The sequence below is a fragment of the Falco rusticolus genome, chromosome 2 (genome assembly GCF_015220075.1).
Source record: "Falco rusticolus isolate bFalRus1 chromosome 2, bFalRus1.pri, whole genome shotgun sequence".
In the NCBI taxonomy this organism is placed as follows: domain Eukaryota; kingdom Metazoa; phylum Chordata; class Aves; order Falconiformes; family Falconidae; genus Falco; species Falco rusticolus.
In genome coordinates this window covers 99,388,450-99,532,628 of record NC_051188.1, presented here as the reverse complement: position 1 = coordinate 99,532,628, position 144,179 = coordinate 99,388,450, and the positions used below count along the sequence as shown (strand labels likewise).

The 144,179-nt window shown below is 35.8% G+C and overlaps 2 long non-coding RNA genes across 5 annotated transcripts; both read left to right on the top strand.

Moving 5' to 3' along the window:
* The first annotated feature begins 68,914 nt into the window (after nucleotides 1-68,914).
* On the top strand, nucleotides 68,915-132,576 carry LOC119143593. Of its 4 annotated transcripts, none has more exons than XR_005102748.1 (8): nucleotides 68,915-68,964; nucleotides 107,993-108,057; nucleotides 112,166-112,276; nucleotides 114,525-114,635; nucleotides 116,098-116,182; nucleotides 124,531-124,604; nucleotides 126,879-127,080; nucleotides 129,575-132,576. It is a non-coding gene; the product is annotated as an uncharacterized LOC119143593 (long non-coding RNA). The 4 variants fall into 4 exon arrangements; XR_005102749.1 differs by lacking the exon at nucleotides 68,915-68,964 and adding an exon at nucleotides 105,418-105,495; XR_005102750.1 differs by lacking the exon at nucleotides 124,531-124,604.
* Nucleotides 132,577-132,584: 8 nt separating this feature from the next.
* LOC119143594 lies at nucleotides 132,585-135,877 on the top strand. The gene is made up of 2 exons (XR_005102752.1): nucleotides 132,585-133,784; nucleotides 134,953-135,877. It is a non-coding gene; the product is annotated as an uncharacterized LOC119143594 (long non-coding RNA).
* Nucleotides 135,878-144,179: the final 8,302 nt, after the last annotated feature.

Below are 144,179 nucleotides of genomic sequence, written 5' to 3'. Positions count from 1 at the left end.
TGCAACCTCATTTAGACTTTAAAATATTTCCAAGACTTCACCTTCAATTTTCCTGTTCAGTTTAATCCATCACTTCAACTACTATATTACAGGCTTTACATTTGCAAAGATGGGGACATGACTGCATTGGTGAGTTCCCTTGGTCTGCAGAAAGGAAACTTGAAACAATAGTTGTGTGGAATGTGCACAGCCATGTTGTACTCGTTAACTTTTTTATAGCTGATCATTTCACTCAAATAATAATAATAATTTAAAAACCTCAAACCAAAACAAAAAGCAATAACAAACAGCTCTCTGGCTATTGTGCTTCTATACAGCTCTAGAATGAATTGGTGATTTATTTCTAACCACTAAGTGGCCTTGATCAGTTTTCTCTTTCTTTTTTCTTTGGCTTTCAGGACTCCATTCAATTTTTTGGGGAAAAGAATCACAGAATCATAGAACCATTTATGCTGGAAAAGACCTTTAAGATTGTAGAGACCAGTCGTTAACTCAGGACTGCCATGTCCACCACTAAACCATGTGTCTGAGCAAAACTTCTACAGTTTTTTGAACACCTCCAGGGATGGTGATTCCACCACCTGCTGGGCAGCCTGTTCCAATGCTTGACCGCCCTCTCATTGATGAATGTTTTCCTAATATCCAATCTAAACCTCCCCTGGCACAACTTGAGGACATTTCTTCTTGTCCTATTGCTCATTATCTGGCAGAACAGACCAACACCCACCTCACTACAACCTCCTTTCAGGTAGTTGTAAGAGTGATAAGGTCTCCCCTGAGTCTCCTCCAGACTAAATAGCCCTCGTTCCCTCAGCCTCTACTCATAGGACTTGTTCTCTAGACCCTTCACCAGTTTCGTTGCCCTTCTTTGGACACACTCCAGCAACTCAGTGTCTTTCTTGTAGTGAGGAGCCCAAAACTGAACAGAGTATTAGAGGCACAGCCTCACGAGTGTCAAGTACAAGGGGATAATCACTTCCGTAGTCCTGCTGGCCACACTATTGCAGATACAAGCCAGGATGCTATTTGCCTTCGTGGCCACCTGGGCACATTGTTGGCTCATGTTCAGCCACCCGTCAACCAGCATCCCCAGGTCCTTTTCCACCAGGCAGCTTCCCAGTCACTCTGCCCCAACCCTGTAGTGTTATGTGCATTTGCTGTGACCCAAGTGCAGGACCCGGCACTTCTTGTTGAACCTCATACAATTGGCCTTGGTCCATTGTTCCAGCCTGTCCAGATCCCTCTGCAGAGCCTTCCTACCCTCAAGCAGATCAACATGCCTGCCCAACTTGGTGTCACCTGCAAACTTACTGAGGATGCACTCAAATCCCTCAATGCATCCAGATCATAGATAAAGATATTAAACAGAACTAGACTCAATACTAAGCTCTGGGGAACACCACTTGTGACTGGCCACAAATGGATTTAACTCCATTCACCACCATTCTTTGGGCTTGGCCATCAAGCCAGCTTTTTACCTAACATAGAGTACACCTGTTCAAGCGGTGAGCAGCCAGTTTATACAGGAGAATCCTGTGGGAAACAGTGTCGAAGACTTCACTAAGGTCCAGCTAGACAGCATCCACAGCATTTCCCTCATCCACTGTTTAGGTCCCTTTGTCATAGGAGATCAGGTTAGTTGGGCAGGAGCTGTCTTTCATAAACCCATGCTGACTGGGCCTGATCACCTGGTTGTCCTGCATGTGCTGTGTGATCTCACTCAGGGTGATCTGCTCCATAACCTTCCTTGGCACCAAGGTCATCCTGACAGGCCTGTAGCTTCCCAGACCCTCCTTCATGCCCTTATTATAGATGGGCATCACATTGGCTGACCTCCAGTCTTCTGGGACCTTCCCCATCATCCAGGACTGCTGATAAATTATGCAGATTGGCTTGGCGAACTCCTCTGCCAGGTCCTTTGGAACCCTCAGGTGGATCTCATCTGGTCCCAGAGGCTTGTGAATGTGTAAGTGGAGCAGCAGGTCACTAACCATTTCCTCCTGAACTGTGGGGACTTCATTCTGCTCCAGTTCAGGGGGCTGAGTACCCTGAGGATAGCTGGTTTGACTATTAAAGACTGAGGCAAAGAAAACATTAAGTACCTCAGCCTTTTCCTCAGCCTGTGTAGCAATAGCCCCTCCCCACCTACTCTCCCCCCCCCCCCCCCCCCCCCCCGAGTAAAGGATGCAGATTATTTTTGGACGTCCTTTTGTTTCTGATGTATTTGTGAAAACATCTTTTGTTGTCTTTTACAGCAGTGGCCAGCTTAAATTCTAGCTGGGCCTTTGCCTTTCTGATTTTCTCCCTGCTTAACCTAATGACATCCTTATAGTTCTCCTAAGAATGAACTACTTCTGTTCTATTCCCCCATGCCAGAAACAGCTGAAATGCAAAAGAAAAATTTGATATGACAGGCCATATATATTTCCAGTAAAAGATAAATTTTGATAGCATAAGGCAAAACCATTCTTTCCTCTAAAGGTGTGTCGTGACCAGTTGACCTTCTTCTAATTGTGGCTGTCTAAGAAATAAGTAAAAATCATCCTTTTTTCCCCCTTTCCACTCACCAGCCAGTAGGGGGGAAGAAAAAAGATACTCTCACTGTAAAAATTCCTGGGACAGTAAGAGACACATTCAAAAGGAAAGAATGGTCTTTGCATTCTGTGAGGGTTGAACAGTAGTTTAGATATTACTGTCTGAACATGCAGAATATGATGTGGTGTATAACAGCAGGAATACAGCCAAGATGGATTACAAAGAGAGCTATTTTGTTATGAATTCTGTCCCTTTGACTAATATTAACCCTTTGGATAATCTTGATGATATATGAGGTAAGAAGCTACAATGTAGTGAGAAGGAAAGGATGAGTGAACGGCAGAAAATATCTGAGCACCTGCATGGAAGGTGGCAGCTTTGACTACAGTGCAAGAGACATCTGTTGAACTTCTAAAGTGAACTCTGTTATACTTGGTCCTTTCACCTTCCGAGTTAAAAGTGGAAGATGAGGTCTTTCCAGTTCATCCCCATATGAGGTTATTCTCAATCCAACAAGATTGGGTTGGAAATAAGCTAATAGTTAAGGCCTTAGACAAGGAAGAGTTTATGTAAACTAAGACTTTAGGGAGGGATATAATTTTAAACTACCAGTCACCACACACATTTCAAATAAATTTCATTGTTTTCCTTAAATTAAAAAGAAGAAAAAAACAGCACAAAACCGACCATAATTAATAGTTCTTCCATTTGCAAGTAATTGGATAGATACTTTTATGTTTTAAGAAAAAGTTTGTTACATGTTCTAAAAACTAGTTGTCAGAAGAAAGATATCATACTTATTGCACACTACTGGAATTTCTTAAGTGGTTGAGTTTCTTTTACTGGCTTCCATCCTCATTTAACTACTCAGTGTTAAATTTAACTGCTCTCAGTTGGACAGCAGCTTTACAGTTTTGAAGTAAGTCAAGTTGAACTCACACTAGGTACAAACTGCTTTTGTTTAAAAGAAAAAAAAAAAAAAAAAGAGAGTCCAAGGAAATACCAAGTTGCTCAAAATCTTGATAATGAGTATCTTTTGTTTCAATTCTCATTTCAGCTTGGTGGAAAGTTTTTGCATTCTTTCAGAATACACTGTTGTTCCCTTCCTAGCAGGGCAATAACTTGCTAGGAAACAGCTATGCAATGAGGAGTGGTACTTACAAACTATGTAAATAAAGGAAAACAATTAAAACAGAATAAGAAGGAATTGAATTCCAACACTGGAGACACTGTTATTTATTTTCAATGCTTAAAGCCCATCAGTGTCATTGGAATTACAAGAAACATTATCTAGGGATGATTACCTGAGATGTGCAAATGAACATAGCCATATAGCTGTTAATATATCTTCAGTTAAAACTATATCCTGAAAGCATTTGGTATGCTGTGCACCAGGCAGATTTTTGTTGTGCTGGGGTACAGAAGTTCTGAGGGACTCCATGCTTTTCACCCGGAAAAGTATGTTCCTACATTCATTGTAGTACTGCAGTTATTTCCTTGACTACTGCAAGAAACATCTACTCTGACAGGAAGAAGAAAGTCAGCAATGTGCACTTTATATCTTTGTAAATAGAGACAATGGGACATTTATGAAATAGAAGTACTCCAACACTTTTAAAGCACTGTTTGATGCTACCTGAATTGTATTGATTAGCACAGAGCTCACAGGATCAAACCATGTTTTGACCATGTTGGAGCTATAGCTTTGTTGCTTTGTACCTCCAGCGTGGTCATTTTGTATAATGTAGGTATGATTTAAAGGAAAGTCAAAATGTCACTAATCACAGAGGATAAAGAAAGGAGGTCAGAAGCAGAAAGAGAATAGCAAGAGAGCAGAACAAGTAATGGAAAAATAAGAAATTATCTGCTGGAAAATTGCAAGGCACCCACTTGTTTTTGATGAGTATTTTTCTGGGAAAAAAAAAAAAAAAAAGCAAAAAAAAAAGCACCTGATCTTGCTTTAAGCACAAAATTTATATTCCAAGGAACTGGATGTCAGAAAGACAAAGCAAAAAAAAAAAAAAAAAAAAAAAAAAAAAAGAGAGAGAGAGAGAAAATAAAGTGGAAACCCAACATATTTTCCCAAAAGTTCCCCTGCAATTCTTTCTTTGCATGTAAATGCCAAAACTTTAATTATATTAACGTGCACCAACTGATGGTCATGGAGGTGACTTTCCATCAAGCTGAGATTCACTGATCATTTCTGTCTTAACCCTGAATCTTAAACTTACAATCCACTTGCTGCTGTAGCCTCTTATGATCCACATTATGAGAGATCTCCAGCAAAGGTTCTGTGCACACTGGCAACGGAAAATCTACTAACTGCCATCATCTCCTAACACAGTTTTTTGGCATTTAATACCTTTGTTTTTCTCCATGTTTCCTAGCAAGCACCTAGATTGTGAAAATTCATTTCACTCTGGTTCTTCACTTTTCTCATGTTTGATGAGACCTGTAGCATCATCTGGCAAATGGAAAACATGGCAGAAGCAATCTTGGACTCTGATTTCCATTGTTTTCATATTCTTTGTGCATGGCTCTCCAGTGAAAAATGAAGAGGTGGTCCCTTGAACACAGGTCTCTCCTTTAAAATATTCCCTCCAACTATATATAATTGTCTGATTTCCTTTCTGGTTTTTTGTATAGTATACAACGATGACAAGAAGTATGGACAAAAATGTTCCCTTAATGCCTTGCAACTAAGATGTTCTCTTGGAAAGTGGGAATTTTATGTTCTAACTCCTTCCATTAGTGGAAGATGGGGAAGATATTTTAACATACACAGAGACTGGGCCTCTGTAGGTATTTCCCTCCTGCCTCTAAATCACAGCTTGTTAAATATTTCTCACCTCAGGCTGGGGGAAATCTATATCTTGTGAGGTAGCATTCAGACTTCTAAGAAGCTTTTCAGTCTGCCTAGGTTTAGACTTCTGATGATCAGATAATCAAATGGTAAGTAGGGTGAAGTAAGGCCTTAAATTTCACTTCACGTTGATCTAGGCAGTCTCATAATATTTCTTGGATATTGTAGGCACTTACTGTGACAACCTGGCAAAAAGAATATAAAATATTATTTCTATATAATAAAATAAATTACTTTCAGGAAAAAAATAATCAGACACTGGAAAATAATTTTAGTCACTTAATAAATATTTCAGAAAAAAATGAAGAGTTAAGAGAGAGTAAAGATGACAACTTTTTTATATTTAAGCTTTAATTATTCAATATGTCATACTCTAATCTTTCAGATATTGTAATATCTCAAAGACATTTGTTTCCAGTGAGGATGTTCAACGTCTTCCGAAAACTGCCTTATTCCAAGCAGGACTGGGCATCAGAGTGTTTTCAGCTTGCACTTTTTCAATTCCTCCATCCTCTGAAAGAAAGCCTACATTTAGAAATAAAACATCAATCCATTTGCTGTTTCAATATCTGAATTAGGAGCGTGATATTGGGAAATAAGAAATTTGAGAAAGGCAAATGTGTATTACTTATTTGTTTGTCAACACAGAAAAAACATGATTATTTATTTTGCACAGTAAGCAATATGGAAAACAAGAATTACTGAATATCTTACACAGTCATACTCTCAACACACGCTCTGTCTTCTCCTGTTTTCCCTTCTACATGTGTCCTTAGCCATGACAGTGAATTCAGTTATAATTTGAATTTGAAATTACATTACAGGAAATAGAAGTCTTTGCTTATCAGTATTAGTCTAGAACAAAATAGATTTTTCCTACTGTTCAAACATAAAATATACCAGGTTTTGAAACAGTTTATCCCTTCTCTCATCTGATCTTTTATGCATTCCTTCTAGAAGTTCATTTCACTTAGAGATCAACTATCTTCTCTGGAGAATATTCTCTATACCCAACAATAAGAATTCCATACTGGTGGCCAAAATGTCCCTGAAATTAGAGTGCCACCGCTTTAAGGTCTTTCTGTAATTTTTCCCTGTTAATGATTCAAATTAAACACTTTGTTTCTGAGAAATTAATTATATGCACCTTGCTGGTACACTTTGAAGGTTATATTATGTTTTGAATTCCCTGACAGAATTTTGATATTTATTCATGAATTGTAGACTTCTAAGTGTACTGCCTCTAAAATTAAAACTTAAAATCACACATATTTTTAGGTAATACTGGCTAAAAATAAGGATATATTGTGTGAAATTTCAAACAATTCAAAGAAAGAATGAGCAGATAAAGTTCTTTCACATAAGCATTATGTCCAAAATCCTTAGCTATGACTTGTTTCATCTTCCACAACAATAACACTTCCTGTAGGCAATGGAACATACAGAAGTTAGGGTATATTATTACATCTAGTCACCACATATAGGTATACATTTATAAATTAATAGGTACCCAAAGGTCACAGGCAATAGTCCTTGTCATAAGTTTAGACCTCAGGCTCCAATTGGAACAAGGTGTGTTATCTTCCCCTCCCTAACCATTATGTAAACCTTAATTATTAAACCATTGATCCATCTATCTATCATACCATCTGTTTGTTTATTTTTTGTTTTAGTATTGGGAGTTTTTCTGGTTTGTTCGGCTTGGGTTTGGTTTTTTGGTTGTTTTTTGTTTGGGGTTTGTGGGGTTTTTTCTGTATGTATGCATGTTTAATGGTTAAACGGAAACACAGGTGAGCTTACAGTGTCTATTTATTGTGTGGTGCCACCTGTCACTAAAGCCAAATTAGTAAACAAGGCCACATATGACTGCAGTCAATAAAATCTTGAAGCGCCAATGTCTTCATTTTATCACTTCATTAATGTGTACAAACCTATGAAATGAGAAAAATTATACAAATTCCAGTTCTGTCATGTATGGAAATGTCTGCAGGCTTACAAAGACCTATTTCATAATGGATAATAAGTAGTACCAGAAATTGTCAAAATGCCACTGAAAAGCAGGCACATTAAATGACTCATGCATTTATGAGTGATGCATTCAGGTCTGTAATTCCGGAATCAAACAATGTCGATTCAGCAGAATGTAAGAAGTGTGGTAAAGACAGCAAAATCAAGTGCTGCTCCTTCAGAATTAAGGAATCAAAGTCAGAAGGTTATTAGTAAACCTTCAAGAACAACATCAATCCTTTGTCTTAGCTGTACAGAGAAGGTTTAGCAAGAAGGTTTAGCAAAGTAAACATGGAGTAAATGACTTTTTAAAAGGAGGTCACAGGAGGAAGGCAGACATAACCAATCCATGAACTAAGCCCCACAAAACATCTTGTTTCACAGACAACTCCTTTCACAACCAGATCTTTTGATCTAAAGCATCTTTAGGGGAGCTGGAAGCCTAAATGGGTATGACAATCAAAAGATTATGTGGATCTCACTGAAAACAATTGTTTTAAACTAATATGGACTAAGGATATAATTTTCTCTTCAGTTTTAAATATTTTTAACATCCAAATAATTAGACTAGGAAGTAAGGACACTCATTGGTGCAGAATTCTGCAGAAAGAGAATTGAAGATTCACAGAACAAGAGAAGAACTTTCTAGTCTAAATGTTAGAATAAAGGTAGTTCAAGAAGTTTTACTGAAGAACACTGAAAGCTTAAACTCAGATTTTATCTGGCTTTCATATGGGAATAAGATTTTACCATGTTACCTGTTAGTGCCCGTAAATAACTTTTATGTTCAACTTTATGTGTTTATATGTTTAAGGAAAATGAAAAAAATTCAATTTTTCTGAAATGGAATATGAAAATATCTTATGAAGTCTTGCAAATATATTTTTTTTGTGCAGATTCAACAGGAAGGTGGCTTTCCAAATAAGCAGAAATTGCAGAAATTGTTCTTGTTTTCTGAAAATGAAATCAGTTTGGAACAGCAATTAAATTTCCTGCTGAAGCCTATTTCTCACCAAGCACCTATGACACATAAGTTCAGAACATGAAAAGTACGTTGCTATCTATTAATTTAATGAAAAATTTAACAACTGTAGTCATATATTACTCGGCCTCTATTTTGTGGGACTTTGTTTCTCATTCTTTAAAGTAGATTTTACTGATCTGTAATATTGCTAGTACATTTCATGGGAGTAACATATCTGCATACATGACAGTTAATTAGCCTGTTAATCTTTCCAACTGTCTCCTGTATGATAAATTAGTTGTCATCTTCACAAGGCAAAGGAACAATGATTTCATGAGGTGCTGGAACTAAGAGTATGTAATTAGCTTGGCAATTGTGGCACAGAGAGTAAGTTGTGCTTCATTAATGAATAGTAAAATAAAGTACTAGCCATACTGGACTGATATAATACTGATGTTCCAGGGCATCAGGACTTCCCTCTTTGGTCATAGCTCAATTTCTCTGGAGGTGTCTTCAGGATAGCTGTGTACCAGTGGAGTGAAACTGATTTTTTTATAAAATTCAGTGATATAGGATGCTGAAAATAAACCTTGAAGAGTTTAGAGACTTGGAGGATATTCCCTGAAAGAAGAATTAATACATTTCTGTGTTCAAAACCTCACCCTAATAACTGATTTCAGGGATGTTCAGCCTCATATCATCTCTCGGGCAGGTGGAATAAGTTTTGGCCTGGGCTGGTTTACTGTCTATGTATTAGGAGTTGTCGTCTTAATACACACAGCTACAAATGGTAGCAGTATGGTTTTTCTTGCATCTTTCTTCACTAGGTGGAAGAGAGATTAGCAGTGACTTCCAAGTAGTGCCTGGTTATTCTAAGCAGAGTTCGTTGCACAGAGTTTTTCCTTTTCCATAGGTGAAGAAGAGACAGGAGCTGCTGCCATCATTGTGCATGAGGGTAATTTCATAGCAATAAGGGTAAATAAAGCACAGCTTGGCAGCCTAATCAATATAGCCACACACTGAATTGTTTCTAGGTGCACATCATATTTAGACTCATGAGAAGCAACATCCCATTCTGAAACCTGGAAACTAAATCCCACAACCAAACAGAAATAGCATGTCAATTCTTGCTAAATCCAATTTTGCCATCGGATTAGGGCATACTTTACCTTCTCCACAGGGCTGTAGAAAGAGTACAGAAGTACCTGTTCAATAAACTCCAGCTTTATGTATAATAAATTTTCTTTATTGCATGGCATGTCATATTCTATTTCATATGAAAATCATTAACTGCCAAGTAAGAAAACTCAGAGAGGGTCAAAACCATTAAATTTAGAAATTTTACACTTTCAGCCCAGCTCTCTGGGTAGAGCTGTTATGAGGATGCTGTAGTCCGACAGGCCATTTGTTGTATTCGGTGTTCTTAAACACTGAAAGTAGGGTGTCAGTTTCATTTGGTGGTGAAAAACTTTCTAAGGCAATCAGTATTATCTATCAGTACTTCACCAACAGTTTTGGTTTATGGATTAGTAAAGTCATGAAATAGATGGTTTAGATTTTGATATTCTAAATTAACATTATTCTTAATGTAAAGAAAATATAATTTCCCTCCAAACTGAAATTGCCACCTTCATATGTCAAATTTGCCACTCATTACTGACACAGTATCTATAGAGACCGGTGAATAACTTTGCAGACACTGTGGTGAAAGTTTCTTTTCTTTCAAAAGGAGTATGCCCCTATAGAACTTTTGCCCTTCACTAATCTTCCTCTGAATAAAAATCCTTATTCTAACATTCATATTTTTAATTTCAGTAGAAAATTCAAACACAACTTAATGTGAACAAAGAAATAAAACCTTAGTTTACTACTGTCTATCACTGGAGTATGTATAAAATCTTGAAGCATTTTCGAAAGGAAGTACTGCTAAAACACAATTAAGAAATTAATCTTTAATAATTTTGCACTTGCATGTGTTTCAGTTACAAACAGGCAGTATAGATATATACCTTTTTTTCAATAGAGCACGTAGAGTTCTAAGTTAACGATCTGTGGGGTTGGAAAATTGTATAAGACAGTGATGGAAATGTATTTGTATTCTTACAAAGCAATAAATGATCTGTCATCATTAATAGCCACAGGAAAGGGCTGTTAACTCAACCAGAATAAATAAGAAAAGAGCATGACAGCCTGTCACTGCCTAATGAAGCTGAGACTTAAAGGTATTCAATCGTAGTATTTTACCAGTACACCTGGATTCTCTTTATTAAGAAGGCATTTATCTAATGATGCATAGTAAGGTATTTCCTGACAGAAAGTGGATGGCAAAGAACCAGAGGAGAAATTATGCTGTATTACATTGCTGCAAGGCCTAGACTCTGAGTGCTAGTCCTGCACATCTTTGTGCACACACTCAGCTTTGTGCATATGAACAATTCAGTTGTATTTTACATAGGGCTATTCATGTACATAAAATTACCAGTAAGCTTAAAATAACTGGGACTGACTTTTTGCTGTATGTGATCAATCCATATAAACTTGAAAACCTGGGGGATATATTTCTCAGGTATGATTTCACTGAGAAGGTTTGTCATCTTCAGTGAAAAGGCTTCCATGTGCTTCAGAGGGATTCTGTTCTAGACAGAAATAAATTCAAATAAATTAGGAATGGCTCATGGATTTTCCATAAGTAAAGAAGGAGGGAAATTAATCCCATTAATTATTCGCTGCAAATTACTCACTCAGCTCAACCACACTCAACAAAATTGGTAGTCAAAAAAATTTATAATTATTCTGTGATTATTTTTTTTTTATTGAATGTGAGAAAAATATACACCCTAGAGTGGTGCTGTTCAGAATCTCTTTATTTGGATGCAGCAGGAAATTCTGGTGTTGCATGCTCCCGAGGGGATAATAGAGAAACCTGACAAGTAACAATAATGGGATTTGTCTGACGCTTGCACGTTCACCATGCTAAAAGGGGTAAAGAAATTAATCTTCATATAAAAAAGAAATTTGTATTCAGATAAAATGATAACTTTGGAATTCCTGTATAGAAATTTTTGTCTGTTTACTTTTGTAATTTAATACATAGATGAAAAAGAATAATTTTGTAATTCTTACAAATTTGCTTTAATCATACTTCTGGTTTTTGAGTTATTTACCAGGAAATAGAGTACACATGTGTTTAAAATTGCTAGTAACTGCACAAGAGAGAAAATTGCAAAAGGTGTCTTGAAATTGCATGGGTTTTGCATATATACAAAGGGTGAAATAAATATGAAGTAAATATTCAGAAGAATTCTTCTAAATTCTATATAAAATTACTTGTTTGTACATTCAAGGTCAAAAGATGGGGATATAGCATCATCCTCTCTTCCCTCCTCGCTAGGACACCTTAGTCTTCAGACTTATGATGAGAGGTAAAAACTGACTTATTTTGGTTTTTGGACTTCTGTGGCTTATAGTGTCTCTGGGCTTTTCTTGTCATTTTATCAGTAAGAGACAGACAATTCCTGATCACAGAATCTATTTCCTGAGAGAAAGGCTGATGGGAAAAAAAAAAAAAAAAAAGGAAAAAGAACACTTAGCTTCATTTATATAAATTCACCTCCCTTTCCCAAAACAAAAATAGCTGACAATTACCAATAAGATAAAGGGTATGCTAATATCGCCTTAATTTGAGTTTTGCTAATAAGTAGTTTTAAAACAAGTAGTAAGCAGTTTGAGTTTAGGCAAAAATAAAATAAACACAAATATCTTTAATCTTCACCAGACATTGCTGATAGACAACGGAAGATAAAATATTTCATTGTAGATCTAGCCTGTGCATTAACATATATTGCATCACTAACAAAGTTGCCATTTTTCTACAAGCCTCTCTATTTTTTCCTTAGGACAGCATCCTTACATGAGCTGCTTGCACTGGTCTGCCAAATTTTATTAATTTTAAGCAATTATTGAAGGAAGGTCAAACTCTTACTTTTAAACCTACAAAAACCTTGCTAATAATGTAATATGTTAAAAAAAACCTACCTTGGTAAATATTAGATATGAGAAAATTTAGAAGATCTACATATTAATCAGGTGGATTTCTTACAAGATCTCAGGCTACTGGTAACTGACCTTACCCGGAATACTTGTGAGATGAAAGATACACCTCGTTTCATCATAAATACGCTGCAGGGTTAGCTCATGTTACAAGTCGTAGCTTATTATGCCTGCTACATTAACTAAATATAGTTTCATAAAACATGACTTCTAACCCAAATCTTCTGAAACTGTAATTATTAGCATAATATGGCAGGTAATAGTTACTTTAGAAATCTTCATACATGTTAAAATTTCAGTTCCTGAACACAGTAGAGTCTTAGTTGCTCAGTAGCAATGTACACTACTTAGTTCAATTTACAGCTGTGGAGTACATATATTTTTATTTCTTCAAACTGACAAGTAAATTTCAGGTAAAAATTACTGAAGAAAAAATTCAAATATATTTGTTGAAGAAAATGTATGCCATTGCTACTTTTTGTTTTGTTCTTCTAGAATGCTTTGAAAGAAACCTCTTAGGGTTTAATATATAATAAATTTTGAGTAATATCACTTCTCAAGTGAGTCTTTATGTCCTGATATAATACTATGAATAATCCTAGCAATTTCATCATACTTAGTATGATGTAGATTCTTAATAATTAATACATTACATTTGTGACCCCAGAATATCCATATCACTGGAGTTAGCGTATAAGCCAAAATTCATTATTGGATTCAGAAGTAGGTTAATTAAGAATCTAGTTGTAAGGAAATATTTTATTAAATTGCAAAATTAAATGAGAAATTTAATCAATTAATAAAGAATACAGAATACCTTTGATTTTCTTCTAATGCTACTATTCTACTTTTATTCACGGGTGAAGTAATTGGATTTTTTGTAAATAAGTTATCAGTTATGATGATGAAGTCCTTTGTAGATTGATTTAATTCTGTGCATAGTGCATTGATTTTGGAAATCTTTGTTGGGGAATATGATTTCATGTCATCTTACCTATTGTGCATACAAACAAGTCTTCATTCATCTACTAACTGTGGATTTTGCAATTCAAGAAATGCATTTGACTTGCTGAAGGGCAAGCAATGTTTCTGGAGTGCCTGACATACCAGGCAAAACTGAGAGAGCTGGGACTGTTCAGCCCTAAAATAGGGTGGTGAAGGCAAGGCCTTGCTGTTGTCTACCATGACCTAACAAGAAAGTGTAGTAGAGGTGGAGGCAAACTCTTTTTGCAGGTGCACCTGAAAGGACCACAGGCAATAGACATGTGTTGAAATTCAGGAAATTCTTAATGGATAATAAGGAAAAAATCAACAAGGAGGATAAACAAATATTGGAACCAGTTGCCCAGAAAGGCCTTGGAATCCGTATCTTTTACTACATTCAAACCCCGACTGTATTCAGGTTGCCCTGAGCAACCCGATGTAAAATGACTGGGTTTTGAGAGTATAGTTGGGCCACATGGCATTTAAAATCCCATATGGCCTAGATTATTTTATAATTCCAATAAATTAAAAAAAAAAAGATACTATTTTTCTTATCCTTGCACTTCAAAAAAGTAGCTAATAAAGGCGAGGGAAATTGTTCATTCATGCAGCAGTGTACACCAATGTTTGCCAGGTTTTTTTTGTTGTTGTTGTTCATCTGCTCTATTTCTTCTGCTCAAAATTCAGTGAGACAAAATGTGGAACATCTTTCTCTGAATCTTTCTCCAATGTTTATAATCTTTTATGTGCCTCAGCACTTAATATATCATAATTGTACTCAAATAAGTAAAGACCTCTGAAGTATCAAGGACAGTCTTTTCATTTACCTACTATGCTCTGGCTCAGAGATGCCCTTTATCATGATATTGAAAATCTGACATTATTTCCTGTTTCAGCACAATCCATCCTCTCTTTCTATCCAACCTGTTTTATCTTCCCTCTATTTTCTTCTACGTTTCAACCTGCTCCCCTTTGCGTCCTAGCTAAGGTCTCTTCCTCTTCTCAGTTTTATCATTCTTTGATTTTAAAGTAGTTCTGTAATAGCATTATTTCATGTTCTTGTAGTGCCTTTGTCTTAGTTTGTTACAACTTAGCTACATTTCATTCTTTTACAGTTAGTATGATCTCATCCATTTACGACTTTTACAGAGATTTGGTGTGTATAATCTCAGCCAAGTTGCAGAACCTTCACATTTGATGCTTTCCATCCTGTTTTATAAAGATATTTTAATACCCCATCAGAGGGGGAATGTATGTTTCTTAATTTACGAATGCTCATTTCAAGTAGACTGGAAAGTTCCACACACTTATTCTTTACGTTAGTGCAGATTTTTATCTGATGTCCTGTGCAAGTAATTATAGTTTTTATCATACAAAAAAAATGGTGTTGATGTCACATTGTGTGCAACACTGAATAGAAACTTGGTGTATTTTTTTGCAGTTGAATGTCTGTCTCCTATGTTTATTGGAGCATTCTTGATGTTCCCCATAGTCCTTGTAAAGGAGAAAGAAATAAGGTAACAATAAACGGCTTATCTGCAGACCCACTCCCAGAGTTTTTTTATTACAAAAAGAGAAGGTGGTCTTACATAATGCAGTAAATAACAATAATTAAAGCATCAAGAGAAAAAGCAACTTGATTAACTATGTAATCAACAATAATAAAATAATAATGAATCATTGTATCTGGGTAATAAGATATCCCTGTTGTGACAATAAGGACATCCTGCAGCTATGACTTCCTGAGACAACTTTGATTAGTTGAAATAGCTGTATTTCAGACAGGTTTCTCAAGTTCGTAGTAATGAAAAAATACCTATTGTTAGGTTTGTTTGCATACAGTTTTAGGCAGTTGATCAAAGGATAGGAGTAGAGTTGTTGAAAAATAAAACTCTGATATTTACACATATTTACTTTTCCTTTTTTATTTAGGAACATTTACTGGAATTTTAAAATATAAACTAGAATATTATGCAGAATATTAAAGATATTTTTTCCATGTTAACATTTTTGTCAGGATGCCAAAGGGCCCTCATGTAGGAAAGCAACATGGAAGCTGCAGTTCAGACTGGAAGCCACAGCAACTATGGAGTGAAACCATGAAGCACACAGGTTACATTTGTCACAAAACAGAACTGTGATTTATGCTTGAAAAATGAAAGAAATCATTACAGGATTAAATGAGCAGTCATGTAGTACAGATTTAGGAACATTTGAATCATGTCTTCATTCAAATGTCAAGAGTGACAAGTCTGTATAGCTGAATTTTTTGCCTCTAGGTAATCTACAGATACACAGATGTGATTAGACTTGTATTAGAATTAAATGAAAGACAACTGAGAATGAAGTAGATTTCAAAGTGTTTCTGTTTTTACTGGATCAAACTGGTGAACTATGTTGAAGATCGTGACAATGATGAAATCACTTCTGGCAAAGGCACATGGGAATATTTTTTAATATACCATTAAAACCTCCCCTGCCCCCTTTAAAGCAAATGGCTGTTCACCTGAGCTATTAGCTCTGTAAAGATGTTCCGCTACACAGACTTACCTTGTCCGGGTATTTGATGAGGGAGGCTGATGGGTCTCAGCATAGGTTACCGTGTTCAGTGATTTGCATGTCGTAAACTCTCATCTCAACATGGAAATCAAGCCCATTTTTCACTGTCATTCTTTCCACTCTGTGCTCTAACCCTCTGAAAGCATCTTCCCCCAGTGCAACTCTTACCAGCCACTCACATTGTAATTATCTAAGCAGCCGAAAGCCCAGTGATTTATTGGCTTTATTCTAGCTGGGATAAAATGTAAATCTGGATAATAGTTGTCATTTTCAGGTTCAGAGCTGGGAATGTGAGATAGAGGTTGATTTTTAACTGTCCATTTCCTTATGCAGTGTTTCGTTTCGGCTTGTGCTGAATGTCTGTCACTGGAGACACAACACCTGACCACATCAGGGTGTCTACCCCCTTGAAAAATGGTTTTGAGGAACAATTTCTGGGACACGCCAGAACAAAATAAATTTAAATTTGGGACTGAATATTCTCAAGACTATATTTAATAGGTTGTGGGTTTGTTGTTGTTGAGTTTTGTTTTTTTTCTACGCTCCTCTCCCTTCCCCCCACTCAAGACACTGAAAATTTGAAAGGGAAACAAGTAGATCATAGCACTGGTCCATAAAATTATCATTCACAAAATCTAGAAAGCTGAGGAATATTAGCTCATCTGATGACATCTTGTCTTCATATAAGTATTTGTTTTATGTTCATGTTCATTTACACATAGTAATCTTCTCAGTTCATGGTAGAAACTCTTTTTCTGTTTTACTACATATTAAACAAACTTAATAATGCCGTACCAGTTTATTCTGTATTTGAACTGCCAATATTAAATATAGATGACTGTAGTTTGACATGATTTTATTGCAATGGTGTATTATCCAAATTGGATTTCACATAAATGGTAGACAACATGGAAGAAAGCTGTTAATGCTCATGTGTTTTATTGATATCACTGATCCTTTCTACATGAGATAATTTAGCTAATTAACTCTTCCAGTTTGGTGGTGGTTTTTTTTTGTCTGAAGCAGAATTTACCAGAAAGCAGTCATAAGGCCTCTTCATACACACACATCTATGAGTAGTAAAGTAATTGTTTCTAAAATGGCGTAGATAATATACAGCGCTAAAAGGATTACTGTTATCTTCATAGTTTCTGACAAGTCTGTGTTTTACTTGAATGAGAGTGGAGACTGAGTTTGATTCTTCCCAGAGGAGTTCCTTGATGGTAGGACAGTTGTATCTCAGGCTATTTTATTTTGTTAAAACATGTTTCATGGAACTAGTGAGAAACTGACTCTGGAACAATGCTGTTAGACTAGAAATGATATTATCCACCTGCAAATATTGAAAATCTGTGGTTTACTGGTAAAAAAATACAGAAATGAAGCAATGCTTGTTTTCATTTTGTTCAAAAAACTGAAAAAAACAATAGAGATTAGATGAAGAGTGAAATTACAGAAAGATACCACATCTGAAAACAAGCATATATTCATGTGAATTATTAATGTAGAAAGTAGATATTGAAAATGAGCTTCACAGAATGCAAATATAAAAAAACTTTTTACTGATAATAGAAAATGTCTATTATTTCCTAAGTATTTTAAATTAAATGCAACCTTTATGTAATAATGTCATATCTGGCCATGTTTTATATAAGGAGCAAAGCACAGCATTTGAGCAAAATAATAATAATTTTTTTTAAAAAAAACCCAAACAAAAAAAACCTCAAAACACCCACAATGCTCTTCCACAAATAATATAAACTCAGAGCATATAACCTATGTAGTAGAATTTTTCTGTAATTAACCACAAGAATTAATTTTTCATAATCAAAGCTTCCTCGTTCCCACGGAGATATAGTACACACACATGAATAGTCAAAATCTATTAAATTTTACGATCCTTTAAACCTACCCATCTTATTCCTACCTATCTCCATTTTATGTTATGCAGTGACAATAACTGTTCCTGACAAGAAGTCTGTGCAGTCAATAATATTCTAGATGTTACCAATTCCTTGATGAAAATGTACATGTTTAAAATACAAATAATACTTCTTCAAGCTTGCAAAACAAGAATAAATTTTACACAGAAGTGCATCAGCTCTCCTTTTAAATAAGAATTAGTTTAGTTTCTCTTCAAAATACTATTTCCTTTTTTTTTTTTTCTTTTTTTAAATTGAAGTCAATTTATGTTCTGGTTTTGAATGCAGTCTGGCAAGTAACAGAGTTATAATACAGTGATAGTATTAATTATTTTATTCCCCACTTACTACTAGAAGCAATTGAATTGCTAGTTACTAGGGGATTTGCTATTTTTAAAATTTGATATGATTATACAGAATGATCAAGTGAACATTATCAGAAGTCAGAGCAGTAGAAATTCTTTTCCATTTCATAGTTGTGCTTTGATACATGATGTGACCATTTACTGTTCATGGACAAATAGAGTTCCTCTTATATTCATCTGAATCTGGAAATTCTTTTTTTTTAGGTGAGTGGTCCTAAACCTCACTGCAGTTACCTGTATGTCTATCAGTAGTCCATCATTTCCTAAGAACTAAGTACCTTCTGCTGCTGACAATTTGTGTTGCTCCCTGTTCACCACTTGCAGACAATTTGAGAAAAAAAAAAGCATTCTCTACTAGGTACTTTTTGTTTGGGTTGTTTGTATGTAGAAGTTCATTATGTGCAGTTTAATGAAAACTAATATTCTGTTAGGGTAGCCAGGAGCTAATTATTTAGCCCTTTACAACATAATCATAGCATCATAGGATCATTTAGGTTGGAAAAGACCTTTAAGATCACCAAGTCCAATGTTAACCTAGCATTGCCAAGTCCACCACTAAACCATGTCCCTAAGTGCCACACCTACATGTCTTTTATATACCTCCAGGCGTGGTGACTTAACCACTTCCCTGGGCAGCCTATTCCATTGCTTTCAGTGAAGAAATTTTTCCTCATATCCAATCTATACTTCCCCAGCACAACTTGCGGCCATTTCCTCTCCTCCAGTCACTTGTTACTTGGGAGAAGACACTGACACTCACCTCATTGCAATCTCCTTTCAGGTGGGTTTAGAGAGTGGTAAGGTCTCCCTGTGCCTCCTTTTCTCCAAGCTAAACAACTCCAGTTCTCATAATTTTTTAGGATCAGTGGCTTCAGTTCTGAATAGTGGCTCCACTCCTCTGAATCAAAGTTTTAGCTGGACGAGATCATCTAATTCCAACACCTCTGCCATGGGCAGGGACTCCTTCCACTAGACCAGGCTGCTCAAAGCCCCATCCAGCCTGGCCTTTAACACTTCCAGGGATGGGGCACCCACAGCTTCTCTGTGCAATTTTCCAGTGTCTCACCACCTGCACTGTAACAAATTTATTCCTAATATCTAACATAAATCTACCCTCTCTAAGCTTAAAACTATTCCCCACTGTCCTATCATTTCATACCCTTGCAAAAATTCCCTCTTCACCTTTCCTGTAGTCCCCTTTTAGGTACTGGAAGGCTGCTAAAAGGTCTCCCTGGAGCCTTCTGTTCTCCAGGCTGAACAACTGCAACTGTCTCAGCCTGTCTTCATAGAAGAGGTGCTCCAGCCCTCTGACCATCTTCATGGCTCTCTACTGGACTTGCTCCAAGAGGTCCATGTTCTTCTTAAGTTTGGGGGCCCCAGAGCTGAATGCAGCACTACAGGTGGGGTCTCACAAGAGCGGAGGGGAGAATCACCTCCCTTGACCTGCTGGTCACGCTTCTTTTGATGCAACCCAGGATTTGGTTGGCTTTCTGGGCTGCAAGCACACATTGCTGGAACTTGTTCAGCTTCTCATCCACAAACACCCCAAATTCTTTTCCTCAGGGCTGCTCCAAATCAATTCTCTACAAAGACTAAATTGATTCTGGGCACTGCCCCAACCCAGGTGCAGGACCATGCACTTGGCCTTGCTGAACTTTATGGAGTTTGTACGGGCCCAGGTCTCAAGGCAGTTGAAGTCGCTCTGGGTGGCACCCCTTCCCTCCAGTATATCGACCACACCGAACAGCTTGGTGTCATTGGCAAAATTCCTGAGAGTGCACTCAATCCCAGTGTGCAATGATAACAAGTCTACATTTTCTTAAGAGTAAACTTTGATCTTGTTGAAAGGAAGATGAAGCTATAATATTCTTAATGTCCTTGTAGAAGCTGACAATGCCATGTAGGATTTCTGTGGTGAAACAAAGGAACCTCTATACATAGCTATATGGGCCATCAGATGTAAAATAAAATAAATTTTGGAAGCTGTCATCATCAACGTTTCTCCACAGCTCGAACTGATTGCATCTGTGGGCAGATATGTTTCTGTCATTGAGCAGACTCATTTCTTTCATGCATATTTTTAGCTCTCTAGGTCTCTTCAGAAATTCTATTTTTCAAATGTATCTTGAGCATTTCAATTGCAAATGTGGATAAACAGATGGGATAGAAAGACATTGGATAAGGTTTTCTGCACATATTTTTTGTGAGAATTTGCAGGTTTTCGGTCCCTTCCAGTCATTTTTTCAGTGCATTACATGATTTCAATCATATTTAACAAAACTCAGGTACAATCTCTCATGTATTTGAAGTGCTTTCTAGTCATAAACACAAAGTTATATCAATTTCTGTTTCTTCAGAAGAACAGCTCTGTTTGTAAATTGGAACAACCTGTTTCAAGCTTGCAATCACCTGGGAGTTTTTGTGTATCGTGTTTTGGTTTTGTTTGGTGGTGGGTTTTTTTAGGTGGTTGTTTGTTGGGTTTTTTTGTTAATGAAACAAGATAGGAATCAGTAGTGCCTAAAGTTTCACTCATGTTTAAATACTTCTTTGGCCACTTTATTTTATATTTTTTTTTATTTCTCCACAAATAGTGAATGACAATTAATGAGGTGATTTCAATATACATTATTATTTAGGTCAATAGAGATACATGTATTTAAATTAAGTCTTTGCAGTTCTGCACTATGTAAGACAAAAACTGCACCTGAAAGATTGCAAAAGGACTACTGTAAGCTGGTTTTAGCCCTTTCAGGTATATGCACTAGTGTACTAAGACCCTGAGTGACACAGATATGCAACAATATAACTCTCTTCCCTGTCCCCCCCGCCCCTCTTCTCCCTCTCCCTTCCTTGCTCTTTTTCTTTCATTTATTCATTCTAATAGCAAACAGTAACTAGCTTTTACTGTTGCAGCTTTGTCTTAGGCATCCTTGAGGTGTCTGAGCAAATAGAGAAACAACATGGGAAAAAGGTTTCTTGCTTGTTTGGTATTGACATGTGGTCTGTAATTTTCTTTTCCCTGCCCTCATTTTCAGCAAGATTTGTATTTTAAATTGCTAGAAATTTGAGGACATTATATATTTTAATTAGTGCTGAAACTCTTCCAGGTGTCACACTTCACATAGTGGGTGAATACATGGTAAAATGCCCAACAACCACAGAAGGATTTTCTGCACATTCCATTGAAGACATGGTCTTCTTTCCTGAAATTAAATATCAGCTTTCCTCCTCATCTTTTGATTATCTTCAGGAAACTTCTGCCATGCTGCCTGTAAATCTAGGCACTTCAAATCCTTTCATGTCATGATGCTAAAAATCTTTAAAACTTTGTTCTTCAACAGCATTTAGTGGGGTATCAAGCACTTAAGCATGTACTGAATTAAAGTTAGCCTTTAAATGTGCACATCTAAGCTTAAAATATATTTTAGAAAGAAGACTAAGCACTTTGAAAACGTATTTGAAGATTAGGGAAGAATAAAGGCATTTTCCTCAGTCATCTTTGTATAAACCACTTGTTTATTATCAGTCACATCAGAAATTTTTAATACAACAGTGTTTATACATTCTAGTTCTTCTAAATATCTTGTAAAATTAATGGGTTTAGGAGATGGGGGAATGGGATTGCTGAGGTTTATTGGCATTTATTTGTGGGGACTTTTTTCTTTGACTTCCTACATTTAATTTTTTTTTTCTTTTTTTCTGACTTATTTAGAGTCACAGGATCATTTGGGCACGAGGGGACCTCTGAAGGTCGTCTGGTCCAATCTCCTTTCCAAAGCAAAACCAGCTTAGATTAGTTCTTTCAATCCTTTCTGAAATACATCACCATTAAGTAATTTTCTCCCTTTCATTTCTGTTATGCATTTCTATTTCTCAGCATTTCTAACATTTATATTTTCAATAGATGTCCTTCTGAGTGTTCTTCAAGATATATTGATTTTCTTCCAGTTCCTAGTTTTAGTGTTGCTACTTCTCAGCAAGACCTTACTAATGTCTTGAACCCAAAGATTAAACCTGACTTAATTTGGTCAGAGCTAAAATTGGGTTTTTTTGCAGGCTTATGGTGCAGAATGAAAAATTAATCTCCCCTCAAAAACCTAGGAAGATTTTTTTGTAAAATTTATTTATATAATCTTTGTTTTTACAAAGCACATAGCTATAAATCCAGTTCTAAATTGATAAACAAACAAATTAACATATTTCTCTGTAAATAATACTTAGTTTAGCAAATGATTAATAAATCAACTGTCCTAGGACATTTCTATCTCACGGTATTCTATGACAATAGTGGGCGGTTTTACACCAATTTTCTTCAGGTAAAGAAGTTAAATGTCAGTAAGAATAATTACAGAAATGATAAACAATGTGATAGCAAATTTTATGAGGTGACATAGGCCTTTTTCTCTTTGGCATAATTGTAGAGGAAATTTTGAGATATAACAATACCTATAAAATATTTTCTTCACAGTTTTACAGCTTTTTCCACCAGTCAGTCCTAACAAAACTTTTCAAGTTTAAGGATAATGTTCTTTAACAGACTTTCCTACATGATTTAAGACAGCATTTCTTCTGGCTTTTAGCTTCTTTTTTTTGTACAAGCTCTAGATACCACGATAAGACTATTTTGAGGACTGGCAAAATTAATCAAGTAGGTAATTTGACCTTTATTTCATTACTCATAATAGAATTATTATGAAAAAAACCCTGTAAAATATTTTTTATGCAAGCTGGCATGCCATTAGGTAGAGAATTCTGAATATTTTTTAAGCATTAACTCAAGTTTGAAACCAGCATGGCAGAAGCTGTAGGTCTTTAGTAGTCTTCATTTATTGCCATGTAATATTTACATTAACATAGAATTTGAATACTATTAGACTTTGTTGTGTCCTGGTGATTCTTAGAGTCTGATTGAATAGAACTGTCATAGCTCACCAAAATAGTTTACCAAAAGTTTCCCTGATCAAAGTACAAATAATTATATGATAGAAATTAGGGAAATTAGGATTATATCAATCTATCAATTTCATTGTCCCTTGAGGATTGTGTGTTCCCTGGAGTACCTAATGCAGTAGCAATGAGCAAATCTAGATCAGAGATGATATGGATCTGTGGGGCAGCAATTATCAGCTGTGGATACAAATCACATCTCATTACTGAATAGTTGTTCCAAACTGAAAAGAGAAAAGGAAAGAGAAAAACCCCTCATAAAAATCAAAGAACGTATTTTCAGCAGGGTTCTTTATGTCAGACTAATTATAAAGGGCTAAATATCACCTTAAAGGTGAAATGACACAACAGATTGAAGCTAAGGGCAAAACTCAGCTTAAATTCTGTATCGTTAGATTGCAAAGAATCATAGAACTGTTTAGGTTGGAAAAGACCTTTAAGATTATCGAGTCTAACTGTTAACCTTAGCACTGCCAAGTCCACCACTAAACCATGTCCTTGAGCCACTCATCTATACCTCCAGGGATGGTGACTCAGCCACTTCCCTGGGCAGCCTGTTCCAACGTTTGACAACCCTTTTGGTGAAGAAATTTTTCCTAATATCCAATCTAAACCTTCACTGGCACAACTTGAGACCACGTGCTTGTTTAAGTTAAAACTTTTGCAAACACATGAAGAAAAATCCTGAGTGTAAGAAAGAAAAATAGGAAACTGAATTATCCCCTTGGTGACCGGGGTGAATGTTATATTTTAGCTTGAGGAGTCAACATAAATAGAAGAGTTAGCAAAAAATAATATACCAGATTTATTTCTCTGACTCTTGTTTTCCCTTAATAGAAGCTGAACTTGTAAAATTATTTCCACTTTATGAAATGTTTAATGCATTAATATTTCTTTTTTATGATAATTTAGAATAAACTGAATTCTTGCAAACCAGTATTTACTCAATTAACTACCTGGTGCTGAAAAGTTTCCATTGGATGGAAAGCAATTTCATTTATAGAGATAGAGAAAGAAAGAAAGTGACATATGCTTATAAAAGGAAGCACCTCTGATTCATTTATAGATAACTGCATTCTGTCTGATCTGGGAACATGAACAAGGATTTCTCAAAATTTGACTATTTACTATAGAATTCTTTTTCTGGAAAATCTCTTGATTTCATAAAATAAACACAGAACCAGGTCTACTAAGATACAATGCATGTCAAGTACCAGATAACCCATTTGTGATTACATATTTCTGGACTATCTTAATGTCATATCAATATTCACATGTGAAGCATAGAGAATCAAAATATTTTATTCATTAAAACATCTACATTTCTTCTCCTCCCCTGACATTTTCACTAATTTCATATAATTTAACATTAAAAAAAAGGTCAGTTACAATTTCCAAGCCTTGAAGACTAATTTCCAGTGCTAAATATTCTGACAAAACTAGACTGGATCTTGAAATGTACATATCAAATGGAGTTTTAAGTAAGAAAAGTGACTATTAGAGCTCTTCACGACTGTCTGAAATACAAGCTTTCAATAAAATAAAAAAAGTACACTTCTTAAGATTCTGTTAAGCTTTCATCTTGGAAGCTAAAATTCAATTTTACCATAAAATCAACAATTTTGTTCTTTACATCATTATAACCCCATTATATACTTAATTATAGCAAATTAACATTATGGTTTTGTGTTTGGGGTTTTTCTTGGTGGTTTTGTTTTTGTATGAAAGAAACAGCCAGTAATACATAGAAGACAAAAGTAATATTCTCTACTTTTTGGATTTCTTTCTTAGTTCATCTTTCTTCTGTGCAATCTTAGAACACTATAGCACATTTTATATTGTATGTGGGATACTGTTCTTGAGGTCAAAGGGATTTTATAGAAAATAAATGTCGGTTTCAGCAAAATTCACCTATTTTCTCGCCCTATTCTTAAGACACTGAGTTATATACTTCAAACATTTTTAAAATAAACATGTATTTACTTATGATATAAAACTAATGCAAGAATTAAAAAAAAGAAATATATATATAAATTATGAAAAAAATCTGAAAGTCAGATGGCTCTATTCATACCAGCATCAAGAGGTGATAAAAATGGTGCTTATGAATCCCCAACCACACTGTGTGATGCAGGACAAGCACAGCACTGTTTAACTGTTTCCATATCTCTGTCTGAGAAAACGTGGACAGGCGCATATATGCTGTAAAGGGCAGGCACTACCGAAGCATTTTACCAGTTATACTAGTACTACATTGCATAGACAACCAGCACAGGAACACTTTCTTGTGTTCTGGATAAGCTGAACCTTCAATGTATGCAAAAGTATTTTAGTGAATGCTCAGAAGATTCCAAATGATCCTGCTGGGTTCAAAGAACAAGTGCTCTAGTAAGTCTCATACAATTTTCCCCCCCCATGAGTATATATTACATACAGATTTCTTACCCAATGACTTTAATTCTGACCTTCTGGGCTGAAAACTACAAGTTTATACCATGTGCTGAGAGGATTCTTACCCTGCTGCTGATGTACTCTGCTTTCATTTTCATTACTAAAAGTTATGAAATTCAGAAGTCAGGATATTTATAGAAAAGTTGGGCATCCTTTTCTTTTTGCCTCTATGAATCTTGCATAAACACTAATGTATAAAACCTCTCCTGATTATTTCTTTCGGCTATATAGATAATTATAGAATAGATGCTGGAATAGCATAAAGATTGTCAGAAAATCCTTAGAACTAATCTGAGTTTGTCTTTCTTAATGTATATGCTCATTAGTAGTCTGTCCATTTTTTTATGCAGAAGTTTCTAGGATGACTGCAGCCTGTTCTTACACTCATGGGGTCCTCAGTAAACTCCAAAGTACAAAACCTTTTTACTTCCTTACTGCGTTTACATGACTTAGACTGTTATGTTACTGTCAAACAAAATGTCTCTTCATCATTCAAGAGGTCTAGTACCTCAAACAATTGTCTTTTAAACTTAGTCTTAATATATGTGAATGGCTATTTCTTATAGAGAAACTATGTGCTTGTACCTGTGTATCTTAGATAACATATATTGTCCATGCTTTTGCTGTTTGTTTTATATGTAAAAATAACTTTTAAAATCACCATTTTCCAATTTTTTTCTCTTGTTCCAATGATGTTTTGCACACTTGATAGTACACTATTTGCAGTGAGGGGTAGGAAGTCATCCCAATGCTGTCCCCTGTGGCATAGAACTTAATGCTGGTGTCTAACAAATAGTAACATCTGGGGCTTTGGTCAGTATTGAGCTTTTTCTAGTTTTCTTGGAAAATAAATGTTGGAGTTTATTGAATACAATATAGGAAACACAACAGAAATAAATGCCCCTTGCCACTGTGTTTGTTATGAATAGGAACATAACAATATCTACATCTCTATTCGTAGTGTCATACACTTCAGAGTTAGTACTGACCTACTTATCTTGTCAACTTCCAAGGCCCACATGGATGGTCATTTGAGTACTTGCATCACAGAGGAAAATGTAAAACCACGTTGTGAATTGACTAATCAACTGGCAATGAGTTGGAGTTCCAAGGTATTTGGAAGCTTCACATGCAGTACTTGTACCATTCAAAGCTCCTAATACCTTGTGGGCAAGAATGAGAGCTCAATGGGAACTGCACAGTAAGAAAACAAAGAGTGAAGGAAATTATATGTGACTAACAGTTTGCTGTCACATTTATGGCCAGCACACAGCTGGTTTATGCACTACCCTAATGAATAAAGAAGACCCTGATCTTAGATCTCCACACACAAGATTTTTGTCAGAAACCCAGGGTGAAATTACAAATTCCAAAGTGTGTATCTTAGTAAAGAATCCTTTAGAAAAAAGTCTTTGTTAAAAAAATACATAATATTTTATTTTCCCTTACACTCACAATTTTAACATGATACTTTTGAACATCACATTGCTACAAAAAGTGGAAAAGTAAAATAGTCTTTTTCACCAGCTTTTCATATTATAATGTTAACTTGTGTATCACCATAGCACCTGTGGGTCAAGATCTCAGTGTACATACACATCATTGTATAAAAAACAAAGCTAAGGAAAAGAGGTCCCTATTCTAAGTAATTTGCAATATAAGCAGAAAACCAGATGAATGTGGAGGACAATTGTTCAAGCACAGCAGCCTGGAAACAGTGTTAAGGGTTATGTAAGTTTTACAGAAAAGGGAAGGAAACAAAACCAGGAAAAAAACCCAGAATTTATACAGAGAAAAAATAACAAGCTTGTAAAAAATCTGTGGGATAGTATTATGGTATTCCCAGTGAGAGGAACAGCAAAAGGTGCTAAAGGTAAGTGAGTGCAACAAGGTAATAGAAAGAACCATATCAGAGGATAATTCCGAATGCTGAAGGTTAAAGAGGTGTTGGGTAGGCTGGAGATATCCATGATGTGCTTGAAATTGAAGAGGTTTGCTTGATTCATTGGAGAAGTGGAAGGCAGCAGACTGTCAAGAAGGGTGACGCTGTCAAAGTGACAAGGTGGTGAAAACCTCTGCAGCTTCATTTGAAATGGACAAAAACTGTGAGACGGCAGTTGTCACAACCGGAACAAAAAGGATGTTTTAGCGACTGACAAGTTGACAAGAGCCAGGATGACAGGTTTAGGTATGCAGTTGAACAGAAAAGACTGGTCCTTGAAGAATTGGCAAACACAGGACTGAGGGCCTAAACAGCTTTGACCTAAGTCAAAGATACATGCAAGAAATGGTCCAGAATAACAAGAGGGATAATGCGTTTGGAAAACATGGCATCCAAGAAAAGGGAAGCTAGAGAAAAGAATAGAGTTTTCTGTAATCCATGCTGAGGATTAGTAAATGGCCACAAGACTTCTGAAGTGAAACAAACTTTTTGTCCTGTCTTTGTAAAACACCATTACTGGGGTGAAAGTACACAATAAAGTTTTTGAATATTAAATAATATTTAAGAAAAAATAGCCCAGCATAATATTTAACAGAAAAAAACCCCAAAATGGCAAGTGCCTTCATTAAAATATCAAGAACAAAAAATAAAACAGGAGCTAAGTTTTCCTTTCCACTTAAATTCTTTCAGCTCCAAGACTAAAGAAACTGTCAGAACCCATCGCAGAACTGGAAAAAAATGAAGTGGCAGTCCAACTTAGATGGTAGTGATCACAGAGGGTTAAGTGTAATTCCTACTCTCTGTTGTCTTTACTTGAAGTCTGAGGGTGAAGGCAACATCTAACAGTGTTACAATTTTTCTTCCAGAGTGGTAGTGTGCAGGAAAGGTTCACTGCTGGAAATTATTTTTAATAATAATTTGTAGTGGGTTTGTCTGGCAAGGTTCTGGCAGCAGGGCGGGGGGAAGGCGCTACACAGTGCCCTCTGTGAGAAGCTGCAAGAAGCTTTCCCCACATCCAACAAAACCAATGCCAGCAGCTGCAAGATGGACCTGCTGCTGGCCAGGGCTGAGCTAATCAGTGATGGTGGTTGCATTTCTGGGATAGCATATTTAAGAAGAGGAGGAAAAAATCTGCCCAAAACACCTGCAGCAGAAATGTGGAGTGAGAATATGTGAGAGCAATAACTCTGCAGACATGAAAGCCAGTGCACAGGGAGGGGCAGGAGGGGCTTCAGGGGCCAGAGCAGAGATTCCCCCCCAGCCCACGGTGAAGCCCACGGTGAGGCAGGCTGTGGCCCTGCAGCCCATGGAGGTTAATGGTGGAGCAGATACCCACTGGCAGCCCATGGAGGATCCCACACTGGAGCAGGTGGATGCCTGGAGGAGGCTGTCACCCGGTGGCAAGCCCAGGCCAGAGCAGCTTTGCTGGCAGGGCTTGTTTACCCCATGGGGGACCCATGCTGGAGCAGTCTGTTCCTGAGATATGGCACCCCATGGAAGGGACCCACACTGGAGTAGTTTGTGAAGAACTGTCTCCTGTGGGAGGGACCCCAGGCTGGAGCAGGGGCAGAGTCAGAGGAAGGAGCAGCAGAGACAACACGTGGTGAACTGACCACAGCCCCCATTCCCTGTCCCCCTGCACTGCTCGGGGGGAGGAAGTAGAGAAATTGAGAATTAAGTTAAGCCTGGGAATAAGGGAGGGGTTAGGGGGAAGGTATTTTTCTGATTCAAATGGTAATACATAAACTAATTTTCCCCATGTCAAGTCTGTTTTGCCCCATGACAGTAATTGCTGAGTGATCTCCCTGTCCCTATCTTGAACCATGAGCCTTTTGTTATATTTTCTCTGCCCTGTCTGGTTGAGGAGGGGAATCATAGAGCGGCTTTGGTGGGCACCTGGCATTCAGCCAGGGCCAAACCACCACATAATTATAAAATCATTTTCTTGATCTACAAGGAAGAAAGCAAGCAAACTGATTTTATTCATTTACATAACCTTAACAACACTCCAGTATCTTTATTAAACTGTTGGCTATATTGAAATACCTTAGATTTCAGAATTTCTCAGATGAATTGCAGAAGCATAGAGTCACAGAATAGTTGAGGTTTGAAGGTACCCTATGGCATATCAGCGACTCCTCCCAGTTTTGTGTCATCAACAGCCTCACTGAGGATACACTGCCCCATCAACCAGATCATTAATTAAGGTGTTAAACAGGATTAGACCCAGTATTGACCTGTGAGGTACACTGCTAGTTACTGGCCTCCAACTAAACTTCATTACACGGACCATTACTCATGGACATGAGCTTGGCTGTTCAGTTAGGTTTCAATTCACATCCCTGTCTGCTCATCCAGCCTGTACATCAACAGCTTGTTTATGAGTTTCTTACAGGAGATGGCATCAAAGGACTTACTGCAGTCCAGGTAGACAACATCCACTGCTGCCTCAGTCTGAAACTATGACCTGAAACTACTTTTCCTGATCCATGAATCAGTAGGATCTTAAATCTGTTTTACCTCTTGTGCTAATGACTGGGAATATTTTCTGTACAATAAAGTCTATTTAATCACAAATTGAAGGTCATTTCTTCTCTTTTACTGTTACCTCATCTCATGTTGGTAGTTGCTTCCTTAGCAGAATTCGTTTCTCTTAACTGCCCACATTACTCTTAACTGTGTTTTCTGTGAAAAACTTGTAATACAAATCCCATGACTACAATACCTAACAGACCATAAATTATATATCTCAATTATAACCTAAGCACAAAGACATCTATTTATAGTTTTTAAAAAATGTAATGTATAAATAAATATATAAAATATATATGCATAAATATGTGGAAATAAATATGTAAAATGTATAAATAAATGTATAAAATTTCAGTAAGCAGGGGGTTTTAAGCTCACCCTAGTAAATGAGTCAATTAAATTCCTCAGGTTCTCCCCATATTTCATTATCTTCTCCAAAAGCTTCCATATTTTTGTTAGCCCCACACCCCCATTTCTTACTCTGTGTCTGAGTCCATGAACAATTGCAGATTAGGAACTCCATTCTACCTTCTGTTACACCAACCATGACTTATGTCAAATTCAGCCTAGTATCTTTGAAATTCTGTCCTCATGGAGACAAGGAAAGTGTTGAACAATGACCAAGTCACACATTAGAAGGGAAGTAGTATTTGAAAAACTAGTATGCCTAAGAAAACATGTCAAAACAGATACAGTTCCTTACTAAGTTTTTGGGATACTTCCGTAAAATATTATTTTTGTCTCCCAATCTGTTTTCTTACCAGAGCTTTCCTGTGCTTTCTGGACTGACCAAGGGAAAAACATCTCTTTGCAGGTACCATGGATTTACAAGGGTCTGTAGCAATCTGGATTCTGTCTTTCTTACTCAGTGAAGCAACTACATCACAACAGCCCAGAGTCTGGCACAAAGCAACTTAAGAACCCAGGATAACACAATAAATAACTCCAGCTGAGCTTCCACACTTGGTGTTCCGCTAATAGTCCTGGCATTTATGAAGTAAAACCTGTTGGTTAACCATCAAAGAAAAAAATTACTAGAAAGCTGCTGCTAACTACTAATCACGTACAAATATCCTAAATGTGTAGTTCATTAGTCTGTTTAAAAAAGATTTAGTCACATATCTGTATAGGTGTCAGCGAACATGATCAATACAAATGCACTGTTAAACCTTCTTTTCACATGTTCTAATCAATGGCTAGCTTACTTATTGCATTCGTAGAATTATTTTAGACTCAGTTGCAGAATATCAGCTCTATGTCTCTCACACCATCTAAGATTATTATATTTTTTTAATGAAGGTGTATATGTACTAAAATTATCCATATCCTCTCCCATATTTCTGGGTTTATTATCACTTAAAAATTGGAGAAAGTGTAACTTGGTATTTGAAAATATAAAAAAAATAATAAAAAGCTGTTCTCCCTCTAAAGAATGAATATTTTGCATTGACTCAATATTCAACATATTCCTAGGCTGTTTTGTATTCATGAAATGAAAATAGGTTTATTTGTTAATATTTTAAAATAGACCATAATCTAATGGATTCTCCCAATTGCCCACACTGGCCTGTGTTGCCATGTCACATGCAGAGCCTCTGGCAATACAAGTGTAAAATTAATTGTGATCAAAGGCAATGTATACTTAGGATATGTATATAGCTTATCAGATTACCCAGTGAGTAAATATCATCTCACTAGTAAACAAACCAGTTTGTGCTTGCAGGAAAGTATCAACATAAACCATAATTTTATATGATTTAAATCCAAAAGCTTTGATATATTCTAGAGAACATATTTAGTGGTTAGTGAATTTGATGATGGACATTCTTCTGCCAGTGACTATGACTCATATTGTTTTACACTCTATGACAGAATATCATGAGATGAAAGGTTATTGCAAAACTTAATAGTGAGGAAACAGAAATGGCTCTAGAAAGGAGAGTCTTTTATTCCAGAAGTTTTCTTGCACGAATTATCAAGGTGCCAACATTCTTGAGCAAGTTCACAGCCTTAAATCCACAGTTCATGAAGACTTTATCTTAATAAGGGAAATTAGGCAATTAGCTGTGAAGTGTATCCAGACAAGGTAATATTTCTGATAGAAAACAGAATGTATTAATCACTGAGATTTTATAAAGCTAAATTTCTTGGTCTCAGTGTTAAAGATACTTTTAAATATATCTCTTCCTGAAATTTATTTAATAATAACTTATTGGCAAAATCCATGTTCTCCAGACAATTTTCCTATAATCATAGGAAGCAGTGTATATAAGCTACCCTTAGGAGTGGTGAATTGCACTTAAAAATTTGAAACAAGTTTTTCCGTTAATGGAAAGTCCATAAAATCCTGAATAGATCTATTTCAGTACCTGCTAACACTGACATGAGAATGATTTTGTCTCTTCCTTCTGTTCTTTTGCTTCTCTTTTTAAAAACTTGATTCTCATAGGTTTCCTCTGAGGAATAAGGATTTAATTTTTAAAACAAAACCTCTGGTGACTGAATTTTCCATTCTACTACAAAGGCACTTTTTATTCTTTGTAGGTACCTCATATATAATGACCTATTCATTTTCTAGTAACCATTTGGAAATGTACAAAAATTACCTTTGTGCATCCTCTGGCTGAGGACTTCCCTTCCTTTGTAAGTATTATACAAAAGTTGAGATTTAAAAAAATAAAATTAAAAAAAAGAACAAACACACAAAAAACCTCACCATCAAACCCAGAAAAATATTCCAAAACATTCCACATTGTCTACAAGCTTCTATTGTTTATACATCTCTCCTTAAAATATACTAAAAATTTACATGACTCCAGTCAATGACCTTTGGTATAGTTGCAGTCATCAAGCAAAAAAATCCTTCCCTCAGTCCTCCCTGTCTCTGCGATTTGTGGTAAGAATCTGGGGGGGTGGGGGAGCAGAGGAGGGAGGAGAAGAAGCAATAGTCATTGGTGGTGCAAATAGTTTTACAGCAACTCATTAGTTTAAATAAAATTGCATACATTTATCTGATCGACTCAATTAACTTACATTCATAAAATAACAGAGGTGTAACAATGCAAACTCAGTTTTCCTGGTTTAGTCATCTCTGATTGTAATGGCTGTGAACTGCAGTCAGCTTGTCCATAGGGACAAGAAAGAATGGATGGACATTATGTAGTGCACCCTTAGGAAGTTTTAGAAATGTATCTCCCTCTGTCAGTCCTTACTCATTATGGTTATATGCCTATATATTTTGAGCTAGACTAGCAAATTGAATTCAGACTATCCTTTTTTATTAACTTCTAGTTATGTTAACCAATAAAAAACAAACCCAAACTTTATTTCACTAACTGGGAAATTGTGAGGCACATCCATGTTAACTTCTGGAAAAGAGTTAGGGTTTTTTTGGGGTTTTTTTCTTCCTTTTTTCTGATTTTTATTCTAAGGCCCATAAATTACCATGACAAACAGATGATTTTTTTTTTTTTTTTCTAAAGTCTACCTACTGAAGTACTGATTTCTACACCATGCAAGCTTCTCGCAGAAGTTCCACTGTTGCCTCCAGGAAATCACGTGCATTGTATTGGTCATGTGTATGCTTCCCTTATTTTTGATAGTGTCATAATAAACCTCACTGAAAATAGACACACATTTACAGCAGAAAATCCCTCTGAAAACTGTTGGTCTAAACCAAGAAAACCAAGCTCACATGCTGAAAATACTGTAAGCAATTTTGCAGAAGTAGAAAATGATAACTTATTTCTTTTTTCATGAAAATTATTTCTTCTCTGCAGCACTATGATCTGCCTCTTGTATAAAACAGCTCTGCCTCTGTCTTACACTTCCTGGAGGCAGCTGATTTCCTTGACATGTCTTTTTAATAGATGATTACAATCAGAGTCCCATGTAATCTCAGTAGCTGTTTTCAAAGAAGAAAGCTTAATCTAATAACTTATTAAATTCTTAGTTCCTGTAGGAGTACTCAAAGTAAATAATTTCATCTTGGAACCCAGTTGCTGGTTACTCTCATCTTTCCTAATGAAAATTTATTTCAGTGTAGCAGTAGATTCACTATTTGTTACATTTTGATATTTTCTGAACGAGAGAATTTGTGTGTGCCTATTAAATTCCCAGCAGAGACAACATGACCTGAAACAAATTATTTTCTTTCATTAATCAAAAGGTTAATTCTTTTCTGCCTGAATGTTCTTTTTTAGAAGAAGAAAATATTTAAATGTGCTACAGTTGTTTAGTACCTGAGTGAACTGTGAAAAGAACTTTTTCATTGCAAGGACTATATACTTACCATGACTTCTTAAGAGCTTTCATTTTAAGAAAAAAATAATCTTAAACTTGCCGAAGTTTCTTACTAGATACACCAACTCTTCTTACATAAAAGGATATAATTTCAAGGTTCCCAAGAGGAAATAACTCTCTAGGAGCTAGGAACTGCATGTTCAGGAAGAATTCATACTTCTATTAAACCATTTATAATCAGAATAGGTAGATAGGCCAAGAATGAGAGAGTGAAATCATTATCATAAGAAAGCATTTTTCACTAATGAAATACTTAGTGACTTGATGAAGTCCCAGAGCTAATGAGATAGCTGGTTTCAGATCTTTCAGGAAATTCTAAAGTTCTGAGAACCACTTTTAATTTTTTAACTGAAATATTTACCTTTATGTCCCTGCCTCCCCTCCCTCCCTCCCTTCCTTCCTTCCTTCCTTCCTTCCTTTGCTTTCATCCCCAAATTCTGACTGTGAAATAAGAGTGGATTTAGCAACAGGAAGTCAGGACTAAGCGCCTCTGAGAGTCACTGAAGGGCTGGGACCCTTGGGTCTGGACAGCTGGTCCCCAGGAAAGGAAGGAGGCAGTTCCAAAACGTTCGGAATGGGCCACTGTGGTGTTCTATAGCTTTCTGCTGCAAAATGATACCTGTTCATGACTCCTACTGAGCCTGTGAGGAGCTTTATGTGCCTGTGGCATCTCAGCCCCAGCCTTGTTCCTGGGTCTTTGCCCACCCTGCTCTGGAGAACTGCTGTGCTTCACCTTGTCTCCTCCAAATGCTGTCCACAGGAGCTCCCTGCAGCTCAAACATTGGTGTGCCCCTAGGACTGCCCTGCAACCACTGGCTTTGAAAACGGCAACTTTTCCAGTGACCTTGAGAAATCACACCAAATGCTGCCAGATCCCAACATTTTGTTGCTAGAAGTTTGTTTAGAGAAGTATGTTTCCATTAAACTTTTATTTATATTTTTATTAAACCACTCTCCACTAGACAAACAAGGAAACTAACAAAACCACACCAAACAAGCAAATAAAATGCCTGCTGCAGACCTAATAATTTGTACCTGAATAGCCTGTGTCTTGGATCTGAAGTTCTGAGATCCCAGTCAATACATTCAGTATAAGGACCTTTCTTCATTTTGACAGACATTAAACAAACAGGAAATTCCCAAAGGAAGAGTTGTTGTACTGACAGTAAGCTGATGCTGACTGTCCCCCTCCTCCAGCCCTCCGTCTTCCAAGCCTTTGCTTTGTGCAGACATATTTTTCCCCACTTTGACTTGAAAAAAAAAAAAAGTGTAATCAGCACAAAATTTGGTGAAAGCTCTTCCAGTTAGGACTCATGGTCTAATTCACAGCCAGACATTATATATTTCTGGCTTTATTAGTTCATTGCCTTTTCAGGTGAGCTTGCACTGGCTACACCAGGGAAGGATACTACCTGTGTTTGCAGAGCATCCTCTCTGCAGTCCTGTGGCTGCTGTTTCATGGCTCTGAACTGCCAAGTGTCAAGCATACCATGGAGTCCCAGAACAGGAGTTCCTGGATAAACCCACCCTCCAGAAAAAAGAAGCACCATTGTATTAGACACACAACTTAGTGTGTGATAAAACCAAATTTTATTACACTCATAGTTATTTTCCTAAATACTTTAAAGTCAAGAAAGTTCCAAATGGCATTCTTCTATAGATAAACTAATGTTTTCTTTACAAAACGCTTTTAGTGTTCAACTATTTACCTTTGTTAGCATATTTATCATCCTTCTATTTAAATACTTTGATGACCTTTAATCATGAAGGATATATATAGATTGATTGACTATTTAGTGTATAATACTTACAAACAAGCTATCATTTCCACTCTAAAATGCAATAAAAAACCCCCAACATATCACTTAAATTTACATTTAAATCATCATAATTTTTTTATCTGAGCTTCATAATATGAAAAATGTGGAAAGTAATTTCTCTCATACTTCAAACAAAATATGGAGAGGTAGACCAACATTCTAAAACACAGAATGTGTAACTGACCCAGATATACCTTTCCAGGAAAAGAGATTGGTTTTAGACATAAATTCTGTTTAAATATGCCAAGACTGATAGGTTACATTTGATTTGTTATTACTGTAGCAGACATTAATGCACCCAATGCTGTCTGTGTAGCCACAGCTTCAGAGACCATAGAGCGGGTTACAAAACTTTCTGAGAATTTGTGCACTTTCTTGGCCAATTAGATCAATGTGCTGAGATCTGTGCTGCCATGATGCCACTCAGATTTTACGTACAACAACACAGGAGGTAAACTCCAATATTGTCTTCACTGTCTCTCAAGACATCCACCTTACAGGAGCTGGACTGATAGTAGCATGTAACATCATCTTTGTTTAGAAAAAATACGAAAATAAATGCTTCCTTTTAAGCCATAATAATGTTCTGCTTTGATCCAGTGCCTGAGTCAGTGGGGAAAAGAAATCTCAAAAACACCACACATAATGACACTGTGGGTGGACTGAGATTTGTATTTGCATGCTGGTTTTCCTGATATATTATCTATCTTTAACTGCCATGCTCTGCTGTACTGTCTTGCTTTGGGACTGGTTGTCTGATATCAGGTCTCATTGTGTTAAATCCAGGAATGGAGTTACATCAGGTAAATTTAAAAGATTAAGGGAATCTTTAAAGAAGACCTTTATCATCTTTCAGATTTCATACACTTGCCTGTTTTATGCATTTTTCCTTATGTATCTCTTTGAAGGACTGGCCCTTCATTAATTTGTGTTATGTGTTATGATCCCTGTTATACATAAATAAAATAGATAGACATTCTCTTAATACATTTCTTTTTCCAAAGAAAACCATGCCTATTTTAGTGTTTTGTTGTTTTGTGGATTTGTTTTTGTTTTGGTTTGAGTTTTTTTCCTAAAAAAATGGTGCAGTTGTCTTAGATTAAATGTTAAATGTTTACTGACTTCTGAAGCCAAAGCCTATGATCAAGTATATTCCTGACTTGCTGAATAACGGTTTGCACTACTTCTTAACAGTATGCTCTATGTGCTAATAAAACATATTTTCTGACACATTTGTCAAACGGAATCTGAATTACAGTTCCAACCTACAGAAACAGAGACAGTGCATCCTGTTTCAGAACTGATGTGCAGTGGTTGAAGTTCTGATTTGTTTTCTGAGAAGACAATAATAAGTCACAGAGGGGTAGAAATCTCCAGAAATTCATTATTTAGGCATTAACCACTGAAAGTCTTAAAGTAACAAAGCTACACTGCAAAAAAGGGAGGAAAACACATTATTCTGCCATGATTATGTGGGAAAAATACATAAAAAGACTTAACAGGAGGAGTGCAGTATGATTAAATAAATAGAATGAGTGTTTAAACTTATATTTAGGGAAGATAATGGTTTTAAAAAAATTCTTTATTTTCATGAATTTGAGTAACTAGAGGAACATATGATTCTCACCTTCCACACAGCAGTTTGAAAAGGCTCTGAAGAATCCCCTCCCCAGTCCCAATTACATAGTGTAAGGTTCCAGATACGACCACATGTAATAATTAGTCCATTTACACAAAACCCACAGCTGTCCGGCCATTTTCATAGCTGTCAGTGTTGCATCCACTTTTGATCAAGTTATCTTAGAAAAACTAATCGAGGCAGAGACTCAAACAGTTACAGAGCTGGTTGTGAGCAGCAGTGACATTGAATTCTACTGTAGGCCAGGGTTAATTCACTGCTGCTGGAGCAAGGAGACCGCAGAGCAACAGGGCCTTGAATCTGAGCTATAATTGCCTCCTGAGGCTGAGCATGATATGGTTGTGTTTGTCTTCCTCCATCAGATCATCAGAAGGAACATGAAAACAGCAAAAATGTCTCCTCTAAGAGAACTGGTCCTAAGCCCCGTCTAACTAGGGAGCAGCTGTAAATTAAACCACTTGACGGTTTAATACTTTTGCTGGCAATACTATTCAGCCTTTAAAAATCAGTGAGACTATAGTAGCAAAGATTTACCACTTATCTACTATTAAAACATTTGCTCACAAAGACATTTTGCATTTCCATTTCTTGATAAGTAAATAAAAACTTTCCACAGAGTAGAATATAATTTTATTAGCTTATTTTTTCTGTTGCCTCTTTGGTGTCCTTAGCTTTCTTAGCCTTTGTTTTATCTGTTTCATTTGCTGCCTTTTATTTTCCTTCCAAGCACATGACATATGCAATTTGGTAGCATTTTAATTTTTACCTCAGTTTATGTTTATATATCTTATATATTTCTAAATAAGTTAATTTTCTTTTTTTTTCCTTTCATGTTTGGTTTTTTTTTTGTTGTTTGTTTACTCTTTGGTTGGTTTGGTTGATTGTGGGGGGTGCTAGGACTGACTTTCTAGCAGGCTTAACATCAGCATGGCTTTATGCCATGAAAAAGAGAGAAGCAGAATACCCTAATATTACTGTATACTATGTTATATTATTATTTAAAAGGCTAAGACATTTCATGCAACCATAGATACTGCATTTCTACATTTTTCTTCACCCCTTCCCTGCACATGGAAAGGGCTTTTATTTTGCTCCATTGGCCCCTTTAGTCCTGCAAAAGGTGTTTTCCAATCTCCTTCCCAATCCAATAATTTTTCAATGTTTATTTCCCTTCTGGGAATAATATGATTTGAGACATTGGTGCACAATGAGTAATAAAACTATGCATTGTTGGAGTATTTAATAGTCAAGATTCAAGACAGCATATATGTGGATGTATAAATATATTTTTAAGGAACACAGCTTACTCCTGAATTAAGAAAGCTCATTATAAATTACTTTTCTGACAGCATATGGTTTGCAAGTGTCGTATATCATTATATACTATACCAAGCTTCCTCTCATTGTGCCCTGTGCTTTCTGGAGTAATAAGTAACTTTGATATACTCTGGAGATGATTTGCGTGGTTGTCCTCAGGGAGATGGCTGTGTGTATGGGGGTGGCTGTGAAGGTGAAGAGAGAGGAAAAGAGAAAAGTCTCCTCACGTCAGGCTCTGACCACTGGCTTTTTCTCAAAAATGGTGTCAGGCTGTGCTGCTGTCAGATCAGACCGGACTCTCATGGATACATCACTATCTTGCTTTCTCTACTTCCTCCTCAGAGTGGTTTCAGCAGCAGAAAGGAATACATCCTACCTATCAGAATGCTTGACTATTGTAATTTCTAGCTGGTATCACAAAGGAGATGGCACACATGCTTTTTTTTCACAGCTCCTTCCTGACTGCTGCCATACAAAAAGCCTGGTATCCATTTACTCCTTAGATTGCCTTGCCCAACACAGTCATTGTGCCACTCTGGCAGATGGGCAAGAACTAAGCCAGTGGCCATCTCCCCCATATCGGGGGTGTCTGCAGCTACCACCTGAGCACCTGCCATGCGGGAAAGTAACATGCACCTGGATATCTGAAGGGGACACCTCTCAGATATTTTGTTCAACAGTTACTGTGCTTCAGCAGTTGGACTTGATGATCTCAAAGGTCTTTTCCAACCTTAATGATTCTATGATTTTATGATTCAACTAAAAAAGGCTAACATTTAAAAAAGTACTACAGTCCACCAGTGTATAACAAGCTCACTAATCAATAGTAGTTTCTGCAGGCTCAGGGACTGTTTTGTTTAAGGTTTTACTTCTGTTCAGATTGTGAGATGTCAAACAAAATTTCTCCTGACAGTGACAAAACCCTAGAAAACCTTAGCCATCTGTACCATATACATTCCACCGAAATGCCGCAGGCTTGACTAGGGTCCACCTTCAATATCACTTAGTAGTGGAAACCCACAAGGGCACTAATGAAAATTTTATAGACGCTTAAATAATTATTTCTGTTGTGATAACTCAGGCTGTAAAGTTAGAATTCATCTACTCTAACTTTAGTAATCAAAAGGTCATATTTAATCATAGACAGTTTCCACTGTGGTCCCATTCCCACAGTTTCCTACTGATGTCAATGGAAAGGCAAAGGCATCTCCAGAAGAAACTTTATCCTGTCCTAAGACAATGCATAAATCAGGCTCCAGAGGTGTATTTCCTTTGACTACAGAGGAGCCTAGACCTAGAATAAACATTTAAGATCATATTAAGATAACTAAAGTTTGGTAAAATAGATACCATATATAATGAAAAATGACACATAAATAATAATATTTTATTCATTATTCATTATTTTCTCCATTTTACCTATATATTAAAAAGGAATTCAACTTTATATACTGATGTAATGCAGTAATGAACTGGAATTTTGTTAATTGTTTAGTAGATATAACCTCTGTCTATGCAAAGAAGTACTATAAGCTAACAAGTCCAGTATAATTAATCAGTTTAATATGCAATACTTTAAATAAAAGGAAGTGTTTTTATTGACTGAATATGTTAACAGATTTTAGAATAAAATTAGAAATTCTAGGAATATCTTATATTACTTAATATTGAGTGATTTTGGAATAAACCTTGAAGTTTTTTTCAGGTTTAAAGTAAAAAGTTGCCAGTTGTACTGAGTTCATCATAACAATAAAAATTTCAGCACAGTTTCCACAACTGCATGCTAACTGAGAACAGATGTTTTGTCAGAATAACACTGAAGGGCTTAATCTTTATTCTTGTATCCATAATAATCACAGTAAAAGGAGCTTTATCTGTATGTATCTGAATTGGAAAACCAAAGGCATTGGTGGATAATTTTCCTTGTATATAGTGCTCATAAATGTAAGCAAAGACCGATACACTGACTCACAGGTTCCAAAAATACAGCTTCTTATAAGTCTTCTTTAAAAAATAAATAAATAAATAAATGCTTCATACAATTGTTCTTTGTTACTTTTGCATTAACCTTAAAATCAAACGAGTAAGTATTACAAATATTTTTGAGAATTCTTTTGATGAACTTGTACTAGATATCTCCTGATGCATGTGATATAAGCCTCTGTCTATAGAAGTTAATCTGAGTTCAAATGCAGTTTTGTGCAGTGTAGTTTGGATGACTTCTCAAGGTTGCCCCTTTTTATATCTCATCCCAGTTTCCTATTCCCAGAGAAAAGTGTTTTAAAAAATGACCAACAGATCAGTCCCTCTTGTCCTTAGGTTGTATCCACACAGGTCTATCAGTCTTTAATGGCACAATTTCACTGAGCCGATTTGCCTTTTGCTACAGACAGACCTCTTCTCTGAACAGCTAGCTTGTTGTAGAGCCAGCATCTGGATTTTTGTATCTTTTCCAAGACATTTGAAAAGTATGAGGATTAGTGACTGGATTTCTCTTAGTAACTGCATTCGAGGTAAGTTGTGGGAACACTTGCGTTATCTTACAGAACTACTGTATTATTTGCACATAGTAGGCATGGAGGCATACCTTTTGGACCGCCACATGACATTTAATCTGCTTGCTGTATTTATTCGCAGAACAGAATAGATGTCCTACATTTCATTCATGTCTCCTTACAATGGAAATAAATTCTCAAGCTATTTCTTAGTAACAGTTATCAGAACACATTTGTTTTATCTTTCACAGCTGTTGTGTAATCTTATAAATGGTTCTGTTATCAGTCAGAAAAGTATTTACTCATGCACTTATGCTATACATGTGTGGTTTTAACTACCAGCATAATATACTATAAAACATGCTAACTTTATATCTGTATAATGTATTTATCTCTTGAGAGATTTCTTGAGCTGATGTCTCAGTGAAGTAGCCACTGAATACTGATACCATTTACCAATAACCCACCATTAATGAAACATGCTAATAAAGATAGTCAATTACTATAGAATTCTGTACCACATTATGCAAAGGCACAAAATTCTTAGATATTTTTCTGGTATCATATCCTTTTAAAAAAACAGAGTCAGCATGACTGTTTCGAGGAATCAAATCAAATTCAGTTACAGCCTTTCACTTCTTTGTTTTTTAACATAATTTACTTGGCTTTGCTTAAGTATTGCCTCTTAGGTTGTTTTGAAGAGTATATAATGTTCACAACTCACTACCAAGTGTAGCTAGTAATTCTAAAAGGAATTTCAGAAATTGTGGTGTAAGACTAAATAAGTTACTTATTTCAATTTTATTTCTTTGACACCATGAGCTTAATGTTTCTTGTACATTTATCCCACAGGTCTCCTTTTTGATAGTCTCTGCATATTTCTTTCATCTGGCTGTTGACATTGTTCTGCCCAGACTCTTTCTAAAATTGAAAGATACTTTGCATTCTCAATCTTCCATATAGGATATATTTTACTTTCCGTATTTGAAGGTAATTTTTATTTTCTTCATTTTTTTTACAGAAAACGTTAAAGGCTCTCACTCTATTCTGAATTATCATTGTGCATATAAATAGGTAGGATGATGAAATGTAGATATCTATATCTAAACTGATTACCATGAATCATAGAGTGTCATAGACAAAAGGGTTTAGGTGTCACAGGTGAAAACAAGCAGTAGAAAATGGGCAGCATGTGTAAGTGTGGATAAATGCTCCAAACTGAACTTTTGAACTCTCAGGCAGAAACCTGGTACTCGCTAGCTGCAATTGTTAGGTTGTATGTTTTGGTAACACCTGAATTAAACACAAGTGGTATGTCCTGCATCCCTCACTTAGAAAGTAGATGTGAGACAATTGCAGGAGGCTGATCCTGTATTTTGCTTCTGGACATGGCCTATTTAAATTAGAAAAACCAAGGACTTGAGGATCCAGAAAGAAAAGCCGGTGCTGGAAAAAGAGGTTCCTGAAAAAAGTGATCTCAGTAAGATGGGACCTAGCAAGAATGTGAATATCCTGGCCGAAGGCAAGATCATGGAATTGGAGAAAGACCCCAGAGATCAGGGAGAAGCATGGAATAAAAATGCCAGGAAGTGACCAGAGACCCCACCAAGTAATGCCCAAGACTGGTCACTATGAGCAGCTGCATATCATTAATAACTTTCTCCCCAGTCTCCCTGGACTAGCAGCCATCTCCCTGCTGAAAAGGGAATTCTAGACCTAGAGAATATAATGCTGTGGGTGGGTGGGTGAGTAAAAGAAGAACGGAGTGTATGACTTTCAAGTAGGTTAAAACCTCAAATTTTTTTTCTGACATAACACTATGCAGATCCAATACATGTTGCCATTTACTCCCCCTGACCCATGAAAGTTGGCAAAAGCCATTCTCCTTACCTCTGGCCCCATAAATTCTATCCATTGTAAGAGATCTGTATAGATCAGGAGACAAATATGCAGTTTCCCCACAGAATACAAATTAATTTATTAATTTAAGAAGACTCATTGAAATGTTACTTTAACATATATAAAAAATAATTATTGTCAAATGTCCCAAGTGTAGTTTAATAAAAGATATTCATAGTCTGAATAGTAATAAGTATAAATCAGAAATCTTTCACACAAAACCTGCAAGAAACAGCAGCTACTCTGCTTTGGTTCACTGTAGTATCCATGTCATGCACAGAGGACACATTTGAACAAACGTTCCCTGGGTACTAGTTTGCAGAAGTTTGGCACTGCACCCTCAGCATGTGATCACTTTAAATGAGAGAAAACCCTAACATTCAAGATTTTAAAAGAAATAGAAAACACCAAGGGTAACAATACCTTGTTTTCCTAAGTCTTCTCTGCTAAGAATGGCCTTCAAGAGACACAAGCCCATGATATTGTCATAAAGACTACAGCAAGAAAAGCTTACCTTCAGTGTAGAAGGATCATGTTAGGGAGCACATAAATAGACCAAACAAACAACTCCATGAAATCTGATGGCGTGCATCAAAGGGCACTGAGGAAGCTAGCCCATGTCATTGTGACACTACTTTCGATTATCTTGGAAATGTCATGGTGACTGAAGGAGGTTCCTGGTAACTGCAAGAAAGAAAATTTGACTTCTATCTTCCAGAACTGCAAGAGGGAGGATCTGGGAAACTACAAGTAGTTCCAGGTCACTTCACCTGGGAAGGTGATCAAACAAATCATCATGTTTGCAAACATATGAAAGACAATAAAATGATTGTGATTTTTTAAAAAAAAACCAAACACCTGACCAAAGTGATAGGCTTCAACAAGGAAATAACTAGCTGAAAGGACAATGGGAGAGCATGGATGTTGTCTATCTTGACTTTAAAAAAGCTTTTGATGTCTGACATAACATGCTCAAAGACAAACTGATGAAACACAGGGTAAGCTGTGTTTCAGTAGGTGGACTGGGAACTGGATCAGTTGCTGGGCTTAAAGGATTGCAGCAGCGTGAAGTCTAGCTGGAGGCCAGAAAAGGTTAGTACTGGAGCCAATGCTGTTTAGCATCTTCGTTAGTCATCTGCATGATGGGCCCAAGCACATCCTCTAGAACGTTGCTGATGAGACAGAACTGGGAGGAATAATAATTGATATGGCAGGGGTGTGTGCTGCCATTCAGAGGGACCTCAACAGGCTGGAGAAATGGGCAAACAGAAATCTGACAAGGTTCAATAATGGGAAGTGACAAGTCCTTCCCCTGGGGAGGAACAACCCCCTGCACCTGTACATGTTGTGGGCTGACTGGCTGGAAAGGAGCTCAGCAGAGAAGGCCCCAGGGGTCATGGTGGACACCAGGGTGAACACATGTCCTTGAGGCAAAGGCAACCAATGATATCATGGGCTGCATTGTGCAGGGCATTGCCAGCAGGTTGAGGGAGCTGACACTTCCTCTCTACTGAGCCCTGGTGAGACACACCTGGATTGCTAGGTCCAGATCTGGGCTTCCAGTACCAGAGGGACAAGGACATATTGGAAAGAGTCTTGCCATGGGCCACGAGGGTGACTAAGGGAACATTTTTCATATGAGAAGAGACTGAGAAAAAATGATTTTTCAGCTTCAAGAAGAGAAAGCTCAGGGGGTATCTTATCAATGTGTATAAATGCTTGATGGGGGGAGCAAAGAAGACTAAGACGCTTCTCAGTGATGCCCAGTGACATGACAAGAGGTAATGGGCACAACTGAAATACAGGAAATTCTACTTAAACATAAGAAAAAAAAAAAATCTCTGTTACTCTGAGAGTGGTCAAATCAGGTCAAGTTTTCTGTGGAGCCTACATTCTTGGAAATAATTAAACTCCAGCTGGGCATGACCCCGAGTAACCTGCTGTAGCTGATGCTGCTCTGAACAGGATGGTTGGACTGGATGATCCCCAGAGCTGCTTTCCAGCCTCAACCATTCTGTGATTCTGTGGGAGAGTAATATAAGGCACAGCAGGATCAGATTTTTATTCATTCTGTGCTTTTTATTATAAAACATTGCAATATGGAATAGAAAACCATATTTTTTTCTTTCCGTCAATTTTTGGTTGCACTAGAGTAAATAGAGAATATCATTCTTTTAACTGAATAACATACAATGGTTTGAAAACTTAAAGAAAAGAAAAAAATACTTTTTTTGCAGAGTTCTTGAATAGGGCTTTTGTCTCTTAGAGAACTCTGAAAGTTAACCCTCTGATTCATCTGATAGAATCTTTCCGCTGGGCTACAGTGCAAGTGATCTGATTCATCAAGCGTATTTCCCTCTCTTGGCTTTTCCTATGCAGCCTTTTAACAGCCCCTTTCCATTTCATAGTGTTTCAGTCTTGTAATCATTTAATTTTTGTAAAAAACCTCATTTCTACCACTAGGAGATCTGCATTAACTCCTATGACTTTGATGATAATTTGACACATTTCAACTGTTCTGTCTCAGCAATACACATTTCTGTCCTCTCCACCATGTCCATTGCAAAAGCTAGCTAATGGGGGGTGGGGGGATGGGGGGGGGTGGTGCAGGGGGAGAGAGAGAAAAATCTTACAGGAAAAATTTACTGTGTCTTCTTATAATCGTACATGTAAAGCTCTTTTACTCAGTATGTTAAAGCCCTGACACGTCACCCAGTTTGTCTATTAATTTTCAATAAATGTCGGCCGGTCTGTAATTTTGCAGTTATCAAAAGGGTCTCACATTTTCTTTGTTTTCTGAACAGTAAGAATACTGCTTAAAGCCATTAAACTTCTTCTGATATATGATTTATTCACTATACATTAGTGTGTATACCAAAATATTGTAGCTGCAGAAATAAACTTTTCTGACAAGCAATGAAGTTACTATAGTTCCACAGGCCTCATGGACAATATGGTAATTGTCCTGGGCATAAGCCTTCAATCAGCTTTAGCTCTGCTTTTAATGATTTTGCCAGACACTCAGGCACTTGATCGCTGACATTCATGTGAGATAATAGTCAGAAGGTTGCAGAAGACAAGTAAGTTTTATATGAAAAGTGAAAAATCTTTTTGAATATGAGGGTATAATTAAAAATTTCCAGCTTTTTATACTTAACAATTTGTCCAAGCAAAAATAGCTGTCTTATTCTATATGCAAAGGAGATTAAATAATCTTGCTTGTAGCCCTACTCAACCTTGTCCTAAACATGCAATGTAAATCAATCAGGAGGCTTTCAGCTAGAAAACTTTATTTAAACTATAATGTAATTTGCCTGAGGATAATTTTATATACTGTTTAATCTATCCCTTGATGCAGCTGGTGCAATCAGTTTCTTTCCAAAGTTACTTATTTTAGGGTACATACTTAGCCATTTAACTCTTTCAGCCTATTGCTGAACAAGTTCTCTATTAAAATGATAAGATATATATATACAGAAGACAATCTTAATGAGGTGGTCCATTACAAAGAAATGCCATCAATACTGGGTATACCCTTAGACTGACAATTCTATGAATGTTCATGAACATGAGCAATAAAGACTGAAGATGAAATACCAAGTCATGCTAAAATCAGATTCCGTGTTCTGTGCAACATCAGTAACAACAAATGGGATTGTGAGGTTCTCATGCACACAGATGTCCCTGAGCAGACACTCAACCTTTTGATTCAGCAGTCACACTCTTAGCCAGTTTAATAGCATGATCTGGGTTAAAAGAGGGTCCTCCTTTCTTCCTTTGTTTTCCTTTTTTTATGCATGTGCAGGCAGATGCTCAGGAGCAGCCACCTTCTTTTCCTCCTCATATACATTATTAATGTTATAGTTCATTGCATATGTCTGTGTAGAAGGAAAGACCTTACAAAACTTTTGAAGCAAAGAACCTGGAAAGAAACATGGTGGCCTTGATTCATCCCACCTGAATTAGACACAAGGCAAAGTTAAAAGTCTGTTTGCCAAAGCTCAGTTTGTAGCACGGGCAAGAGATCAATGGCTTTAGATAATTCAGATCCTGGTGGGCTGAATAGGTCTTTAGCAATGTCTGTGTCTCATCAATGGCTGTTTGCCTAAAGTCACTGTTAAATGTTAAAAGGCTTTATTTTTTTTTTTTCATTTTACCCTAAATTGCGTAGAAAATAAATGGAAAAAACTGTCTGAGCTTTGATATTAAACACTGTGAACTGTGAAGGCTAATTCCAACCAGCTAGAGACAGCCCAGCTGAAATCTAAAGCTGCGCTAACTATCTTTTTCCTCTCCCGTCCTTTCTGTAAATGAATAACCTCTCTTTCCCCACCTCCCCTCCTTTTTTTTTTCTTTTTTATTTCTTTCTTTTTTGTTTTTTAATGTGAAAAACCAGCTTAAGCTTAGCCACAAAAGATGGTTTGAACTGCTGGTTCTTTCCCAAGACAGAAGAACTAAAGGTTTCTTTTGTTCTTACTGGGTCAACTTTCTAGCATCAAATCATCAGAATCTCACTTCTGGTGACAGTAGATTCATTATCCAAAATCACTAGTAGATGTCCTCAGGTTTCTTTCTCTTTCTACAGGCCACTGATCTTGAGCTTATTATTCCATGTGTGAAAATTCAGAAGACCAAGTTTTTATCTTACTTTGAAAGACTGAAGATGCTTAATTTGAAGTATTTTAATTGGCCATGCATGACCAGAGCTAGCTGATTAAAATGTTTCTTCAGGGTTTCCTTAAACATTTATATTAAATAAAATTTGCTGCTGTTTTAATAATATATTTCAAAATGTTTAATTAATTTGTCCAATGTTAATTTGTGATGCCCAGTAATGTGCACACAAATTGGAAAGTACATTTGTAATGCTGGGGAAAATACTTCTTTTGCCTATCTTATATATGGCAGCACATTAATAAAAAAAGAGAAGGAGAGATGAAATAGGAAAGGAATAGAGTCTCTTAAAAAAGGAGAATTAGTTGAAACTGGGGAAGAAAATAAAAAGGTTATAGGAAACATACTGTTCATTTGAGGTGAAAGAAGGCAAGAGCTAAAATGAGAGGTAATATATGACCAGAGACTTTCTTCAGACAGCTTTTACTATTCACTGACTCCCTATAAATTTCATTCTGATTTTTAGCAATGAGTAGTCAACATGTTCTGAGCTAACATCCTTCCCTTGACTTGTCAGTTAGTCAATAATTCCTTGATTTTAAATGCTTTCCAAAGTAGTACATGTGGTAATGTAAATGAAAGCAAATTGACATGAGATGTCATTCACATTCATTTTCCAGCTTCTGCTTTGCCTTGATAAAAGCGGGGGGGTGGGGGGTGGGGACGAATAATACAGGGGACAAACGCAAGGACAAGTGAGTTTTAAATGCATTGTTTTGAGGCTAAAGTATGAACACTTTAAATTAAGATAAAACTACTTGTATTACCGCAGAAATGGGTTAAATCTTTAGCCTTGTACAGTGCAGGCATGGATATAACATATAGTACTTTTTTCTAAGTCATCTTATCAAAAATATTGTTCCATAGTATTAACATAGTAGTAGCTGCTCATAAATACTATGATCTCAAGTTCGCATTAAGAGGCACAAAATATAATTTAGAAGTTTTCTCTTATTCTTTCTGAGTAGAGGATGGTTTCTGCTTTCAATTTGGGACATTTAAATCCAAAAAAGAAACATTTTTCTTTATGGTACTTCTGGAAATTGGAAAACAGAACACACTTAAAAAAGCAATGTAGTTAATAATAGGAACCAAGGAACCAAAGAACCCGCAGAAAAAAATGCAACTTCATAATCCTTTCTCCTAGAAATAGAGACGTGTAATTTATTATGGTGGAGACTGATTGATGACAAACTTACCAGAACAAGCCTTGATGATTGGTTTGTTGTTTTTTTTCAGACTTGTAACCCAAAATTGCTAAATACAGGTGACAGTTTCAAAAACGCCTTTGTGCTCAGCTAGTGTACCTGAGGCTGTGGCAGCTGTTAGAATGTTCAATAAACTGAGAGGGAGGAGGGGTCCAGGAGAACTGACTGATTTTCAAAGGTCACTTCTGAGCTCAAGAACAGTCCACCCCCAGATGCAGGAAGTCAAACAAAGGTGGCAGGAGTCCTGCATGGGTGAGCAAGGGTCTCCTGATTAAACTGAAACATAAAAAGGAAGCATACAGGAGATGCAAGCAGCGACAAATGACCAAAAAGGAATATAGAGACACTGTCTAAGAATGCAGGGATGGGGTCAGGGAAGCCAAAGCTCATCTGGACTGGAATCTGCTGAGGGATGTGAAGGTCAACAAGAAGGGCTTCTGCAGATACAGCAGCAGGAAAAAAAGACTAGGGAAAATGAGGGCCAGCTGCTAAAGGGTGAAGGGGACCTGATGGCACGTGACATGGAGAAGTCTGAAGTACTCAGTGCCTTCTTTGAAGTACTCAGTGCCCTCTTCAGTCTTTCCATAATAAGACTGACCTTCAGGAATCAGGTATTTGTTTTCAATTTAAGATGTTTGCCATATATAGTCACGTGCTGTGTCAACAGAAAGTTGTGTGTAAAGGTAGCATGTGTGTCTCTAAATGCCACATTTATGGGGATATTTATTACATGCTTATGTGATCTTCTGTGTCTGCCAGTCTCTGAGCACATTGTTTTTTAGGTTTTTTGTTTGGTTTTTTTTTTTTCCCTAAAGGTACTCTTTAATTCACACATAAATGCTCCAGAACCGACAAAGGAAATTCATGAAAATTCAGACAATGTGAAGGAGGCTACTCAGATACCAGAATACTTTTCAAAGGTAAACATCCTGGATACCCAAACCCAGAGATTAAAAGATGTATGTTACTCTTTGTTACTTTTTTGTTACTTTTTGTTGAACGCCATACAATTGGCCTCAGCCCATCGATCCACCCTGTCCACATCCCTCTGCAGAGCTTTTCTTACCTTCAAGCAGACCAACTCTCCTGCCTAATTTGATGTCATCTGCAAAATTATTGAGGATGCACTCAATCTCCTCGTAAATGGGATGTGTTTAAGTTACGACTGTCACTGCCCATCTTCCTTCAACATTCAGCAGGGTATAGTGAACTCTAGAGATCTGATTCACCTGCTGAGACTGCCCATTTATCTCCTTTGTCTCTACAAGCCACTTTTAAAATTTTTACTCTCATAAAGTTGCCTGAAGTTTGAAAGTGTGCCACCAGGCTTACCTGCCTACAACCCCACTAAGAGCAGTCCTAATGCTTGTTTTATGCTTTTCATTTGTTTTTATTTTAGTGATATTCTTACCCTCATAATAAGCATATGAATGCTGCAAGTGGCCCCAACTAGCAAGGTTCCCTTTAGACAGCTGACTGGAACAAACCCTCACTGTCTGAGAAACTAACATGTTAGGAAAGTGAACAATTCTTTCAGAGCAATGCTGGCATCCAGGTGGCTGCCAGAAAACTACCTGGAGCAGTGTAGATAGGCTTTAGTAGATGAACCCATGCACTGGATTAAAGACCTGTGAGTGTTAATAGCTCCTGAAATGCTGTCACCTGAATGACAGCAAGTTTTGCAAAAAACACCTCAGTTAAGTGACTCATATCTGCACTATTCCAGTCTGCAACAGCTTCCATCTTTTCAGAGTGATTTATAGTCTAAAATGATCAAGCTTCTTTAAAGGTTCTTCATAGAAATGTAAAGTGCATCTAAGTGCTCAGACTAGGTCAGTGCCCTCAATTGCCAAAGTTCAATGGAAAGTTAGGAGCAGATGTTGGGTCACTGTCAGAATATGTAGCAAGAAAATTGCATCTTTGGCACTGAGGAGAAATAAATCATTGGTGAGGTCATTAAACCTGTTACTATAGCCATAAATACACATTCTACTTAACTGTAAGTGAGGAATTGCAAGACAAAATTGTAGAGCAATTCTAGTGTTAATATTGCCTTGTACTGCTCAGAGTATCATTGCTTCAATCTTGTATTATCATTCAGTTAACTAGACTCCAGCTCACAGATGTGATCACTACCTGACATATCTCTAAGTGCTTCCTTCATGACTATCAGTTTAAACTCTTATGAAATAAATTGCTGGATCATTTTGTGGTCTGGAACCCCCTTCATAAACCATGTGCTTCTATTTCACCTGAAAAACTTTCTAACAGAGAGAAACAGGATATCAGCTGGTGTGTGTCAGGTACCTTTATTTTGACCTCTCAATATTATACATAAGCTTCAGTGAAACGCGGTGATGCCAATGTATTTAATTTCCTTTAGTCTCAAAAAAATAATTCAGTCTTGTCTCTATCATCCATCTTACATCATTCTCACATCCTGACACCATCAGATACTGCAGTAGTTTACAAAGATCAGGATGCCTACACTGAAACTACTGCATTGTTGTCTCATCTTTTTGCATAGTTCTCTGCATGTAGCTTAAATTTCTTTGCATGATACTTTGTTTCTGTTTAATCTACCTAGATATGAAATCTGCTTGATAAAAATGTAAATTCAACCTACATCAAGTAGTTCCTAAAAGTATTTCAGAGCTATCATCTTAACTGACACATTTATGAAAATCATACTATGTGAATCAGTTTTCAGAGCCTTAGTACTTGGTATTTCTGACGCCTCTCTATACATCTATCAGACATTCTGCATGGTAGGAGCACCCATCTATCATAAACAAATGCATTTAACCTTTCCTCTGGCCTCTTTGTGCTCTCACCTTCATATCAAATACATTCAGTTTTATGTAAATTTACTGGTCTGATTCAAAGATCTGAAAAATGGGAATGATTTAATAGTTAGTTATACAAGTTAAATGTATCAGAATGCTTGGATGAAAGGTCTAATCACACATTAGAACATGTTAAACATGGTAAAGTCTATTTTTGTTTCAATGTCAACCAAGATCTCTAAATATAATAGCAGTTTTTGTTTGTGGAGTCCTGGCCTTTGTGAAATATATATGATTATCAGTCTTGACCTGGATGAAAGTTGTCATAGGGATCAACAGATTCCTTACTCCTTTCTCAGTTACACAAATATATAGTTCATTAATTTTTTTTGTATTATACAGGTCTACAACAGTCCTATGTAGAGAAATATATGCTACCACAGCTACATTAAACTTGAGTGTCTTTCTAGGATTCCTTCATAAACACTGATTTGAAGTAAAAATCTGAAACAGTCCCATTTTAAGGCAAAATAGTGTGGGGATTTTGGTAAAATTTAAATTTATGTGAGAGGAGGAGTAAAAAACCCCATCTGTCATATCAGATGTTCATCTCTGTTTTAAAATCCGTGCCAGAAAAAAAAAAGTTGAAGGTTTTGAAAGCAGTTATGTGAAAGAAGTAGTAAGCATAAGCATAGGGAGTAAAGTCATTTATTATTCATAAATTTCTTGCAACTCCTGTTTGCATGTATATATCTGACATTAATTGGGGGGGCATATTTGCTTTATATTGTTACATATGTATAAAATACTAAACCGTGGAAAATTCTACCTTTTTTTTTTCCAGAAAATTGGGCTTTTTCTGTAAAAATTATACATTATTTTGCATGTTCGGCAAAGGATATATATAGCGGATGACTATTTCCCTCCTCATATACAAAAGATCTTTTGCATACAGAAATGGCAAGTTGAATAATCAGTAATAAAAATAATAGGTAGGATATTAATGTTTATAAATCAAAATTTGTTTTTGCTCTACACTTTTTTTCAAGTGTAAATAATTGTTAGTTCTTAGATTAAAATGAATGCCAGTAATTTAAGTGGACAAGGCTATGATTCTTCATGGCAGTGCATTATTTTTATTAATGTAGATTGGCAAAATACATTATTTATGATACCTTAGTATTAAAGCTTCAACCAATATCCATTCATCTGGTGTATGTTTATTAAAGTAGAAAGATAAAAAGAAAGTAATCTCTTCAAGAGCTAATGATTTAAAATACAAGTCAAATTTTTAGAGTATTGATGGTTTTTTTCTTTCTTTTTTTCAGGATTAGGCACTACATTGCTGCTAGAATCAAGACTACCATCCAAGTGTTTGGAGTCCCATCTTACATTTTCCCCTGGTGGACTAGGGATCATAGAAAGAGGCAGTACAGTACTTCTGTGTCTAAAATACCAGTATGAACACAGCTGTTCTTTCATTTCTTTTGGAGTCTGTTTTTAAAGAGAAATATATTCCAGCTGGAGTGCCATTTCTCAGAACTGCCAACTGTCTAAATGTATGACTGAGACTTTTTGTAATAGTTTTATCTTGTGATTCCCTGTTGCAGGGATTTATTGACTAACATAAATTCTGTTATGTAATTACCCTGCTACTAAAACACAGTACATCAGTGTCTGCCTCTTTTGTTGGAGCTGTTCCATTTTAAATAAATAAATATTCACTGGGCCAGAACAAATGAGTGATTGCCTCTAGACCAGTGATTAAAGCACTTGCTTGGGAAATATGAGTCAGACTGAAGCAGTGGCTCCAACTGTTACTTATGCAAAGTGGAACAGCTCCAGCCTGTTCTTTAATTTTCAGAAGCTTAGGTAGGTTGCACGTCACTTACAGGTACTCGAATCCCAGTTCTAAATCAGGCTAATAAGAAATATCTGATGCTGTGTGTCCTGTAACCCAGGGATAATTGGACATCTTGGGAGAGATGGAGAAGTCAGTACTTTTCTACTACATTAACCAAAGAAATATGTTTCAGCGATTTCCAAAATATAAAGAAACATAATGAAATTAAATCTTTCATTAAAATGCATTTTACCTCTCTCCACAGGAACTATACATTGCTTTAAAAATTTGTAGTTAATGTTACCTTGGAAAAACATTTCTTTCATCACAAGGATGTTCTTTGGGTCCCTTATGCATTATTATACAAATATATAGTTTAAAAATAAATATATGTAAAATGCATGTATGCTAATTACTAAAAATTCCCTACCCACAACCTGTCATAAAAAATGGTTTAACATTACTACAAAAACACTCAGAAAAGTGGAACTTTATGGTGCAGCTATTGTGGATATAGCCTTCTCCAGACTGCATGCAGTTATCTCTGCACGAAGTGCAGATGCTTATCATGGCTAATAAGGGTGAGCAGTCAGGCATTTGGCTCTTTAAATGATACTGCAATTTCGTTAGTAGCCTTATAAAAAGATTAGATAGATAGATAGATAGATAGATAGATAGATAGATAGATAGATAGATAGATAGATAGATAGATTTAGAGAGAATCACATATATAATTGTATATATAATTCTATTCTGAAGTCTTTGAAAGGTGCTTTTTTTACCAATTCATTTTTTGGGGGGTGGGTGAGGGTGAGGGTGGAATGGATAATTAGCAGACATACCTGACATGGAAATAGTCTGCTTTAAAGATTACTTCAGACATCTATCAAATAAACATATATCTGAGCATATTATCTGGCTCAGAGAGTGGCCAACAGAAGGAAATAAGATTCTCTAGTGCTCAACTTATAGGATCTATTTTAGGTCTGTATATTAGGGTAAGATAAATTGCAGCCTTGAATAGCTATTTCTTTTCTTTTTTTGTTTTTATAAACCGGATCTAGATGACCAGTTTAAGGCATTCCTGTGCTGTAAATTGCAGTTAAGATGAACCAAACTCCCTCATTGCCTGACAAAAATAACTACAGAAACGTTTGGTTTTCATTAGTCCCATTTTGTTTTAATAGTTTCATCGTGTTGAACACATCTAAGTGATTCTATCTGCTGACTAGGTATGCAAAGTTCTATATACAATGCACTAAACTATATCATATTTATTACTGTTTAATTGGAGATACCTCCCTTGTTCCAGAAAGCAGAATCCATGATAATGTAGTCTACCATTACATTTAGTTGGCAGGGGTTATTAAGAAAGAATTAACATCTCAAAGCCTATGTACTTTCTAGGTGTGGTTCTCTCTATCAATATGACCTTTTTACATTTTATTTTCAAAAAGTGATGTGTTGAAAATAATCAATATCTTTAAAAATTTCTACTACCTTATCCTAAGGCTAATATTTCAAATTCTAGCAGGAAAGTTGTTAACTAACATTTAAACTGAATATCTGTTTGATATTACTGAGTTAAAAGACTTAAGCCACTGCACAAAAACTTGTCTGCATGCAGAGATATAATTTTTTTTCTATTTAGAGGCAGTTTGTTTGTAAGCTTCTATTGTACATTTTTGAGCCTCAGAAGTTCAACCTGCCATTCTTTTACTTTCAAAAAAGTTTCTCAAGATGTGTATCTTGCATGCTTACTGTGTCTGACTTGAATAAACTTAATAAACTGTAGATTCTGAATTTGTAACAAATAAAAAAAAATGTAACAAGTTATACTATAATATGGTCTTTTTTGAAAGTAAATTGTTTTCATACACCTTTTTGATTGGAATTCAGTGGGAACTGTTTGAAAAGTAAATAGGAAAGACACATATCAACTCCCAAATAAAAACTTGCTGACACACCCTTGAAAGACAGTGGGAAAATTTTTGATTCTTGAAGATTCCTATTATATAGCACAATCACAGTTGTCAACACAGTGTTTCAATATGTCAAAGGATAGGAGTATCGCTATAAGGGCAATGTTTTCCAGACATCTTCTATTATACTTTTCTAAATAATTTAACATGTTTGGAACAGGCTAATCAAGTAAAGGCTGTTTAGCTCATAATGCTCTTATGATATGGTTATTAAATAACAGAAATATATCAATGGACAAAAATAATCAGTTTTCTGAGTGGTTTGTGAAGGGGTGGCAATTTTTGTTTCTGTGTAAAATATTTGCTACTCCACCACAAAACTTGGTATGACATATGCATACATTAGAGGCATATAGGATACAATTACCTGTAGCTAATTTACAGTACTAAAGCTCACATGAAATAATCTTAGTGACTTAAAACTGGTTATTTAATTAAATAAGATGCATATCAATGACAATTATAATGCAGGCATTACCCTGGAAACATCAAGAATAAGACATGAGAAAAAATGTTATACTTTATTGACTGTCTCTCAATACACCCTAGATAATTCTGTCCTTGTGTTTCTAATGCGAGTAAAACCAATTTAATTTTAAAATACTTTAGCATTTTTTGAGCTACTTTATTGCCAGTTACTTTACAATAGCAGTATTACCACTACTTAATTTGTTTATGCAGTTGGCTTTAGTGCCTGTCCTAGACTTTATTACCAATACATCATGTAAAAAAGCCAAAATCTCTGTTCTAACGCTGGCCAGAACTTAAAAATTAAAACCAACAAAAAGCTAAATTTTATTTAATAATAATATAGTTCAAATTGTTCTGTGATTACATTTGAAGATTATGTTTTAAATATGACTATTTCTGAAACTAATTTTAAAACTTACTAAAGAAGATTACAAAAAAAAAGTGTGCCACTGATTCTTTAGTTTTAGTGCCTTTCTATACCAGGAGGCATATTCTATCAACAGTCCTTTAATAAAAATGACAGCTTTCCCTTCAATACGTTCAGAGCCTGCTTTATGGCTATAAACTTAAGGTCTAGGTGAGATAAATTAAGACCTTGTTTACTGATCCCTGTCAAAGATAGGCATGATGCTAATGACAGTCTACCATACAGAGCAGGTAGGCAGTATGAATAAACCAGATCAGGAACTGGATTATCGTTATTACAAACTTTATTATCTGTATTATTCATGTTCAAACCGGACAAGTTAACATATAAGGCTGATCACCTAGTACACTTGTATATTAATGCAAGAGTCTCTTTCCCCCCAAGGATTTCAGTGAGTATTTCTTTTCTGCCTTTCAATGTGCTGTATAAATACGTCAGCTTGCCTGGAGATAGTCTCTGTATCTGTAGCACAGCAGCAGCATTAAGGTCTATCTGACCAGAGCAGAAGGAGGTTTAGACTCCTGATTTACCTTATTGCTGAAACTGGAAACATTTATGGTCTCAACAGGAGGAGTGCAAGGGAACAGATGAAGCTGCGGTAGAGCACTGAAAGTGCAAAAGGTACCAAATCTCTGACATGGTCCGGTACAGTAGGTCTCTGTGCTTGAGATTGATAGGTCACACAGAGAACTGATAGGATGCTGAGGAACTGGAAGGTATATATTGCAGAGCCTTATTTCACATATACATGTTTCTGTATATATATGTATTTATTTATTTATTTATTTGTATTTTTATTTGGGTATAAGTTTATATATTCTATATGTACCAAAGCTGGAGCATTATTTAGACTAGACATCCCATCTGAATTTTCTGCTTTTCCCAGGGTATTATTGTCCTGGAATTAGGAAGGTAACTTCTAATGGGCAACATTTAAAATTAATAATTTTTTAATGTACTTGGAAGCCTACTCAGTAACTAGTATGATATTAATGTAAGATAAAAAAGTTTATCACGTGTATTAAAATATGCTAGCTTTTCTATTTCTAAAATGACAGAAATAAATCATTTCTACTGTTATGCAATTAAATGCAAAGCTAATTCAGTCTGCTACTGTATGTTTTCTTTATCACAAGAGATATTGTCCTCCCCAGTAGTTCAATATTTAAAAGAAAGCCACTGGAGCCAAGTGACTTCCTCATTAATGTGACTGCCATCAGGAGTTTTAAAGCCATCAGCATTTTAGCCTATTAGCCACTTACTCATTACATTCAACCAATAACTTTAACAGGTGATTGATGTTTAGGAAACATTTGCTATTGCACAGGGCTAGTAATCTAAAGTCAGAATTTAAAGAGAGTTCTGTCCTGAATTATACAGAAACAAAGACTTCTGAAAGTTGTGTGGCTATTCCTGAAGGCTCAAGGCAACAAATATATCTTCTTCAGTTTAAAATAGTGGAATTAGACACAATTTAAAAAAAAAAAAACAAAAAACCAAAACCAACAAAACAACAACAAAACTTAGCTAGGAAATATGGACTTAATTGCTGTAAAAACACATATTTGACAAAAATTAAATTAAAATACTCTCTTGGATCTCTATGTCTGTAAGAGGTTAGGGGGGTGGGGGTGGGGTAGGGGTGGGGTGTATTGGGGGGATAGTTCGTTTGGATGGGTGGGTTTTGGAGGCTTTTTTGGTTTGTTTTTATTCACTTTGCAAAGTTAAAGAGGAAGCTAACAACAAAAGCTTATTTTTTTTACTGGTGGTGCTTATGTCTGTGTGGCCATGATATCTAATGGGAAAAAAACCCACCCCAAACCCAATAGGAAACTGATAGTGTATTTGAGCAGCCTTCCTCCAGCCTACACTAATCCTTCCTCCCTGAAAACACTGTGAAAACTCTAAGCTCCTGATTTTTTTAGGCAAGAAAAACTAAAGTGAAACAAAACACTGCCAGAAAAAAAAATGTTTGGGGTTTTGGTTTTTTTTTTCAGCATGGAACAGCTTCTTCTCTTCTGCAGCAGAACAAGGATGCTTGTTTGAGGCCTGGAACTGACAATATTGTCTGGATCAGTGACAGCTATCTGATCTCGTAAATTCCCTACTAGAAACATGTGCATTACACCTCTGGATTTCTAATGTGGTACAGGGCTCGGTAATCCCTCAGAGCTTCAGAAATAGCAACTTGTATCTGTCACACGACTGGGACTACCTGTCTCTCAAACCAGAATCTACCTCCCAAAGCAACAGTAGTACAGCTCTTTCTCTGAGGCTGTCCAAAATGGTACCACCATCTGGCCCTCTTCCAAAAAACTGCTTCAAAAAAGACTATAAACTGTCATATTATCCACAGTGGCTTGTCCAGTTTCAGTCACATTTAGATAAAATTTCCCTGTTGAACTTGTCTGCCACAGAAGAACAGTCACTATTAAGATTTTTAAAGAGATTTTTTTGTGGACGTTAATTGTTTCCAGGTAAGCAATCACTTCTATAGAAGAAAAGGGAATTAGTGGCTATGGAAAAAAAGACCTCACTTTTTGTTCAAAATGTCCTTGATTTGCAAATCACTGAAGTATACTGAGGGTAGACTGAGGTAGAAGCCCTTTCTTTCTTATCTTTGTTAGTCATCCACTGTCAGTTGCTGCCAGAGCAAAGATAAGGGATTGCATGGTCTTCCTCTCCAATTTTGTAGGGACATTTTTATGTTTTCCAGTTTAGAGGCTTGAGAAGGAAGAGGTAGAGTTACTAAAGTCTCTTCCAGAAAGCATACTGCTTTTGGGGACCGAAACCCAATCTGACAAGTTAAGATTAAGGTGACACTTTTAAGATTAGAACATTTTCTTTAAGATCCTTGTAAAAATCAAATAGATAGTTTAAATAAAAATAAGCAATGATTTCTTCTGTAAGTAAGCAATATTTAAAGCAATTTTAATGGAATTTATCCCTGGACTATAGGCAGCTAAATTTAAGGTGCAAAATAAACAAGGTCAGTGTCAAAGGTTCATTAAGGGTTAGTACAGAGCTAGGGAGTGATTCATGCAGCTATATATGAGGTGTCCCAGGTTGTCCCATGTGGCTTTCAGATGCTGCTACAGAAACATGGGTCTTCTATCTATCTGCTTTGTGTCATATGTGCTAGAACTATGTGGATATCTTAGCCTAACAACATTTGAATTGACACTGCACACCCAATTCTAGGCAAATGCTTTAATACCTCAATCATGAAGTCAATGGAGTCTAGAGAATTATGCAGGTAGCTATATATATATCTACATCATGTGAAATGTGGGGAGGGAGATTTTCTCAGCCCCTAATGTTTGGTCTGTGTACCACCACGCCAGGAAAGCTGAGACCCTTGTGCCCAACCAGTCTGTTAACATCCCATTATAGGAACCCTTCACTGAACAGTCCTGCTGGATTGGAGGGTGATTCGACTGACTTGTTCAGGGAAATATGTCAAAAGCATCAGGGGACCCCTCAGCGGATCTGCCCACTTTGTTTGAATGTTACCTGCAGCTGGCAGCTGCTAGTGCCCACAAAGGACTAAGGCTAACAGTTTACAGAATAACAGTCTTTATTAACATAAATTTGTGACAAATTAAGATTCATGATTGCAGGAGATAGGGACTGTTTGCAAAAACAAACTTCAAGTGATATACAACCAAACTACGTACAACCAAAACTATAATCATTAATAAGAGCTAGCATGGGTTAGTTATTCAGTGGCATGAAACAAAGTTCTTACCCAATAGGTGTCCCTGTGGGGGAGAAGACAGGTTCAGCCCATTGACTGGTCCCAGAAGTTACAATGGAGTCTTCCCTAACTTCCCCCCTCATTCATTCATAATGCACTCATAATACATGTGCATTAGTAGTATAATGAGATTATAATGAGCAAGGTTCACCTAAGGAAAGGAAAGGGATTTCACCACAGCTGATGGCTCAGTAATGCACATCTTCTCTTATATCTCCCATTTGACAGCCGCTATGCAGCTTATCAGCTGTAAGGTGCCATCACGTTCTCAGTCCTGCTGGGAGTACAGCAAAGCCTGGCTGTGGGGTCTCCACTCCTCTCCACCCTCCACTGCTCCTCTAGGATAGCAGGTTGTGTTGTCTAGGGAGCCATGGTGGAGTAGATTCCATGCATGCCAACCATCCTGAAAGTGGCAACTGTATTTTACCTTTAAAAAGTTTCTATAATACTGCAACTTCTATTGGACTCCAGTTTTCCCTAATTTCCTCTCAAAGTAATTTTCCCACAATATAGATGACTTTTGGTTGTTTTTTGTGTGGGTTTTTTTTGTTGGTTTTTTTTTTGGTTTGGTTTGGTTTGGTTTGGTTTGGGTTGGGTTGGGTTGGGTTGGGTTGGGTTTTTTTGTTGTTGTTGTTTTTTTTAACCTGAATAGGTATCCAAAGTCTATTGGGTACATATAGATCTTTGTTGATCTACTGACTCTCTGTTATACATATTGGGAACACCTGGTTTATGTGAAGACTCCTGAATCTACAATATAAAGCTGAAAACCTTTAGTGGTTTGGGCAGTATTAGTTACCTAAACACAGAAAAGTAGTAACATTTGCAGCTTCCTAAATTAAGACACATGCACCAGATAGGTTTATAAAACAAATAAAATATTAGAAACCTGCATCTTTCTGCAGTAACAGCTGGAGACCAAGTGGGATACCCTACAGAGCTTGAAACAGCACTAGATCATTAACAAATCTGATCATAGACAAAGCAAATTTGAAGTGAGATTCAGTTACCTAATTATCAACATAATTTCTGCTGTGGATGTCTTAAAGTAAGCCAACTGACCTCCAGCTGCGAGGTCAGAAAGGTTCTTCCACAGACCATGTCTTTCAGATACTCTAGGGCATTCAAAAGGCACTAGTCACCTATATTTAGGCATCTGAAGTCCTCCACTACAAATGCAGCACAAAGGACAATCATATTTTACAATTCATGTCAATATAAAACTGAAGAAACATAAAAGGAGAAGATATAAATATTGAAGAGAATATGAAAGCCTAAAAAATCCATTGCAAGCTAGCAAATCCTACCTTACTTTTGAAGGGAAAAACTCTGAGACAGATAAATAAATTAACCTTTAAATAGATTTAACAGGTAAGTGTACTACTCTCAATTATTTAAAATACTTACGGCACATAGATCAAATAATATAACAACAATTTTGCCAATGGAAGATGCCAGCAAATGGAAACATATGACATGTAACCATAAGAAATGTGTGACATCAGGGGGATATATGAAGGAAACATATACAGTAAAGGAGGAATGAAAAATCCTAAGGAGATATTTCAAGTGTGCGTTTGTGTTCTGACTATTCATGATCAAAAAAAATTGAAGTATACATGGGAAAGATATAATGAAGAGATACTATTATGATCAAAGATCAAGACAAGGCTTACAAAATAAGCCTGCAAGTTGTTTTGTTTTCTTCTTTCTTAGATATAGCAGAAGAATAAATGCAAGAGAGAAAAATGAACACCATAGTCCAAAGAATAGCATAAACACATCAGTAAATGGATACAGATTGTCAAGAGAAGAAACTTCATTTGGAAATTAGATGAATTTTGCCCATGAGCCTGAAGTTCCAAAACAATATCTAGTAGGATGAATGGTAGAAATACATACCAGTGTGACAATACCACAGAATTCTGAGTGCAAATGAACAATATGCTTTCGTCCAATAGACTGTGGGACAGACTACTGCCTGGAGAGCACAACTGCTGAACTAAGAAGTTCATGTTAACCCCAAACAACTGTTTATAGCATGATTCTGTATAAATCTCAGCCAATTAGTGAGGAAACTCAAACAAAAATTTTGAAGACAATTTTATCTGTAAATTGTTGGAAATATCTGCAAAAAAGATATGACATCTAAGGCAAAACTAATGTGGGGTTTAGGAACTGTTCTCAACTTTTTAGTATCCTAAAGACCAATTCATCATTTGCTGTATTTCAGGGACAGGAGAAATTTACTGTGGACTGGTTCAAAAGGATCTGAAAACTAACACTATTTTAAACACAAGTAACAGAAACTCTTTTCCTCATTAGGGTAATACACACTTAGCAGTGTATTATGGGAAGCTGGGGGTTCAAACAGCTCTTCTGCTAGAGTTTCAAATCTCTGTGTAGGGAATGCTAATGAACCAAAAAGGGACAAGGGACTGACTTGCCCCTGACTACTACCAGCCATTTGTGAGGGGAAGAACATTTCTTTGCTCCATTAAGAAATTATATAAATTAGTATCTTCTAGCTTTCAAAAGAGGACTGTGAAAAAAAACAGATTAACAGAACAAAGAATAAGAGCTGCAGGACATACTGAGGTCCTTATTATATTGCCTATTTAAAAAAAAAAAACAAAAACAAAAACAACCAAAACCAAACAAAAACCACCTTTCTATTTCATTGGATTCAAGTCCTTCAAGTCCTAGATCACTATTAGGCATTGCCATACTGAGGAACATTAAATAAAAAAATCTTCTGTATATGGGACCTTGGATTTCTAATGTGTTCAGGGAATGGAGGCAAAAATACCCAATTCCATAATTAATTTCTCCTTAAATCAACACAAAGTCCTTTTCAACAAAATGACCTGATTCATGTTGTTTGTATGAGCACAAATTTCAGAGAATCTGTAGTCTCAGTTAGATTGAGAAGAGGGAATTTCTGCAGAAATTAGGTTAGATATTTTAATTTTCTTTCTTGCATCTTATGCTGAAGCCAGATTTACAGATTTACATTTTAGTTCTTATAGGTAAAATATGCGCATGTAGTACCAACACATCCAAAGAACAAAAGTTATAATTTGTCTGATTTTTAATGTTCAATTTTATAATATAAGCTGATTATTAAAACTTTTAATACTATACCTACGCTCATTAAAATGGTATCATCGAAATATTATAAAATCCATAGCACTTGTATCAGGACTTCAAAATTGCTGTTCACATTTACTGCATTTTTATGCATGCGCTCACTGAAGCAACACACAGGTACGACTTTTTGGCCATATCTGTAACATGTTGACATGTAATGATACCTTTCCTCTTTTCCCTTTTATTTAAATAAAGTTGAGGAGAAAAAAATAAAAGTCAGAAAGCGTATATGGGGAGGATGGGGCAGGGAAGAGTGGTGTAAAATGGCAAGTAATACTATAGTCATTACAACATATATTGTAGCTATATATAGTATACATACACTACATATATATGTAGTATACAATACTACTATTATAGTAGTTCTGTTGTGGTAGAACTACTACTACTATCATAGTTCCTACTGAATTCAGCTCATGCTATTGTACTCACATGAGATGACTAGATCACTTCAAAATGTGTATATGCATGTGTGTACATTTGTATGTTGTTATCATGTACAAACCTAAAGATGCTTTTTCAGAGTTCTTTTGTCAGCTTTCTTAGCAACATTTGCTAGCTTTAAACGTTCCCACTTATAACCCCAAAGAAAAATACATGTATAAGTAGTACTGCAGAAAAAAGATCCTGATATACATTTCAGCATGTGTTTTTAAATCCTCTGACTGAAACTCACAATCCTTTTACCAGCTTAGAACACTGATAGTAATTCTATTACCACTGCAATAACCGTTCCTCTCTAATTCTCTAGACACAATTACTGTGCACCATGCAAGATGAATACAAATTAACAGAAGAGAAAACACCGTAAAAAAGGGAAAATCACTGTGGACTGAAATGTTCCTGCAGGGGATGCTCTTGCACTCTCCAGTTTAGCTGAATAAGCTTCCAGAAACCCTTAAAAAAGAACGGGGGACGACGACGACGACCGGGGGGGGGGGGGGGGGGGGGGGGGGGGGGGAGGGGGAGGGGGAGGGGAGGGAAGAAAAAAGTGGTGGTGGGGGGGTGGCGGGGAGAAACCCAAAACATCAAGCAATGTTCTGTATGTGATTTTTCTTCTGTCCTTGGTGATTCATACTGATACAATTAAAATTTTAATTAACATTGTTATCTAAGATTATTTTTTCTTCCATTGTACCTAGCTATTCACTACTTTAAAGAAAGCAGCCAGTGCTTATATTTAGAGAAAAAAAAAATCATTGTGTTTCACTTTTTGGTCAGTAAATGTTTCTGTTTAAATTTGTGCTGATTTATAGTGGAAGAAATTCAAGTACAAAATGCTTTTTCTATTGAATACAATTCCTCAACTCCGATATCTTTTCAAAGAAGTACCATATACCATAAGCAACCTTTAGCTGTGGACATACAAGAAAATAAGGTGAAAACAAAAGGAACAGCCTCGTTTAGCTTTGATATTTTTGACTTAAAACTAAGAAAAACTGAAGACTACAGCTACAGTTTACCACTGCCTCTGCTGGAGGCATATATGCCATGGTGACAGCCTATTTGGTTTCCACATCAGAAAATTTACAGCTGAACAATGCTACCTAATAATTCAGTGTTATTCAAAAACAAACCAAAAACAAAACCAAACCAAAACAAAACAAACAAACAAAAACCCCTAACAACAAAAACCAGCAACCTTGTTATGCAGGAACTGGGTAAAATGATTGTTGATTTTTAAGTCTTCTTATTTTGTCTTACTCCTCCTATAGTCTTCATGGGAGATTACCTTCCAGTTTTCTTATCTTTTGCAATGTATAAATCCTTACACCCCACCATACTTTACAACTTTAACAGCACTTGTACTGCTCAATGCAACATAGATCTGTCTTTTGATACAGAGAAACCATCTCTACTTTTATAAATAGAGAAGTAAACAATTTATAGCTTTCAATATCAGTTATATTATTTATTAAAAGTATCAGACTTTTAATAAAAGACTTTTAATAAAGACTTTAAAGTCCAGAGACAGGAACTGGACTGCTCAACTTAGATACTAAATTCTTATGGAGGCTCTCAAAGGCAGTTACACCCCACACACACCTCAGTCAATGATTTAGGCATTTACTTCAGGTGGGTCATTATCTTAAGTGCTTTATTTTACATGCAGGTTTTATGCCCACATTAAATAGACTCTATCCTGCCCTAATGGCCCTAAATAACAAGCAAGCGATAAGTTTTATCTCTCATTGTAAAAGCACAAGATCTATCTAGAGGTCTACCAGGTTTATGCTACAGACCTACATCCCTACACCACCCTCTCATCTTACATTCTAGTTTGACTCTATTCATCAATCATTTCTCTTAAACTTAAGAGGCAGATCAACACTGATCCTCTGACTGACCACATTAAACTTAGCTTCTCAAGGCTTTTTGTACAGCTGGTATATAATAGTTTTCCCGCTTTTCTTCATGGATAGGAAGGAAGGAAGGAACAAGTGAGCAAGCACTTGTTCCGTTGTTGATTACAAAAGCTTGCCATGTGCCATAGAGTCCACTCCTATTTTAGCTCAACAGTGCGAAGCTGTGTTAAGTAAAACTCTATTAATAACACCTGGGAGTTAAGACTGCCTGCTTTAAACTTTTCTCAAGACATTTTCATTGATCTAATTCCTATACAAGCTAAACAAGATCTAAAGCCTTCTTTTGTGCATCTTGATCTAATACCCCTCAAAAGGGTAGAATTTGTCTGCTCTCAGAGTGAAGTGTTTCTCTTCATATTTATTGATGCCTAAAGGATATATTGGAGGCTAGAAGTGCTCAGCATGATTATTTTGCATTATATGTTTTGGGGTAAACTTATACTAAAACCAGTAGACAAAAACATTAGTCAAGGTTCAATTTTTTCCAACTCTGACTGGATGTTATTTTGTATCAAATCACTCTTTTGCTCTGCTCTGCCCTCTATAGTTCAAACGAGTTACCTAAGACTCTAGTAACTGTTGTTTAATGCAATACTTGGAAAAATGTGTGTTTAGGAAGATTATTATCATCAGATGAATATTTCTGAGAGCACACTTTCCATTTATTAATACATTTTTCTTTCAGAAATGTAGCATAATATTCTGAACAAAACACTGAAGAAAAGCTGAAAGAAAAGGCAAGATTGAGGAGGCAGAATCAGAGGAGAGTGTATAGTAGAGGTGAAATTTTTAGAAAGAATTCATGAGTTTCCTTTTTTGGAGGTGGTCAGACAAATTTCTAGTTTGTCCTATGTTAGTCTTACCACAGATTTTGAAAAACTAAATTGTTCACAATGATCTTTATCTTTCCATATTTTGTACTGCAGACTGTACTAAGAGATATTTTGTGAGAGGAAAATTATTTTCCTGCTGTTCCAGTAAGATTAAATGGTTAATATGCCACTACAGTAAACTGTAATGGAATATTTCTGTCTGGAAATGGAACAGAAATCTGTTTTATCAAATCCAGAAAAGTATTTAGGCCTCAAGTTAATGTGTCTTTTCTTAAAAACATAAACCTGAGCTTAAAATTATTATGGGTAGAAATTTGCTCAAATTCACTACTATAATTTCAAAAGTATGACCTCTGATCTTTTTTGTTTTTTTCCCTTTGCAAAGTATTTCCTATTTTATCTGTATTATGGCAAAAATTTTGGAACATAATGAAATATTATAAATGAAATGCAGGTTATTATTTTACATTTTAAAAGAAAAATGAACAAACTTTTTTTCTATCAAACACTAAGATCTGGGTCTTCTTTTTCTTCTTTCCTAGGGTTTTAAAATTCCCTTTACCATAATTTAAAGTAATGCAGGGGTTTACAAGATTCTAGCTGAGCAGCTCAAATATGGCCTTTCCAAAAATAGATACTTTCAGGAGTCCTGAGCAGACAGTTTTCCTAAAGGCCATAACATGTGGTCATATTCATCTTAACTGAATTCTACTCCTACACATGACAGAGAGGGCAATAAGATATGTAATAACTTGATCTAGGGACATTTTTATTTTCTTTGTGTGATTTTACTGAAATTGTGGCAAGCAGAGAAAAAATAATAAAAAAGGGAGGTTTATTATTGTTATTACTATATAGATTATGTAATGGGCATAAATAATTGTCCTTTGAGTATGAATGAAGATAGTTTCTTTTCAACAGTCAGTAAATGATGAGACAACACTTCAGATCATGAAGATTTCAGTGTATTTTCATGCAGGTTAACATAAAGTAAATAGACATAATAGAAACAAAAGTAAAAGAGAGTTGGTTCCCATATATTTCTAAACCAGTGTTGTTCTTTCTTTTTCTTGCCAACCTTTATATGTCCTTCTAGTCTTTTTATCAAACGTTCCTGTAAAGAAATTGAAAAGCGAGAGCAAAAGAAACCACATAGCAAAGTTTGCCGGCCTCTGGGCTGGGTCGTGCACAGAATGCTGGTGCCTAAATGTTTTCTGAAATGGAATCAAGCATCATGACTTGGAGTTGTAAGCTAGAGGGCGAGTTAGTACCTTTGGAGTGATAAATCAAACCCACTCAAATGGTGCAACAGAAGCACTTCCAGTTATTTAACCACAGAATCTGAAATTTCTCTTCCTTTCATAGCTTAGCTGCCCTTACCAGGGCAGGCTGTTCTGTCTAGGTCGAAGCCAGAGACTGAAATCTCTGCTAGAGTAGCTGCCTCACAGGGTAGTGGGGTTTTTGTTGTTGATTTTTAGTTGAGGGGTGGTGCTATTTTTTTGGTTGGTTTGGGGATTTGTTGTTGGGTTTTGGGGTTGGGGTTTTTTTCTACATTTCTTCTTTTTTTTTCTAAATGGCCCAGAGCTGAACCTTTTGGTAGTTCAAAATCTGGTCACTAGGGGACTCCTCCAGCAGATAGTAGAAATATGTTAGTATTCCCCAATATAAGGAGAAAGCACTTTGCTTTCCTCTTTCTCCAAAAGCTTCCTGCCAGTAGACTGCCATTTAAGAGACACTACCAGCATCTCCATCCTTAACTGGCTTACATTTCAAAGGAGGAAAACCAAAACACAAACACCTAAAAGATCTGTATAAACTCATTCCAGGTCCTGTCTCACTTTAGCAAAGAGGTACCTTGTGAAAGCTCTGAAGAGGTAAGTCCAGACAAATGAATACACAGAATCAGGCACAATCGGTTTTGGAATTTCTTCTGGCTGGTTTTCTGGTTTAGTGCTCTACATTGTGATTGTTGTGAATCTCTCTGTTGGTGACTAAATACTTTCAAGTAGGAGCCTGAGGAACCCAAGGCACCAGATGTACACTGAACAGCAGTAGTCACCTACATGACTACACCCTTCTCACCACATTACTCCACAATCTTCTGGCTTCTCAGTCTCAGGTCTTCTTTTCTGGCTTCTGCTACTCCCACAAAAGAGTTTATTCAGCTTAATGTGGCTCAGAGAAAAGGGTCAGAGGGGAAGATGAAGAAATCCTTATGACTAAAAAATACTGCATCAGCCTATGTGTGCATCTTTGCCCAGATCAGTTTCCAGATAGCTTTCTCTGAAACTACACAACTACACAAGCAGGCATAAGAATAAGCAAAACAGCTAAACAACTTGATTTTTTTTTTTTTTTTACACTGGCATCAGCAGTAAAAAGCCTTTCAAGAAGCTAAAAATCTAAACTTTTTTTTTTGAGTACTGTGCCTGAGGTCGCCCACGTAAGTTCTATGTATAACAGAAGATTTTCCTCTTCTGTTGAATTATGTACCAAGTTTCTTGATGGATTGGTCCTATCTCCCTCCTTTTCTTATCTGCTTTTCAAATTTTTTACTTTATAGGATGAAATTTTTATATTAGCTTTTTTTTTTTTTTCAGAAGAGAAGATGGCAATTTTTTATAGTAAGTTGATTCATTTAACAGGGTAAGGGAAAAGAAATAATATTATTTTCCCATTATACAATTCTTTATCTCTCTTTTCCTTTAAATAATTGTCTGGGTAAAATGGTCCAGTCACTAAATTAAATTTGGCCTAAGAACAGTCCTCACTAAAATGTAGCCTTTTATTTTTTCCATAGAAAATTATATTATCATACTTTGGAAATAGTATTCTGAATACAGAAGACAGAAAGATTCATAGGTCCTCACAGTATCTATTGGGTTTTGTTGGCCTTTCTTCACTGTAAACATTACAAAATGAAATATCATCATCCTCATTACAAGACACTATTTTAGAGGGAATAATGATTTTTTAAAGCATATTATACCATAAAGTTAATAAAAGAAGACCCTTTAGTTATCAAAATTGCTTCAAAATGCAATTCTTTTTTGAAAAAATTAGTTTTCCTAGGGCTTTTTGGGTGGATGATGTTTTTATTTTTTCTTCTAAGACCTGCTGAATAACAGCTTTCTAGTATTTGAAGCTTTCCGAACAAAAGTATAGGAACAGCCACCTTAATAGATGTGACAAATCTATGTGAGATAATTCTACTAATATACCTAGTTTATTGAAGAAGGTTTTGCATTAATTGAGTGCTGATGGTAAACTGTCTTTTATCAGTCTACATACATTCTCACCACCGAAGGAGGGTCCATTTGAATAACCTTTAGACATCTATATTGCATGTGTTTACCTCAGAGATAATTTGTAGCTTGGTTTTATAGCCAGGGAAGTAAAATGATGCTTTTAAGTTACAGTTAATTTTATCTAATGGCAGATGCCTAAATCTGAACCTCTGAACTCTGTGAAGTAACCTATTTCTCTCTATTAAGTTAAAACGGAGTCTAGATGAGATCAGAAATAGATGTTCATGTGACATGATCACTTAAGCTGTATTATACCAGCTAATATCTCTATCTTTCCTTACTCAACAAGGACCTGTCCTCTGCTTGCCAATATCAATTAATTTTAAGTCAGATAATTTGAAGTGAGATCCCTTGAAGCAGTCTAAAAGCCAGCTTTGGAGGCTTGCAAAAGTTTGACCTGTACTGTTACAGGTATTCTAGAGTAAACTACATACATGTGAAACGGGACAAAAATATGGAGACTGTTCAAACTAGGTATAGGAAGTGCATTGGGTTAAATAATTGTCATGTAATTTGGCAATCAGCTATCTTCAGAAAGGCTATCATCTTTTTAGACAAGTCCTGATTAGCTCTCCTTGCTGATAGTGTAACTAACAATTTTCTTTTTTCAGTCTTCGAATTTTCAAATAAGACTATGGCAGAAGTTATAGAAAACAGTGACTCTGCACCAATGTCTTGGAAAATCTTTTGACAGCCAGCTGGAGGAAAGTTTGCACAGCACACAAAATAGTTTTTATGTTCTGCAGACTTTAAAATCAGTAGCTTAGGGACCAGTGTCAGCCTGGACCACAGTGGAGCAGCACAACATTGTTCTCAGAAGTGTGTTCCTAGCCATTTAGGCAATATTTGATTGCATGTGAATGACACAGAGTTTAATATAGGACTGTGAGGTGAACTCAGCTGGGTTACAGCATTGCTCAGGTAAAGTGATATAGGACAGAAGACAATGACCAGTTGAGAGACTAGGGTGATAGTAGGGGACAACATACAACAGAAACACTTCAAGGGGCGGGCTATGGGCAAAGGCAAGAGACACTTTCCTTCTGAGAGCCTGTTCTCTCCTTTCTCATAAAATCTTTATGGATTTTAAGTAATATTTTTAATATCAACACAGAAATCACATTTGCTATATGGTTACAATCATGTGTTAGCTGGGAATCAGGGCTGTCCCCTTGCATGCATAACTAACGCATTAGGTCATCATTTCCCTGGGTGGTTTAGAAACTTCTTTGAGGCAATAAAGTCACTTGAGAGAAGTGATTAACTGAAGTCCTAACCATCTTCACAGAAAAGTGTTTAACTTACTGTTACAGGAGTCCTCAAAGTAGGAATCACTGTCAGCCCTGGAGATTCCCCCCAGGCAGTCCCTGCTCTGGATGGACTCATTCCTAGATGTTCTTTGTATGCTTAAATGTCCTGGGAAAAGAATCTGGCTGTTCCAGGGACTCCTGGAGGATGTTTCTGCTGCAGAATCAACTAAACTGTGCATAGATTAAATATATATATATATATAAATAGTCAGGAATGGACACATAAGACAGTCTGTTGCAGTATTTAGGATACATAGACTGTGGAGTAGTTGGGATATGATTTGCATGTAGTTTAAGCTAGTCAACAGGAATAGATCATGCATAAACCAGAGTAGCTGCAGTTGATATGGGCAAACTGATTGTAAGAGTTCACCAGAACCGCAGTTCAGGGGGTCTTGTCAAATTTAGCCAGAGACTCCTTTGTACTGACACTTGCAATGGAGACTGACTACTTGGTGGTGAATGACCACTCTTTCAGAGATTTGATTCATCACATGAGCATTACCTTTTGTAAAAGATGCAATACATTGGTGTTATAACACTCTATGCATGTGTTTCTGTGCAACACCATGTCACCCCTGTATAATTAACACCAGTTCAAAAGTGTTGGCCCCACCTTGCAGTGATGAGCAGCAGGCATAGTTTCACAGAGAGTAAATGGCTCTAGGATGGCCATGGCAGTATCTGCATCACAAAACTGTTCTTCTCCTGCCATGCAACCCCCTCCCCTAACTTTGCTTACAGCTTTGCATCCTTTCCTAATGTCAACTTCTTTCCAGCCTTTGCCCCCATCATACTATGACACCTTTACCACAAATCCACCATGTACTGTATGCTCTGATTGTAATGAACCAGGATTAGCGTGTACCAAAGCTTCTCAGAAAAGATTTTGCTTTCTTCAATCATCTTTCCTGAATTCATTTGTAAATTTATACTGCCCTCTGATTACATTGCACAATTTGACCCTAAATTATGAAGACAAAGGCAAAATGTGTTTTAGCCTGTGTAATACACGTGGAACACTTTCCTAAAATTCCCATTACAGAATATAAATAGAGATATGCTGTGTAGTCAGCTTTTACTGAATCTGAATGAAAATTCATTAGTAGGAACTGCATTTGGTGGTGTTTGTCTGTTGCAACCCTTCACATTCCTATTATTGAGCAGGCATCTAATCTGCTTAGCCTGATCCAGACTGTAAATTTGTCGCTTGATTGAATACTGGTTTTAGTGTTGATGATATCCCTGGGATCATGAACATCATAAAATAGCTGCCAAGAACTGATCAGCTAAATGGAGATATGAGAACAGTGAATGTCAAGACAAGCAAAGATATATAACTTAGTGACACTATACACCAAGAAACAGAAAGGGGATCTAAGCTTTCATGAAAGAATGATTCAGGTCAAGAGCACTTAAGGTTTGGAAGTGGCTGCTATGCCGGTCCATCCTTCTACTGTTTAACGTAAAGTCAGACGATCTATGGTATGTATCTGGTTACAGGAAAGGATTTCTGAGCCCATAGAGGCAAATAACTATTTCACATAATCAGATTTTCAATAGCAGCTGGTCTCAGGTGAATGATAGGTAAATTAGAAAATCTGATGCTTCCCCGCTCCCCACTCTGTTAAGTGTGAAGATCTTGTGTTAAAAATTATTAACTTGCAAAATACTTAAACCCCACTGACACAAAATTAATTCAAAAGAAGGAAAAACTTTCAGTGTTTATTATTTTCCCTTTTCTCCTCCTTCTGTTGAATTTATCCTGACTTGAGTTCTGTTAAATGAACTAGCAATTTGTGGCAATTTATTAAACCAGGCAACTTTAACTTAGACTAGTCATAGCCATGGAAGAAACAGCAAGTCACACTTTTCGATCCTTTTTGTCCTCAGTCTAACTAAGCAGGTAGTTATGTGTTGATAACCAGCTCTCCAACATACCTAATTTACTGCTACAGTGGTCTCTAGATGTACCTATCTTCCACTATAGTGGTGCCTATGAAACATAAAGGAAATGATGGGTTCAAACTTCTGAAAGCACCAGCAAAAGAAATACTTTCTTGTTTTTAATCTCAAGAATTAAGTGTTCTTTGTGAATTCTAATCATGAAGCTGGGATGTGATACTGAGCTTTGAAGCCGTGTAGTCATTTTGGAGAATAGAGAAGTGAGGGAATCCTTCAGTTCCTGGAAAGACCACATGGTAGAGAACACTAAGGTATAGTTGCTTTCCTGAAATTCAGTTTTCAAAATTGCCTTGTTCACTGTTTCCAAAATTCCTGACTAGAAGGCTGGAGTAGTTTCTTCACCAGAAAAAGAACTTAGATCTGTCAAGCAACATGAAACTCTCAAAGGCAATGTCCTCTAGGGAATAATTGCTCTGTTGGTAATGTACAGGGAAGCAGTGACTAAGATCCTGAACATTTGGTATCTATTCACAGAACCACAGAACCATAGAATGGTCTGAGTTGGAAAGGACTTTCAAGTATCAGCTAGTCCAACCCTCTGTCATATACAGGGACATCTTTCACTAGATCAGGTTGCTCAAAGCCCTCTCCAACCTGACCTTCAACACTTCCAATGATGGGACATTCACACTTTCTCTGGGCAACCTGTGCCAGTGTCTCACCACCCTCACCATACACATTTCTTCCTTATGTCCAATCTACACCTACCCACTTTCAGTTTAAACCCATTACCCCTTGTTCTGCTACTACAGGCCCTGGTAAAAAGTCTCTTTCCACCTTTCTTATAAGCCCTTCTTCACTATTGAAAGGCTGTAACCAGGCGTCCCCAGAGCTTTCTCTTCCCTAGGCTGAACAACCCCAACTCACTCAGCCTTTCTTCAGAGCAGAGGTGCTGCAGCCTTCTGACTGTCTTCACGGCCCTCCTCTGGACCTGCTCTGACAGGTGCGTGTCTGCCTTGTGCTGGGGATCCCAGAGCTGGGTGCAGTACTCTTGGTGGGGTCTCATGAGTGCGGACTAGAGGGGGAGAATCTCTTCCCTTGACCTTCTGGCCATGCTTCTTTTGATGCAGCCCAGGACAGGATTGGCTTTCTGGGCTGCGAGCCCACATTACAATCACGGACTCAACATGCTCTTTCTCTTTCAGAAAGCGAAATAAATAAATCAGTAAGTAAATACATAAACTGAGAATTTTCAATATTGACAGCTATAAGTATATCCCTTTAAATGAAATCTCACTTAAAGTTTTGGTAGACAAGGACTAAAGAATAGAATATGTTATTTTAGCAAACTGTGAACAAGTCAAGAAGTAATCAGTAACTGCTTTTAGTTTATTTGACTAAATTTATTTCCCTGATTGTTTTGCCTTCTTCGAATAAAACTTTTTTGTGACAGAGTACTATATCAAGTTACCTGTTCTAAATCAACTAAGCTCCACTATGTAAGGTGTGGATTTTTAGCTGGAGGATTAATATTTAGTGGACATGTCTATTAGTGCATTAACAAAGCATTTAAAAGACTGTATTCATTTTGGCACAGCTCTCTTGAAGTGTTTTGCTAAATTTATCTAATTTCTACTGTTTGAGGAATGGTAAGGATTTGGGGTTTTGAATGTATGTGTCAGTAATTCTTGCATCCCATTGAACAAATACTGAATTAGGTGAGAACCAATATGCTTTAGGAAGCATATAAATGACACTATGTTAGAAAAAAAGCTCACAGGCATTGCTGATAACTGTAGTTTTCTTTTTACTTCACCAGAAACTAGAATATTTATGCCTCAGATCTACTGTTTGCAGATTTAGCAAGGCTGACACTGGATGTTAGTATCAGTGGAAGCACTTTAATATTTTAATTTCCTACTATTTTTTTCCTTCCTTCTTCTTCTGAGAATTATGGTGGTTGTTTTTTTTAAGATGAGGAAAGCATACCAGCATTCCTTTTTTCATTCTTGCATCAATTTAATTGATGCTCTAGAACTGCCTGCTATTATACATGCAAAGGGAGTTGATTAATTAAAGCATATTAGCTCCAAGAGAAATAATCTATTTTGGGGTGGTTTTTTTTTACTTTTTCATAGATGAAATAGTCATTCTTCTCTATACATATAAATCAAGGTTTTCAGTTAATTCTGTAACTATTCTTTTATGAGTTTTTTTCCTTTGATTGGCTTAATTTAACTAACTTTTGATAGTGATACCTAAACAATATAGTCCTTTTTTTCCCAGAATCTATTCTCATAGGTAGAACAAAAAGAGAAGAGGACAAATTTCTTTTTCCCTGTATGTGCTTTTTCTTTCTTTTAGTCCTCTTATTGATACTCCTTTCCTCTTAGCCTGTACATAGAAAATGTCCAGCCTGGGGAAGAGATGCTGCATATATCTTAATTCATATTTGCCTATAATAAATCATTTTATCATAATTTATTTGATAGCACTGTACTCTGTATTCATATGTGTCCTTCCAAAGGTCTTTAAAGGTCTTTGAACACAATTTGAAGCTATTTTGATGAGCAGGGTGTGTCAGTGTGCTCCTCCTCCCCATCATGACCTTTATTTCCGTAACAATCATCAACTGATAACCACCAGTGGCAGTCCTGATTGATGTGTCTGATCATCCGGTCTTGGTGGCTGTGTCCCTCTCAAAGTAAATTTGGGGGAAACAGATAACAACACAGTAGCCAAGGGATAATTTATCAGTGTTCCCACCTAACTACCATGCTTGACAAGGTCCAGCTCAAGCCAAGTTTGAAAGAAAATTCTGTAGTTGGTATGCAAATATGACTATGAGTCAATTATCTTACTCCACAAATAGTGGACAGCCCAGGACCCATTGAATTCTCCTGCTAAACAGTGGGTTGCATGCCAGGATGTCCCCTTGAGCAGGGACATCTCTCAAGGTTACTCCTCCAGGCTGAGAGATTCTGTGCCACAAGAGATTCTTGGTAAGTGATTAATAGCATGCTATACTTGGAAATCTTAGCTAAGTGATATAAAGGATTGATTATGCACATATAATCCTTTAGATATAAACAGTCGACCAAGTCTGGGACTAAGTCTGGATCCAGCTGCACCTGAACTCCCCTCTGAGAAGGAGTTTAGAATGCAAGGGGGTCCTTTCTGAATCTCATGACTCAACAGGAGGGTCTCCCTGTCCTCCATGCAATAAATAATCAAGTGTACCTTGTCATCAAATCTTGTTAAACCACTGTTGCATTTTATTATCAAACTTGTTAAATCACTGTTTTATACCAATAAACGTTGCTTCTCTCTTATGAGTGAAGTGCGTCACTCCATCCACAACACGGGGTAGGACCATGTTCTTTGCCAAGGCCAGGTGTCAGAGACTATCTGTACCGATTTTACATAATACTTGACGCTATCTACCTATGCTCACTGTGATACCATGAGGTACTAAATATTTTTAATATTTTTACTAACTTTTACCTTTCTGACTGTTTCTTTCAGTTTAATGTGTGTGAAATAATGTTAGAACTATATTGTAGCCCATCAGAGTTGCAGGTATAACACGTGCAGAGGCAGGACATGAAGGGCCTGTGGGAGTTTGAGAACATAACATGCCAGGATATGGTACTGAAGAGGCACATAGAGCAGAGGGTGCCTTGTACTTTTTTGCAGGGCTGTCCACAATGTTCTGTGATGGCCTGAACTGAAAACAAAAGAACAAACAAAAAAAACCAAACCAGTAATTATGATAACCTTAATACCGTAGAGATGGTGACAGGAGTAGTGGCCCAGTTTGCTTATTGGATCTGGTTTTACCATGTTGTACAGATTTACCCTGAAGCCTGTTAGAAGTATAATTAACACACAAAACTGAGTTTTTCTTTTTTTAAAAAAAAAAAAAAAATCAAGTCAACATCTTTAAAATATGAACTTCAGATAATTGCAAAATAAATTTGTGAAGGCTTTCTCAATTATTTGATTGTAATATACAATCTTATCACTTTTTATTGTCCTATCCATATTATATCATATAATATGCAGGTGGAGAGACAAAATGTGCATCAAAAATTTAATGAGCTTTTAGGTTATCCTCATGGAATCTCAGTTCACCCACCCAATAAGACTGATCACTTCACTCAGCTGAAATGGATAGCATAGGTAGGCTATTTGGCCTTCTTTTTTCTTCTTTGATTCAATACAGAAACTTTGTTAACTGATATTTTGCACATATTCTTCAGGTTTTGATCTGCAGGTCTATTGCTTATTTATATACCTAGTCAACATATATTGTTTCAATTGATATGCACATTTTTTCCTACACTTAATCTTTTGTATATTCTATAAATTGAATCCTATTTTTTCAACCTTTTTCTCAATTCATTAAGACTCTTCTGAATTCTTATTCTTTGAACACTCAATCTCTTCCAGCTTAGAACCATCTGAAAATGTAATAAATATGCTATTTCCTGCATTATCAGGTCAACCTTGACAATATTTTATGCCTGCAGACACAGATTCTTAGTCATCCTTTCTCTGGGCTAGTGAAACAGTGGTATTATTACCTTTTTGGAACCATTTTTACATCTGTTACAACAGCTTCCTATGGACCACGTTTTCTGAACTTGATTAAGAGAATGTCATGTGAGACAATATCAAAAACCCCACTGGAGTCCGTATATGACATTTTTTGTCTCTTGCCACAAGGCCTGTTCCTGTGTCATGGGAGGAAATTAGATTGGTTTGACACAGGTTTTTTGTTGACAAATTCATGATGGCTGTAGGTGTTATATACCCTTGTGTTGACATTACCATAAAATAGCAAGAAATAAGTACAGAAGGAAAACCCTCTACCTGCGTATGAACAGTTTTGTGGGTTTTTCTTTTTTTCTTCCAAGCTTAGGAGGGACATTGATTTTGCAGTATCTCTGAACCCCATGATTTTCTTTGTAATTTGGCACACATATTCTCAGTTTCAAAACAGCTCCTTGAAACAGCTTCTTGACTGTAGGTTCAGCCCAAATATATAACCTTTAAAAAGAACACCCACTATTTCCATTGGTCAATTGCATCTGGTGCTACAGGGAGAATTTGCAAGGATTGGTTCCTCACAGAGACCAGTGCTTAAACAGCTGAAAACCTGGCACCATAGGGAATAGATTCCACTTCCATGGAAAATGAAATTTAAGATTTTGATGGTTTTGCTGAATGGCATGCAGAATACTGTGCAGAGATGCAATTCAAGTTATTCTTTACAGGAATATTTTCATCTGGAAAACTTGGATATCCATAAATATCTCACAGGTATTTCCAACAGGCAAATCACATTTAATTCAGCTGCTTAAGCTGACATAGAAATTCTTCAGCTTTTACTCCTTCAATTCACATAGTGTAAACCCTTTCCAGGAGCATGATATAAAATGCAAACAAAGAGTATAACAAAACAGGGAAGGGGAAGGTAAGTCTTGCAGATATTTAAAATGCTTCAAAAAATATAAACCCTTCTGTATTATAAGGTAATAAATAAATATGGAAATAATGTATAAAGAATATAAAGATACGTGAATACAAGAATATGTGAAGAATATAAACTATATTTTTTGCAATACAAAATATGGTTTAGAAGTCTTGAAAAAGTGTATTTTGAGTGTGAAATTATTAATAAAGGATATGCAGATTATAATCCCCTAAAGTAAAATATCTGTCTCGTAAGGACCTACCTCTATTCTATAGGAATGATCTGATTGTTATATTGTGTTGAAATTTGGGGAGCCATGAAAGAAAAACAGTAGGGTATACTTTCAAGTCTTTGAGCTCAGGCTACTCCTCAGGCAGCAATGCTACATTTATCACACACAATCCAGGTTAAAGCTATCATTTTATGACCTAAAAAAAAAATTATAGAAAACTACAATGCAGAAGATAAATTAAACTACTTCTTATGCAGAGGAGGTATTAGAACTAAGCGTAAGGAATGTCTGTTTTCTGAAAACTGCTTGGCATGCAGTATTACCTGAACTATGTCAGTGTCCTTTCCCTGTAAGCAGTATCACCTGGGTACTTAGGCAATTGCTTTATTTGTCCTAGGACCTGCTCTACTTACAAGTAATTGAGAACCATTTTGGCTGTTTCAGCTTTTGCTGGGCATATGTTTGCTTGGCTACAAAACCTGTTATAGCACAAGTCATGAAATGGTCATGAAAATTTGTGAAGTTCCTTTTAAAGACTAGTGATTTTCAATGGTGATTTTTTATTTTTTTTAGAAAATTTGTGAAGTTCCTTTTAAAGACTAGTGATTTTCAATGGTGATTTTTTATTTTTTTTAGTAAGTTGTATTTATTACAGCAGTGATACTGCTATGACTTTGTAAAGCCAAGCAAAACATACAGAAAAATACATAGTAGAAAGAAAATCTCAAAATAACATTACCTGTTCCTTCTGTTTTCACATTTTTTACAGAAAGTTTAGATTTCATTAGGAAACTTTTTATATCCCAGATAACTTGGTAATAGGATTGCAGAATAACACTCCTTTAAATCAACTGAAAGGCACCAACAGATTTAAATTGACCCGTCTCTACATAATGGCTTTCTAATTCCAAGATCATCTGAGCAAGACTTATGAGAATTTAGTTTAACCTGAAATAAGTTTTCACTTTAAAGAGTTCCCTACAGACTAAAAAAAAAAAAAAAATAAATAAAAATACCACACCAAAAAACCCCACAACAAATTAATGGACATTTGTTGAAAATTTTCTAGGATTCTGTTGTGGTCTTTTTTGTTCCACTGGCAAGCTGGACACTTGCAAGGGAACGAGATCTACCCCAACAAACAGACAAATGTGATTCTGACTACATATGTCTAAAATTTGGGCAAGTACTGTTCACACTAGTATTGATGTTCATAGTCAGTGCAGAGAAAAGGGCATTTTAAGAGCGTGACTCATTAACGACATAGAAATAAATAATGTCCTATAATTTTCTATTTCTCATCTCTTACTGTGAATTAAATCCAGACAGGTAGATGTGGACATGTACATATGCAAATACACATATGTGTGTATGTTCAGAGAAATCCTCATAACTTCCAAACAAAACAGTAGAACACATGGTGTCCCAGTCAGTTGAATGGAGCACTGGACTACGTGCAGTTCCTTAACGTTGAACTAGCATAAGGTCCAGCTATGCAGCAACAGCAGGAGCCACACAGCCTTCTGCTCTCTTCTGCTTCACTCTTCTGCTCCTCTGCGCTTGGTGCATTCATTTTTGTGGGGTTTTAAACTGTACAACAATTTTCAGAGGAAAGGAAGAGTTAAATGACTACTCTGTGGAGTTATTTTAGTTACCTTGACACTTCATCTCCTAAAAAGTGAGATAAGAGCTGTCAAAAAATGTAAATGAAAACACAAATAGTCTTAAAAGATTTTATTGCATGTAAGCAGATTTTATTGCATGTAAGCAGATTTTACTAATCAACACGGTAAGTCAATGATGCACGTCTTTTCACAACTTAAACACAGCAAATATAAATTAATATGCATTGTGAGCAAGATCATATTTTGTCTTCATTACTAAAAAGCTATTTTTTGGTTAATGTTCTTTCTGTGGCTGTTAGTAGTTCGCTGATTTTGTGGGTCAGAGTATGGGATCACAATGTTCAGCTTATTCTGTAACAGACTGTGGTGCTCATTGGCTGTGTCTCTGACTTCTATAACTGTTAATTAGTTCTATGTGAACCACTTAATATTAAAGCTAATTTTTGCTCTTTATTCCCTCATTTGAACATTTTTTTTGAGCAATTAACTCAGCTTTTGCTGTGCTTGGGTCTTCTCACATATTAACATCATTAATCATTAAGAATGTTAAAAGGTGTTTTGCCTCTCCTTAATAAATGCTAAATTATAAATGTGGACAAAGATGCAACCAAGTAATTTTAAAGCAAAGACAGTAACATAATAAATTTCCTGGAGCACTACAGAATGTCAGGTTAGTCTGAGATGTGAATATATATGTAAATCTGGGAAAGAGTTTGTGAAAGAGAAGAGTGATGCAGTTGTACAGAAATGTAATGTAATTGTTCAGCTTGACATTAGTCCTGATGAGATAGATTTTAAATACTTGTCTTGTTTACAAGACAACTTTCTGAGACATTTATTTTAAAGATTAAATCAAAATTGATGAGAACATAGAAATCTCATCAAGATGATTTTACATTGAGATTATTCTCATCTCCTAAAAGTACAAGCCCTTTTTCATAATATGGTTTCAGGCCAAAAGGCAAACAGAAAACAGTGGAAGAGCAGAAATGCTGTACATTGACTTATCAAATCAGAGGCCACAGACATGCTGCATCAGAAATTTAATTTGTTTGAAGCAACATTTTAGATAACATTAATTATTTGCAAATTAATAATAAAACATATTGTCACAAAGTGTTTTCGTCAGCTGTGCTATGCAACACATTATTCTATTACCAGATTTCTAGCTGAATTCAAGGTTAAGTCATTACTAAGACTAGCAGTTACCTTACTACCTATTGCTCTGGGTGGCAAATAACAACTCTTTAGCCTTACTGATTTATATACAGGTCTGAGAAAGCACGTTACATCTATTTCTTAGCCACCTGGTGTCATGTAACTTCAACTCCCTATAGTCCTTGGCAGGACACATTGGCTGGGCTTATATAGTCATCTGACATATTGAAAAGTTTGAATAAAAAGGAGAAAAGTGATTCTTTTATATTTAAAATGCCTAGGTGTTTCTGTATGAGTTTATTATTATAAATAAATTAATCTGTCACTAAGAAAATATCAGGACAAGCAGAAAGATAAAATAATAGTTTCACATATAATTCACAATGTGAAAACCAGCTCTTGTCACTGGTTCCCTCTTTAGTTATTTCTTAACTGAAATTTATCTCCTTTGCTCAGAAACGGTACACACCTCACAAATATTCTGTCTGTAATGATATTACTCAATCTGTATGCAGAGCTTTCAAAATGTTTCAATTTACACCCACTTTGTCTTTTACTGCCTTATCCACAGATGAGGCAAATGTAACAATGACACACAACATTAAATGGAGCTGATCTGCATGAATCTTTGTTCTTAATGTTCTCTATTCTAGCTCTATAGACTTCAGGGTGAAACAAAAATAACAGCTGGACCAACAACTTCTGGCCTCTGCCACTCAGTATCTTATAGAGATTATTAATAAAACAAAGTAGACCAAATAACCAAGGCAATTGGAACTATCTACTTCAGTGTTCCACAAAAAGATGTTTCTATATATACACTGACATGAGGACTGTCACATATTTGAAATATTTTTATTTATTTATTTATTTTTAAAATCTATAATTTTCCCTTTTCAGTCCTGTTTCTGTCCAAGAATTGTTGGTATTCTTCAGTCAACGTAATGCTAGATGTGTTTCTGTCATTCAAACTTCCAGGTTTAAAAGATCTTAAAACAGATACCAAAGAGGGACCTAATGGTTGTGAGGCATTTTTAAACACAGAGTTTGTTCAAGGCATGAATCATTCTTTGTTAAGGGCAGCCAGTAAACACAAAACAAGACAATGATCTTGACATTTATTCTGTAGGGGAACATATACAGAGACAAGTCAATAGGATTCCCTTAAGCATACTAGCACAAACTTGCTAGGAAAGGATGAGAAACTCTTTGCTCCGTGTGACAGCAAAAACACAGAATCCTTCCTATTTTAGATTACCTATTTGTTCTATTAGGTTTAATTAGGTTTTTCTCAGACATTGTCTAGAACTCCTCTATGTGTATAGAAACATAAGAATTCTTAGTAACATAAACAACTCAGTATGGCAAACCTGAAAAAGCAGGGAAATATGGACGGTTTGCACAGAAGTGTTATTTCCATGTTTGAAGAAGCCTCTGCCATATCTAGTTATGGAAAAAAAACAACCCAAACCCAGTGATGCAAATTGTACCAGTAATGCATCTAAGACTGTTTCGCAGTCTATTACGTTACGGCAGCCATGTTTAATAGTCACATATCACCATATTGTATGAGGACAGAGATGAAAGAAGACAGAACCAAAATGACTCATCACCAGGCTGAATAAAAACTTTAAAAATTTATTTCCCCCCACACCCATGTCTTCCAGAACTTACTTCTGAGCTCCCTATGGCTGATTCTGATCTATGTTATTTTTTACAGAGCTCAGAGAAATCACACCAAACTTCCAGTACAATATGTGAGTTCAGAATTGGGAACAGTCTCTTTGGTATATTAACTGGGAAACTTTAAGAAGCTATTGTAATGCTATGCAGTTGAGATTTTAAGTCTTTGTACTTTAGTCAGAGAATCATGCAAAATATTTCATTCAATCTTCCATTGCATCTCTTCCCAGAAGAATAAAAAAAATCAAATGTGATTTCTGCTTCTCTTGTAATCCTTGTTTCTGTGTAGAAATACAGCATATTTCTGATAGTCTAGTGGCATATCTTAACAAAAAGTTTCAGTTAAGAGACAGATTTTTCAAGACAACTTTATGTTAAATTTTCATGAAGCATCAAAAACTTTTTTTTGGATAAATTTATGGGAATCTAAATAACACTTTTAAACTCAACACATATATGTAAATTAATTAGGGGTTTAATGGCATTGAAAGCAACTCAAAGTTTGCCAGGTTGTTCTAAGAAGTGATTTTAGACTGACCAGTAGTTTATCAAAGGCCAACATCTATGATCTTTTCCCTGTTCAGATAAGTGAGGGATATTATATCAGTTTTCAAAGAAAAGGAAGAAAGTGCTGAACCCTTTCCCAACTTGCCAGAGCTCTCCACTTAGCAAGAGAAATGAAAAGAACATTTTCGCTATCTAAACAGATTAGATTGGTACCAGGAGCTCTTTAAGTTCAATTATACTGCCTGATTTATTTAGTGAGTGGGCAGATTTTGGTAATTTCTTTAATAACACAGTAGAACAATACTTATTTCATGACATATTTAAAAAGGTTGGATTGTAATATAATAAACTACTCGGTGCGTGCCAGTAGTGACATTAAACACTTAAGGATTTCTGCATATTTCTGTGTATTCAGTTACATCAGAGTGGGAGAGAGGTCCAGATTAAAAATATGAGCAACTGAAAAAAAATAGAGTATGAGCTTTCAGTATGTCAGCTAATCCTACCCATGTGTGGCATTTTGCATGAAGTTCTGAGTAGTTCAAAAGCTCGCACCTCAAGACAGTTTTCACAAATAAAGATAAAGGTCTCAAGTATTTAACATGATAGAGACATACTCTGAGTATACAAACTAACTGTCTGTTAATTTTTAATTAATTTATTGAATGTTCTATTTTTAAAAGGAAACTTTTGCAACTGTACGCATTCAGCCTTATACTATGGGGCTTAAATTTCTCACATGAAATATATGCCCTTCAATAGCATGCAGTTTAGTTTCTTATGTTTTCCCTAAAGTCATGGTAGCATGACTTGCTTCAAGATCCAATCAGCACTGATCTTGCCAGGGATTTTTGCCATCAGATCTAGTATTCTCCATTATCTACTATGTATATATAAACTATATGCTGTGATTCAATATGTAAATTCTAATGTGGGATTAAAACCTCACTATGGTAACTGTATTCTAAGAATGTCTAGGATATAAATAAATATATGTCTATACACATACATATATATAGTGTAATAATTTATCAATAACCCTATATTCTAGTTTTCCTTTTTCTGCAAACACACAGCTAATAAGCTATACCTTTCTGGAAAATTTTCATGGATATGCATTACTTGCATTTTACCTTTTTTCTGAACCGTGTATGGTTGTCTTTCCTTTGTTTGCTAAAGGACGATGTTAAGTTTTTATGGTATTAAAGAAATATTTGTTATCTGGGAACATTTCTAAAAATGTATCAATAGAAAGTCTTTCTTAAAACTCACATTTTTTTGAGACCAAGTGGAAAAGAAAACCAGCAGCTAAATCTCAGAGTAATTTCTATGTGTTTCTTACAATAAAGGTTGATAGAAATTGCCCTTAAAAAAAAGAAAAAAAAAAAAGAAAAAAAGAAAAAAACCTGCACAGCACATTTCCCTGAATACTTTTGCTCTGTGTAGGAGAAAAAGGGACCCTAGGGTCATGGAAGGGAAGTAGAAAAAAATATACTAATAGAAATCCATCAATCACACATCCAGGTAAAGTGGAAGAGACAACCTGCTTATCTTAAATATACACTATACTATACTCACACTTTAAGCATAGTTTGTGAGAAATATTATTTAAATTCAGACTTTTTTCATCCATTTTTATAGGTGTTAATATATCATCTTGTTTTTCAATACAATATCTTTGAAATTACCAATTAAAAGAAAAAGAAAAAGAAAAAGAAAATCCCTATTTTTCTTTAAAGTTCTTCAGTCCTGGACTATGAGATTATTTCCTGCACCAAAGAGATAACACTACTATTAAAAGTTGGATCCTGAATAAGGCTAAAAATAAACTTTTGAGGACTTGTGCACAATATGTTTTTCAGATTGCTTTTGTACAGATTCCCTCCTACTTTTCTCTCTCAATAACTTTATACAAATTCCCAGAAGAGATTTTATGCTACTTTTCTAAATAGAAAAACCCAAGCTCCAAATATGGGTGTAATCTATCTGTGAAAGACTGGATTCATACCTGTAACAGTTGTCATTGGTATTTTTACTTTCTTTTTAATCTCCTGGAGTCTGAAATGGACTCATTCATTCACATGGGTGAAAGGTTCGGCTGTTTCACTTTAGCAGCCTTGCTTTGAGGAATTTTTACAGATGACTGAGGCAGAGAATTCTACATGCTCCAGTGCATGAGCAGCTCTGAAGCACATATGATTTTGATGGAATTTCATTTTTACTGAATACCTTGAAAACTTAAAACACACTGGTAAGGCTGACTTCTAGCCCATACAAATTTAAAGTATAAAGTAGTCATTTAATATAGTGTCATGAATTTCTTTTCTGGACACATTCATAGAATATTTGTTGGAAGGGACCTCTAAAGATCATCTAACCCAACCCCCAAATAGCAAATTTGTTCTCAACTGAACACTGATCTTGAAAATTCGATCTAAATTACCCTAGGTGTGATTTCCAATAAATGTACTTGTTCATTATTATAGTTCATATATAAGGTATATTTCCAGAAATTAATAGGCTAGTGCATCTTCCTCTCCCATATGACTATTCATAGAAGTGAAGTTTGGGGTTTTTTTTCAGTGTTTGTGAAAAGACACGGCACTCCAGTTCACAGATGTTGTTTTGAGGAGTCATATACCCTCCTCTCACATATTTCCTCAGTTCAAATATTCACCATGTTAATGTATTAATATAGTGACAGGAAACTTAAATGGAAGAGGTTGAGGTAGTGGCTTCAAGTTTTATTTCTCATAGTTGATTAAACATACTAATTCACTAAGGATTATGAGATAAGCAATTCTAGATATTAATTCAATTCAAATAGTAATTTAAAAGCAAACAGGGAGATTTTATGTGTAATTATAATAGAAAATATAATGCAGAATCTCCAGAACAGATGAAAATGTAAACCAACCTGATTGGGTAAGCCACAGAGTGCCTACAAATATTACTTCATAATTCAGTCAGGGGTGGCACTAAATATTGAAACAAAGAGTAATCTTTTCCTAAATAGGTAAGATATATTTTTGGGATTTCAGCACCTGGACTAGCCAAACACTGATGAATGAAAAAGGTGTTTTTTACATGGAAACCAACAAAGAACAAGTGAATTGAATAACAACTGCGGAAAAAAGAGACAGATGTTCAGTTTAGATTTCAGTGTCTAATATTTAACCAATTTCTGTGGAATAACTAGTAGGATATAGAATCATAGAATGGTCTGAGTTGGAAGGGACTTTCAAGTATCAGCTAGTCCAACCCTCTGTCATATACAGGGACATCTTTCACTAGATCAGGTTGCTCAAAGCCCTCTCCAACCTGACCTTCAACACTTCCAATGATGGGACATTCACACTTTCTCTGGGCAACCTGTGCCAGTGTCTCACCACCCTCACCATACACATTTCTTCCTTATGTCCAATCTACACCTACCCACTTTCAGTTTAAACCCATTACCCCTTGTTCTGCTACTACAGGCCCTGGTAAAAAGTCTCTTTCCACCTTTCTTATAAGCCCTTCTTCACTATTGAAAGGCTGTAACCAGGCGTCCCCAGAGCTTTCTCTTCCCTAGGCTGAACAACCCCAACTCACTCAGCCTTTCTTCAGAGCAGAGGTGCTGCAGCCTTCTGACTGTCTTCACGGCCCTCCTCTGGACCTGCTCTGACAGGTGCGTGTCTGCCTTGTGCTGGGGATCCCAGAGCTGGGTGCAGTACTCTTGGTGGGGTCTCATGAGAGTGGTGTAGAAGGGGATGTGGTTTAACCCCAGCTGGTAACTAAGTACCACACAGCTACTCACTCACTACGCCACCCCCCCACCCCACCCCGAGGGTTTGGGAGGAGAATTGGGAAGGAATGTAAAACTCGAGGGTTGCTATAAGAACAATTTAATAATTTAAATTAAATTAAATTTAAAATAACAACCAATAATAATTGCAACAATTATAATAATTATCATTTAAAGGAGAGAGAAAGGGAGAAGAAGAATATCCAAAGGGAAAGAAGAAAAGTGATGCACAATACAATTGCTCACCGTGCTCTGACCTATGCCCAGCTAGTTCCCAAGGAGCAATCAGCTGGCTCTGGCCACCTCCCCCCATTTTATACACTCAGCAGAACGCCATATGGTATGGAATATCCCTTTGTCTAGTTCGGGTCACCTGTCCTGGCTGTGTTCCCTCCCAGCTTCCCGTGCCCCTCCAGCCCTCTCACTAGCAAGGCCTGAGAAACTGAAAAGACCTTGACTTAGTATAAACATTACTTATCAACCACTACAAACATCTGTTATCAGCATTGTTCTCACATCAAATCCCAAACACAGCACTGCACCAACTACTAAGAAGAAAATTAACTCTATCCCAGCTGAAACCAGGACAGGGGAGAATCACTTCACTTGACTTGCTGGCCAAACTTCTTTTGATGCAGCCCAGGGTACAATTGGCTTTCTGGCTGCAAATGTGCATTGCCAACTCAGGTCTAATTTTTCATCCATCAATATCACCAAAGCTTTCTCCGTGGGACAGTTCTCAATTCATTCATTCCTCAGTCTGCACTGATACTGGGGATTGTCTCAATCCAGGTGCAGGACCTTGCACTTAGCCTTGCTGAACTTCACAGGCCCACTCCTCAAGCCTTTCAAGCTCCCTCTGGATGGTATCCATATCCTTTAACAAATCAACTGCACCACTCAGTTTAGGGGAATCTACAAATTTGCTGAGGGGGAATACATTTCTGCTGTCAATGTCATTGATGAAGATACTATTATAGTATTAGTTTCAGTGCAGACCCTTGAGGGACAACACCTCTTACTGATTTTCACTTAGACGCTGAAACATTCACTGTAACTCTTTGTATGTAACCATCTAGCCATTTCCTTATCCATCTAAGAGTTGATTCCTCAAACCCCTATCTTTCCACTTCAGTAGCAAGAATGTTGTGGGGGACAGTATCAAAGCCCTTACAGAGGTCCACGCAGATCACATCCATAGCTGTTCATTTGTTCGCGGATGCAGTCACTCCATCATAGAAGACCACTAGATTAGTCAGGGATATCTTCAGTTTATCTGAAGAAAAATAAGAAAGAAAGAAAAATGAATGAGTCTAGGCATCAAAGCTTCTACACAATGTTCTTCAGCAATAAAGTCCAATCGAACTTTGTGAATTTTTCATGTAAAAAAGGCTGATGTTTTTTGTCTTTTGCTTAATTGTGTCTCATATTTCATTATTAAATCATACATTATTAAACATTAACAGTAATGATTTGTACTTATATTAAATAAATGAAACATTAATAAAGTGTCTTTTATAGTGTAACAGAATAGTACAGTCACGTATTACAATATTTGTTAAAAGACATGCAGGCTTGCAAAGTTTTGGAGTTGAAAATATGCACAGTACTCAATAATTTTAATTCTCAATATCAGCTGATAAACATAATTCCAGACATAAAACCTTTGCATTCTTAAAGAATTCCACATGAATGAGGATAACTCAATAGAACCAGTAGGATGGACAGAAATTAGGAAAATAAACAATATTTGGAAAGATTTGGAAAAATAAAGGTATTTTAAAATACATATCCTTATGATGCTATGTATTCTTGCGTATTTCAAAGCATGTCATTCAGTCATTACACTTAAGATATCCATAGAAAACCTTGTTTGTTCAAAAGAGATAACAAATTTTTGTCTTTGCAACATGAATGCATAGGAGATAATTCATTTATTTTTCAGATCAGAAAACCAGAAAGTAGCAATTTGCTTTTCAAAATCTCCCATGATGCCAAATGAGTAGATAAATTTATTTTCAAACAACCACTGCCCATTCCTCCCTCCCTTTTCTATCTTTATTTTTAATTATTTAATTTAATAGTTAAAATCATGTTATTATTCACACAGCTTTAATCTTCTTTTCCTAAGAATGTCCTCATTATCTAGACTACATTGCCTCTTTTACTAAGCAGTTGGATATGACAATTCCCCCAGGCATCAGTTATTGTTTTGGAGCAAACAATGAAATTTCCTGAAAGCTATTTTTTTGTTATAGAAAATTTGGTATAATTTTTTTTCAGATACAATATATTAGGGGGAAAAAAAAAGTTGAGAAACTCACATGTTTTGCTTCAGTTCCAGTCCTCTTTTCAATATTTTTTTGGGGAATTTGGTATGCTTAAGTTTCCCTCTTAATCCAAATAAAAAAAAATGCAAAATCTTGAAGACTGTTGTGAAAGGTATTCCATTTCTTATTTAGTTCTAGTCAGTGTTTTTGAAAGCAAAAACTAGTTAACTGTCATCTGCAAATATCTGGATTTAAATGACTTACTTTAAAAAAGAACTTGCCAGCAAAATTCAGAATAAATAAGGGTAAAATAGGAATATTTACTTGATTAAGCCATCCATTTTTTTTCTTCTGTCCATTTCTCTACCTCAGCTTCACACTTCACAGCTTCCAGTGCTGTGGTGCACATCTTCAGTAAGTAGAAGTTTCATTAATTAAAAAAAAATAATCTTGATTTACTCATTTAATACAGTTCACCCTATGAACTGGATGAAACAAGGAACATGTGAATAAAGCTTTCATGTAATTTTGCCTGCCCAGTAGCACACATGGCCAAAGCACTAGCCATGTTCCTCTTTTCATGGCCGGATAAGAAAGACATAACTTTAGTCTTATATGCTTATTTGCTTAAAACATTTCTGAGGTTTATTAAGAGTGAGTAGGTTATATAATTATTATTTATATTAAAAACCATTGATTCACCAGCTCAATATCTGAATTTATGAATCAGTCTTTTATTTTTTGTCCCCCGTCAATCTGTCCTTAGAAAGGTCTGCACTACACAATGCTTCTATTAAATCTGAGTAGCATATCTGTGCAGCCAAAACGGTTAAAGATATCATAGATCTTCTTGAGAAATCACTGGCAGAGCTGACTGTTTTCCTCATTGAGATTAATTTTTTTGGTCCCTGTGTTAAGAGAATTTTGCACTTGAAATTTGAGTCATTGAAATAAATATAGAAAAAGTCAAAGTTGCTTGATTCCTCATGTGTGCCACTTTCTGTATCCAGAAGATCTTTTAATCATAATATTTGACATTTACATAAAGCTTTCCATTAACTGATGGAAAGATAGCCATAAAATGCAGAACATGACAATCACATCAGTGACTTTCCATTAAAGAAGGAGGATTGTAAATTCTGAGATTAGAAATTATTAAATTAAAGTGGATGCAGTAAGAAAGGCATGGTTGCCTGAAAATGTTCAAAGACTACAGGTCACACCTCTTCTGCTTTTCGATAAGAAGATGCGTTTTGTGCAGAGTGTGACTGTTCTAAAATGTTGCTGTGAGATGCTATGGGCACAGCCCCAGAGCAGCTGTAGGGGCTCTGGCTCACTGCTAAACCTGAAACCCAACAAGTCATATTACAGAAACCACAGGCACAAAATGACATTTTCTGACAGTTTAAAACTCCATGAAACTTAAAGAGATTCTCATGAAATAGAAGTCACTTTTCCCTTAAAAATTTTCAGTTTGAAGCCCTGGTGTCATATATGATGTCAATATTCATTGAGAGGAAAAAGAACAATAAAGCCACTTCATGTTTCTCTGTATTGGTAAGTGTTAGGTAACTTTAATATAGAGGCTGTCATAATACAAGACTATGACATTTCATGTAACAAACAGCCATGAAGAACTGAGGAGGCTATAATAGCTGCATAAAACCATTCCAGTAAATTTTCAGATGAGTGCCCATCATTTTTGCAACACAATTTACAAGTGTAATTTACTGGTGATTGCTTACCTCAGTAGTGGCATCACTATCTGATTGGAGGCGCAAATTCATTTTAGCCAGAGCAAAGTTGGAGGATTTATCTTGCACAGACAGGTCTTTTTTTTTTTTTTTTTTTTTTTTTTTTTTTTTTTTTCCCCTAAGATACCTGTGACTCTTCTTAGGATAAGAGGAAATGCAAACTTGACAGCATACTCTGGCTCGGAAATCCAGGGGTACTGTACCTAACCATTGCATTCATAACTTACATTTATGAGATCCTATAATCAGCTACAAAGAGACAGACTGTAAATCTTTAATATGGGATTGATTATTTTAGTTCCTTCATCAGTTTTTAATTGAACATTTTTCCAATCTTACATTTCATTTATAGAATTGCATATTGAATCAATACGGACAATATGAGATAACATTATCCCACCCTCTCTAACTTCTCATTGTAATGCTCCAGATAGCAGTTCTATTATTTTCCATTTCTACAGGTATGAAGTACTCTGACCGTATAAATACATTCCTATAACATATACTGAAGTCATTTGCTTAATTGCAGTCAAAGCCCAAAACTAGCTCTTGCTACCTTAGCAAATAAAGGTGAATTTGTTGACAACTTTAATGACCCCTTTGGAAGCTCAGGTCCTAAGTAAGTATCTGATGAACAGAGCTAAGAAAAGGTATCCTTACACATCCAGATTTAATGGTGTATTTTTCAAGTTGGTTAGAAGCAAATATCAGGGCTTTAATAACTGCCATTCTAGCTATTCTGCCCTGTATCCAAAATTACTTTGAACAGGACGAGGTGAATAAGTACATTTAATTTATGTTTTATTTGGATAGCCTCAACAACCTGCCAATAAACATGTGAAACATTCTTTAGCATATTTCTAGTGCTTTACACTCAGGTTGGCTGTTATTTTCAGATGTGTTGGTAAGTGGCCTACATTTCTGCTAGAACTGATCAATGCTGATAGCTCTCTCAGTATCTTCCCTCACTGCATGCTCAGGATACATTGAATTCTCACTTAGCTCACTGGTTAAAAATACCAGAGACATCTGAAGAGAGTGAACCAGTGGATGTGACCTTGCATGCCTCACAGTCGGTTTACTCAGCCGTGTAATGACTACCTCAACATTCCTGAGGCTCCGATGAACTGGGTGATTCAGGCAGCTAGAGTCTTATAAGATCACAGCTCTGTTTATACAGTTTGGCAAGAGAGGAAGATACAGCACTCCCAGGTAAGCTTACATGGTGCTAAATGTACAGGTAGATGACTTGCTGCTGGAAGACCTTTCCTGTAGTTGTACAAACAACAACTGTTTAAGGAGGCACTGTAATTAATGAGTAGTTCCTCTGAAGGATAAAAGGGACTTAAACTAGGTGAGTCCTCCACATTGCTAAGTAAATTATAATGAAAGCTCCACACCCCAGTCTCACCTGTGGTACACACACATCTCGTGTCACAAATCAAAATATATTTAAACATCAGACACATTCGATGGTTTTACGAAGCTTTATTCTTCCTTCTAGTCTCCTCTCCTGCCCTGGTCTCACAATTACGACATCTCAGCTTTTCCAAGCACAGTGATACATCTCTCTTCAGACATGATCAGTGTCACATGCCTGCAGTGGCTTAATGCCACAAAATCTGCTGCCTTCCACCTGAAAACCCATTTTGTGTTCCTGCTTTGTTATAGGACCTGATGGACAAAAGGATTTTTTAGACAACCCAGGTCACGGGTTTGACTTCTTAGGAAGTATGTCTGTGTCTGGAATGCCTAACTTCTACCTTTGCTAGAAAGCAGAAAGGTAATAAACAAGATAATGATAATGAAAGCAAGATAATACATGTGAGCTATTAAAAACAAGCTATTAAATAAACCCCAATATTAAAATACTAATATTAATACTATTCAGAATTCTAGTAATTACCTCTTTCACTTCCATTAAAACTGTGTCAGGAGGATCAGAGTTAATTCTGCCTGCATCAGTTCAAGACCAAGTCTAAGATTTTTAATGTTGAATCTTTTACTCAGAAAATCTATAGTCACCTGAGTCATTCACTGGTGAGTGTTGAATTGTTCCAGTTACATGTAATGACAGTAAAAAATAAATTAAAAAAAAAAAAAAAAATCACAAGACAAGCAAGAAATAATGTATTGAAGAGAGTCATATTTTAAAAATGCATTTGGATGATATAAAACAAAAGTGTGTAACATTTTGTCTAAAGTATCATGTTTTCTTTCTTTAATGCGGTAGAAAAGCAGAGGAAACAGAAATCTGCATTGCAGGGAGAAGGTGTCAAATGAAATGCATGTAAAAGTAAAGTACTGAAGAAGTAAAAACTTCTTCAGATTTGACCCCAACTTTTTTTCTGAGTTGAACAGTGAACCAAAAAAAAATTTGGTATGGTACTGACCATACCATACAATTACATAATATTAAGTACAGGTGTTATTATTATATTATATACATATATATATACACACACACAGATATATATAGTATATAATAATATATATTATATATTATTATATAAAATGTATTATTATTATTATATACTATATGTAGTATATAGTAATATATACATAATATAATATATATTATTATAGTTTTACTGTGCTTTTCTCACCTGACTTTTTCAGTTAACTTTTAAATTATTTTATTTATTATGAAAATATGATTTATTAGACTGTGTCAAAATAGAAATAAATAGTATATTATTTTACATTTCCTTCGGATGCAATACCTGCAGAAAAATGTAAAAGAAAAATGTGTTAGGAAAGTCATAATTTCAACATTTAAAATACTATTTTCCCTAAATGGAGGAATAACTGTTAAATAGCTTGTGTAAAATACAAAATGTTCTGAATATACTTTCAATGCAATTCATGAAAGACTAGATGGCATTCTATCTGTGCAAAGGAATTAGTAACAAGTTCTGAAAGTCTGGCTTACACAAACATTTCTTTATTAAGGTGTATTTAATAAAAAAAATCTTGTTTGTAAATACCTTTTTTACTGTTTAATTTTGATTAAATTAAGTTACTTTTGTTCACTGGTATAAAATCTGTTTTATCTTATCTGAAGGATCATGGACTTGCTACAGTGACCACCAAATAAAATAATTTTCCTTATCCAAAATGCTTTCAAACCTAAGAACTTGCTCAATAATGAGGTATTAAGAATTGGCCTTGCACTGCTCCAGGATCTCAGCAAAGTTAGTTTTACCTCAGTGGACAGCATGATTTAAATTGCCTGGATGTAAGATCTGGCTATAATATGACGGGCTACATATTATTATAAAATCGAATTGTACTCTTTCTATTATAAGCAAGGAAAGGGTGCTATTTTTCTTTTTTCTTTAATAGACCATGTTTATAGTACTCACTTAAGATATGGGAGGCTTCAGTTTTCTTTTCAGTCTGACAAAGTTCAGACTTCCAGCTTCTGTCTCCCAAATGAATGTCTAATTATTAAGCAACAGGCTAAACTGGTTATGTAACACAGCTGTTAAAACCTACAGGCAACAATAATTCCTATTGCTGTTGTGGCCCCAGATCTGATGGGTTTTTTTGCTCACTCTGACCTTTTCAAAAAAGCTTTTTACAGCAAATCTGGGCTAAAGATCTGATAAGACAGGATTCCTCACAAGTCAAAACCAGCAGTTTGGTAAGACTTTGGTAAATGTCTAGTTAGTGCATGGGTGCATGTAAGACTGTGAGAATAAACAGCAACACATTTATAGGATCAAAGTGGAATCTTATTTGAGTGTCAAATACATATTACTATTGAGACATTTAGATTGTACTATGGTGGGTCCAGAGCCCACTGAAAGGCCAGAATTCTTAGCAACAAAAAGGGAATGGTTATAAAAATCTATATCTGGATCAAGTATGAAAAGAGTACGGAGGACTGGACTTGAAATTTCATTGATGAAAAGTTAAGAAGCACATTTGACGAGTTAAACAGCAAAATAAGCAACAAGTAATGAAAAGATTACTTCCATCTTTTTGCTTTTATGGTAGAATAAACACATCAGGCAGTGGAAATAGTGTGCATAGATATATTTAGATACATATATTGTTGGATTTTCTCTTTTTGTAAAAAGAATGGACCTCATTGCTAAAACACTGGTATAGCAGCTTTGACTTCAAATGGTAATTGTGAGGAAACCCCTGTATTAAATTTAAGAAGGTGATAGTGCCAGAGTACATTTTTGTACAAAATTTTTAGTGCCAAAGTGAATTCTTGTAAGAGATTGCTTTCTGGGAAAAACAAAACAAAACAAAACAAAACAAAATTAGATAAAGGTTTGAAGAATTAAAAATAGTTTCAACAAATAGAGCAGTTAAAAGTGCAAGATTAAAGTACTCAATCATAGGGGTGTTTTGGATTTAGTTTAGTATTCAGCTGCATATACGGGATCTAATGCACAGACAAGTGAGGAAGATTATGAATGCCATAAAAATGTATCACAATATTTACTGGTTTCATCACTCTTTGCATTAAATGGAACTGAAGGATATTAAAAGAAGTCAGTATTTGAGATTACATATAAAGGCTGAGGAATTTGTGGGTTTTATACTTTTAGAAGTGAAAGCATCGGAAATACTGATGTATCACAGCTCATACTTTACTGTACTAAGCACTATCATGTCTTTGCATTATTTGTTAAAATAAGCATAGAGCTTCTAATTTTGTTTAAGAAGAGTGAAAGATACTCCTTTTTGTGTTTTAAGTCTTCTGAAGACCTGTCTGACCAGCCAGCCTCCCAGAGACAAAACCAGACCCCCCCAGTGCTTCTGTCTCTCCACCTCTCCAGTCCAACCCTGCCAGCCTCCTGCCCTGCCTTCTCCCTGCCCTGGCTGTCCAGGAAGCAAATGAGGCTAGAGTAGGAACTGAAGTGTAAATTGAGATCTAAGCTTTCTCATGGCTGAATTGCTCCTTCCATCTGAACACAGAGAACCCACAAGTTAACAACAACATACTAAAATCTGAAATCTCTCTTCATTTGTAGATGGAAACCCCATCTACATGGATTTCATACCCTGTAATCCAGCACACAAGTTATAAAAGGAAAATGAAGCTATAACACACAGATGGCATTTTTTTCATTCCTGTAGCGTTTTGGCTAGGTTCTGAACATTAGAATCTTGCCAGGCACCTGTAAAATATGCCATATACTCCAAATAACTTTTTTATCAAATTTTGCAACTGAATATGAGGTGTTCCCTTTTTACCCCTGCCTAGACCTGAAAGCTCTGGGTGAAGGTTTTTTTTGGTTGAAATTGATATATGATCAGTCTCTGGCAAAGACTTAACTAAACAAATATTTCTAAGGCTGTGGTTTTCTTAAAAGACATAAAGCTTGGTTGTCTGTTTTATACATGATCCAAACTGATCCTTTATTCATTTCTGGTTTTCTGACCATTTTTACTCTATGAAAATACTTTGCTTCTCACCCCTTTGACTATGTTAGTTACAGCCTGCATGTTCAAAACCTAAGTAAATTATGTCAACTAATTCTACTTTAGTTACTCTACATTTATGTATTTAAAAAAACCCTAAAAATAAGGGGTTTTTTGAGAAAATATTTGACTTCTGGTCATCATCTTATGAAATATCTTTCTTTTTACATTATTCCAGCCACTTCAAAATTCCCATATATTCTATATTTACAAAATTTTTCTGCAATGGCCGCATTTAGAAAGCTGTGATGGATTTACGTAAGCATTTGTAATTAAAACAAAAGTCAGAATTCATTGTCATATTAAATTATACTCTCACACACACCTTTATAAATTAAGTCTTGAGCAACTTTAAAGAATGCAGCTGCTAGAATGTAAAACACATTTCATTTTTAAGTGAGATATTTTAGGGAAAGGAGACTTTAATTTACAAATTATTTTGATACCTTAGCATTTGCATTATGTTATAAATGGCAACACAAAGAAAGATACTGAAATGGAAATATGTTTAACTAACCATTTTAAATAATTCAAAATGTTATGATTGAATTATTTATTTTTCAAGTATGTCATATGCAGTTTTTATTCCATTGCATATTATGAAATAAAGAAAATCACAAGACCTAGTCACTATAAATGTAAACAATTCATCATTCAAAATAGTCACAGCTAAGCAATATCAAATATTTTTTTTTTATTTTATATCAAATTAAACTAGTGCAAAATTAACATAATTCAATAACCTAATTCAAGCTTTCAGTAATTGAACCTCATCAGTGTCAGGTAACGTCAGGCAAATGGTTCAGCTAAAGTTTCTCCTATTTATGTCTTTTGAATTCAACTACAAAATAAGAAAAAAAAACAGATGAGCACACACTAAAACCAGTAACATTCTGGTCACCCTCACTAACGTATATCTTTTACAGAGCTGAAACCCTATAAGTTGTAAGCCTCTGTCTTTTACATCCTGATTACTTTGCTGTGTAAAGCAAATTTTGTTGGCATTTTTTTGGTTACTGTTCCAGTACTTCCCAAAGTGGATTCTGTATTGACTGCACTAAATCATGCTACACAGATGCCAAAGTGATCTTACATTAATTCACATCACATCAGCTCCTTTCTATTTCCATTTACTGTTCTCTTACTTCTTCCTTGGTTTTTTTTTTTTCACTTTGAATGACTCATATCCTTTTTCATGTCTACCTGCATCTTGCCAAGATACAGCCAGAGTGTTTAGCAGTACAGATAGGTCAATGTAAACCTAATACACATAGATAAGAAAAAAAGTACATCAAGAAAAGACTTGGTCACAACATGATGAAAATACAGCATTTCTATTCATTATTTAGTTCCATTACATTTTCACGATTTTTACTGAAGAGACTGATCTTGTTTTGTTGACAGAAGATAAACACCTCAGCAGATAAAGAGGTGAACTTCTGTTTTGTTTTGTGTTCCCCATTTATTTTTCAAAACTATTGGTTTGTTGTGAAGTGGATCCGTTCCTCCTGGAATTAAAATTCTAAAAATTTTTGCTGTCTTGTTAATATATATCATTATTCTGAATTTCTTTGAGGAAAAAAAAAATTAGTTTAAAAATACAAAATCAAAACTAACATAGTAAGTGATCTCTTTCATATAAACTATACATGATTAAAAGAGCATATGATCTTAAGTATGTCCCAAAACTTATCAGATTGATGTCAGAATTCTGAAATATCTGGACTCATTCCACCTTGCTTTAAGAACTAAATGAATGTTATACCTCCCCAGACATCAAAAGAGAATATTCCATTGCTACATGTCTTGTGACAATGAACTTACATTTTCTTCAGCACATCTGATTTTGAGAAAACCTCAATTAGTTTACAGAGCACCTGAATACTACACGAGCAGGGATACAATGCTAAATGACAAAAGAGGATAACAACAACAACAACAACAACAACAATAATAATACCACACCAAGGGAATAATGAAGAGAAAGGAAAACATAAAGAAGGGAAAATAAATAAAAGAGGAAAAAAAAAGCAAAAAGGAAAAAGGAAAAAGCAAAAAGCTAAGGCTTTTATGTAGAATAGAACAGAACAGAATAGAATAGACTATTTCAGTTAGAAGGGACCTACAATGATTATTTAGTCCAACTGCCTGAAAACTTCACGGCTGACCAAAAGTTACATCATATTATTAAGGGAATTGTCCAAATGCCTCTTAAACACTGACAGGCTTGGGGAGTTGGCCACCTTTCTAGAAAGACTGTTCCACTGTTTGACTACGCTATGTCAGTAAAAAACTTCCCTATAGTCTGAACTTCTCCCAATGCATTGTTGGATGATTCCTATAAGTGTTGTCGGTGGACACCAGGGAGAAGAGATCAGCACCTCCCTCTCCACTTCCGCCCCTCAGGAAGCTGTAGAGAGCAACAAGCTCACCCCTCAGCCTCCCTCTCTCCAAACTAGACAGCTCCAAAGTCCTCTAGCTTCTCCTCATAGGTCATGCCTTCCATTCCTTTCAGTAGCTTTCTTGCCCTCCACTTGACTCATTCAAAGGTCTGCACATCCTTCTTAATTTTTTGCACCCAGTACTCAAGGTGAGGCCAAACCAACACTGAATACAGCAGGATAATCGCCTCTTCTGACCAGCTGGTTATACTGTGTTTGATGCCCCCCAGGATGCAGGATGCCTTCGTGGCTGCCAGGGCACACAGCTGGCTCCTATTGATCCTGCTGTCCACCAGCACCCCCAGATCCCTTTCTGCAGGGCAGCTCTCCAGCCACTCCTCCCCCAGTTTATGTCTGTGCCCAGCATTACTCTGTCACAGGTGCGGAATTGGCATTTGGACTTGTTAATCATTGTCCAATGGCCCAATCAATCTGGATCCCTCTGCAAGGCATCTTGTCCCTCAAGAGAGTGAACAGCACCTCCCAGTTTGGTATCATTAGCAAACTTGCTAATGGTGAATTCAACTCCTGTGTCCACATCATTGATAGAAATATTGAAGGGAACTGGCCCTGGAACTGATCCCTGAGGAACACTGCTGGTGACTGGTCACCAGCCAAATGTAGCCCCATTCACTACAACCCTTTGAGCTTTGATCTTCAGCCAGTTCTTAACTCAGCACACCATGAACCTGCTCATCACACAGCTGGACACCTTGTCCAGAAGGATGCTGTGAGGGACAGTATCAAATACCTCACTAAAATCCAGGAAAACTGTGTCCATCCCCTTCCCTTCATCCACTATCCCTCTGTGAACACACGTTCACTGTGCTTGACGCTTGCATTATTCTTTAAATGCCTTTCAGTAGTACCCAGTAAAACCTTGACCGTAATTTTCTCATGAACTGAGGTTAGACTAACAGGTCTGTAGTTCCCTGGGTCTTCCCTCACATGTTTTTTGTGCATTGGAATAACACTGGCTGGATTCCAGTCAGGAGGGACCTCCCCAGACTCCCAAGACCTTTGGTAGATGGTCAAGAAGCATCCTGCCATAACATCCTCTGACTCCTTCAGAACTCTGCAGTGAATCCCACCAGGCTCTGTGGACTTGTGATCATTCTTCTGAAACAGCTGATCCCTGACAATTTCAGTGTCCACAAATGGAAAGTCACTGCTCCCACACTCATGGTCCCCTGACTCAGGGCACCAGGCAGCCCAAGCTCTACCAGTATTACCAAAGGCTGAGGCAAAAAGTATGTTGAATGCTGTTGAATTCCTCTGCTTGTTCTTCATCCCTATTAGTCAGATGACCATCTTCAATAAGTATTGGTCCAATGTTTTATTCAAATCTCCTCTTGATATTAACATACTTCAAAAAAAGTCTTTCTTGTTATCTGACACAACGTTGGACAGTTTCAACTCTAAATGAGATTTGGCCTTTCTTGTCTTCTCCCTGCGTAAATGAACCACAGCTCTGTAATCCTCCTGCAAAGCCTGGCCTTGCTTCCAGAAGTGATACAATTTCTTTTCCTCCTGAGCTCCTTGAGGTGTTCCCTGTTCAGCTAAGCCGGCCTTCTGCCATGGTTGCTTGACTTATGACAGAGTGGAATTGCTGCTCCTGCTTCTAAAAGGTGGTTCTTAAAGAGTGACCAGCACCTGCGGACTCCTAAGCTCTCAAAAGCCACCTCCCAGTGTGCTCTGCTAAATAACTCCCTGAATAGCTTAAATTTTGGTCTCCTGAAGTCCAGGGTAGCAACTCTGCTATCTTTTTTTCTCATTACAGCAAAAATGTTAAACACAACTATTTCACGATCACTGAGGCCAAGACAGCCACCTACCATTCACATCCCCCATGAGTCACTCTCTAGTCGCAAAAAACAAGTCTAGAATGGTGTCTTTCCTAGTTGGCTCACTGAGTACTTCTGAGAAGACATTATCTCCCACAAACTTCAAGAATTTCCAAGACTTGCTTGCCACAGCAATATGATCCCACTTTCTGCTTTCTGGTTTTGGCTGAGATAGTTTTCTTCATAGTAGGTTGTAAGGTTCCATGTTTTGGATTTGTGACCTTAACAGAGCTGATAACACTAGAGATGATTTATGTATTGGTGAGCAGTACTTGTGCAGCATTACGGCCTGTTCTGCCTCTCACACTGCCCTGTCAGCAGGTAGGCTGAGGATGCACAAAAGCTGGGAGATGACACAGCCAGGACAGCTGACCCCAACTGACCAAAAGGATATTCCATATTATATAATGTCATGCTCAGCAATAAATGATGGAACAAATAGAGAGTAAGGGGACATGTTCAAAGCTGCTGCATTTGTCTTCCCAAGTAACTGGTCGGTGTGATAGAGCAAGGCTTTTTTTGAGGTGACAGAACACCTGCCTGCCGCTGGGAAGTAGTGCATGAATTCCTTATTTTGCTTTGCTTGCATGTGCAGCTTTTGCTTTACTTACCTTTATCTTAACTGTCTTAATCTTAAGTTATGATTTTTCTGATTTACCCTTCTTATTCTGTCCCCCATCCCACAGGGGTGGAGTCAGAGAGCTGCTGGGTGATGCTAGGTTGCCTACTGGGGTTAAACCATCACACATCAACAGCAAAACATTTTGTATCGCTATATTTGTATTTTAATATTTATATAAGAGAAGACAACTTCTAATTTTATGCATATATTTGTAAAATAGAGATATGAAAAGGAAGAAGGAGAAATATTTTACAAATAACTCTATACAGGATTATTATTCTGCATAAAGATTATCCCGATTAACATCTGTTACTAAATTTTTGCATTTCAACAGTTACTAGCATCCTTGGCAGTACAAGAGGCAATGGGTACATAGAAAACATGGGAAGTTCTGTTTGAATACAAAGAAATACTTCTTTACTGTGATGCTGAGTGATTGCCTTAAGAGGCTGTGAAATCTCCATCCTTCGACATATTCAAAAGCCAGCTGAAAATGGACTCAGGCAGGCTGATCTATGTGGCTTTGCTTGAGCAAGGTTTGATATGATGACCTTCAGAGGTGCTTTCCAACCTCAACAATCCTGTGGTTCTGCGGAATCAGTGAGAACAGATAGCTAGGTTCTGTAGGCCAAACCTTTCCCTTTGAAAGCATCAGCACAGTGAAATTAGTCTTCTCTGTTTATTGACTCCGTAAGAAGATAAGACTGTAAAGGATGTTCTGCATTATTGGGTTTGAGTCCCTGTCTGCTGTAGCCAAATACATCACACAGCAATATCCATAAATACATTAATTCTGAGTATAAACTTCCTTACATCTTTACAAGCTGCTTCAATGCCCTTCTATCCAAAGGGTCAAAAATATTAATCTGATTTTCAGCCAAGATAATTCATTAAAACCAACTACTTATTTGTAACTTGTGCCTGTTTAATTTCTCCCCATGGAAAATTTTCTATTTTTAGTACACACAAGGCACAGCTATAGTAGTCTGCTTAGCTGTTATCTGGATTTGCACAGAAACAGTGGGAGATACTTGGGCAGTTGTAAGGATAATAAAAATCTTTCAGATTCACTGCTGGATTGCCCGGTGGAAAGCTGCCAGCAGATTTCCAGTAAAAAAGCTGTGGTTTAAGTAGTTTTTCTTCCTTCTTAATGATTATCTCTCAATGAATTTATTAAAAAAATGCTACGCTAACATGGTTTGCTAACATTAAAACACATCTCCTTTTTTTTTACCCTTTGAACTAATATGTCTTACAAACCAACAAGTTCAATAAAGAAAGGTAGGCAGAAATACCCCACTCATGTTTAGCAGGGAAGTGTCTGGGAATATCTGTCTCATGTGCTTCATGGCTGTCTACACTGAAATATTTGCTACCAACCTTTCTACTGTCTGACTGACGTCAGCAAGCAATGTAAAACTCCAGGTCTAAATCCCCTTTCTCCATGGAACATTTTTCTTTAAGTTACAGTAAAAACAAGCAAGCAAATGGAGTGTACACACAGGAATTTGGAGGTACTTTTATTAATGTGCATGCACACTCAAGAGTAAATTGATTTACTTGAAGCAGTACTATTTTTAGAGAGAACAATAAGCCTTTTACATAGGAATTCATAATAGCTAGCACCTTAAAAATTCAGGAAGTGTGTCATGTGCTGTTCAATGATAAATGGACAGAGAGACATATTCTGAAGTGAGCAGTCTCAGTGGCTCATGTACACTTTGGTTTCTTAGGGCCAGATGGAGAGAAATGGTAATGTAATGACCTTCTCCCTACAAATTCAAACACCTGAAATCCAGAAGGCAATGTTGCTAATGTACTGCTGGCCATATAATTGCTGAACAGGTGTCTTCTAGGCAAAGAATGCAACAGGAACAAGCTTCCAGGGCAGCTGCATTATGGACATTTCAGTCTGCTCACTATTAGGTTACAGAAAATGCTAAGTTTATATATATATATATATATGTGTATGTATGTATCTTTTAGTTTTTAGTTTTGTAATGGGAAGTAGTCCAGGGAGGGAAGAATTAATGTGGAAAGAAAGAAATCAAGAAGTCAAAATACAGATCATTATCTGCCCAATCCAAAATACAATGGAATAAAAGCCAGCTATTAAAATAATACAAAGCAGATGGTGAGCTCCCACTCTGCTTTTAACAAAACCACAGATTATGTTTATTTTGAATGTGATCCTTTGTTCTACTGTTTTTTTGAAAATTTCACTGCCAGCCTACATTTCTTCCCCTGTGTTATTTTCTACAGACATTTCATTCTGATTTTTGTTGTTTTGGTTGTCATCAGTTTTTATGTGGAAACTACTTTGGAAACTTGGAATGATGTTACCTTTAAGATAAATTTCTTACACTACTGCATACTTATAGGGATGTTTTTTAACTGTATAAAGATATTTTAGTTCAGCACAGTATAATGCCTTCATATGTACATATGTAGGAATGTGCTTGACCAACAATGTGCACTGCTGAAAGAGCAAGAACTGATGAAATCAAAGCAGTACCACTTAGGAATACTTACAAATACTGGGGACTTCCCAAACTTTTAATAACAAAAAAAAAAGTTTCATTACATTTCCTCTTACCACAAGGCACTCAACTTCTGAAAGACAGATTTATGACAGTGAATTTCAATCTCTTTAGACTTGCTGACTCCTTGACAGTTACCCTTTATAGTTGTAAAACTCCTACATAACAAATGGAAACTTCCCGAAAGTGAAGTCTTTTGCACATTCCACAGATTGCTCAGAAGTTGCTGGACTACATATTTACTTACAGTGCAGAAAGTGTGCCACACATCATCTGTGACTCAGAATGAGCAAAGCTCCTTAGCAGCACACAGTCTCAGAAGTAATTTGTGCACAGGACGGCTATGCCATGATAAAAATTGCCATGCTAGCAGACCTTCAAACCATTCTCAGTCACGTGGCCTTTTACATGTCTTCTAGGGCACAGGGAGGACATTGAACACATAGCTACCACAGGCTTATTTCTCCCAGGAGGGCAATTTTGAATCCTTATCAGGTATGACTTCAGGGTTTGTTATGAGACTGTAGCAAACCTCCGAATTTCTCTCCAGAGTTCAGGAAACTGGAGTTCTGTGACTTATTACTTTAATACTCAACTGCTATTGTATCACTGTCCCCTTTGTACTTCCATTGCTATTATTTTATTTACATTAATTAATAATTACTGCTATTATTCTTATGTACCTATACAGAACCTCATTTGGCTCTTAAAAAAGTAAAACGTATTGCATATTCTCCAAAAATCTAAGAGGGGATTCTATTTGTGAACCTATCAAAATTATTCTACCTAACGCCAAAAAACAATAATAAAAATGCTGTTAGAAGCTTAGGAACAGGTAGCGATAGACATTGTCCTGTTATGTGTCTTAAGTAATGCAGAATGGACTTATCAAAGAATATGCTGTTAAAACAGTAATAGAAACAGTATAACTCCTGTGTGTGATTTATATATATGGTCCAAATGTTTTCTTCACATGGAATTTATCTCTCCCTTTTGAAATCAAAGTCTGTAGGTCCTTACAAGCAATTGTTCTTATGTTGCCATGTTAAGCATTTCTTTCAGAGTTCTTTGTGAACCAAGACAAAAATTTTCCGATGGAAAACCTAAGATCAAATTTTGGAAGCTATATATGCAGCATACTATCATTCGAAGAATACGTTTTGAGCTGAGTTTTTCTTCAAAAGTTTTCCCATTTTGTTGAAATCAAATCTGTTCAGTTTTCCAAACACTGTACCCTACACTTCATAAGACCTCCTAAAAACACCAAAAAAATCTTAATTCCAGGTTTCTGTGTTCTCAAGGACCCACAGAAAGAGAACCCTAATAATGGTAAGAAATGTGACCTGGTAAGATGAACAGTAGTAGCTCCAGAGGCACAGGTATAAAATTAATTATGTACAAATTAAGCAGAGGATATAAGTCCCAAATTTTTATTATCTTAATCAGAATTATTTGGAAATTGTACTGTTACATACACACTGATGGAAAATGAGAGCTTCCCCCAAGTATTCTTTTTGTGGGAATATACTAATTTGAGCATAATTTTAATTGGCAAAAGGATCTCACTTCCAGCAATTTTTCAGTAAAAGCAGTAGTCTAGTACTTAATAAATTCCAGTCAAATCCAGAATCAAACACCTGCCACAGTCAGGAGTGATACTTGAACTTAGCTTTCCTGCTTGTAGTGAGACCTAGTTCTTTTTTGAGGAAGTGATGAACTTTCAGTTCTTTGCATTGGAACTGCTCTACTTTATGTAAATTGTCTCTGGGAGAAGGGGAGCAAAAGGTGTCTCTACAGGCCAAAGCTTCTGACACAAATCTGACAGTGGTCTCACTTTTGAAGTCCCTCATTGCAATCAGAAGAATTTGTCTATGTCATCCTATCTGAATAACATCACCAGTGTGCTACTAGTTATGGCCAGCAAGGTATTTTCTTGTTCTCTTTAGTAACAAAAGAGCACAACTATTTCAAATGTTCTAGAAGAGCTTGAAATTATTTATACTATAAATCTGTTTGATGGCAAGGGAAAATAATTTCCCATATTCACCTTTTGTCAGTATCATCTTTTTCTTGTTTAAATATTTACAGTTAACTGAACAAACAATCTACAACTAGCTGATGTTTTGACCAGCTATTTGATACGGGTACTTGTATGCATACAATGTTATATTTCATAATATTTTTTCATCACTGCTGTAATTTTTTTGATGTAATTTTTATTTCTGTTTCAAACATACGTAGTTACACAGGTAAGTGAAAGTGTCCCCTGTCTTAAAAACCTTGTTATCCTCTGTATCTTCATAAACATTATTTTTTCCACTGAGATTTTAAACAAGTTCAGCATGCCATTTGTACTTTTAACAGATAGAATGAGCAGGAGGAATTTCTCAGGTGAATTTTATTGCAAATTGAAATGCTATTACTTTGTATTCCTTTTTGTTTGTTTGTTTGTTTGTTGTTGGTTTGTTTTGGTTTTTTTTTTATTCTTTTGTTTTACTTTACATTTCCTTTAACTTTATCTTCATGGAAATAAGCCAAAAAAAAAAAAATCCAGTCGTTACCATGTTATCCAAAGAATACTGCTTTTTTTTTTTTAATCTGAAATATAGAGACTAGTATAGAAAATTGTTTTGTTCACTCCCACCAGTTTTCAACTCTGTGATTACGATTCTAGTCCATTCTTGAGATTTGTGCTTAAGGAGAACCTAAACAAGTCGGTAAGAGGAATACACTGCAACCTCTGCCTTAATGTTCTTCAAACTTCCCCAACAAAGCATATTTTAATTATAGATATATGATCTGAAATATTATTTTTTCATTTCAATGTTTTGGGGTTTTTTTTGCTTCTATATACAAGCTCTATTTGCATCTCTTGACACCAGTTAGTAGTCAGCAAATTGAGGATTCCCATCTGCCTGAAACAGGACTAAACTGAGATTATCATCTTAGTTCCGAGATCATCTAAGTAAGTGCTACTAATGTCACTTTCTAGGGCTGCTATTCAGTTTCTCTGCATATGGCACAGTGCTTAATAAACCTGTTCTACTGCTCCTTAGGGTAAGTATATAAAATCCACCTGTTCCTTAGGGTAGTTATATAAAATCCACTACCGAAGTTCAACATACTGATAATCTATTCTATTATATTTGAGAGTTTTACTTACCCGCAGGAATTTCTAACCATGGAGGACTGAAATATAGTGTAACTGAGTGCTCCCATCTATTTTTGTCAGGACTCTTGTCCAAGAACTGAGTTCATTGCAAGGGAGGGGATTGTGCTGTCCCTCTGGCTTAAGCAGTTTTCTTGAGGTAGCTAAGTAAGCAGCTTGCAGAAAGGCAAAGAAACAGTAGAAAGAGACAAGATACGGGGATCATATAAACTGTCAGCAACTGAGTATATAAAGGAGTCAGGAGATAAGATATCAAGCAGTATATCTTGGGAGTTGAAAGCTAGTAATCTAGGAAATTGGAGACCACAGAAATTGGTTTTCCAATGGGACATGAGGTGGAGAAAAAATGTGATAGCATTTGAAAAAATCAATTAAAATATTTTATCAAAATATTTTCAAGTTTAAAAATGTAAACATTCATTTTAAAAATTGTTATTTAACATAAAATCCCTTACAATATGATTTTTTGCCTTTGGAACTCATAGAGTCCCCATGGAATTACAAATATTATTGGCTTAGGAAGAAGTCAGTCATTATTTATTATAATAATGTTTTCCTAGTGGATAATTCCATAGTAAGAGATGAAGCTCCCACTAAGAAAAAGGCAAACAGAAATCTGTGTTTTATAAAAAAAAAACAAACAACCAACCAATCTTAGAAACTAAGTTTGAAACAGAAGACAATATTTCTGTATGAATTCTGCTAACTTCCAAGGAAAAGGAAATTTATTCAGGTTCTAATGAACTGTGAAAAATGGCAATCCACATGAAAACTATGCCATTTCTTAGGAAAAAAAGAAAAAAGGGAAAAAAAATAATAATAAGAAAAGGAATTATGTCCTCCACCCCCAGATAACAACAGAACAAAACTGGGGGGAGGGGAAGTAATCTTTTCAAGTCTAATGAAGGTTTGGAAGAGTTAGTCTTTAAAACATGGCTTATGGAGTTAATTCAAGCAAAGCCATAGCTGTGAATGATGTGCATCAATTAGAAATCAAAGAGCTGTGAATGAGGGGCAGCTCATCAATTACTGAAACGGAAGTCTCAGAAATGTAAATAAAGACAACTAAAAATTAAAGAACCCAAAATAAATCCTCATGATTTAATGAAGACTGACAGGGTTCATCTGCACATGGTTAGCACAAAGCTTTTGAGACTGGAAATGTTCAAGATGGATTTGTGTTTGTTTTCTTTTTCAACACAGTACAATTTCAGGGAAATACATGCAATGCACACTGAAATCTATGTCATTTTGCTGAATAATGCATTGTCAATTGCTTCTGAAATTAATGACAGTACTTTGCAACTGATAGAATTATAGTTGCATATATAAATATGTTTTATTTCAAAACATATATTTATAGAAACAGTAACTTTTTCTCAGAGTCAATGCTTCTTCACTTACATCAATACATTTGTTTCTCAACTCCAGCTTTTTCCAGTCAGAAGTACTTGAACATCCAATGTATATTTCCACTCAACATATATCCATTCAAGCTAACACAATACAGCAACATCTACTATTCTGCTATGAATAAATATAACATACTTCTGTGGGATTGAATGCATATTACTGAAAACATATCTGAAGCTATCACACTTTACATTAAATCAGCATGGCATAACTGCAACCAAGACTTGTCTATTTTTCAGCTTCTGATGAATGCAGAATCCTCTACATATTGAATAGGCAGTGTTTTGCTGGACAAAACTCAGATCTAGTTGAATATATATTCAGGTATTTTTCAAGTGGAACTAAATGTTTTCAGTAGTAATGGGAAAACCAGTTCTCATAACCTAAGCAATTTTGTTTTCCTATAGTCTCTAATTCTTAGGACTGACAGGTGAAGGGCAAAAGATTTCAGAGACCAACTCCTCTAAATCTCATTACAACCTCTTTCTCTTCCTTACTGGCTGACAGGCTCAGTGGTTGTTTTGGGTGCAGATCCAGAAAGTATGACTAGAGATCCCTATTATCTCCATTCACACTATGGATCACCAGAGGGAATCTTTATCCAGTAGAAACTCAGTATTTTTATTTTTTTTAACATTCTCAAAAGAGCTCCTTCAAAGTAAACATGAGGTTGTGAGGTGGTGAGATACCTTGCTGTAGCTGCCCTCATGCATAAGCATGTCTGTTGAGACTCTTTCTTGATTCCTTCACTGATGATCATCATTCTGTGTACCATCAAAGCATTTTCTGTTATTCAGATTTAAAGATGAGAAAAATTTCAGCACTTTTTCAGGTGAAGGTGCTGAGTCACTTATCAGTCATTTTTTTCATACAACTTTCATGTTTGAAGTAGTATTTGACAACGTTATGTATTTTGCCCTTCCCTCTCCCCTGCAGAATACAAAAAGTTGATAAACAAAGAAGTATAACAAGATTGCTTGTCTACCAACTCTGTTTCCAATTAACAAATAATTAGGACTATTTTGAGTATATGTACTATAATTAAAAAGAGGAAATTTTCTAAGTATATTGTTTATCAAAAATATTTTCATGCTACTTGAAATATTTTTATCTGACAACAGTAAACATGTAAAACAAGTATAGTGACAGTTACCAATGGATAAATGGATTTCATGTTAGGTTTGACTCACTATAAACAAATTATTTTTTCTTCCTTAAGCCTTGATCCCACCAAAAGTGACTGACTGAGGGGACTGTTAATAATTCTATGTAATAAGCCAAAAAAAGATTTCAATCATAGGGTTCTTCAAAATGGTTATGTAATAACAGGTTAAAGTATCGATTATATATACATGGAATGAGCTCTATCTCTGCAGCGTTTCTACAGCGGACAGTAATATCCAGGAAAAAAAACAATTACATTTTCAGATAAGGATTTATATTTTCATTATACTGTTTGACCTTAGGCTGAACATATTTATTGAATACAACTTCTTATAACTACCATACCAAATGTAACCTTAATGGTGCGCCACAGTTTTGCAATGCAAATTATAATCTGTTTATGATTCCTGATTGTGCAAATTAAGCCTAATTAAGTCTTTTCTATTCAGGGAAACATTATGCATTGTAAGAGGATTTTTTTATTGGAAAAGCAAGGTCACTATAAACAATTAAAAAGAATTTGTTGCTGAACAGTCTGAAAATGTAATTTCAAATGCTGTTTATCAGATTCAATTTAGGGGTTCCCTACTGGTTAATTTTTGAAGAACATTTATGAGAACTGCAAGCTTTGCACTGTCCTGGAATCTACTTCTTCATTAAATTAAGATAAAATATAGAAGTACACATACCTTAATAAACTATTGCACACAGACTTTCATCCCATAATTTGAAAGTTTTTTGCCAAAACAATCTTTTCTGCATTTACCCCAAATATACTTATTTCTCCATAACAAAAGTGCACTGCGTGGTAAGGATTGGCAAAAAGGAAGTTAAAGGTACTGTCCCATAGCAAAGAGATTTATCACTCTGACTTTGGGCAGACCTTCTGAAGAACATCATCTAATGTGAAAATATTTTCCCAGATCACATTTTAGTAATAATTTTATTTATTTTTTATAATATTTATTTTCTCAGTATCTTATATACATTATTTGGACTTAAGACAAAGCTTGTCTGTTACCCAGATACGGTAACACTACTAACAGAGTAAAACACCCAGTGAAGAAATGGAAGCAAGGAATATCTTTTATTAAACTTCCCTGAATGGGCTCCAACATAACTTGGGCTGTGGAGAACTGCTACGATACAGATACCAAAATATTAACAGTAATGTTTACATTAAACATCACTGTTCTTTTTAAGTTTTTACTTTTTTAAAAAAAGTGTTTGCAAGATATATAACATCATAGCCCTATGCATTCATGCCTGTATATGAAGATTTCAGCAACCGATTTTTGATGAGGATTATAACAACATTGTGGCTTCACTGCTTCTGAATCATACAATTTATCTGAACTCAGAAATCTAACGGTTACAAAGACCTTAAATAGTCTGTAATGATATTTTCTCGCCACTCAGCCTATCCTCCATCCACTGCAAATGCTGCAGTTGTGTCAGAAAACTTCTCACCACTAAGGAAAGGCTGGTGAATATTTTGTTCTAAACTGTCCTCCATACAATCCCATACAGGTAAGACCTTGAAAAAGACTTTCCCTCTCCCTTTCTCCCTTCTTTCTGCCTTCCTGTCCTACAATCTTTCTCTCTTTCTCCCTCTACCCCCCTCACTCCTTGCCCCTCCGCCCTTGCTTCACTCTCTGCCTTTTCCATGTGGTACCATCAGAAAGAAGATTATGTTGATCAGACAGTAACTTATGTTTCCAAAACACAAAATATGTGATATTAAGCAGCTGAGTGTGAGTGTGTGTGCACACATGTGCATGTCCACACTGGATTTATATCAACATTAATTAGTAGAGAGCTTGGTATCATGCATGGAAAAGGGTCCTTAATTCTACTGATAATGCATAAGAAAAAAATTGAAATGCAATTACTTTTTCCAACACTACATTTGCTTTTCAGTGCTAAATATAAAATTTCTCATGTAGATAGCAGTGACTTGTATTTGTTACAGTGCTAAAGAGAAAGAGCATTGGTAAGAAGTTGTAAGTGTATACCCCAGCACTACCATAGAATTCTGTGCCTTGAAAAATTCTAACATTCCTACATTTTTCTGATTCATCTGTGGATTCCTACCAGAAATGCTTGCTCCTGCTGGGCTGCCTGTACTACAGAGATGCTATTATACGAGATGATATTTTAACAACTTTTTTATCCAAAGACTGGGTAATGTATTGAGAGTGAAGGAAAAAAATGTACAATATAAAAAAGTAAACAGTTTCAATGCTGTTGAGGTGGAACTTCAACTTCTATGTCAGCAATGATTTAGCCCTTTTAATTTCTTCTCATGTGATATGTCATTTTGTACACAATTTTCTCTACTACTTATATAAGCTTTTTTACAAGAAATTGTTTACCTTCAAGCTTGCAACCACACTGTATAAATAAGTATACAAAACAGTAGAGGAAGGATCCCCATAAAAGATTCTATAGGTCAGACAGAGAAGGCTTAGACGTCAGTTTTAGCTATCACAGAATCACAAAACCACAGAATGATTTGATACAGAAGGGACTTTTGAGGATCATCTTCCAGCCCTCTGCCATGAGCAGGAACATTTTTCACTAGACCAAGTTACTCAAAGTCCTGTTCAACCTGACCTTGAACACTTCCAGGGATGGAGCATCCACAGCTTCTCTGGGAAACCTGTGCCAATGTCTCACCATACTCTTCATAAAAACTGTCTTCTTGATGTCCAATCTAAACCTATTACCTTTCAGTTTAAAACCATTCTCCCTTGCCTTGTCAGTACAGGTGTCTCTCTGTCTTTCTTATACACCCACCCATGCCCCACCCCCTTTAAATATTGAAAGGCTGCAACAAGGTCTTCCTGGAACCTTCTCTTCTCCAGGCTGAACAATCCCAACTCTCTCAGCCTTCCTTCAGGGAAGAGGTTTTGCAAGCCTCTGAACTGTGAAGTAAAGCAATCTGAAATTTCCAAATATAAATGATCAAGATTGTAATAAGGCTGATGTGAAGCTAGAGGCATCTTTATGATAAGCAGGAGGTATTTGATAAGATACTAGATCAACCAGCCTGAGAGCTGCTGAAACATATTTTGCATGCATCTCTTCACCACAAGAATGCTTCAGTTTCTCTAAGGAGGTACACAGCTGGTATAAAACACTGTGGCTGTGCTATTTTTTTTCCCCATACTGTGAATTATGTCACTATCAGTTCAGCTTAGTTAGGTTATTTTCTTCCAATCACTGTCAAAAACATGCACTTTATTTAAAGAATTATCTTTCAGGTGACTTTTTTGTTTTTAATTAATATTGAAAGACAGTATCATTTGTCTGAAATACAAAGTTTAAAACAGAAAAGCATTTAGTGCTCATAACTCTGAAATTTCATGACCCATATCACAGAAATATTTGTATCATCTGATAAAAGGCTAAGGCTTGAAAATTCTGCTACCAGATGTGCATACATTTTTTATATATACATTTGCCATATAGGTAGTGATAGCCTGGAGTTAAACTGTAATCTCTGCCAGCTGACTGAACTTCACAAGGCTGAAAATTGAAAAATGAAAACTTCTCTTCTGTGACAACAACAAAAAAAAGCAATTATAATTTCTGCCCACACCATATTTTACATAAATCTCATTATGGCATCTGGACAGCTATTACTCTGGTTATTCAACAACCTTGATGAGCTCTCTTTTTAAAGAGGATCTAGCAGCTATTTTTAGTATAGCACAAAAACACATTTTCAGTACGCAATTTTAATGTGTTGCTGTAATTCCTTTCAAACTTTTAGTACAAATCACTAAAAACATGTGCGCCGTGGGTCTCATCCAAAACCAATTTTAGTTAATGGAAAGAATCTTTCTGACTCTAATGGGCTTGGATCCATCCTTTTGTCATTTGGGTAAGTTGCTAAATTCACCCCTTTTCCAAGAGTTTTGGAAAAAGAAAGTGTTTTCAAGACTGGGTCTGCATTTTATGTTGTTTTGTTTTGGTTTACTTCAAGGATGAATAAAAAAGTATCTTTCTGGGGAAATCTAGTGAGTTTATTTTCAGTTTCATTAGTATTTGTAAAGGTGATGAAGACATTCAATGAGTTTGTGCAGGTTTTTGTTTATACACATATGCACAGAGTAGTACATACAAAACCTCAAGTGCACACATACATATGCTTTGCCTAAATATTATATGAATAAAAACAATCTGTGTTCTGTTTGCCTCTAATGAATGAAAAGTTTTTACATTTATTTTTATAAATATAATTATTTTATAAGTATAATAAGTTTATAAATATATTAAATTTATTTGTATAATATAAAAGAATGCTTAATCTTAATCACATTAGATATCCAGGCTATCAATCTACAGTTAAGATAAAATTGTTTTATAATTATGATCCTATATCTATTACCGTGAACATAATTAACTCAGATCTCATGTACAGAGGAACAGGATACTAAACATTAAAAAATAAAAAAACATAATTCACTGTGGTTCCTGGATAAGAACACCTATTTGAAACTTGGCAGAAACTCATTTGTTTTGCAAGCTTTATCTCAAAATGAGAAAGAAAACAGCACAGTCCCTCCGAGGTAGTTAAAAAGGTGTTTTGACAGTGCAGCATATGCAGCCAAACCCTGCCAATGGCTGTCAAGTCAACATATGCCCAGTGTTTCCTTGGTACAAACTGTTCCTGGCAACTGTAGGGGATGTTATTGCTATCAGAACCATTTCATATTTATGACCTTCCTTATTTTAAAGTGCAAGTAGAACTGGTGAGTGATATTGAAGAATAAATATCAAGATTGTGTTTGCAAGAATCTAGAATTGGTCTCTTCATTTCAATTACTCCTATGAGAAGCATGCACAGTAATGGACTGGTTAGCCCTATTTCAGGGGCTCTTCCACATTAGGCTACTGCCAAGGTTACCACTCCAGACAATGTGCTAGAAAATGAGAAGGGAATAAGGTCTGTCTCTCAGAGAACAGCATAATTAAAGAATGAAAAATTTAACTAGGAGGTAAAAATGTCTGGTCACTGCAAGGGTAGAGCAGCATCTTCTACCTAATGGAAAGGTCTAGATGATACTAGGATAGATTGAAAGGGTGTTAGCTGTCAATATCCCTCCTGCATTCACTGACTTCTGTCGAGAAAAAGTAAGCATTACAGCTGACTTTCAGCATCTACATGGGTTCAGCACCGACAGTCTAAATGTATGCGTGTGAAATATATACATGCTAAGCACATTCATGACCCAAATGGAGGATTGATTTTGCAGTAATAACTACCAGCTAAGAAACTTCACAGTACTTTTTGATAATATTCCTGTACTAAGTGTGCGAAAATTCATAGACTGCTCTTGCAGATTTCTACACCCATGAAGAACATAAGGCTGCCTCATGAACTGACAGGCACCGCAAACTAGAGTCAAACTGACCTTTATGCTCCAGGTATGAGCTTTTTTTCATTTACTGAGTTTGTTATGGATGTAGAACTTGCCACTTCTACTGAAACATGATATCACTTTGTGCAAAAGTACGCTGATATTCATCAGGCAAACAGCAAAGTAAAAAAAAAAAAAAAAAAAAAAATCAATTTATATGTAATCTCTCTCCAGGAAGAAAGTGTCACTGAATTTTGTCTGTTCTGCTGCATATATCTGTGGCTGTTAAGCAATTACCTTATTTACAGTGTTGGAGTTTTCATTGATCTGGTTAATAATTAGTACTTAAGCCAGCTCTTTGATTTGGTGCCAGCTGTCCAAAAAAAAGAAAAAAAAAAAAAAAAAAAGATAACTTACAGCAGAAGTAGAGACTCTTTATTATGCTACCTGGTGATAGGTTATGTACCCCTAAGCAAGCAGGAGACACAAAGAAAAATGACCTCAGTGGGTGATTTGTATTTTTCTTGGAATGTGTTTGCATATTCTGCAGATGGTAGGGGAAAAAAACAGCCAGCACATGCTGATAAGTCTTCTGGAATGATATTACTGTTATTCAGATGGGCAGATAAAATGTTGGCCCTACACACTAAACAGGGATTTTTTCTGTATTGTGATCCTGTGTGTCTTTGTGGCATTCAATTACTTTATTCCATGTTTGACAGATATGTTGTCTTATATGTAGTTAAATTTGTCAGAATGTGCGTGTCTCTTTAAGAAATATTACTTTTCTATTATAAGCTACTTTTCCTTAGTAGCATCTCCTGGACCCTCCAAGATCCATCTTAGAAGTATGGGGGGTGGGGTGGGGTGGGTTTGCGGGGGGCGGAGGGGAAGACACACTTACAGTTTCAATTATGATAAATATTCAGATAAAAAACCCAATGGATTTAGTTTTAATGACACAAGTAGAAGTTCTTCAATGTGAATACAACTGGCAATCAAATGTTCTTAAGACCTGGTGAGATCTCAGGTCTTTTTTTTTTTCATATCTTTTTTTTTAATATCACATCATCAAAGATCAGTAAGTTAGGATAGACTTTGGGAAGTATCTAGAGCAACCTCCTGCTCAAAGGAGGTGTTCCAATGTAGTCCTGCATTCCAGTTATCTGAATTTTAACTGTACCACACAAATGGTTGTGTGGACTACCTCTTGAGAAAACCATTAAATCTTTTGTGTAAAAGTCAAGATTTGAGAAGGTGTCTGTATAGTGCCACAGAAATAACAGGGAGGACTCAGCTTAATTTTTGTGAAAGACACCTAATGGCCCTCCCCTTGAACCATGACTTTTCATCCATCCTCAGCTTTTAGAAGGCAGCTCTTTTTCCCTTATATCACATCACCCTCCACACTATTGCCCAGAAATCAGGTGTAATAGAATGAGTTCATGCTCTAGCAGAAAACTATCCTGTTTATTTCCCCCACATTCTTTATTTTTTCCCAGACATTAATTTATACTAATTAAACTTTGAGGGTTTAAACAATAATTGTAACTTTTCTGTTGCATTTTTTCATTAGTTTGGATTGACATACTTCTACCGCCATATTTTTAAAGGTTTTTGAAAGACCCATACTCTGCTGAACAGCTATTTATATAACAGAACCATTAGAAATTTGACAAACATCTGCTTTGTTTAGTGTCCAAGTCCTTGACTTCAAGCAATTTCTAAATATTTGACTCTGATGAAAGCTTCAAAAGACTGTATTCATCTCCTTACTTCATGGGATGTATGTGTGATATTATTCAATATGTGTGGTAGGACAATGGCATTTTACACTGCATGAAGTAGTGACTGGCCTACCTCATATACCACAGCAGGTCAAGCAGGTCATCAGTTTTGTTTGACACCAATTTACTATGAAGGAAAACAGACTATATGGATCAGATAGAAAAATTAATAAGGATACACTGTTTCTAATGTCTGACAACATTACAAATTCATTATCTTCAGTACCTTTACTGTTTGTGTATTATATACTCTACACTGTAAAGACTACAGCTTAAAACAGTGAAAATAACTTTTATAAATAAAAGTTTGGTAAAGGAAGAGTAATATTTAAGTTGGATCACAAAAAGCAAGTGCTCTGTGTTATATGATTAAAAAAGTTAGGTATGTATATCCTGTATTTTTATAGCAATACAACACCAGAAATGAAATATATATGTACAGCTAGAAATAGAATCCTTGTCTTTTAGAAGTGCTCAGATATTGCTGGAACTACAATTGGTTTTGGGGAAATGTAATTATGTAACATAAATAATTAAATACTATAAAATGCCTAAATAGCACATTTATTATTCTAAATTTATGTAAATTCATACATTATTGTTATACAAAATAAGAGACATTTTTCTCATTCTCTTTTTTTAAAAAAAAGATATATATGATACTGTGAATTAAAAAGTACCAAAAGAAGCATTTAGTTATCCTTCTGTAAGGACTTAGGGGTTGAAGCAGTAATTTTTTACCCTATAGATGAAACAATTCTTTTTAAAAGTACAGATTTAATAAATCTTATTAGAGATCTGCTGAAAACTTAAAGGGGATTTAACAAGCACTGCACATAAAAGTGAGTCTTTATTTGTTGTAGTTAAAAATAAAGCATCTGCCATTGGTTTTCTAGCAAGAAGATCTTCCAAATAACCATTGGAGACAATTTAAGAAAAATCCAGTCTGTCATTCATTGCTGTTTAAATCGATTTATAGATGCTATTATCATGAGAACTAATTAATGAGTACATTTTCTTAAAATCGGCATCAGTGGCAGGCATCCAAGAATATGTTTAAAATGTGATTGCTGAGGGTACACCTTTGCTATTTTGAACATTTTATATACAACTAAGGTAAAAGGTTTCTCATCCAAAAAAATACTGCGAATGATTCATGTGTTTTATGGCTGTTTATTTTGGGAAATATTGCCTGCAAATCTTCAATGAATCATGCACTGGTTAACAATGTACTCTTTTTAGAATACAAAAGGTCTGCTACACAACTCCATAAATAAAACAGCTGCCTACAATCTGGAATGAATGATGACATGGCAGCCCCACAATGCTGAATAGAGTTATTAACTCCCAACCACTTAACAGCAGTAGTATTCACAGAAACAAAAATCAAACAAAAACAAAAGTTAAAGCCTCTGAGGAGATCCTGTAAGTTATTCTCTAGTTAAAACAAACTCAAAAAAATCTGCTAATAAGATATACTCCCTGGAGCTTACTTTGCATCTCTCTTTTGCTAATGCATGATGCTCCTCATCTGAAGTTGCAGCACTCCATGATGTTGAAAACCTGGATAAACAACCCAAAAATTCCCTTAATCTCATTTATTCCTTAATGTCTGTAGCAACACTGCTAGGATTTTCAGACTATGCTCTGAAATTTAAGAATCCATTTCCTCCTCAATCCCACTTTTTATGTTTTTGTGGATATGGTACCCAGGTTTTTTTCCTGTTATTTTTTTTTTCTGTCTCTTTATAAAACACCTCTTCATCAACAGTCAGAGAAGCAAATAATCTTCAGTACTGTTATAATGTTCTAATTCAATGAGTTCTTACCTTCACCTGCATACTCTCAAAGTGCCTTTCAGCAGACTGTTAAGCAATATGACAAGACAGGATTCCTGTGCTCAGAGAAACTGTTTCTTACATCAACATCATCATCATCATCATCATTTATAGGTAGTACAATTTTACCACCTGCTCACCCTGTTCTGAGAAAGTTCAGAATGGAAAGACATTTTTCCAAATTTAGCTGAATAAGGTGTGAACGACACCAGTGAAAGCCAATTATTAGGCTATAGTCCATCCCACTTAATTTACATGATCAAGTGAAATATCAACAGTAGACTTCCTTGGGTGAGACCGTCGAACAAGTAAAGTTAATTTTGCAGCAAGTACACAAACATCAGCTGCAAGTAAAGAAAGATGAATTTACATTTACATTTAAATGTCAAAAGTGTTGAGCAGATTACTTTGCAGTTTCTAATACTTAATTTAAATCTATACAGTAGTAATTCCTCTTAAATTTCTGGGAGGAAAAGGATTACCTTGGACACTGGAAATTCTCAAGGTTGGGTGAGGGAACCTGGAGGCTGGTAGGAAATTAAAAGGGTAATAGGGAAGAATGATTTAAGGTTAAGTAATCCAAAACTGGATATATTTTTCTAAGGGGGCGTGGGGTGGGGAGGAAAGTAACATAGTGTCAAACTGATTTCAGTTAAGATAGTCTGAAAGACTTCATTGCATGTAGAAGTGACTTGTGTTAAATCAAGACTAATATATCACTCATTAATTCCTTAATTGTGGAAGTTTTTGGAAGAGTAAGGCTATTAGTTATGCAAGTAGGAATGTCAAGTGAGTTCTGAATATATTTGTTTAGGAAGATAAATCTTTTTTTCTCCTAATGTTTCCTTTGTGGGATCTTTAAAGGATACTGTACCCCGTTAGAAAGTAAGACTCATTTCAGTAATATAATTCTTACATGGATTCTGGTAACTCAAGGTTAATATTGACAGACCCAAGAGAGATTTACTATTCATTTCAGAAAGGACAGCATGTTATTCTTGGGTTTTAGGTGTAAATTTTAAATATTTCATGAGTATTTGAGCTCATGAAGAGCCTGACACACATAATTCTTTGAGTTCTCTCAGTGTAAAGAAAAAATTAAATTAATCACGTTGTTTGATGTTCAAAGCTATAGAATAAAGCAGAATACTGTAAAAGTTGTCTAAACTGCATTACACAATGAGAATTCAAATTTAATTTTAAGAAAAAGAAGAAACTATTAAAGAAGTTGTACCAAGATTTAAAAAAAAAAAAAAAAAAGTCAAATAGCAGAAAAGAGAGACAAAAAAAGCAAAAGACAGTTTAGCACTGTTTCAAATAGCTGCAATGCTTGCACAAGAAGATGATTCATACTTTGGTCAGGACCCCAAAATTAATTTAACACATAATGACACAGCATTGTCATTCTAAATGTTTAAGCACCTGCATCTGAAAGTACAGGAAATGAACACTTACGTATGTACCTGGGTTTCAAGTGTATTCCCAAGAAAATATATTAGATGCAAGGAAAAAGACTCATAGAAACATGATTCCAGTCTGCTAGAAAATCTGGGGTAAGGAGACCCACTGTCACCCCTGTTATGTACACCACTGAGCAGTGATGGCAGCATGTTACTTTTCTGGTGAAGTGTTGGGAGATAGAGTGGTTGCCCCATGACCAGTTAGGCATGAATGGGAGACAGAGAGGCAGTTGACCTAATAATATTCATGTTAGGTGACCTTAGTTATTGCAATGTCACATTTCTGTTTTGATTTCATCATCATACCTATTGTCTTGCTGGTCATGTCTATCTTACGTAAACTTTGCACCAGATTCTAAGTATTTTTTTTTTTTTTCCTTGTAAGTGATTATTTGAAAATAGCTGCTCAAATTCTCTTCTGGCTGGTATTTCCAGCTGGAAGGTGTGAACAGTTTTAGCAAATCTTTTCAATTTATTAATAAACCCTGTCTTTATTGCTTATTTTCATTTTTGTTTTATTATTTATTCTATGCCAGTATTCCCTCAGCCTAGCTTACAAACTGTATAACAGCCAGAGAAATGCTGAACTCAAAACACATAAATGTGAAGGATTAAAGGTTTGTGTCCCCACAGATCATGAACTCATTTTAGAAAATGTTAGAGTAAGCTCGTGTTTGCAGATTTTGGCTGCTTGAAGAAGCTTAACAGGGACAGCAAGGGCAAGAGCCAGAAAGAAGCTGGAGACCAGTTTAGAAGTGCTCCTAGAAATGTCTTTACTGGTTACAACTCTCCATCAGGGTCTCACAGGACAAATTTATGAATAAATTATTGTAATGAACTGGCAAAAATCTGTAGTGTTGGATTAGTTTCATTAATACTGAAAATGTCTTTATTAGCCCAAGAGTGGATCGCATTCAAAATCAAATGAGTGACATCAGAGCCTTACTTTTTGTGGAGATTCAAGAATAGTCACCTTATTTTCTGACAATGGGTTCTGTAATACTGATACTTTCTTTATATGGGTGTTATTTAAACGGTATCTGTTGAGTGTAAAACGGTGATGTATGTATATTGTAAGACTTGGCTTTACTGTACTGTGGGTCTTATTGTGAGGATGTTTGTTACCCTGTTTAGCTGAGGGAAGCAATTATTCCTGATAATATCTACCTCTCTAGTAAAATGAAAAATAACTTTTAGGCATATATGTAAGACTGGAGAAATAAATACTTCCATTTTGTACTTGTCAAAGCCCTGAGGGCACCAACAGCTCTGAGTGTCCCTGCTTAGCCCCCAGTGGGGCTCCCCCCCACTGCCCAGGGCCCTGTTTTAGCCAGCATGGGGCTGTCAGTCCCCGCCCCAGCCATTCTGCAGGAATGTGGGTCTCCCAGCCCGTCTAAAGTGCCAGCAAAGGCATTGCTCTCTGTGCTGGTTTCTGCAGCCTTCTCTGTATATTGTGTGTGTATGTGTCTAGTGGCAATACACATTCAGCCTTGCTGCTGTAGGACCTAGGGAAAGGAAACTGCAGCAGCATGGCTGGATGGGACTGGAGCCGAAGAAACCCCCTTGGCTTGAGGAATGACCAACCCTGGCTCCAGTGGGGCTGGAAGGAATAATCCCGTGTCCCTAAAGACCACTGCATCCAGCTTCACTTGACAGAGCTGATGCCTTACCTTCACCCATATCATGTTGCTCTCCTGACTTCACATATGCATTTTAATTTCTGATTTGTTGCACTATTTGCATGGTTGGTACAAATGGCTGGAAATTCAATATTTTGTTGACAAAAGTGCTCAGTGGTGGAAGGTCTTTTACCATGACCTGTTTCACCTGTGCTTCCTGCTTTGTTGCTTCTAGCCATTTGCAGGCTTCCCTGCAGCCCTGAGACTTTACACACTCCTCCAAGATATTACATGTTTTAATGTTGAAATTTTTCTTTGTACTGTAAAAGGCAATATCTAGGAAATCAAGAAAAATATCTTCATTTCAGAGAACTCATCTTCCAAGCTTTCAAAATGCAAACTTATTTGGTATCTTGTGAACACTTGCAAGTCCAAGACCTGGTTTCACATTTCTATTGATGAAATATTATTTTTTTTTCTTTAGCAGTATGCTGCCATCAGGCAGGAGATATTCCAGTCTGTCTTCAGCTTCACGGGGGCCAATGCTGTTGAATTTTAAAAAGCTGAATGTGCTGAGTTTTTTTCTTACTGCATCGAGTTCATAAAAGAGACCTAAAAATCTTTCCTCATTGCAAAAGTCAACATGGTATCTTTGTAGGAAACCACTACTGCCTCTGGCTGATAGCAGCCTTGAAATAGCATCTGCCAGAGCCATTAAGGTTGAGAGAGACCCTCACTGACCAATCCATGTCTAGCCCTAAGTCATCCTCAGGCTCAGGGGAGCAAGATGGGGGCTGACTGTGGCAGGAAAGGCATTCTGACCCATCATCTAAATGGCTTTTGAAGACTTTTATTGAAGTTTCTTTATGTAACATGTACCAAACATGGGCCAACACAGAGAGCACTGAACAATTTTCTCACGCAGCACTATGCCATGACAGTTTCAGGTAGATATCCAAATACATACCCAGAAATATTGACCTCAACTGCCAATTATCTCAGTAGCATCCAGCTAACTTCCCTATATTCCACATGCACAGTATTACTTCCTCTTGGTAGCTTTCCAGTTGCTTTACGTGTTACTCAGACTCATCCAAGGGTGAATGAGATATGAGGTATTCCTGGTATCCCTGCCAAGGGCTTACTTTCCTTGCAGAAAATTCAGATAGTCCTGAGATATACCTCTTCCTGATCACAAGTTTTCTCAAATGTGTCCTTACATAAATTCAGACCAAACATTGGAAGTCAGTGTAGGAGTTGCATGACCACTACCCATTGCCTGCTGGATGTGCAGAAGGCAAGTGGGAGTATCTTATTGGAAAGCACTGACAGGAATGGGATTACTGGAGCACAGTGTTGACACAGTTGTCTGACTCTAAACAGACTTTGAGGCCTTCACAAGAAAAAAATGTGGTGGGCTTGACTTCAGCAGGCATTTGTACTCTGCTATGGCAAACAGTATAGGCAGTAACAAACATGGTCACACTCACTTATATCAGGCATTGAATAAAGTGATTTTCAGCAAGAGTACAGCCAGCAACTTGCAGTGACTGTAACTTATAACTGTTTCTTTGAAACTAATTTTTGCTAGGCTTACATGTAAACAGAAAAACATTTGCCTGATACAAATCTTGCAAAACACAAATGAAAAAGAAATAAAGAGGCTTTTTACTGGTTTCCAGATGACTTTTCATTTCATTCTGTCTGAAAGGAATACAGTTTCCAGGAATACTTAGTTGTTAAATGTATTGGAGCTTTTGTGAGATGCCTTTCCTTCAAAGACAGGTAGGGAATCTTCTACATTAAGTTATCAGCTCTTTTTGTGCTGTTGTTGTTGTTGGGTTTTTTAATATGTTTTTCATTCCAGCCTAAATTCTGCAATATTCTGCATTAGTATTTTGCTGGTTTTGAAGATATTATAAATAATAAAAACTAGAATTGCAGTATGAAAAAGTTGAGCAGGAGTGTTTATGCAATATAGTTATGATATTGTATTTTTTCCCTTTCCTTTTTCTTTATTTCAGTGCTGATGATAGCTTTGCATGTCTAGTGTGGTTCATTTGCAGTTAGATGAAGCACTGCCAAATGATCCTGCTGCAGTCATATAAAACTTATGCAATAAACATTTGAGCATCTTTATCCCTTTTCTTTTTTCACATTAGCCTATTGCTTAGCTTTTTAAATACCCAGAAACACTTTCATCTGATGACATTGCACAGTTAGTGTCACAAAAGAAAACAGAAATATATTAGAATCTTTGCCTGCAAAACCCAACATATTGGCAAATAGTCAGTGTTCATTTTATATATTAATTTTTCTTTGATGCCATGAATTTCACTGTTTCCTGACTTCTATTAAAAATGCATAAACTTTCTGATTAGTTTATCACAATGTGGAACCAAACAACTGGGTATGACAAAATGTAATTTTGCTGCAGAAGAGCCATTCCCTTGATACAGTGGCTGGGATCACCCAGTCAAAGCCAGAGTAAAGGTTAGGAAATACATCACAGTCAGTATGGCAGGAAGCATTTGATAAAACCACAAATAACCTTATCCTTCCAATGATTTCAAAATGGGAGGGAGGGAAAGAAAGAAATTGAAACAGAAAGCTTGTTCAGAGCATGAAAGCTACTTTCAAGAAGCATTTTTTTTTTTCACTTTTCTGCATCAATGCTTCTCAGTTATTAATTTTTTCTGCTTAATGAATGCAGACTTTCTGTAGGAAAAGAGAAACAAATAAGACTTTCCAAGATGAAAATTCCTTGATGCTTTGAGTTAAAAATAATTAAACTCTAAACCACAGATTTCCTATGCGTATACAGATAGTGACATATATGAATTGATTTTGATTGCACTAGCAGTGAGGTAAACCAAATAACCATAATGGTAAAAAATACTTTCCTTGGTTAAATAAAATGCTGCCAATAATAACACTACAGATCTTAAATACTATATTTGCAGTCCCACTGAGAAAGAAAATGAGTTTTCACACTTACATGTAAGAAATATGATCTTGTGTAGGACAAAGCTTGAGTTATGGGACATAGCAAGAGACAGTGTGGTTCTGCTGGCCAGAGGAATGTAGGAATAACACTATAGGTTTAGGTAGAAATTACTGATGGTCAGCTGAGTGGCACAAGACTATTTGGACTGAAGAGTCAAAGATCAGATGTCATGCTAGCCATGTTGCTCCCTTCTCTGTTGTTGACTGCAGATTTTTAGTCACAATAGCCAAGTAACTAACCCTGAATCAGATGGCATTCTTATTGCTTAAAATCTATGTTTTTAAAAATATATACTGCAAAATATATTTGTTTCATGGTATACATTGGTTAACATTGCTTTATGGATCAGGGGCCTTAAAGGGGAGATCTTAAAGAAGAGATCTTGTACTTTTTTGGTCATTTTAATTAGTTTCTCAACCTTAAATTTAGCATCACCATTGCAGTAACACAGAGCTTTGCTTTTAATTATATCAAAACTTAGAAATTTCATCAGATGGCCATAAAACACAAATACTGTTGCATGTGACTTATTTCCCAAAGTAGTAATAGTGTTTGTTTTTCTCTGAGTCGCAAAAATAATATTACAGAGGACATAATGAATAATTCAAGAAGTCTGATTTAACACCAGGATTATTTCTGGCATCCAGTATCTGTGAATAGCATATTAATAGCATATACCAATTTTTATGATTGAATGATAGAAATAATGAACTGGCAATGAGCCTTTGTAATTCCTGGCCAAAAATGTGTTCTGTTCTCTAAGTCTAATAAATTTTATGTGTAAGATTAAGCAATTCAGTGACTTGGATTGCAGGTTAAAACACTGGCTTTTGCTTTATTTTCAACTGCTGTGTGAATTTACATGAGACTCATGACTGGTTATCATGATGGCCATAAGGAAGTAAAACATTCCTTATTTTATAATTATACACCATGTAAATGTAAAGTATATATATGTCATAAAAATGTTATGTGACATTCAGAAACATGGTATGAATCCTGTAGCAGAAATAAAGCAATATTCTGGCCTTTGTCTTCCCCAGGTTTGACAGGTAGGACTCAAGACTTTCAGAGCTGGTTCAAGTTTATCAGCAGTATGAATAACAGAAGAGACTACCAGTAGAGGACCCCTGGAAAACAAGATTTGCTGTTGCTATTTTTCCTTCATTCCACACCATAACATCCTTCCTTGGCAGTAGCCAGCCTGGCTTTTCCTCCTGTACAGCAGGAGGAGAAACCATCTCTGTTCTGCTGGTGAGTGCCAGCATGGTGCCCGGAGTAACTCTTTTCGTGTGTCCAGATCTGAAGACAGTTTGAGAAGAAAGCCGACATTCCTTAAACCCATTAACTGCACCATATGCATTTCTTTTTAAAATCATCTCTCAGCCTTATGTACTACAGTCCCGAAATAGGGTTACAAATGCAGAGCTAAATCTTTTCAAAATGTTATAAATATTCCTACTAAACTCTACAGCAAATACAAACATGAACGCAGCAGAAGAGATCAGTAGATGCAAATAGCTGCTCCTAATCAGTAAGCTGTTCTTGCATTTAATTGTATATCCAAGTAAGGACCAAACCAGGACCAGGACAAATTTAGGACCCCCTGTATGGTTAGCATTTTTTGATGTCAGATTATATCTGGATCTGTACTAGGGTGAATTTCTGCAGTAATTTTTGCCTGTTAAAGAAAGAAACAAAGACTGCAGGATAGTCAAACAGACCTGCCTCTGAAGAATTAAGAAAGCCAGAAAGAAAATTTTAAAACTTTCAGCCTATGTATACAGTTTATTTTTTACTTCATGTAACTAACAGAAAGCCATTTCTGTGCTAATCTGTTCGTCAGGTGCAGTTTGTTTAGACCAGAACAGAAGCCTGTTCAGTTAGTTATCCTCACCATTACTGTAATTATCATTAGAAATAATAAGATTCTATCCCTATGCTGAGACCATACTTACATGTGCACACAGTGCCCTCAAGAAAGAAATAATAAGTTAACAGGAAATAATTATTTAATATTATAATTTGTATAGGGACATAGCAGTTAATGCTTAAATGTGTGAAGATGATGAGTCTCAACTACGTGTCATATCAAATCTATAAATTAATTATTACTTGTTATGCTGCTCTACTCCTCCATCAAGCCTAGTATAATTTAGGGAATATGCATGACTATTTTCCATTAAAGCAGTAATTCATGAGGTAGATCTGAGGCATTCAGCAGTGTAGCCAATTCATTTACCCCAGTCCTTAAATACAGGCCATGTCTCATACCTCTCAGGTCTCTCATTGATCTCACCCCCAGCCACTACGCTCCCAGGAAACAATTCTAAAAAGCATGAAGTGAAATGTACAGCATTACTGCTGTTTGCCATAGTTCACTGAAAAGGAACAAATAATAACAGAGAATTTCTTTAGAGGTGTTATGTAGTTCCCATGCTAAACAATATTGTTTTTAAGATGTATGTACAACTGGGCAAAGTGTGACATATGTTTTATAATCACTGCAAAACAGAAAATTCCTTTATGTGAAGGTAAACTGGTTTCTTTCTCATCTTTCCTATCCATGGCTGATATGAAAGGTTGCTTCTTGGCAATGCTGTGAATCCAGAGTACGTGAAAATAGAAATTGTCCACATGTCCATTAGCCGATATCTAAAAGAGTTTTATATTTTTTTTATTATTTTGATAGTTCTCCAAATAAGAAACTAAACACATGTGGTAGAGATCAAGTGTAACTATACCTAAAAGAGTTTACTATCTTTAATCCCCAAATGCCCAAATATTTGAATGTTGGGAAAATTTAAATACACGGCAGAAATCTAGTCTGAAGTTGGGCTTAGCATTGATTCCCACCTCTGTGAAACCTTTTTCTAGGCCATTTTCCTCTGAACTTGATTTCTGTTCCACCATACACAGATAAATAACTGCTTTCATCCACAGCAAACTAGTCTTGCTGAGCACAACTATGGATGAAATTATTCTATATTTTCTCTCAACTATGCAAGGAAATCATGACTCTAATTAGAAAATATCTCTCATTTTCAGATTTGTCCATTTGATTGATGCTTTTATGTTACTTTTTGCTGTTTATCATGTTCTGTCATGGTTACTCTAAACATTAGAAATTTGTCTTCTAAAAGCTGTTTGGAAATCAGAAGGCATTATGTGCTTAAGTATATTTTTACTTATGGGGAAAAGCCACGGAAGAACAACAGAAGAAAAAAAAAAAAAAAAACCACCACCAGCATATCTGAACTTGAAGAATCTACTGCTGTGGACAATTTCTTATTGTTGAAAGCACAAAGCAGTAGATTTTTTTTTTTTTTTTTTTTTTTTTTTTTGGTTATGCAACTGAAATTTTACCTGTCTTGTTTTAGCAAATAGGGTGGAAATTGTTATTCTACCCTGGCCAGTCCATGGACTTTCCAGTGGACATTCATATTGCAAGCTAAATTTAATTTGCCTATGACAGACTGGATCCCCATTCCTCCTTGTGAGAAATCTCCTATAAAAATAACAGCTGTAAGTGTAAGTGCAGTACCTTAAAACTTATACCTGTAAAGTCCAGCAATGTGCACAACAATACACATATAAAATCTTCAGAACTCAGCTTTAATTTCCCTGGTTTTCTCAAAGATTGCAAGGGCCACTCTTCTTTAATATGAGATCCTTTTTTATTTTCTTCTAAATCACAGCTCTCTTCACTTTCTCAAATTGCTAATTGATTCTTACATTTCTTTTACAGCTGCAATTGCTTTTTGCCACTTTACACAACTCCATCCAAGCCAAGAATCCAGCCAATCTATCCTCCCACTTGGAAGTAAGAATCCAAAAGGGATGAGAATAGCAAGCCTTTGCTACAAGATATGTTCAGTTTGTATTGAAAATACTTCCCAAACGGAGACATAGACGTCACTGTGCTACTTCTACTAGTATGTAGCCTGATTCTTACCTTCGTACATTTCTGCACACTCAAAAAGCTGAAGACTGATTTTTGGCACTTAGTACTGGACTGCAAAAAGTTCAGGAATACAACCATATATTATACAATATTATACATATTATAAAATGCGTCATTAGTCTTCATTGTTATTATTACTATTTTAATACTATGAGAGAAATATCTATGTTACACAGACATTCTATGCCACTATATCATTACTAAGAATATTAAGGTACCTCTAAAGTAAACTGTAAAAGGTCATTTTTCACATCACATTCATTTCTCAATATTTTAGCAAGTGCGTTTTGAGCTCATGTTGCCATTCCCCAAAACATCCACACAGGAGATGTAAAACATTCCAGTATATCTGGTTGTTGCTACCAGATGCTCTGTGTGGGAAACGTAGAATGTTATTTAATACTTCCTCAGAGATGGCAAACAGATGGTTTAATGCACTCTTGAAATGTTTGTGCTTGAGATCCAATTATTTTTGTTCAGTTAACTGTCAGCTTTCAGGGTAGAATGATGTAACATTCCTCATCTTAGGGCCATAGACTGTAGCAGTCTAACATATAAACACTGTTATACAGCTTGTTTAAGATTTTAACTTTCCCTACCCAGCAACTCTTTCTTACAGAACTCTTGAAGTTTTCTTTTTTAATTGTATGCTAAACAGTTATAGTTGCTGATACTTCCAACTTGATGCCTTTGGATGATGCTTACATTAAGAGCAACTTGATAAACCTACCATTTTATCAAACTGCCCCTGAACACAGCTCCTGACAGGGCTGAAGGCTTTCCCTGAGCATTTTGTGTGGCATGTCCTATGGTATTTCCCCTTCAGTTCATCAGTGTGAGTTTGGTCTTGCACCTGAAACATCGTTCAGATGCTTGGTCTCCACTCACTGCTTTACCAAGTGCTCTGACAAGCCATTTCTGGTGAGTGGTCTGCTGCCTGCATTGTTTGTGAGACCCAGCCGGTGACATCCAGCCAGCTGACTGAGCTGTCAGCCTGTGTGACACCCACTGGTACCGCAAATCGTGGTGACACAGGCAGTGACATGTATGAGCTTGCAGTAAGGAAGCATGCAGGGTTTTGAATCTGACAGCTTCTTTGAACAATGATTTTAATAGTAACCAGTTTCTGGTTTTATAAAGTCAATAGTCAATAACAACATATTTCTGAGTATGAGTTTTCTTTGCCAATAACACGAGGAATTTTCCTCATGCCATCACTTTGTCCTTTGTACAGCCACCTTATTGATTTTATGACATTTCATTTAGATGAGAATTTTTGTGTTTCTTTTCATAAAATACAACAGTATATGCATAGATGCATAGAATTAAAAATTCAGAATTATATGTATAATATTATTGATATGTTAATTGCATGCCAAGACTATGCAAATAGCAAAGTTCATAGGCTATATTTGATCACTTTTAAGATTTCTTCACCCACTTGTCAATGCAGAAAATACCTTCTTCTTTCAGTCATGACTTCAGTAAGGTCACATTTAGTACGACTTGTGGCAACAAGGTTTTTATCAATTGTTGTGTACTTTTGAGACTCAGGTTACTCCAGGCAGTTATTCCAACTCTCCTTATCACCACCCTCACATTACAGCAGAATTTAGAATAACCAAAGAAGATAGATGAAGCACCATCCTGATAAAGAAAGTACACAGTTTGTACATTAGGATGTGAAATGTTTGATTGGCATTAGACCCACGGTCTTGTATCAGTATAGTGATGTACAGTAAAGGAATAACAGTGTAGGATGCAGATCGTGAACCAAGCTGTTATGAAGGTGTGTGAACTGCCTTCTTTACTGTTGGAGGTTTTGATGAGGAAAACTTGGTTTTAGAGGGACACTGCAATAACAGTGAACAAACTCAAGTTGTAGCAAGCTAGATTTTTTAATTTTTTTTTTGTTAGTTGACCTGAAGAGTTAGAAACAAAAGATAACCTGTTCAAGGTAAGTTTTTGAGAGACTCAAAAGAGGAACTTAGACATGTCATCTTCTTCACTTCACTTCACTTCACTTGCCAAAGACAAGATAAGCTGTCCCAAATTATTCTTGACAGATGTCTGCCAGTCTCTTAAAACCTTCTAACGCTGGAGACAGCATTTTCCTAGGCAGTCTATTCTACTGCCTGGCCATCCTTCCAGTTAGAAAGGTTTTATTCTCTAAGTTCTAAGATAAATACATTTTGTATGTTCAAATGCCTTCCTCCCACATTTACCTGACTGCATGTATAGATGTACATACAGTAATTATATTCCTATACAGTCCCTTTTTTTGCTCTCTGAGAAAGCGGGTCATTTAGATCTGTAGCCTGCATTCACTTTCTTGATTTTTATTAACTATGAATGATAAAACGGTAGAAAATATTACAGATGACATACTACTAATGCCTTGCACTCAATACTGAAAGTACTATGCCTGATATGTCATCTATTCACTCTTTTCTTGGCTGCAGAAGAATCACATTGGTTTTAGATAACATAGATAACATTAAAAAATATACTTACAAATTTATTTTCTGTTTTTTTCTAAATTAAGAATTCATGGGTTTAGCACCATTTTCTTTCATAGTTTGCTTTTTCTGCTGTTGAAAGTATTCTCATTTATATGATCAATCCTCAAGGCAATCATAGTATTTTCAGTTTTTTGCAATCTGTTATCAGTCTGTAGTGGCAGTACTTCCTTTAAATTTGTGACAGCAACAAATAGAGTAATATAATGTTGCTTTTCAGTGTTGTGGTCGTTAAGAATTGTTTTCAAGTTTTTTCAAGGTTTAATTTTTTTTTAGGAACTTTACTAGCAACCTCTCTCCAGCCTTATCTTTCCTTTTTTAAAAAAAAAAAAAATCTTATTAATTTTATACATTACAAATCTTATGCAAATGCTAAAGCTTTCTAGTCTAATATTTAGTACTAAATCCAATGGTTTAGTAAAATCTAGATAGTACTACTGGCATTCCCTTGTTTAGAAAATCAGTTGTTTTATCAAAGTGACATATCAGTTTAATGTGACACAATCTTCCTTTGTTAGCATGTTGCTTATGGAGGAAGGGTGAAATCAAGTGATTGTCCCAAAACAATGATGAACATGACAGTATTTTACATAAGTCTTTAACACTCAGAACAAAACCCTAATAAAACATCCATTAAAGCAAGCATGAAAATTCAGATTTGTTAGGAGAGAACACACAGCACTCAACACAGTTTAAGCTACTTATTACAAGCCATTTATTAGAAACTATGTAATTCTGTACATGACATCTATGTATAACTAGCTCAGTGTGAGAATCTTCAGATTTCTGAAATAGCTATAAAACACAGGGCACATTCAAAGGCTGATACAGCAACATTAACATAAATATTCTTTTACTATATTCTATTGTTTCATTCAGTGATCTACTTGTTCATTAGAAACATGATTATTTGGCTTCAATGATGGGGTGGGGAGTGTTTCTCCCAAGTTATGCACACAGTATGTCTTTTTTGCGTCCATGCTCAGAATATCAACACTGACTGAAATTCTATACCGAATTTGGGTTGAAACAAGTTGAGCTACAACTTGAACAGCTAAAGACAATATGATGCCTTTTTCTAGAAAAAAGAACAGAACAAAATCCCTCATACTGATGGGCAACATTTTCATAGCAAATCTAAAGACAGGGAATATATTTTGAGAATGTAGAGAATGGAACCTTGCACAAAATTTTACTGTTTGTTTCTTATCAAATGAGAGAACCAGGGAGATTGAAAAGAAGTGAAAAATTTCATGGCACTTTATCATACCTCCTTTAACTCTGATATAAAACATTGTTCATCGTTCTGTGATCTCTTTTTTACAGGTTTAATGAAAATAAACTAAAATAAAAAGCAATTTTAAAAGAAGAAAAAATAATTTTAAAAATACCCCACACTTACTCTTTTCACTGAAAATTTAGTTAAATTCCATCAGCTGGATCTGAGAGTGGTACATTATTTCATCTCTATGCAGGTGGGTTTTGATTATTCTTTTTCCCAATGGAATTTAGCTTTGTTCTTGGTGACTTGAAATTTGTATGGAGAATGAGATTAAGAATCAAAATAAGAACAAGAATGAAAAGAATGAAAAGAAAAGGAAAATAAAAATCTGATTTGCTATTGGAAATCTTCAGTTACAGTCTATTGGAAGAGTATAGTGATTAACAAGAATTATTCTCCATACAAGTAAACAAAGAGGAGTTTTTGTTATTGTTTACAATAGCATCCTCATTAGATAACATAAACCAAATGCTTTATAAGCCTCTTCAAATCAAACATTTTTACCAGGTACTTTAATTGCTGATAGTTAGGAAACCATGAAATAAATTACAAGTTGCCCTAGCATGATTTAAACTTGTTATGAGATTTGCCACAAACAAAAGAAATATTTCTCTGCTGGATTTCTTTCTGCATCATTTACTCCCTGCAGTTTAGTGCAGATTAATGTGTTCAAAGACTGATTGCCGTAATTACTCTGCCCTGCTGCTCTTCTGTATTATGCAAACAAATGCACATGATGAAAGAGAGAAAATGGACAAGAATAGAGAATTTTAGGCTCTCTTAATTTCCAACTTAAAATATCAGATCATGAATAAAAGTTTAAACTTTCAATCAAACTTGAGTGTAGTTCACAAAGATGATTATACATCTCATTAGTTCTTTTTTCATGTTTTTTTCAATGACATTTTATGTAATTATTTTCCATTAAAATTACTTTTTTTGCAATTCATTCTCTTAATTTAGAAAACTTGGAACTCTAATGGACTTTCAGTGTTGGAAATTTTTAAGTTATTTTGAAAAACTACCTCCAAATATTTGCTTGCTGTTAGCAATAATCAATGGAAATTGTTCATTTACATTTCAGTTACAGGAAATTACCATAATAGTTTATTGTTGCTTTTTTATTCCAAGAGATAGCAAAATAAGAAAATGTTTAAAATCTGAAATAAGGCTGTAAAATGCATCAGGAAATTTGGAATGATAATCCCATAATTCCTACTAGGAGTATGCTGGCATTTTGTATATTGCATGTGTGTTTATAATCTTTATGTCCATACACCCTAATGAAATCACTGATACCTTTTTCTGACTACATCTCTCTAGCACACTGTAAGAAATCTGATCTAACATTCCCGTTTCAGGCAAAAGGCTGCCGTTGCTGACCTCCAGACATCTCTAACAATGTTTCTGTGGCCCTATGAATCCTTGCTTTGTGGAAATCAGCTGAAACTCTCCCACTGACCTCTTTTTCATTTTTTCATATGGGTTACAATCTATTGTTGTTTATGGTTTACATAAATCTGATAGTTATGGCAAGGAAGCAGCTGACAAGATGTATGCTTATTACTGTTTCCCCCTACCTTGTAACTTTTCTGAGTCTGAATGAAGATAGGAACATGAAGTGGGGATTTTTGTACTTTCCATTTCTTCTTGTTTGTATGTTCTTCCTTGGGTAATTATCAAAGAACAAGGTTTAGTGAATTTTTGTAGTAGGCATTAGGTATCCTGTAATTATAAATTCTCCCGTTTCCATGATACAAAAGACATCCTTTTTGGGAGGACATAAAAAGATCTTACAGTTGAAAGCATATTTGGGATTAAATTTCAAGTTACACATGGTAGAAAAATATCTTTTCTTCATTTCTTTTGTAAATATTTTTCACTATGTTTGTGCACTATGTCATTGAAATTTCTACTAAATACTGTTTTCTACTGAGCTTTTAAATATTTTTGTAATTCAGTTACAGTACTGATCTTTAAAAAAAATAATACAGCACAAACTAGAAGTTAATATATCATTCAAGAAAGAAAGAAAGAAAGAATAACAAATCAGTAAAATTTATTCTTGGAGCAAAGTACTGAGAAATCGCAAACTTGTTTTTCTGCCAGAGGGAGCTGTGTGTTAAAATCATTGCCAGTCAGTGTGGACTCAGATAAGGGCACATATTGTCCCTTATAGGATTAGGAGAACACTATGTCTGCTTTATCGAATTGCTTCCTTTGGGACATATATCTGACTTACATTTGTCTCCCCTTTCCCATGCATTAAACTGCAAGACCAGATTATCTTCTTGTGTGTCTCAAGTAATTTATGGAAAATGTGACAAATTCAGTTAAAGCTTTCTACTTTTTTTTTTTTTTTAAATTGTACAATGATGTTTGTTTCATTTTTGTACTAAGGAAACAAAAAACCACCACAAACCAAAACAACCCAAACCCAACCCAAAACACTACAAAACAAAAAACAAAACCAAACATAAGTACAGAATTTCTATGAAGCTGTCAGTCTGATGAATGTACCTCACTCTGTAAATGCAAAATGAATATTTGGGGTGCAAGTCTCAGCAAAACAGTTTGTTTTCAGAAATCCCTAGATACTACAGGCCCTGAATGCTTCTAGCAGACATTTTCAAACACAGGTGAAAGCCATATATCAGTGGCCAAGAAAGGCATTGAATAAATCAACTGGACTTATTTTGCCTGTTCTGTCTTGCCTGCTTTGTAGCCCAAAGTCTATCTGCACATAAAAATAACCCTTTTTATATTTTTTTCAATAACGAGGGGGCTTACCACTGAAAATTCACCTGTTGGGAAACTTGCATCTCAACCAGAATACCAATATGTTCGGAGTCAGCCTGCAACAGGTTCATGTGAGTTCAGTTAATTTGCAAACAATTGTTAGAATGAAAATTTTCAGTGTCTTTATCTGATTTTGGATATGGTTAATATGTTGTTAAAACCATAGCATGTTTTTTATGGTTATGAAAATCCAAATTTTATTGCACTGTTTCCATTTAAGGCAAGCCCTTTGCTGTGAATCAGGATGCAGCAGTCAGTACCTTGTTTTTACCCCTGATGCCACCCCCCTTTCCCCCTACCCCAGTCTCAGGCCAGGTACCAGCTATCCTGCCATTCTTGCTGTCATACCTGCACCTCGTCTATGTTAATCATTTGTTTCTGTTTGCCTCGGAAAAATTTATCTATTCTCTGTCTTGTACCAAAACTTTTCACCCTTGATTGTGTTATCACTTAGTAAAGGTGAATCAGTTCAGGAGGGAGATGTTAAGATATTTCTTACTTGCCTTCATCTATTAATTACAGCCTGCCATCTCAGACTTTTTAAATAACAGTATGAAAGATCCTAATCTGTCCTAGTGTATCTTCAAACAGTTTTTATTTCAGCTTTTTTTTTTTTTTTTTTTAATTTGAGCTGAAAAGCTCAAACAGGATGCTGAGGTATCAGAAAATAATTTCTGTTGAGTCCAATTTATGAGGGCTTAAGCCATCACAGTTCAGTTGCATACTATAACAAAACTGACATTCACATTCTCACTTTGACTTCTCAGAAGACAACTAACAAGAAAAAAATCTCAAAATACTTTTCATTTTTAATGGACTATATGTGCACATCTGACCCATTACACTATAATGAAGCCCTATTCTTTAGTGAAGACTAGTAACAACAATGGAAAACTAGATTACCTGACCTCATAGTGAAACCAGAATTCCAGAAAGAAGTTTTTCTCTTTCACTTTAACAAGCCTCATTATGCAGTTTGTTGTGAAACCTTGTTTTCTTGGGTATAATCAGTAGGGAAAGGATAGAAGTCTTATGCAATTCTACGCCTAAACTAAAATATTAATGGCAGAAATTGCAGAACCAAATATCACAACACCTACAGTTCTTTCTTGGATGCTTGCTCATCTCTGTTTTCTCTAAGGAAATAATAAGTACAATTATTGTTTACCTTTTAACAAGGTTGACTAAAATGGTAGAAGCCAAGCCCAAATACAGAGACTCAGAAGCTCAGATCAATGGATATTGATAATCACTACATGACCTTACAGATTTACCTTAGATTTACCATGGCATAGTAGATCACATATTTATACCTTAACCAGGGGAACAACTCTGCTGTTCCTTGGTACCATTGTTTCTTCTAGTCATGCTATTAGTGACATTATACACAATCTTTTGACTCCGAAAACTATATGCAGTTATTACATCAGAGACAAAACCCCTATATTAAGTGCAAGAATATACAGAACCAAAAATAATAGAAATAATTCTGTAAAGCACTTTGAAATAAACCAAACCAAGCCAAAACAAACAAAAAAAACCCAATAAAATATCAAATGCAGATTATAACCAATGGCACAGTTTTCAAAAGGAACATCTAGTTTTGTCTTTTTTTTTTTTCTAAAGGTATGGATGGCAAATTTCTTATCAAAATAAATCTGTGCTCTAAGGAACAGACTTAACATTGTGGTCTTCAAAAGCAAATTGGAACCCGCCCTACTGACCGCTTTAATTTGCATTTGCATGTTGTGCTGGGAGTCAGTGACTGATTACTTTGTTAAGAGCACATCAGTGAAATCAGGTAAAAATATTGAAAAGCTTAAAAAAAAAAAAGGAAAAAAAAATAGCCATTTGCTCTGCTACTAAGTGTGCCATAAATTACAAATAACCCTTAGACAGAACTCACATCTAATCAATATCACCTTGTTTCCCATCACTTAAACAATAAAACCATTAGATCTAGTTCACTGTTTGATTGATTTTCTCTTTGTATAACTATATCAGTCTTTTGAATGGTTTGAATTTTACCTGGTCTCATTTACAAAATCCCCCCAAAATAAGACTACTTAAAGTTAACAGTGTTTTGGTTCAGTTTTGAGTTTGTTATTCAGTGCAAGAAGGACTGAGGGCAGAATTCAACCTTGGATTTTGCAAGAAGCTTTTGTACTTTTTCTCAATTTCTTTATGAGCAGTCTCAAATTACTTTTTTTTTTTTTTTCCTGTCCCTAATAACAGGAATTTCCTCTGAGTTGGTCATCAGTTTTATTGCCTTATCTTTAGTTACTGTCCCTGTATCATTTTTATATTATGATATATAAAACAGAACAGAAATATTATGGTCAGTGACACAATATTAATAATTATCATAGAATATTATCTACTTGTTCAGGCAAAAGGCAATCAGGATCAGGACTTAATCTGATTCCAGAGAGGTTAAACAAAGCATCATGACAAACGATGAAGAAATAAAATCTCAGCCACAGTTTTGAGGGAGAAATCACAAGTATCTGTTTATTTCATCGCCTTTTTGTCCCCCTTGACACTGATGCCCAGATCCAGCATAAATACCTTCTGTATCTTGGTAGAAAAGGATGATGTTGCATAGTCTTGTTGCTCCTGATTTTCTGGATTAACTCTTAGCAATATTGTGATGCAGTTCCGAGAGCCTACAAGATTTGGCTTGTGAGAGTTGAACTGCCATTTTGTTACGAAAAATGTTTGCTGCTAATCCAAGTAATGTCAGTGATGAGTGCATGTACACCTGGAAGACTGCAAAGAAACAACAAACACATTATTATGAGAGGTGAACTGTTCTGTCCTTGAAATGCCTTATATAAAAGAATCAATATCTTGTTAAATTAATGTATTTATCTCAGTTTTCTTCTCTCATTTATGTGTATATCCAGAGAGAGATTAATTTATATAAACACCGTCTAATGTAAATTGTTTTCTTTCTTTTCTATTCTTTTCTAACCCAAATTAAAATCAGTTTTACAGACTTTGGAAAGGAATTTTGATTTATGATACAATAAGTTATCCATATGTTTTTTGTTTTTATTGCTTTCACATAATTTTTTAACCTGAGGCAGAAATGTTCTTCAGCATATTTTAAAGGGTTTGTGTTTTTAAAAGTATTCACTATTTACTTATGGGACGGGGTTTTTTTCTTTTTGCTGTTGTTGTTGTTGTTGTTGTTGTGTTGTTGTTATATAAGTTTTCTTAAGATGAAAAAGATGCTATTTTGATTTCCCATTAAATGATTTCTATTTATTCTGACAGTTTTACTTCTATAATAACAGATCCATGAGTTAATAGATATGACTTAACAGTGCTTCAGCCTCCTGTCAATGTTAAAGAGGGTTAATATACTTCTGACAAAGATGCATCAGCTTGAGGTAAATCATACTTTATCAAGTCAAATTTTTCCCTCACTGGCTTCTTAAGGAGGTAACAGACACTGAGGAATTGTTTTTCAGTGCTTTTCAGTAAATCCTCTCTAGGCAATGTAGGATAAAAATCAAAATACTCATTTATAAAACTTCTGAACATGCTGTTTCATTTGAATATATACAACAAGGGTCTTTCAGGGCAACAGAAAAAAAATATTGTTTTGTCATACGATCATATTATCTAATTCTGTGTACATACTTTAAACTATTTAAAATTTGTAACTACCCAACACTTAGTAGAAGCTGCTTCAAACTTAGAACTCCAGCTTTCTGATGCTAAGTTTCTGTTTTATTCCTGTAGTAATCTACAATTATTCCTTGTTAGTTTAATATCCCTTGTTAGTTAGACATTTATTGATGTATTGACAGTTTCTTTTAATATAAATATTTTGTGTCTTTTTTAGATGCCTAAAATAGTTACCAAGTATTTAGAAAACTGTGTTTCCTCCAAGTTTTAATTATTATGTCAAACTATTCTCATTTGAGTTTGACAATAGTTGACAAACTATTGTGTCTACTCACAAAACAAGGTCTTTTCACAGGCCTTTTTTCAACCAGTTCAGTTTGAGCAAACCTTTCCTGAATATAAAGATCAGCATTTATCACAATGAGTATTCCATACAAAATTTTATCATTGAAGTCCACATGATTTCATTAATATTTTCATATCTCTTTTCAAAATACTTCAAATTAAAATTTATTTTGCTATCCTGTAACTTATGCCAGGAATAAACTAAATCTTATTTATGACCCACAGCTGTCCTGTGATTAACTAATGCATGTAGGTCTATCTGCTCTTCTCTTCTGCTTTAACATAAGGAATGCATAGGTCTGCTAGAAAATCTTTCAGCTAGCTGCCAGGTGTTTGATCTTTCAAAATTTCATGGGTTTTTTTTCTTCTTTTTTTTCTCCTTATATTCAATATAATATACAATTTTATTAACATTTTATTGCTGCTTCTCATGTATAGCTTCATGTTGTCTGAAACTGCATCTCCTAGAACATTATTCAATAAGGAGACTAAATATTCCAGACTTGATTATGAAGGTAGCCACTCAAAAGATGGTACTGTGCTGTGATTGTATCCTATTTTACAAGGGAGCAAGGTGGATGTCACAGAGTGTTGTACTGAAATTGTGGAGTTCTGAATTAGTTCAGTAACACAGAGGAACATTTTTAGACACATACTCACATCTAAATATATAGATATATCCTGACTAGCAGCCAGGAGCCACTTGGTACAAAATTTTTCTGAAGAATATTTGAAGTGTGAAGTCACCAGCAGCTCTCAGTTGCTGGTCCGATCTTATACTGTGTAAAAGACTGACACTACCATAGCCCAGGTTCAGCTCTGTGACCCAACGCTTAGTTTGGTGTAGCTGTGCTATCAGGAGATCAAAATTATTCCTCTCACAAAAAAAGTAAAAAGGTGCCTTTACATTAGATCATAATTATTCTTATTTTCTGAAGTTCTGTGAGCATCAAGCAGCTTTACACTTATAGTAATATTTTGGCAGAGCCCAAATAGTTACCTGTTTTCATCTTTCTGTTTTCAAATGCTTTGTTCTATTCCTTCCTGGAATATTTGGGGTTTTATTATTTTAACTGGTGAGCTTCACAGCATATCTAAAAACACTAAACAAGCTAGTCTATATGGAATTTTGCGACACAAGAAAATGGGATGAGTCCAAAAACTTCCCAGCAAATGCCAAAAAATATAGCTCTCCCAGTGTATCAGGAATGAGACAACTCAAATATTTTTCACTGTCAGTGGCAATATAGCAAAGCTTAACAACAGTGTTTCAGAAAAGCTATGAAGTGTTCTATAGCTGAAAACCGCTGTCTTAAATATTACCTAAACTTCTCATGCTGCACAGTTTATACGCTGCTAGTATACTCTGCATTTGAGAACTTACAGGGCTTTATATTAAATTTGATTTTAAAATCTACTTGCTTTTACCCATCTGGCAGAAAACTTTTTTTTAATATACTCTGAATCTATATATATTCAATTTCAGAACATTTTATATATAACACTTCCTCCAAATAGAAGATTTTTGTAACACTGCCCTTTGCTGAGTACAGAATGATCTCTTTAGGGGTTTAAAATCCAACAAAAGTCACCGACTGTTTAGAAGGAATCCAGTGCTTGTGACAGCAAATACATGCAGACTGGCAAAGCAGGAACAGAATGTCCCGTGATAGCTGCTCCACGGTGATTGATTCTTTATAGTCTCTTTTCCCATTAAACTTGAAGTTAAAATAAAACCTTGACTTTAATATGAACCTTTCTTGCTTATTTTTTACAGTGTTGCCTATTCTTTTTTTTTAAAACTACTGGTGTCTAACTCACTATAGCTTTTCTAATTATATTTCCAGATCAAAATACATGTTAAGCAAATTTTAGTGAAAAACCAAGGTGGAAAACGTATAAAGTGACATCTAAAAGATCACTATATGAATCTGTTGTTTTGACGTAGACAAAAAGTGTTACAGCGTCAAAATTTACACATAACTGGAAAAATGATCAGGTACAGACTCAGACATTTTATATGAAAACCAAAGAGTAATATCTTTGTTTCACAGTCCGTGTGTCTAAGACCCTAATGAGGAGAAACAACTAAATAGATATTTTTGAAAAAAGACTGAGGATAAAGTGTATTAGATATATATTTAGGAAATGCAGAGAAAAAAAATACAGATAAGTATCAGGCCCATCAGTGATTCTCAAGGTGCTTGACAATAGAAGAAGTATTATTATTCCCATTTCAAACATGTAGAAATGGAGATACAGAAGGTGGTAAGGCTGGGAAAAAGGCCAGATGCAAACCAGCTAGGAACAGCTTACAACTTTGAGAAGTATTGTATAATTTCCTGTTCAGCATTACTGTCTTTTGCAGCAAAAAAGTTAAGAAGCGAATGAAAGAAGAGGGGTTAATCAGCAGGCAATAATTTTTAAAGTGCAAGTGGAGGGAAAAGTATAATCATAAGAATTCTTGAAGATACAGAAATTTTGCATTTAAATTTAGCTACTTGTCAGAAATCTTTTAAGAGAGAAGACATTGACTCTTCAAACCAATATCAACACTATATTCTGTAACTTCTTCCCTAAGGACTATGTGCTGTCAAGTTAACATTTGAATTGGACTGATAAGACATTCCAATGTTTCTTTTTAATATTTGGTTCATATATTCAGGTAGAACACATAGCAGTAAGAAAGTACAATGCACCAAAAGCTACACAATGGCAGATAGTTGATTTTGGTGCAGTGTCTACCTGGGTTTCCACTGCTGTTGCACATTATAATGATACTATGTGAGGTCATTACTCAGCATATGAGAGGTGAGAGCAAGCCTCCTACATTCAGAAACAATTGCTTTTATTACTTTCACAAAATTTCTGTTGAATAAATGTTTTACAATTAAATATCAAAATACTTCTAAAATGATGCAGAATAAAGCAAAGAGACAAGACCTTACCCACACTCACACTTTATGTAAAAATAAGTAATTTTTTGTGGTTGAAATCTGCAGAAAGCAAGAATTATCAACTTATCAAGGGAAGAGAGAAACTGGTAACTGAATTTTATGTGCTTGTTTGTTACAGTTGTGACAAGATCCTTATAAAATAGTAACAATTGTCATGCTGGAAACTAGAATGGGATTTCTGAAGTTTTTCTACTTCTTGTAATTTTGGGTCCAAGGTGTCTCACAGAAATAAATAAGTGTAAAGGAGTATCATGGCTTCTTTGCATTTTCCATTTTTATATACCTTCAGATAAAGATACATCCTGTTGGGCTCCAAGTAGGACATCTGGCATGTGCACAGATGTGAATATGTAAGTTTTAGTGCATTGGTATTCTTCAAAATAGGCATGCCTTCAGTAGATCTTCATAATTCCCTTTTCTGTTAGCTGCTGTTCTATCTCTTCAGGAAAAGCTGTGGAAATGTGAAATGATCTATGACTACTCAAGTTAAATTACAACTTAATTTTTGAACAAGGCTTTTGTTTGTTTTCCAGGGGAATAGAAAGTAAGTTTTGTTTTGCTTATTTTCTTTTGGTGTGTACTGGGTTTGGCTGGGATAAGGCTAAATTTCTTCACAGCAGCCAGTATGGTTCTGTGTTTTAAATCTCTTACCAAATCAGAGTTGATAGCACAGGGATGTTGCGGAGCAGTGTTTGCACAGCATCAAGGCCTTCAATCCTCATGCTGCTCCCACAGCAAGTAGGCTGAGGATGAGATAAAGGTTAGAAGGAGGTGAGATAAAAGTTAGGAGGGGATACAGCTGGGACAGTTGGCTGAAACTGACCAAAAACTATTGCTGAAAAGTGACGCTA